This window comes from Phodopus roborovskii, unplaced genomic scaffold (genome assembly GCF_943737965.1).
Source record: "Phodopus roborovskii unplaced genomic scaffold, PHOROB, whole genome shotgun sequence".
Classification (NCBI taxonomy): domain Eukaryota; kingdom Metazoa; phylum Chordata; class Mammalia; order Rodentia; family Cricetidae; genus Phodopus; species Phodopus roborovskii.
This window is the reverse complement of record NW_026126514.1, coordinates 17,849,953-17,971,848: the sequence shown is the minus strand read 5'-3', so window position 1 is coordinate 17,971,848 and position 121,896 is coordinate 17,849,953. Positions and strand designations below refer to the sequence as shown.

Genomic DNA, 121,896 nt, shown 5'->3' with positions numbered 1-121,896 from the left:
TGCCAGGCGGCCACCATGCCCTGTGTGCCCAGCCCCAGCTTATTCCTGAGCTACGTGCAGATTTGCATCGTTCCTTGGCGAGTGCTGACCCGGTTTCGCAGTCATTTTCTCTGCTGAAATCCTTTTGCCAGTGCACACGCACCTTGACGCCTAGTGTAAGGGATGAAAGGACTAAGTGTTCAGGCTACCACTGCCGCTGTCGCCATGCTCTAACAGGTTCAATAAGGAGCTGACCGGGGAAATCAAGGCAGGCTCTGCACTGCGCCAAGGCCCCACTGCATAGGGTGGGGGGGGGGGGGAAGGCCAACCTCGCTCCCTCGATTGCCTCTCTCATTCATTTTCTGAAGCTGCAGCACCGGGCAGGACCCCGCCAGGGGTTCACAGGCGCGACACCAAGGAGTGACAGATGTAAGGTAAGGACCTGGCCACCGTAGCAGGAGCAGGCTGCTGGGAGGGCCCGGGTGCACCCGCAGACGCTCCACGCTGTGCCTTCCACGATCTAAATCCTGCGGACATGCAGAGCGGGATCTGGGACCCCGCCAGGTGACTGCGGGCACAGCTAGGCGGAGGGCGGCCCCGCCCAGCCGGCGCTGTTCCCATGGGGATCGCAGCGGCAACCCAGCCGGGCTTCAGGCGGCTGGGCACGAGCTGGGCCAGGAGGCGCGGGGAGTAGGGGCCGGAGGTCCCTGCGGGCCCCAGTCGCCCTGGTTACCAGCCAGGTGTCCTCTTCCGGAGGGAAATGAGACCCGAAATTAGAACCGGGGAATCCCTTCGCCTTCGCGACGCTGCAGCCAGCTCAAGTGTCTTAGATCGTATGAACCATAACGTTAAAAAGATAGATTATCTTACAGCTCGTCTCGTTTTAGGACGATGGCAGCCTCTTTAGCTAGACGGAATGAAGCAGACAGTTGAAATTGGGTCACCCGGCAGCCACCTGTAGGCTCCCAGCCTTTACCGCGATGTGATGTCATTGCTGGGGGGTGGAGCCCGCACCTGGCTGGTCCTAATTCTATAACTAGGGCCCTTGTTTTCTCTAGATCCTGGACCACAGCCCCCTGCTTGATGGGGCTCGAGAGGGGTCCGCCGCCCACGTATTTCTTAAACAACGTTTAAAGACTATATGACAGCCCATTCTCAAGAAGACTTATTCCTCCGTGATGGAGAAATACGAAAAAATTGGGAAGATTGGAGAAGGCTCCTACGGGGTGGTGTTCAAGTGCAGAAATAGGGACACGGGGCAGATCGTGGCCATCAAGAGGTTTCTGGAAACTGAAGATGACCCTGTCATCAAGAAAATCGCCCTTCGAGAAATCCGCATGCTCAAGGTAGTTGCTTCGCTTTTTTCTGGGTTAGATAATGCTGTGGGATGTGGTTAGCCCCTTCCTTCACAGCCTCGTGTCCTCAGCGACACAAACCCGAGTCTGTGCGCAGAGAACCGATTATGTAAGAATGCAGGGAAGCTGAAGAGGAGAGGTGTGGCAGCCCTCACATGTAGAGAAACCGAGGTATTTTTTCTCCCCCAGTCACTTGTCATCTCTCATCTTGTCTGCAGTCCCTGATATGAAGAATGTAAAACAACTCAACTTTGTTAGAGTACTTGAGTTTTAAGCTTCCATCTGTTTTCTATTAGCATTTTAAATCCATTTTCCTGTTTTCGTGGCCAGTGTATGCTTCTGTATGTGCTCACATGTGTGTGGGAACATGTGCTAGGCATGCTTGCCTCTGTATCTCCCTCCGTGTCCTCCTAGCACACTCCGTGACACCTGCTAGGCTCTCAATAAATGTTCTTATTGAATTTTCTTTTAGGGTTAATATAATAAACTCTTAAAGAAAAGTAGGTGAAATAGGTCAATCCTGATGGAGTGAGAATCAGTTCCCCCAAGTTGACCCCTCACCCCCACGTTGCTCTGTAGCATCTGCGTGTTCCACAGTACCAAAATAAATAGAAATGTAATCTAGAAAAAAAAAGAAAGAAAGAAAGAAAAGTGAGGAGTGTGATGAAAATGGTAGAGACTGTGTTCTCAGCTGAAAACCCGTGTGTCCAGGAGCTGGAACTGTGCAGCAGAGCTGATTTCAAAGCAGGGAGCCACCCCCTTCTAAACTCAGTGTTTTCTCTCTGCTCTATACAAGGTGGTAGGAGATTACTGATTCTCTGTCCCTTTAATTCTGGCTCTTCAAAATAACACGATATTCCTGATATCTAGTGTGTTCTTGGTGCGTATTTGGTAGCTAAGTGAATCGAGGGTTTGTTAAGTGAACTCACATTTTCTTCATTGACCCGGTAAATTCTCACTGGCCCTGACTGTGCCTAAAAGAGGGTTGTGCAGAGTTGTTCTCAAAGCTCAGCTCTCAGAAGGTAGGTGAAGTGAGATTCAACCCAGTCTCACTTCTGCTATACTGAGGTCCCAGTGCACAGGGCCTGCATCACTGCCTTGTGTCCCCAAGGCTGGCAAGAGCTCTTCTGGTGCAGTTGAGTAAAGAAAGCAGGCTGACCCATTGAAGAAGCAAAACAGTGGCTTGAGGCAGGAAATGGAACTTTAACCATCATGCTTTCCTCCTGAACAGCCAAAATATTTTTATTTATTTGTTTGTTTGTTTGTTTGTTTTAGAGACAGGGTTTCTCTATGTAGCCCTGGCTGTCCTGGAACTCTCTGTAGACCAAGCTGGCCTCAAACTCAGAGATTCCCCTTGCCTCTGCCTTCCTAGTGCTGGGATTAAAGGTGTGTTCCACCACTGCCTGGCCTACCAAGATTGCTCTTTATTAAAAGGTTGTCCGTTGCAGACTTTTGGACTTATGGATCATTGAAGTTTCAAAACATATCTTTTTTTCTTTAGCAATTGAGGTAGTTATCAGGATTTCTCAGACTCCTGTTAAGTATTTGGATCATAGTCTCACACATCATGCTGTGTTTTCTCTTTCCATTCTTTGAAACAGGGTCTTATGCTGTAGACCAGGCTAGCCTTGAACTCTGTGCTAGAGAATGAACCCAGGGTCTCTCATGAACCAGTCAACTGTTTTACTCTGTGTTATATCCTCAGTCCAGTCAGGACTTAACAACAACAACAACAACCAAGCTAACTATTTTACTCTCATAACAAAATCTTCTTAAAAGATCAAACACTTTATTTTATTAAGATTAGATTTACACTTCAGTGAAGTGTGACCAGAGAGCTTTAAGATGAAATAAACTCCTCATCAAAAAAAAAAAAAAAAAAAAAAAATCCAAAAAAACAGACACATTAATAGTAAAGTAAAAACTGGAAAAGATAACCTTTGTGGGAAACATGACTTTCCTGAGAGAGAGAAAACAATTGGCAGTAACATCTATCTTTCTCTTTACCATGCATGACATTTTGGGTGCCTGCGTGTGTGTGTGTGTGTGTGTGTGTGTGTGTGTGTGTTGCAGGGCCCTTTCTTAGCTTCACTATTCATCAATGAAACTGTGGCTTCATTTGTCTAGTGCACTATAACCCTCATGACTGTTAATACTAAATCTGGGGGCAAAAGGATTCCCAGATCAAGTACTGTCCTACACAGAGACTGTGAAACAAAATATTGTTTGTGCGGTTCCAGTTGCCTTTGCTAGATGGTCCCTGGAATTCCATGTTGTAACAGAATTGGGAACTCCTCGTGTAAATCTTTTCCAGGCTCTGCTTCACAATATAAAGTAAGGCCCACTAACGGCCACACACGTCCTAAGACTATAGTTGTTTCTTTGTAAACAGATGTAACTGTGGGAGGTAATTGTCTAGCAACCAGCTGGGTGGTTTTAAAGGCCATACCTCTTCCAGAATTTCCTTTAGGGTGTGAAGTCCCATCAGGAAGCTATAGCCAGGGGATTATAATATCAAGAGCTCTCTATCTTACTAAGTTTTTTTTTTTTTTACTAATGTATGTGTGTGTGTGTGTGTGTGTGAGTGTGTGTGTCTGTGGGCCTGTGTGTGTGTGTCTGTGTGTGTGTGTTTTCTCTAAAATCTGGAAACACTACAAATAGCATTATTTCATGCCAACTGGAGAGGGGAAAGTATGCCTCTTTTTTTTACAAAACAAATTTGTTTTTATAATGATATACCACTATCTAAAAAAGAAGCAACCCTGTGCTCACCAAGACTCTCTGTGAGTCAACTCTCCAATTTTCAATTGGGAGTTTCCTAGATTATATAATCAAGCTTATAAAGAAAGAAAGAAAAGGTGACTCTGTCTCCTTAGAGCAGTCGGCAGCACTGTTGTCTCATAAAATTACAAAAAGCAAACAACTACTCTGCTAAAAATTGTCCTCTGGAGACAAGTTAATACCATTCTTGTGATAGGAGTAAAATTGTGCTATGGTTCATTAGCTCAGTGGACCTCTTTCAGATCTACTTTCTATCATATGAAGAAAAGAATGAATTACACTCAGCTGGTTCTTTTGGAGAGATGTTTGTGCACAAGATAACTGGCATGTGTTTAGCACGCATTTGCAGAACTCTGCCATACCCCAGGCACTGTTCTTGGCTGCTGCCCCTGTGGACTTGTATCTTGGCAAGAGAGAACATCAATAAACAAGTTTGTACGTGGTAAAACCCAAAGCAGGATCAGGGGAAAGGGCAGGGGCTGTGGAATTCAAACCCGTTCTATAACTTGGTTTTAAACATGTTAAAGACAAATTGCATGGCAGGAAGAGTGGTCATGAAAGTAGCCTGAAGTCAGAGAGGGAAAGGTCTCTAGTAGTTGCAGATACCTTTAATCCCAGCAGAGGTAGGCAGATCTCAGTGAATTCGAGGCCAGCCTGTCTACAGAATGAGTCCCAGAACAGCCAGGGCTACACAGAGAAACCCCGTCTTGAAAAAGAGAGAGGGCAGGGGAAGGAAGGGAGAAAGAGAGGAAGAAGGGAGGGAGGAGGGAAGGAAGAGAGGGAGGGAGAAAGGAAGGGAGGGAGGAAGGAAGGATAACAGAAAAGGAAATCATGTAAATCACAAAGCCGGGCATTAGACTGGGGAGAGGGCACAGTGGGTAAAAGTGCTTGTTACATAACTGCTAGGACTGGAGTTGAATTCCCAGAAACCACAGAAAGAAAAAAAAAAAAAAAAAAAAAAAAAAAGAGCAGATGCTTAGCAGACCACCTAGAATCCCATTAACCCCTACAGGGAGATTGGCATTCTCAGAATCCCTGTCTCACACAAGGTAGAAAGCGTGATGTCTTCCTCTGACCTTCAAATGTGCACTGTGGCACAGGCAAATGAACCCACATACACACATGTACACAAAAAGGTCCAGATGTCATGTGCTAGACCATCAGGGGCCCCATGGTGCGAAGAGGCTTTGCATGGGATACATGCAAGCATATAAATGTGCTTAACCCATCCCAGCCCTGTTCCGCCATCACATGCCCAGTGACACGAAACTGCCCACTCCTGCCCACTCTGCTGCTGCACTATTCGCTATAGGGTAAAATTGTAGAGCTGTTGAGAGAGGAAGGAATCTATCCTATCCAACTTGATAGAACAGATGGCCCTGGGGCAGTTGGAAATCAAAAACAGGAGAGTGTGACTGTGGTGTCTGCGTTACCTACCTCCAGCAGGTGCTACAGGGTAACAGAATAAGCTAGACTACCTTCAGTCAAACCTCTAGAAGTACAGCTAGGACCCGGTGACAGCATCCTCTCTCTCTCTCTCTCTCTCTCTCTCTCTCTCTCTCTCTCTCTCTCTCTCCAAGAAAATGAGATTAAAGTAGATAGGGGCATTGCACATTTTCAGTTGGCAGGTAGGTTCAGACTTGGCTGAACTGCTGGAAGTGAGTACCTCTGGAAGTAGCTACTGTGTCCTGTTTTGTATATTGGTTCAGGGCAGTGAATGGTGTGCCAGAGCCCTCCTAGACAGGAAGCTGGAATATAGACCCAGCTCTGTCCACCCCTAAGACCCAGCCCTGCCGCTTTCACGTGTCAGCCCCACCAACTTTGCAGCCACACCATCTATTTTGTCCTGTCTCCTGCAGGGCCTTCTCTGTGTGGCTTGTGGCTCCCACGGAAGCCTGAGCATAGGTTGGGAATGAGTACAGGGGGAATGGGGCTTCCTCACAGTCCTCTAGAGACTTTTTTGTTTTGTTTTGTTTTTGTTTTTTGAGGCAGAACTGTCCTGGAACTAGCCCTTGTAGACCAGGCTGGCCTGGAACTCACCCTCCTGCCTCTGCCTCCCGAGCGCTGGGATTAAAAGCATGTGCCACCAACACCCTTCTGAGATTTCTTTTAAGAAGAAAAAGTTACTATTTGTTACCAGCAGAGATGAGAATTAAGTGTGGGAGGGGCGTGTTCGTCTGAAACTTTACTGTGGGCTGGAGATGTGGCTTAGTGGTGGAGACCTGGCGTGGCATATGAGAGGTCATGGTTGCTGTACAGCACCACAAAACACTCTACTATACGTATTACAAAATTCATCGCATGTGTTTCTTGGGGTGGAGGCACACGCCGCACTCATTTGTATGTGTACTTGTGTGTGAAAGTGGAGGTCAAAGGTCAACCTTTGTTATCATTCTTTAGGTGCTGCCCACCTCGTTTTTTGTTTGTTTGTTTGTTTGTTTGTTTGTTTTTGAGACAGGGTCTTTCTTTGGCCAGAGCCCCAGTGTTGGAAGCATGTGCCACCATAAGGTCGTTTTATGTAGCCTTGGCTAACCTCGCACTCCATGTGTAGGCCAGGCTAGTCGTGAACTCATAAAGATCTGCCTATCTCTGCCTCCCCAGAGTTGAGACTAAACTCTGCCTTGCCCAGCCTTGCCTAGCTTGGTTAGGTGGATCCTAGGTATGAAACTCATGTCCTTACCCCCGCATAGCAAGCTCTTTACCAACTGAGCCTACAGTATGCATTCTTAAAACAAACAAACAAAAACTTTTATTGCATTTATTTGTGTATGTCTGTGTGGGTATATACATGCATGTGACGCAGTGTTCATGTGGACATCAGAGGACAACCTGCAGTAATTGGTTCTCTCCTTCTACCATGAGGTCCTGAGGATTGAACTCAGATCATCAGGTTTTCGGGCAAGGGTCTTAACTGCCAAGGCATTTATTTCTGGCCCTCCAGAATGCATCCTTAGTGAGAACAATACCACCCCCAAAAGGATCTAAATCGGTTCTTACAGGAGGATGACAAAATGTCTAATCTTCTTATTGTGTAAATAACAAGATACATGTGCAATGTATATTCAGCTATCTGATGTATTTGTAGCAGCTAGGGAAAAGATGTGTAAAATGACACCTCAGGGAAACAAAAATGAGAAAGGTACCCAGGTGTGAATGAGACTGGGATTTAGTGCTTGGCAGAAAATGCTCTCAACTGACTTGAGTCACAGCATGCATGGTGCTGGGAGAAGCTGCTGTCGCCGTCCCTTCGCCTTCCATAGGGACACAGCCCTGTGACCGTGTATGGCCCCAGAGCTGTGGCTAGGGACCTGAGTGTTGGATCCTGCTCGGGTCTGTCAGGTGACCTTGGACAAGCTCTAATGCCTCCTGGAACCCTGCCCGCTCTTATCTCCTGATTTATGTCTCTGCCTGGTACTGCTTCACTGACTTTTGCTGAGGGAGCATTCAGGGCTCTGGAGCCAAACACGGGGCTGCGGCCAGGCAGCCTCAGGATGCAGGAGCAGAAGAGTGAAGGTCAAAAGCAGCAGTTGCAGAGGACAGAATAAAGCTAATGGAGAAAGGCAGAGGGTGGGATTTGAACATGGGATTATCTCCAAAGGGACTTGCTCCAGGCAGGGCCCACTGCCTGTAAACTTCAGATCAGGAATACTGTGACAAGTCACCAGCCTGCTGGGAGAAATGGGATCCCTAAGACTCACAGTTATTCAACAAGAGCAGGCCCATGCCACTAAATACCACCAACATGACACGTGAGTGCCCCCCCTGCCCCAGCACTCAGCCTAGCCAATGCCTTCATCTTTTTAAAGGCATCAGCTTGCCCACTATGAGTTAGAGGAATATTTCACATGCAAGCAAGATTACTTAGTGGGTAATCTTGTGGTGTTTGGTCCTAGCAAAAAATAAGGAAAACGATAGGAAAAAATTTAGCCCTGTTGTGGCTAAATGGAGCCCTTTCTAGGTTTCTCTTCTTCAACTTGTTCAATTTGCTCATGAAAATGGATTAATAATGCAATCCATTAATAATGAAAACTAGTATTAGTCTCTTCATTGTTTCAGCCATCTTCAGCATTGTCTGTTATGGATTGTACGGGACTAGATTCACAAACTCAGGTATTGGTAAAGATCACAGTAATGGCACAAATACGCAAAGGCGGATGAGTGGGGAGCAATGTGGAGAGGTAGGGACTGGTACAAACTGGCAATCTCAGGTCTAAATAGGGCCAATGTCCAGCCCTATAGGCTGTCCACTCAGGAAGATAAATTTTCAGTTCTTTCGACAAGAAATTAGAACCTTGTGTGCTATCTCCTGAGATAATTTTCTCTACAATTTTAAAAAGAAAAACTCAAAATATTTGTTTTTTTGGGTTTTTTTGTTTTGTTTTTTGTTTTTTTGTGGGTTTTTTTTTTTTTTTTTTTTTTTTTTTTTTTGTATGCATGTGTGTTATGTGATTATGGAGGTCAGAGGAGTCAGCCCTTGCCTTCTGCCCTGGGGTAGAGTCTGTCTTGGTTTTGCTACTGTGCTTTGGATCCCAGGCTGTGTGGCTCAGAAGCTTCTAGGCAGTTCTGACTCCACCTCCCATCTCACCGAAGGAGTGTAGAGATTACAGATTCACACCATTGCACACAACCTTTTATGTCAGTTCTAGGAGTAAATCTCAAGTCATCAGGCTTGTGAAGCTAGACTTCTGCCCTCTGAACCATCTCTCTGGCCCCCAATAGTGCAGTTGGTACCCGTAGACTTTTAAGGAGATGTGTCCATCAGCCATTGGAGCCTTGCTGTAACCCCATATCAGCTTCTTTCTATTACACTCCTACTGCACCCCTACATTTTTGGCTGAGCCATCTCTCTAGATATTTGGCACAAGGTCGGTCATTTTTCTATATAATAACCATGTTATGAAATTTAATGGTAATTCGATACTCTCATCTAATGTGTAGTTGATACCCAAATGTTGCATAACATCCCAATAGTAGCTACATAACTATGCATATATAAAGTGCATAAAAACTAATATGCAGATTGGTGTGGTGATATGTACAGGAGGCAGAGGCAGGAGAATTTCTGAGATCAAGGCTAGCCTGGTCTACCTAGTGAGTCCCAGAGCAGCCAGAACTACATAGTAAGAGCCTGTCTCAAAACAACAACAACCACAAAATACCCACTAAGTGAAACAAACAAAAATCCTAATGAATGTAGTTAACTGGTTCTACTACCCATTGATTTTCCCTGAATCAATTATTGTAACAGTTGTTTTACTATAATTTTTTCTTATTTATTAGTCTTTTTCTGTTAGAAAAAGAACTTTTGTCCTTCAAACTTATTAATATCATTATTATTCATGAATGTTTAGATTCAACACATTACACACTGTTAGTACAATTTAATTATGCTTTTTGATTCCCCAAGTGTCATATGTTTGGCTATTTGGCTCTGGATTCTGACAGAGACATTGTTTGAAGACTTTGCTGTGTGATAGGCAAATAAAATGTCCTGGACTCATCCTGCCCTCGCCCTGTGATCAGCCCTTTCTCCAGGAACCTAGTTCCTTTTAGTGGTAGCTAACAAAATGCCCTGCTTTTAAAGTGTTAATTCATTTTTAAAAAATTCTCACGTTGCTCAGGCCTCATACAAAGTAGAATCTGCAGATACTGTTTGGCCATTAGGCTGCCAATTTAGGGACTTTGGACTCACTGGCTCTTGTTCTGTGCAGAATTGGCTCTAAGGACTTAAGGAGGTGGGCAATGGAGGTTTCTTGTTTTGTTTTTAACAGGATAGACCAACACTGGGCATTCATGTAAACTGGTTGCCAGTATCATGGAAGACAATGGGAGCAGTTTCTTGCCTACAGTGAAAGAAACCAAACAGCTCCTTATCATGCCTCTATTTGTTTAACAAGTAGAGACCTGTTTAATTTCATTTCTACAAGATAATGTACAAACTGCAAATAGTAACAGGCTGTTTTGTTTGTTTACTCGAAGATGTTTTGGCTTAGCCTACATATGTTTATCCACACAGATTGTATTCTGGCTGCTAGTTAAGAGCCCAAGCAATAAACTGACAGGCAAATATTTCAAGCACAAAAGGAACAGAGGTAAACAAGCAAGTGCATTACTGTCTTTGAGGCCCCCAGTCCACAGCTCCATTAAGCCCATTCCCCAGTCAGTCAGTGTCATAGGCAGTGTGTCCTAAGTCACACACCTGACTCAAGAAAAGAAAATACCTGGGGACAAGGGAAGGCAGAATAAATTATTTTTGACAAACAATTTTGGATAGATTGGGTGGGTGTATGTGCTGGGAAATGAATCATTCATGACAAATAATAATTGTATAACTCACTGATGTGATGTTTTGATGCATGCTTATGCCATGGCATGATCAAATCAAGGTAATAAGCATGCTCATCTCATCAAATATTTGTCATCTATTGACACACTTGTGTGAGTATGTGAGCATGTATATGTGTGTATGCAGGTGTGCTTGCACGAGTGTGTACATGCTGTGGAGGTCAGAGGACAGTCTTGGGTATTGATGGTCAGACACCATCAATACAAACACAAATGGGTACCTTGTATCTGGAGGTAGGTTCTCTCATTGACCTGGAACTTGCTGATGAACTGAGGCTGTCTAGACTCCTGTTTCCCGCCTCCCCAGTGCCAGGGCTATACACAGGTGCCACCATGTCTGATCTTTCTATGGGGTTCTCGGGACAGCTCTAATCTTACTTACAAGGCAAGTACTTACCAACTGCAATATCTTCCTAGGCCCTGAATATCTGTTAAGTCTTTGTGATGAAAACATTTTAAAATCCCATCTTTGCATTATTTTGAATAGTTAATATTATTATATAGTTATCAATTATACTCACTTTGTTGCATAGCAGAATGTTAGGCTTTCAAAATGAGTGGTTTTATAATTCACCTTGATTTTTAAAACATTTTCTTACTGCTTTTTTCCCCATTTAAATTATTTTTTTATTTCCAACCTACAAGAATTCTAGCCAGACATGCAATACGATATTTTATATCATAAAGTATCCAAACCACACCTGAAGGTAGTAATTTTCCTGCAGAGTGGAATCTTTTCTTTTAAACTGGGTCAGGGGCATGCCTTTCACTTAGGCTTTTAAAATGTTTTAAATCAGTTGTACATTTGGCAGGATTAATGTTTTATTCTGCAAATTTGCTTTCAACCGGCATATTCTCTTGTTAATTATTATCCTTCTTTATTGTTTATTAACCTTAAGGGCCCTCTAGTCAAAATACCAGTGGGTAAAATTGTGTCTCGGAAAATCATTGAACTTGGTCTCTGTATCTGCTGGAACAATAAAAGGTGGGAGTTTCTAAAGCAACAGTGTTACCAACCACAGTGAGAAACAACCTGTTTCATAATTGCCAGTGCCTGATGCCCTCATCCGTGCCAGCTCAGCGTTATTTTCCAGTTGTGACCACGGTTGTACTAATAATTCTTTTATGGTATTTTTCACAACAAAACAGCTCAATCATTCACTGCACACATCACTGGCCTTCTGGGTTTTCAGAAGGTTCCAGAAAAGATCTAAGACCAGGTGTTCAGTCAGACAAGCAGCCTGGCACATTCTGTCCCCCTGTGTGGGCTCCAGCAAGCCTACAAACACTCCTTAGCCTGGCTGCCCTGCCTTTCCATGTTTCCCCAGGATGGAGTTTTCCTTTTGACTGTTTTGTTCAGGGTTGTGCTGAGAGGAAGGCAGTCAGTTCTGAGGGCTTCCTTTGGTCCCTCTCTTACTGCGTAGGTCATGAAGCTAATGTTTGCCAACTGCCAAGAGCATCTACCCCAAATTTGCACTTAGGAGTGGAGGGAATGGTCTCAAGTGTGGCTCCATGGATCTGTCCAACCCTCTATGAGTCAGGACTCTAACCTGGAGTTCCAAGAACACGTTGACTCTGAGATATAGGGGCTCAGATCTCAGACCTGATCACACTGTGGGTTTACTTGGAACTGGTCACAGATCCCTTTGGGAATACCTGTGGTGGCATCACAGGGTCCTCCCTCAAAGTTATTTTGATTTATAAGCTGCATGAAGAACTTCAATTTTGTCACCTATCAATTATTTTGGCTAATAGAAATCAACTAACACATTAGCCTCTCCCCACTCCCCATCAGGACTCCATGGCACGGCATGGTGAGGGTTGGCTCAGAGCTCAGTAAAGCGAGGTGTTCTGGCCTTGCTTCTCATCAAAGTCATTATATGCCACTCTGGACACCAGGTGTTAACCACTCTGGAATCTTGTTCCCACTGGAAGGCAAGAGACTAATTCCCATGATAGCAACTTCAATACAAGACAGCCCTTTCCACTCAGCCCACCCAAAACAGCTGTGGATGAATGTCCAAGCCAACAGCATCCTTACTGCTTGTGGTGCTCTAGTAGTGAAAGTATTTGCTGGGCCTTCAAAGGAAAAGTGACCAAGCTCTGTGGATCCATTTAACAATTCAGTCTAGAATCTCTTCCTCCTCAGCTTGCCCCATCCCTTCCTCAATGTTCTGCTGAGGCAGTTCCAGCCTGTCTGCCTTATCTGATGAGAGCCCAGCCTCTAGACAGTGAGCCAGAAGCGTAAACCATCTCCAGTCATCCTTGTTAGGAATTAAATCCCAAGCCATAGGACCAGGCTCTCCCATCGGTGAACTTGCCCATGAAGCTTTATATTTCATTGTGCTCATGGTCCAAGCCCCTCAAGGCTCCTGGGGGCCCACATGAGCCAGGTCTTTTCAGTCTCTGAAGATGGTTACTTCCTCCTTGCTACCTTCTTTGGGCACAGCTTCATTGTTCTTAGGGGTCCTTTGGCTTAGAGGAACAAAGAGGATGAGCATCCTCTATAGAGGCACCTGAACCACCGGAGGGGTCTTCAGACTGTGGAAAGTTTCTGCTGGTGTGCAAACTTCTCCAGACCCAGGAGTTTGGGGAAATTTTAGAGTTTAGGGTTTCCAGGCTCATCATCCCAAACAGCACTATCCCACATCTCAGATTCTTCTTTTTTCTGACTGTGGTGTGTGGAACCTGTTGAAACTACATATTGTCTCCTTTGGGACACAGTATTTTGAAAGTGAAGTCTTTTCAGCAGTCAGCCCAGTCTCCATAGGAGACAAAAGTCCCTTAGACTACTGTTGGCAAACCCTCTGATTGCTGAGCTGTCTGGTGACTAAGCCTGACCTGTCATTTTCTCTTTTCTTTTTTAATGATTTAAAAGAGCCAATAAAAGCCAGGTCATGTAACACTCCTTATAAATCTCCACTTCCCCATATTTATTTCTCTCGTGCCACCGCTGTTGCACAAGCCACCTGTACCTCATCCAAAACCAGCACGAGCTGTTTGTGTTGGTTCTGCGCTGGGCCTGCCTCCCATCCGGCCCACCCAACCTTCAGGAGATCTTTGTCCCATCTGAGTAGTGACTGATTCGGATCTAGAGATCCGTTCTGTAGATGGAGCCGGGCCCTCTTCTCATGCCAGCGCCAGCATGCAGTCCATGCTTGCCTCCACCCCAGAAGTTAAAATCTAAGATAAGGTACTGTGTGCTAGTGTTTGCTTTAGGAGGTGCCCCTGGGGATGGGAGAAAGGGGCAAGAGAGATGCCCGTAGAGGCAGCAGGGCCTCAAGCCCTGGAGATGTACAATTTGCCAGTTTGGGAATCCTTGAGAAGGGCCCAGAATTAATCATTTTAGAGCTGCGGGCAAGGAGGACGGGGTCACTATTTCCATTCTAGATGGATGGGAACTGATGAAGGACTCCCTCCAAAATGTCTGTGAGACCAAGAGTTACGTCCAAAATTTTAAAGTGAAGAGCATTTTACTGGGACAACTTTCATTTTTTAAACTTTAATTCCTGTTCCTTTGCTATTTGCCACAGTTGTAGGAGAAGGACATTTTTGAAAGGAAAACCAAGAAATAATCATTGAGGAAAAGGGTCCACTGTGTTTCCCTAAAAAATACAGACATAGGGTCAACATCCCCTCACTCCCCATCAAAGAGCACAGACCAGAGGGACAGGAGAGGCCACAGACACAGGGATCTGTGTACTGGTCAGTCTAAAAATACATGGTCACTAAGGCCTGCTAGAGATCCCTAAGCCAGTACCTTCAGGGGCCAGGCAGGTATTAGGGAATGGATTCATCTCAGTGAATAAGCGTGCCTTCATCTCTATGTTGTACATGTTCCTGCTTTAAATAGAAGCATGGTCTAATATTTGGAGTCGATAATGTGGGAGAGTGATGCTGATGGGCTCTCTCACTGGGCCTTGGTGTCTCAGGAGTGATGGGGACAGTAGCAAGTAAAGCACATAGTCCTCTGAAGTGAACTACTCTCAGAGCAAGCTCAGTAAAGCCACAGAGATGGGCCTGGAGTTGCCATGCCTCCAACATTTTCCAGAGCAGCCTCAGGACCAGGATCCGAAAGCAATATTTCCTGATCATTAAGTATAGGCAATGAATGCTAATGTCTTTAAAGTTCTGTGGAGGAAGGAAGCACAGACCTCCAGGGATGCAGGGCCTGAACTTATCACAACAGGTGGCAGGCCAGGGAAGGTTTGGGGCTGGTGACAGGAACAGGAGCTGTCCAAGAAGGATGTGTGACACTCTGCTCTTCATAGGAAAACCAGCCGGAGACAAGGTCAGATTCATCTGAGGGGATACTAAACACTGTTGGAAGCTGTCTTTGTGGGGCTGCAATTGGAGCCCGCTGAGTGGCTCCAAGTTTGTACCTGGGTGGGGGGGGGGTGTGGATGAAGGAAAGGCTAGCTATAAACGATAAAAGACAGAGACACAGGATAAAAGTCAGGAGGGCAGATCAGTCAATACTGAAATGCCACGAGTTTATTTTTCACCACTCTTATATACCTTATAGGAAAAGAGAAACATGGTATCATGTATATGGGAACAAATAGACTTTTCTTCCTCACTTATTCTAAGGGTTCAGTAACCACACATTAACTTCAACTTCTCGTTCCCTAGCCTTGAGGATCAGGAGTAGCCACACCTCAGATTCAGGTCTGGTGTTATTTAGACTAAGACAGCCAAACATCCTACTGTAGCCACACCTTTGACCTTGTGACTTGTTGAACTCTCTGTCCTTGTGCTTAGAAAGGGCTACTGAGACCTTCCAGACTGGACTAACATGAGACAGAATGCCAAGAAATAAAACCAGGCTTGAGGCTGTGGCTTCACCCCTCATAAATCGGGAGCAATTATGGTAAAACAAGCCACAACACCTTTGTAGTATATATGGTAATTTTGTCTGTCCTGTCTATTCACGTTTCTTGTGCATGACATTTGGTTCATGTCATCTAATTCATTTACTTGTCCCTCAAGAAGTCCCTTCTATACAAAGGAGAAAATGTCTAAGGCCCAGGCATGCCCAACCTTCTGACGTCATGACAGTATTGGCATCTGCAAAGTTCACACTATTTAAGAACGTGCAGGGAGAGGGGGGGATATGTTCTGCGATGGTTTAAGTATGTTTCCAGTTTTGTGTTGGTTTTCATTCACAACTACCCTACACCTCACACAGCCTGTGGTCCACACAAAGGACACCCCAGAGCCCTCAGAGACTTCAGAGACAAACATCCACAATTACCGAAGCAGTGGCTGAAAGCCACAGGGTACAGACTGTGAAGTAGCCTCCAGTTTAAGGACCAAGGTGTCCCCCTGGCCCCTCCCCCAGGCCAGTGAGTTATGGACAGAGAGGAAGAAGCTGCACTTCCTTTCTGTGGCTTCCCATTTCACCTAAGATAAAGTGTAAACGTTCACCCCGCCAGGCCCTGCAGGACCCATGTTCTGACTAGTTGTCTGGCCACTGCCCATGAAATTCACCCTCAAGGCACATTCTTTCACTTTCTTAAATGGCCTGAGCAAGGTCCTCTCCTGAAACAGCAGTCTGTTACTGGTGTTCATGGGGGTAGGAGGTTATTTGTTTTGGTAGGGTTATGGTGGGGTAGGGGACCATGAGGAGTTATTGCTTTCTCATGTTGGGGTGAGTATTCTTTGATGGTTACAATGGTCCAATTTGGCACATAGAAAGAGTTTCAGAGATGGATTTGGTGTGAGAAATAATGATTCTTGCTTTATAATAAGAATATTGGAGTCTAGAAAACACATCAGTTTATTTTACAACTTTGCTAAGGTGGGCATCAGCCCAGAGAAAAGGCAAAAAATGGGTGGTCTTTGGGTTTAGTGTAAAACAGTGGTTTTAAAAATCCTATATCACTGGGCTCAGCAGTTAGAGGAGTACTGGTTGTTTTTATAGAGGACCAAAGTTTGATTCCCAGCACCCACATGGTAGTTCACAACCACCTGTAACTCCAGTTCCAGGGGATCTGATGCCTTCTTCTGACCTCAACCTTGCACCAGGCACACTCATGGCAGATATACATACAGGCAAAACATTCACACACACACACACACACACACACACACACACACATGCTTCCTTGCCTGCTGAATTCACTGGTTGGTTCTTCAGGGAGATGCAATCTTCCCAGGGTTTAGCAATGCCTCTCCCCAGAAGAATTCCATCCTGTTGGTTCAGGATGGAAACCTTTATCTAATGTATTTCCTGGGACTGGAGATTTCTGTCAGGTCCAAATGAAACTCCAGTTCCCTAAACTCCAAAAGTGATTATGTCTAGAAATGACAGTCTTGACCCAGCTCAAGCTGGGCTATAGAAGGATTTCTGGTGGTTAGATAAAAGCCAGCATTCCTCAGCTTGTCAAATGGGTTTCTTTCCTGTCTGCCAAAAGGGATACATAGCACTCCACTGACATATATTTGTGCTGGCCTCCAGACTCCTACAGTCCCTATTCACAAGTTCCCATTATGTATTTCAAAGTCTACACTAGCATCATGGTTGCAGCAGCTCTGGGCTCCCCTCCCCCAGCTGCTCACCCTCCTTATAAGCTGCTATTCTCTACTATTCCCTGACACCACCTTGCTTGCTCACCATCTCCACTGTTCTCTCTTCTTATTCTCTGCTACCCTAGTCCTAGCCATATTTCTCTCTCTGCTCTGGAGTCTTCCAGATCTCTCTCTCTCTCTCTCTCTCTCTCTCTCTCTCTCTCTCTCTCTCTCTCTCTCTCATAAAATCCTTCCCCCTAATGGAGCAGACATTTTGTTAGTTTTTTTAACTGCACCCTTTGTGTACAGTTCTCTCCTTTTCTGGTATGTGAGCTCAGTCGCATGGTAAACTGCCTGTAACTCTTCAACCCTAGGCTGAATGAAGTAAGAGTGTCTAGGTAAGCAGGTGCCAGCTGGCAGCCAGTGGAGAAAGGGCCTCCTGCTTGCCTGTGATTCCCCAAGGAGCTCCAAACACAATTCATGCTGAGAATGGACCACAGTGGTTTATTTCTTACCGTGGTTATCATGCTTAAATATGAGTGTGCTCAGCATCACTGAACTATACATTTTTTTTAATGCTTACAAATTGGATTGTATATATTTTATAACTTTTGGGGGTGTTGTTTCAAGACAGGGTTTCTCTGTGTAACCCTGACTGTCCTGGAACTTGCTCTGTAGAACAACCTAGCCTCAAACTCAGAGATATCTAAATGCTTTTGTGTCCGAGCGCTGGGATTAAGGGTGAGCCATCACCTCCCAGATTGTTATGTTTTTAATCAGGGAGAGAAACTAACATGATAAAGACAACACTTGACTACAAACCCTTGTAGAAAACCATTAATAGCTGTTGTGGTCTGTATGTGAAATGTTCCAAGAGACTCTTGTGTTTGAACACTTGGTCACCAGCTGATATCATTGTTTTGTGGAACCTTCAGGAGCTGGAACCTTGCAAGGGAGATTACAGGGCATGGAGGTGGGACTTGAGGTGTTATAGCCCACTCTCTGCTTTCTGACTGTCATGCAATCATCAGTAACTTCATATTACTGTCAAGAGAGACTGTATCTCTTTAGACTGTAAGCCAAACAACCCTGTCTTCCCATATGTTGCTTTTTGTCAGACGTTTCGCCACAAGAACAAGAACAGTAACAACTAAAAAAGATTATTTAGAAAAAGAGGTTAGAAGTCATCAAACAGTAACGAAGTAGACACTAATGTTATTACTGGTCATAAAGCAAGAATGGGCACTATAAAAAAAAAAGGAATTGACTAGGAGGAAGGCTCTGTGTGTGTGTGTGTGTGTGTGTGTGCATGTGTGCATTTGTATGTGGTAATGTTGTTACAAATCTCCTTTTTCTTTAGAGAAAGATTTGTGTGCCAGGTATGGTAGCCCACGCCTTTAATCATAGCACTCAGGAAGTAGTGGATCTCTGTGAGTTGGAGGCTAGCCTGATCTACATAGTGAGTTCCAGGAAAACCATAGATGCATAATAGGAAAAGTCTGTTAAAGAAAGAAATGAAGGAAGGAAGGAAGAAAAGAAAGGGATTTCTACTAGATTGATCTATTCCATCTATAGATATCCATGAAACCAGAGAACATTAAACAACTAATTGAAAATAGTTACTAATCACATAATAGTAATTTCTAATTACTATGAGAGTATGAGCCCTCTGGGGATTCTGACCCAGGGGTGCAGAGACAGTCTGGGAGAACATCTCAGGAGAGGACATTTAACTAGAGACTTGAAGGCTGAGCTAGTATTACCTCAGCCCTCCTCAGCATCCGCTTGTGTAGCTAGTCTTCTCAGATCTCTTCCTTTCACAAACTACCTGAGCCCTGACCACCTTTACTTCTAAGTCACTGGGAGACAGCTTGATTCTTCCTGGCTGGCACTCTAAGAAGCTAGCAGCTCAGATTTACCGTCCTGCCTCTTGTACCTTCAGCAACTGAAGCATCCCAACCTCGTCAACCTCCTGGAGGTCTTCCGGCGTAAGCGGAGGCTTCACCTGGTGTTCGAGTACTGCGACCACACAGTGCTGCACGAGCTGGATAGATACCAGAGAGGGTGAGTGGTGCATCCCTTCCCACAGAGACAAAGAAAGGTTTGTGAGGGGGAAGCAGCTGCAGGGACTTTTTAAAAGGCTATGTAAGCAGCCATGCAGGGTGGTCCCTGTGTGTAACTGGGAGATTGAAACAAGACAAACTGGCAGTTTGAGGCCACCCTGGGCCGTAAGCCCTGCCTCCAAAACAAACAAACAAACAAAAACCAAACAACAATAAAAACAAACAAACAAAAAACAAGTGAACAAAAGTAGTGCTCACCATATCTCTGGTGCTGGGTTAACAGCCAAGAAATTTCGGGGGGTGGGGGGAAGATGTTGTGAAATAAGTTATAATGTCATTTCCATGAAGAACCCATGAGTAACATAATAGCAGGAGAGACAAACCTTGGCTTCTTTGGCTCATATCTCTGTATTGAAGTTGCCGCAGCCTCAGAAAGAAGTGGGGGGGGGGGGGGGGGGGGGGGGGGTAGTAGATACTTTGTGTCCAACTAGGGAAGTAAAGTGGCTTGTACTTGAGGAGACAGCATTTCTAAAGTATGGCGACACACACCTATGATTCCAGCTCTTGGGAAGCTGAGGCAGGAGGGTCACCAGTCTGAGACCAGCCTGGGCTACAGAACAAGACTCTGCCTCAAAATACATACATACATACATACATACTACAATTACACATGCATACATGGATAAATAAATAATAAAAAAGTACAAGAGAAATGGCTAAGAGGATGTTTAAGGCTAGAAGAAACCTAAAGCAATCTAAGTATTTGATTTGCTGCAATAGTCAGGGCTCCTTTAGTACAAGTGGCAGAAACTCAGCTTGAGGTGGGTGCCAGTAAAGGGCACAGGTGTAGGTGACTGTTACTGGAAGCTTGAGAGTGACTGGTGTGTGTGTGGCACAGGTTAGAAGGAACTGGGAAAGGACAAGTGCAGGCTAGAGCATGGCCACAGCTTACACATAAGCATACACAGTGTTTCCAGGAGAAGGGAACTTCTGGGAGAGGAAACTGCACATCGAATCCCCTGGATTTCTGATTGGCCAACTGGAGTGATGTAACTATCCTGAGAGTCATTCACAGTGGATGAAAGGAGAGAAAAATTATTAGTAGGTCATTGGTGTTATAATTTAAAATGATTCGGGATCAAAAAAAGGCTTCATGGTGGAGGCATCGTTCATTTCAAGATGGAATTGAGAGAAGTTGATAAGGGAAGAATATCCCATTTTCTTCTGCCACCCATTTCTGGGAGTGGGGTGTCGCCTCCCCATTTGGCTGGGGAAATATGGAGAGTGCCTGGAAGGTCAGAGTTGCAGAATAGTGGACTGCTCTTGGCTCATGTCCTCACTCCAGTGACTGGAGGATGAGACTCTTGTCACATACTTCTCGGCTTTGCCCAGGAGCTTGTTCTCTTGTGATACTGGTTATATGTCATCTGCCAAGGCCTCCTGGTGGATGAGATTAAAGTGGCTTGCGGCTACTTAACATCCCTGAAGCATGCTTTTTTCATGTTCCAAAGTGTTAGAGCCAAGAAGACAGGCACTGCCCTTCAGAAATGACGCATTAAAACAAGAGAGCGTTTGCTGTGTTGATGTTTGCCCTTTCAGCAGTTTGCAAGTAACACTCAAAGGAAATTTACAGTGCAGTTGCTCGTGCTGTGTGGTATGGTACAATGGAGACACTACAGGGAATGCAGCTACTCATGGCTGGCCCATTGTTCCTATACCATAACCAACACAGAAGCTTTCTGGAACCTCAAATGTCATATAATCTCTCCATGTAACAAGCAAGACATTAATTGTGCACCGGAAAGTAGCTTAGCTGAGTGTCCTCTAATCTAATCTAATCTAATCTAATCTAATTACTGTCTACACGAGGGCAGCAACAAGTCCCACGTGTCCGGGACTTGAACCATCTAAGACTGTCTGCCTGCTTTAGCTGCCTGACACAGCCAAGGTTATTATACCTTTGCTTCTGATCAACTTCCTGAATCATCAGGATACCCATGACCTACATCATCCTTGGATTTGAGTCATTTGCTCCAGCAATACACAGAACCCTGGGAAAAATTTACTCACATTTTCTGCCTTATTACCAAAACAAAAAACAAAAAAAAAACAAAAACAAAAACAAACAAACAAAAAAACAACCAAAAAGTCAAAGGATACAGATGAAAAGACGACATGGAGGGTAAAGTAAAAGTGACGATGTTTGGAATTCATGCCTCTGTAGATATTCTACTCTCTAGGAAGACCCACAAGTTCACTCAAACCCCATCCTTGCGGGTGCTTACAGGGACTCCACTGAGTAGGCAAGGTTGCTAAGTGACTGCATGGAGAATTCAGCAAGACCTGTCTGTTGAGATTCTTCCTGGCTTATCTGTGATACAGTCATTCCTCCAGGAAAGGGAACAGGGCCCCTGGGGATGAGGAGGGTCAGGAACTGATGAGATGTTTTCTTCAAGACCATCTATCTCTAAGACAGAGATAAGGGAGTCATGAGTTTGTATGGCCTGTGAACCAGGCAAGGTAGAAAAAACTCTGCATATAGTTGGAGATAGATGTGTGTGTGTGTGTGTGTGTGTGTGTGTGTGTGTGTGTGTGTGTGTGCCTGCATTAGACTTTTTGACTTTGTGACAAATGTCTGAGAGAAACAGTTGTTTAGAAAGAAAGACTTATTTGGGCTTGTGATTTCAAAGGCTTTGGTTCATGGTTGGCTGGCTCTGTAGCGTGGGGCCTGACATGGTCGATGCAGAGTACCATGATGGGGAGGTTATGACAGGACAAAGCTACTTGTCTCATGACAACCAGGAAACAGAGAGGAGTGACAGGAGAGGTCAACATTTACCCTTCCTTCAACGTAGGCCCTGTTTCCTATAGCTCCACTCTCCCCCAATAGTCTATTCAGATTTTGAGCCCATTGGCTAATGGAGCCGCCCATCACGTGAGAGCCTTTGTGATCTAGCTGTCAATGGAAAGGCCCTCGCTGACAGAGCCAGAAGCATGCAGTCAGTAATTTTCTCAGCACCCCTCCATCCAGTCAAATGACACCCAAATTTACCATCACAACAGAGTGGGATTGGGGGAGGGGAGCAAGGAAACCTTAACTACCATAACTGCCAGCCTTGTTCAATTTGATTAAAGACATTTTACCTACTGAGAAGACACTCTCCAGAAGTGTGGATGCAGCCAAGCTGCCTCAGTGTGATGACAAAAACAGAGTGACTGCTTTCCCTCACCCCAATTCTTGGTTCCTCATAAAGATTATATACTGATTTTTTTTTTTTTAAACAAGTCACCTAGCATTAAGCCAGTAGACAAGATTTATACATAAATGAGAAAGTTGCTGCTTTGGTTTTATGCATCATGATGGGCCACTTGTGTGGTGTTCAGTTTGCTGGAGTGTCCTGGTGTCTGACCAAGTCCCGTGTCCGGAGTAGCCAACTTGCCGGCTGCTTTGCAATGAAAGCATCGCCTGTGTTCCGAGACGAGTCCTCTGCTTTGCCAAGATGCTTTCATACATGTTTTATATACAGCGGAATATAATCTTTAGATCTATTAATGTAAATCATTACATTAAGTTGCATTATTTCCAGCCACTCTTCCATCACTGACTATTCAAGAAGTTTTTAGCATTTGGTCTGATAAATTCTACAATTTTTTTCTAAACACAGGCTTTTCTTTTTCTTTACTTTCCCTTTAGAAGTTCTCAAACTAGGACTCCTGGGTATATATTTTCTCAAACTGAACAAATTTGCTTTACCACCCACATTTCAAACTGATATGTATTTTTCCTTATAATCATGCTAACTCAAGTCCTTTTATTAAAATATTTCGTGTGAAGTCTATCAAATGTGTAAGGAAGAAATAGTAGCAACTCTGTCCAAAACTCTTCTAGAAAGCATAGAAGACACATTGCCTAAGTCGTTTACTGAGTCCAATCTATCCTGATGCAAAAACCAGATAAAGGTGTTTCAAATCGAGAAAATGATGAGTGGGAAAAAAAAAAAAAAAAAAAAACCAAAACACCGATGAGTGTTTCTCATGGACTTGGATGAAAAACTACTAAAATTATTAGCAGATAATGTAACATGAAAAGTGGCCGGCAGTTTTAGACATTGTAAACTTCCTGTTTTCAAACTTAATTTATTTTATGTGTATGAGTGTCTTGCCTGCATGTATATCTGTGTGCCATGTGAATGCCCAGTGTCCTCAGAAGGTAGAAGAGGTGGTCCATCTCCTGGAACTGGAGCTATGGATAGCTATATGCCATTGTGTGGGTGCTGGGAACTGAACCAGGAACTTCTGCAAGAACAAGTGTTCTTAACCTCTGAGCCATCTCTCCAGGCCCTGTAGGCTCCCAATTCTGATAGATGAAGATTTAGTTCTCATAAATCATTATCCCCTCTGCTTCCCTACCCAATCCTCCAAATATTTGCATTATTAATTTAATATTAACTACTATCAAATTATAGATGAGCATTATACCATAATTTCATATTGTATATTTGTTATTATTCAAGACAGGGTCTCACTACATAGCTCTGATTGTCTTGGAACTCACTATATAATAAACCAGGCTGGCCTTGAACTCACAGAGATCCACCTGCTTCTGCTCTTCGCTGTGCTGGCTTTCATATTGCATTTTTCCTCAAATTACTATCTGCTCTTCCCTTTAAGTTTTCTACCTCTATGCTTTTCTGTGGGACACTCACATCTGATTCCACTAGTTCCTATTCATTTATTTATTATTTCTTGGTGGCATCCCACCTTTAATGCCCTGTGTCTCCTACTGTCTAGCTGCCCTCCTGGGACCCCCTTTTGCAGTTCCCCCTGAATTTCTCTGCAGTTGAATTCCTCACTTCCTGAGTTTCCTATCTTCCTTTTTCTGGGTTTAGTTAATCATTTTTCCCCCCAGCACATCTATCTTTAACTGGTTAAAAAGATAGTATAATCACTCAGAAATCTAGGCTAGATATTCCTAATGATCCCCACAACCACCACTTCAGCATCCCCTTGGAATGAAGCAGATAGATGTCCTTTGTGTTTCTAAGGTAAAACAAGCTTCCCAAAGCAAGAGGAAGGAATATAGCACAGCTGGGCTCCCAGCACTGGGGAGGCAGAGGCAGGCAGATCTCTTGAGTTTGAGGCCAGCCTGATCTGCAGAACTAGTTCTAAGTCAACCAGGGCTGCAGAGTGAAACACTGTTTCCAAACAACAACCAAAAAGAGCTCAGCTCAGCTTCACTGGAAGACAGCCCCCAAGTGTGTGTCTCTCTCTTCTCCACTCTTCCTGGGCGGACGGGTTCCAGTCCACCCTCCCACCCTTCCCAGAAAGAGCTGGCCACTTCTTACTTTGTACAGTTTCTACACTAAAAAGTGTGTAACAGCGTGCTCAACATTACAGGAATATTAATGATAGACTATTATAAGTCAGTAGTCAACACTCCTCTTGCATTATTTATTTTGGGAAATGTCTTTGGAGACTGAAGTTTCTTGGCACTCACAAGTTCGTGTCAAAAACTCACTGAATAAACACAATATGTTTTTTTCTGAACAAGAGATGGATGCTGGGGAGCCATTGAAGTCCAATTCTTACTTGTCTTTTTCTAGGCTGTTTTTTCCTGATAGGTGAGTTTTCCTGATGTTTGTGCCTACATATCACCAGAACAAGGAAAAGGATTTGGTGACAAGCTACCTCAAGTCTGAAAACAATCCTAATCCAAACAACGTCCTGTCTATTCTTCCTGGGGGTGGGCTCCTCATTTCCGGCACACTGTCCCTGTGTCTGTTCAAGCATCCTTTGATTTGCCTGAAAGGATTTCCTGCACATCTGGTCCCTGACAGCAGTGGCCTTGTGGCCTCTCCCAGAGGCTAGAAGTGACTTTCTGTGACTACCTTTAATGCTAACTGCATTTCCTCCCTGGTGGCCAAGGACCACAGCAATATTTAATTTTTGATTCATAAAAATGTTAAGTCCAGCATGTGTGTGTCCGGGAGTGGTACCCCCAAATAATCAACTCCCTTTCTAATCACTCCTTGCCCCATGCTTGGAATGCTTCCTTCCCGATGAGATGCCTTTTACCAGTTCACACACAGCGTCCATCAGGACTCTAGGCCACCACGGTAAAGTCAGCCACGAGAGCGTGAGGAAGGGACGGGAAAGTGGCATGCTTAGGTGTTGCGGTAGAGGAAAGAGCAGAAAGAAGTGAGGATGACGCAGCTGGCAAGAAGAGAGGTGCAGTGCCGGGAAGGGAACGCAACACTGCGTCTTTCCTTATTTTGAACTTTACTTGTATGGTATGCCACATAAACCTCTTCCTTGTCTCAGGAAAACCTCATCCCTCTCCCTTCAAATAAAACAAACGAAACAGGCAACTCAGGCAGGTAACTTGTGTGATGCGCACACAGGGAGAAGTCTTGCTTCAGGACCGTAGTCTAGAGCACCCTGAGCAAAGACACAGCATTGTCTTTTGTGCTGAGTATTAACTAGCTTTACATTAGTAAGGCTCTCCTTGCAGAAGTGGGGCTTGGTGGCCCATGCCTGTAATCCCAGCACTTGGAGGCTAATACAGCTTGAGCTCGAGTTTTATGTCAGTCAGGAACACCATAGCAAAGACCATGCCTCCACCCTCTCTTAAAAAAACAAAAGAAAGAAAAAAACAGAGGCGTTCAGGTTACAGGCAATACCAGAACATAAATACTTGTGGAAATCCCTGTGGATTTTCATGATTCTTCTCTGTAAACATCCATATTTGTATTTTTGTTAATTTTATTTCCTTACAATCCAGCAGTATGCTGGCCACACATTATCAGCAGTCTGGACTTGTGAACTGAGAGGGCTCTGTGTCTCAAGAGGATTCTGTCTCCTGGGGTTTCTCAGTACTAAAGCCTGCCCTGGGTTGGATTGGGTTTCTTGAGCTGAATTCCATGTCTAGAGTGAAGAATGTGTTTGTGCTGTTTTTGTTTTTATTAGGGTACCAGAACATCTCATGAAGAGCATAATTTGGCAGACACTGCAGGCTGTAAATTTCTGCCATAAACACAATGTAAGTCTCATGATCTCCTTTGAAAACTCAGGCAGCTTTCCTTAAGCCATGGTTGAGCCTTGTTCAAAGTTCATATCACACCTTCGTGCGTATAATTTTTCATAAGCCTGGCTGGAGTAAGAGACTGAAATTCCAGCTTAACTTTCCCTTTGTATACAGATCCTATGACACATACATTTTAAAAACAAAAACAAAACAAAACAAAAAACATTTAGGGACTGGAGAGATGGCTCAGTGTTTAAGACACTGGCTGTTCTTCCAGAGGACCCAGGGTTCAATTCCCAGCTCCCACATGGCAGCTCACAATGATCTGTAACTCCAGTTCTGTTCCAGGGGACCTAACACCTTCCCACCAATGCACATAACATAAAGATAGATAAATTATTTTTAAAACTAGTCATATTTTTTAAACTTGTAAAATGTGCAAAATGTGTGGTAGAAAGAACCTCATTTACTTAGAGAACCTGTATTGGATTGGTTTCCCCAAAAGGTTTTGAAATTGGGAGGGGCAACCCCAGCCACCTCATGCCTGGTCAGCTGCAGTTGCATGGGTGGAGGTCCCAAGCCCAAAGTCCAAGTGCTAGTGTCTGCTTTGGTGAGATAAGAGTGCTAACGTGGGCCTCTGGTTATCCTGGCCACAGCTGGGCTCTAGGGAGTCACAGTTCGAGGCTGCCCAGGTGACATGGCTTCATAGATGCTGAAAAAAATCTACTGCCCTCTCCTACCCATACGGTACTGCCCACTTCCTGGGAACCGCTAAAAACAAACAAAATCCCAGATAATAATGTTAGAGTTTCATTCTAGCCATGAGTACAATTGGATTGCAGCCATCTATCATCTCAACTGACAAGTCACCGAGCCTGAGGGGTTAAATCCCCTATGAGTATGACCTAGGAAGTTTCTTCTGAAGCTTTTCAAGGAGAAAATATGAGAACAGCTATTATCGTGCTTTCATTAGCTCAAGCCTAAAATCTCTGTCAGAGCTGGGATGGAACTCCATGGCCTAACATGCATGGGGTTTGACTCCAAACACTAAAAAAAAAAAAGAAAGAAAGAAAAAAAAAAAAGTCACCATTTTACAACAGAGAAGGCATGGACACTTCCCATGGCTAGTCACTGTGAGTGGTTAGCATTTCCTGGCAGTCAAGTTTCAGCATGGGAGGGAGAGTGGGGGAGGGACAGAGGGACCCAGGGAAGGAGAGAGGTGGGGGTGGGGAGGAGGGAATGAGAAAGCCAGCTGTCCACACAGCCCTGGAGGGAAGATCTGAGGAAGTGGAGACAAATAGAATGCATACCACAGCTCTCTGGAGAGCCCCAGACTCTGTCCATGTGCTAGGGACATGTGGGTGGGTGGGGAGGACCTGCTAAGGAGCGAGGGTGCTGAGGGGGAGGACACATTCTTGTTTTCCAGTCCCCCTGCCCGTATGTCATCATGATATTCATGGGAGGACCTATTTATAGCAGCATGTAAAATGACTGGTGAAGGACTTCAGACTCCAGAGCCATCGATTACTGAGAAGCAGATAGGATAACTTAACCCTCCCCCAACCTTTCCAGAATAAAAATGCTGATGGGAAGAGACCATGCTGCCCTCTCACACCCAGCATCCTTTGGAGTCGGAATTGCTGGGCCCATGAGGAACCTCTGTCCCCTTTCCAAATTCTAGAAGTCAAGGATAACCCCAAGGGTTTCAGGCATCAGGCCAGAAGTCCCTGGGGCAGCAGAAAGATCCAGCATTTCCCAGCAGAGAGGAAAACCCTTGGAAAGGGGGCCAATCACAAGGAAGCCTGAGGAATATTTTGTCCCAACTTAATTTTTAAACATAGATGTTGGTTAAAAGTTGTTGATTAAGAGGTTTATTTACTTTTCTTTGTCAAAGAAATTGTCATTGACTAAGAAGGCCCTGGGAAGTTTCTTAAGCGTCCCTCTGGGTAGCTTCGCCCTGTTAAAGAATGTGGCTAGATACCAGGCGATGAGGCCGCGCAGAGCAGGAGCCGCCTCCCTGCCCAGCACAGGCCTCGCTGTGCGACAGAGCTGACATCTAGCGACTCACCCCAAAGGGTGAGGCTGCAGCCTTCGCTTGTTTATCTTGTCAGGACAAATGTCAGAGTGGGAAGGGAGATCTCTTGGCAAGCTAGAGCTTCCCGCCCAATCTTCCCAGCTTATCTCAGCAGGCCCAGGGCTTGTCCTGTTTACCCAGCAGGCCATGTTTCAATGAACAAAGCTAACGCACCCATCTGTAGCGCCGGCCACAGGCTGTGGGCCTCAGAGCCCTTGAGTTCTTTTCCCTTCACTTACAGTCGTCAGGTTACCTATGACTTCTAGTTAAATATGAAGTGCCCTGTTGTACTATATACTTGGGCTGGAGGTGTAGGTCAGTGGTGGAGTGCATGGATAATCCTGGGTAGATCCCCAGCACTGAAAAAATAAAGTCATTTATCCAAAATTCAAATGTAACCAGGTGTCTGTCATACATGTTTTGATTGTCTGAGTCTCCCCTCTAGCTTTTTTTGTCCTGTCACACTTCTTGGTTTTGGGGGCCCTTTGGGAATTTAAAATGATTCTGTCTATAGGTATTGAGCTAATTTTAGTCTGTTGTTTTCTCATCCAACAGTCTAATGAAAGATTAAAGTGATGTATCCATTATTTGCTAAATATTTCTGCCCTTTACTCACAGAAGATATTTGCAATTGCTCCTTGAGGACATTTTTGTTTTGTTTTGTTTCTCACCAGTGCATACATAGAGATGTGAAACCAGAAAACATTCTCATCACAAAACACTCAATCATTAAGCTCTGTGACTTTGGGTTTGCCCGGCTTCTCAGTGAGTATTGACGATGTCTTGGGGTAAAAGAAACATTCTTGCTATGATAGCTGGTCTGGATACTACAGAAAGCTGGTTCTCATGTTCTGCCCAGGGAATAACCTTGCTATAAATTACAGTTCTTGCAGAATTTTGTAATGGATATAACTTGAAAAACGTACAAACCCACAATGGTGTAGATGCGTAGGCTATGTGAATTGTATGTGTAAGATGTACTGCGGTTGTTATTGTAAATCATGCTAATCTCCTGATTTCTACCCTTGCCTCCCTTCCTCCCTGAACTGACACTTTCCAGAAGTAATTCTTTAGATCAGTGGCTTTTAATCTTGGCTGCAGATTAATACATGAGGAACTTTAAAACCTGTCCTGGTAACCTTGGGCCCTCTCCAAGTATTCTGATTAGTTGGGTTGGCATCAGTAACTTAAAAATCCCTATGGCTAAGGGATTTTAACTAGCAGCCAGTCTTGAGAACGGTGGTCCTGAACAGCTATGAGCTTCGTTTCTTAGGCATTTCCCTCTCAGTTTGGATTCCCGGCTTCCACTATTCTGTTTTCCATGTTGCTTCACTGGCCAGCCGGACCAGGTGACTACTACACAGACTATGTGGCCACCAGGTGGTACCGCTCACCTGAGCTGCTGGTGGGGGACACACAGTATGGCCCCCCGGTAGATGTTTGGGCAATTGGCTGCGTCTTTGCTGAGCTGCTATCCGGAGTGCCTCTGTGGCCAGGAAAATCTGATGTGGATCAGCTCTATCTGATAAGGAAAACCCTGGGTAAGTGGCATTTCTGTCCTGATTTGTAGAGAACTGCCTAGCTTTCCCCATGACAGCACCACAGTCCCAGCTCACCAGACACTTGGGGACTTTGTTGCCTCACTGATGTGGCTCCATTAAAAGTGGTCAGGGTTTATTCAAATAATGATAATGAATGATTCCTGAAGATTTACTAATTGTCCAGAAGATAAAGACATAGCTCTTGAGCTTAGGTTGGATCCAGTTAGCTTCTAAAAGCATTACCATGGCAACAGGAACCCTGCAAGGACTTGACTGGTCACTGCTTTTGAGGCTGATTTCACTTACAAGCTGAACCTTCCCTCATCCAGAGTGCTTGGAAGTAGAAGGGTTGATGACTTTGGAGATTTTGATGACATGTCTTAGGGATGGGACCCAAGTCTAAACTCAGAATTCATTTATGTTTCATTTACATTTTATCCACATATCCTGAAGGTCATTTTATATAATCATTTTAATGTGCCCATGTGTTGATTGTGACCAGTCACCTGATGTTGACTATAGAATTTTCTACCTGTGGTATCATGTTAGTGCTCAGTTTCAGATTTTTTAATTAGGGATGCCAAACCCGTATTGGGATATGGTGATTCATGCAGGTGTCCTCTGCAACCTGCCTGACAAGCTTTGGATTATTCAGACTCTTTAGTAGAGGAAAAGCCTCAGCCTCCTAAGCATCAAGAAGAAAGGCTGATTTTTCTCGGAACATTTTTATTTCTATCTTTATTTTTGTCTTGCTTTTTCTTTAACATTAAGGGGAGTGGTAAGGACAGAAAAAAGAAAGGGAGGAACAGTTAAGAAATCCATAAGCACACTCCTTTAATCCCAGCACACTTGGGAGGCAGAGAGGTAGGTGGAGCTCTGTGAGTACAAGGCCAGCCTGGTCTACAGAGCAAGTTCCAGGACAGGCTCCAAAGTAATACAGAGAAACCCTGTCTCAAAAAAACAAAAACAAACAAACAAACACAAAACAGGAAAAAGAAATCCATAAGCAATGACTGTTCTTTTCCAAACCAGGGGGTTAGATACTACTGTGCTAAAGAGCCTAATTTAAAGCAGAATTTCTCTGCTCCATAAACTCTTGTATCAACAATCACCATGCAATTTTGTCTTCCCAAAGTACTGCCTGTGGGTGAGGCTATAGTTCCTACTTTTAATATCTCCACCAATGTCTTGTACTTTGTAGCCTCCTCGGAGCTCATGCAGGACCACTCAGACGTCCTTGGCTATTTCCCCCAGTGGCTTCAAGGCACTCTCATGGCACCCTAGCCTTGGCAGGAGAGGCTGGCAGGGCACGGGGATATATGTCTCCCCTACGCACATACATGGAATTAATTTTTAAAGCTAGGGATGTAAGCTAAGGGGTTTCATTATAGCATTTTCAGACATATGAGTCACCATCCCAGAGGCTATACTTTTGCTTGCTTGTCTGCAACAGAGGCAGGTTCTGGATTTGAGTGAAAGGTAAAGTTGTAAATCAAGTGACCCTGTACTACCTTAGCTAGACTTAGCTTAAGAGCTAGGTCCAGTTTGGTGACAGCACCATAGGCTCCTGGATTCCTCTCTGCCTTAGAAAGTGGCCATCTGTGTCCCAGGGAAGCAGCACCTCATTCCATTTTCCCAGCAGAAGTCTTTCACGGTAACATCCCTAGGACTGTACATGAACACACTGCCAGCTCATTTTGTTGCCATGGCTACAGAACGAGTATCATTTAAAAGGAATCTAGAGACTCTGTTCCAGTTTTTTTTGTGCTGTAAGTGCTTCTAAACAGTAGATGACAAAGTTTCCAGTCTGTCATCGACTAGGGAAACAGGAAAAGACGGTTTCTTACAGACAGAAGACCTTCCCTTAGCGCATATGGTTTAGTAGTCAAATACAGTGTAAGCTCACGAGGGCAAGAATCTTGCAGCCTTCGATTTCTGTTCCTGACACACTGTCCCTGTAGAGCTCAGTGTAGGCTGTGCTGAATGGATGCTCCTCCTCATGGATCCTAAGCAGCCGGGGGGGGGGGGGGGGGGGGGGATGACACACGACACGGGACACACAGGTCCATACTACCGTGGTGGAAAGGCACAGCCCCATGTTTCCTACGCAATTCAACTTACTTCTGTCTCTTTTTGTCCAAAGGGGACCTCATTCCCAGGCACCAGCAAGTATTTAGCATGAATCAGTACTTCAGTGGGGTGAAAATTCCAGACCCTGAGGATATGGTGAGTACCTCATTTTGGAGGCAGCTCTTTAGATCAGGCCAGCCAGGTTTTGGTAGTTCCTCACTTTCCTAGGGCCCATGGCTCAGTCTGCATTGAGAATTTTGGCTAAGAGTGAACGACAGAGAACACTGGAGCAAGCTAATGAGCAAGATCCTGGCCTCAGCTTGAACATAGAAGGCCCTGGGAGCAGAGGCTAGCCAGCCCTCCGGGGCAGGGAAGCAAAGCTGACTGTCCAGCCAAACACGGTCACTCAGAGCCAATCAGCTTTTAAACACACCTAAACATCGACTCATCCAGTGCCAGCAGCTACTATCCCCGAGCATGGTACAAATTCCCTTCTCTACGGTGTGCTTACTTCCCAGAACATGGAGTAAAACCTGTTGCTGTATGGTTAATGCGGGGGAAACACTCCTTTAAAAAGGACTAAGAAAATCTAAATGCTCATATCCCCAACCCGCTTTTAATAATTCACCCCAATGAAACTATTAGACAAGGGTATGGAGGCTTAGCCTTTATATCATTCCCTTTCGTATTTGGTAGGAGGTTAAGTTACAGGCCATTGTGCAATAGCTGTCATGGGGCTAATAAACACAATTAATTCTGTGTTTATTCATGTGGAAAATTCTACAGCAGGCTGCCGAGTGAAGAAAGTTGAGTATTGAACAGTATAATTTAAAATAATTCAAATAAATATTTGGTAAAATATTTTTATTAAATGCACATAAAATGTAAAAAAATACGGTAACTTCCGGGAAGTCATGCAAACTTTTACTTTACTTTCTCTTTGAGAGACGGTCTTAGTTTATAGCCCAGGCTAGCCTTGAACTTATAAGAAATTTAATTCCTTATGAATATGAGTGTTTTTGTCTGCATATATGTCTGTGCATTACGTGCATGCCTGGTGCCCTGTTGGATCCCCTGGAAGTGGAGTTACAGATGCTCCTAAGCAGCCATGTGGGTGCTGGGAATTAACCCTCTGTCCCCTGGAAAGGCAGCCTGCACGCCTAACAGGTCAGCCATTTCTTTAGCCCTGGCTTTGAACTTTTGATTCTCTAGCCTCATAATCCTGAGGGATAAGTATGCAAAGTTCTTTACATTTGTTAAATAAATAGTGCAGCTCAGTGGTAGAGTGCTTGTCCTGCAGACCTTGTGAGTTCTTAGCATGACAAATAAAAGAGTAATAATAAAATTTAAGAGCATAATTAAGGTTTGTGAGTGGCGTTTCTACTGTCTGAGAAAGGTGCTTTCAGCTGGAAGCGAACACTTTATTTCCCAGATAGAAGCTCCTTTGGGCCCTTGCAGTTGCCTTCTGTCTTTGTCCACCAGCAAAGTGTCCATTTCCCCACCAGCTTTGGAAAAGTGGGTCATGCTGGGATGCAGAGGCGAGCACAGCACCTGGCTTATGGGAAGCGACCCACTGGCTCCCTTGTGACCTGGACATCCCCAGTTCTGCACCAAATATCCCTTAGCAATTTCCTGGCTGGCTGGCTGCTGGCGAAGCCTCAGAAACAGCCAGGGCTCTATAAATGTAAAGCACCTCTCCTGGGTCCCAGAGGTTGTCCTGCAAGGGATTTCCTGTTGACAGAAACACAGGAAGCAGCAGCACAGGCCTATGCTCGTTGAACATCTGTGCCTTCTCCCTCTGCGGGGTCAGTAACTCTGCCCAGCAAGGCCTGCTGGCGGCTGGGGCTGGGGAACCGGTTCAGCAGGCTGGAAGGGCCTGGTGTATCACAGCCAACGCAGGTCATCCTAGGCCTGGTTCCTGAGATAGGATAGCTGACCTTAGCGATGTCAGTCTGTAGCATTGCTTATGTTAGATAAGTACACAGAGCTATTTAAGTGGTGGGGGCAAAAGCTACTCTCTCAAGGACTAATACAAGATACAAGAGCAAGTTAGGATTTTTTTCCCTCTTGGTAAACGGAGGCACTTCCTTTTTTGGTTATTAGCATGCGATTGAGAATGTGTTGAAGCTGGCTCCCTGTCTAAAATAACACTGCTCTTGAGCTCTGCTCTACAGCCCCAGCCCCATGCACTGATGAGCCTGGCCAATTGCTCCAGCCCTCAGCTCACACTGACACACGCCATGCACTGGGGACACTGATTCTGTTCAGCCTTTTCAGTGAGACAGCTCCCTAACTCACCTATTCAGAGCAGTCCTCCTATTTGCAGTGTTACTCCCAACCAATTGATGGGCATGCCATAGCCTTAATTGGGCAGAGGGAGATGAGAGCATGCTGGGGAGACTCTAAACTGCTGGCTAATCAGAGAAACAGTAGGCACTTGTGGGAAGTGACAACAATGTTCACTCCAGGGATCCAATAAACATGAGTTCATCTGGGTAGGGATAAAATGTGTTTTGAAGTCCCTTTACACAAATGTCAATAAATGCAATGATTAATGCCCACTTTGGTGATGCTGTTAATTTAAGTGTTAAGTTATAGTCGGGAAAGGCGTTTTACACAAAGCTAGGAAAACAAAAGGACTAGTAGCATGGCATGTGCTTCGTTTCTGCCTTTTGTTCCATTTTCTCCCAGCAGTGTTCACTTACAATGCTACCTCATTCGGGAAGAGGAGGGTGTGGTTAGGAAACAAAGTTGGAAAAGCATTTTGGAGGTGGAGGGAGAAGAGGCTTGGGGACAGTCACAAGGAAGTTATCACTGGGAGGTGGGATGGGAAAGGGCGGGGGAGGCGAGGAAGATGCCAGGAAGGTACGTCCTTTGAGTAGACACTCAAAAGAAATTTAGTGAGGCAACTTTAATTAGTCTGCTGTCAATTGAAAGTCCCTTTTCTTTTTGACAGGAAACCCTTGAGTCGAAATTTCCAAACATCTCCTACCCTGCCTTGAGCTTCTTAAAGGTAAAATCATGGCTTTTAAGAGACCAGGAAGCACACACTTGTCAGAATTAAATGTCAATTGATGCAACATTTAACACCATTCTCCTTTGAAAAACATCAGTTTTGGCCTGCAGAGACGGCTCAGAGTTTAAGAGCACTGGCTGCTCTTCCAAAGGTCCTGAGTTCATAACTGTCTGTAACTCCAGTTCAGAGAATCTGACATTCTCACACAGCCATATTCAGGAAAAACACCAACACACACACAAAACAAAGAAATGACAAACCAATCATTAAAAATGCTCTAGCTCCAGAGGTTCTGATGCCCTTTTCTGGCTTCTGCAGGCACTGCACACATGTGGTGCGCAGACATACATGCAGGCAGGCATTAATACATATAAGATACAAACAAACCTTTAAGTAGTCAACTCCTGGATACATTTTTAAAGTTGGTTTATTTATATATTTGTAGAAATGCAGCATATGTAAAATGTGGCACGGAAACACTTTTCAATATATAGCAAACTTCCCAATATTTCAAAAAGCAGTCCAGGTTTGTTCACTGATACCATCTACATGAATGAAACTGTCAATGGACAAACACAAAATTGAGACAGTTCTTGGGGTATAGGGCTGTGAGTGCTATCTGAGAATGAGCTCCACAGTCTGCTTGAGGGCAAAGAAGTAGTTAAGGATGATGTAATACAAAGGGCTATGCCTTTGCTTGTGTACATACATGATTGTGATGCACAGACTGTTTTAGACCTAACTATCAGGTTCTAGAAAGGGGAATGGAAGGATGACAGTGGTGGAGACGGATAACACTATGACTTTATTTCTACCGTGTATGAACCTGATTCCAGAATAAAAGTACAAAACAGTGAACAAATTCTTCCCATTGGCCACTGAACTGAACTTCAAAATCATGTATGTTCTCCCGCGTGGCAGGGCACCGAATGCCTCAAAAACATGAGGAGGAAACCCCGTCCCAACATTTATCTCTTCTATTTCCAACTGATGAGTGTTTAGTGTTTCACAGAAAACTCATTTCTCACTAGTTCTCAAGCTAAAAAAAGAGAAAAAAAGTTGATTTCATACAAGTAGAGAGCGAACTAATGGCCACCAGAGGCAAGGAAGGGTAGGAAGGACGAAGATACAGATGCTGGACAAACAGCACAGGCAGGGGTATGTTCTAACATGCTGTAGCACAGCGGAGCATTTATTATGTAAGTTGTTGCATAGTTGAAGAACCAGAAAAGAGTTAAGTCTCCCAACAGAGAAATGGAAACTGTTTAGGGAAATATGTTGATCACTACACACTTGTGTACATGTATCTAATTATCACTCCCCATACAATTGTATAACGTTCTATGTTGATTAAAAATGGTGAGAATCAGTATTGGAGAGGCTCAGCCGTAAAGAGCACCTGTCCTTGCAGAAGACCTGGGTTTGGTTCCCAGCACCCAAATGGTACACAACCATGTGTAACCTCCTATGCAGGGGATCCAATGCCCTCTTCCGACCTTTGTGGGCATCAGGCACACAGGATGTGGTGTGCATCCATACATGCAGGGGCATTACTACTCATGCACAAAGTTTAAAATCTAGGGGGAAAATTTAAGTAAATTATTTAAAGAAAAATTAAAAATGAATGAATGTGCTCTGTCTTTCAAAGAACATATGTTATTGCAACTTCAAGATGGAAAAAGGGGTTTTCTGGTCTTTCAGGGCTGCCTCCACATGGACCCGGCTGAGAGGTTGACATGCGAAGAGCTGCTGCGGCACCCATATTTTGACAACATTCGAGAAGTTGGGGATTTGACGAGACAACATGACAAGTCAGTGAGGAAGACCCTGAGACAGAGTCGAAAGCACCTGACTGGGGTAAAACTGGTTCACTGCTTTACAGAAACATTCAAGGTTACACTTCCAAATGATCCCATGCTTGTCGCCTGGCTCTGAGTTGGAATCTAGGTTGACTGACAACTGTGGTTTGCAGCCCCAGCATTCTTAGTCCAGAAGAGGGAGACTGGTCATCTGAATTATCAACCAGGGCTTCAGAGACATTTGCTTTTTAAGGCCCTTTCCTGAATCCTAAAGTTGGCCTTGCCATGCTGCTCCTGATGCTACATAGGAGCCAAGCTGTCTGATGTGCACACACTCAGGTTGCAGGTAGATCCATTGTTTCTCATACTTTGGAGAATGGAATCAGACCTTTGTCCTCCTACCTCAAGTGTCAACATTACAGGTTTCTCCTCTAATGAAATTGTTTTCCTTTCTGGTCCTTTAACAGGACCTAGTGGATACCTGCAGGATAGCACATTTAACTACAGAACAGGATCCAGCTGCAAACATGAATGTCGCCTGGTGAAAGTGGTTACATTGCATCAAATTAAATGGCAAAAATCTGTAATAATCTAGAATCTAGATGAGCCATAGGTAAGATAGGTTGGCTGTCCTTGATCACGTTTGGATCCATGTAGATATATATAAGTTTCAAATTATCTTGCCTTCATGTATTAGTTACCTTCTGTAGCTATGATGAAACATCATGACCAAGACCACTTACACATTAAAAAAAAAAAAAAAAAAAAGGCATGTAACTGGGGGCTTGCTTAAGAGTTTTGGAGGGTGAGTCCATGGCCATCATGGTTTGGTGCATGGTGGTAGGCAGGCAGGCACTGGAACAGTAGCTGAAAGCATACATCTTATCCACAGGAAGCAGAGACAGACAGAAAGGCAGACAGACGACAGAGACAGAGAGAGACTGGTAAGGGCTTCTGAAACTAAAGTCCAAGGCCAGTGACACATTTTCTCCAACAAGGCCACACCTCCAAATCCTTCCCCAAACAGTTCCACCAACTAGGAACAAGTATTCAAAATAGTGAGAGCCATTCTCATTCAAACCATACTTAATCTTTCCTTTGTATGCCCTACTTCCTCAAATATACACCTGGATGGTGTGTGGGTGTGTGTGTGTGTGTGTAGCGACAGGGGGGTGGCTGGGCAAAGAAGAGATGGAGAGATTATTAGGAATAATAGCTTTTTAAATGTCAAGATTCTGAGGTAGACCATGGTTAGTCTCTATCAGATAGACCCAATGAGTAAATCAGTTCTCTCCTTTTCTCTTCGAGTTATCTATACAAAGTGTTACTTTGTGTTCAAGAGCAAAGAGACCTGCTACAATAATTTCTATTGGAAAGAACAAAGAACTTCACTGTTAGGTGTATTGAAGTCCTAAAGAACTGTTATATTTAAAAGCACTAAAGAATATCTTTATTCTAGAAACCTAAGGCCACATGGTACAATTAAAAAAATACATAGGCCTATTCTTATTTTCATTTGACATTGACATTATTTTTGTTGTTGTTGTTGAAGCTTGAAGGAAAATGGATGTGTTGCTTTTTAATTATAGGAGTAAGTGGGCAACATGCTTAAGTGTTCTGCACATCTGTTTTCTCTACTAGATAGGGCGTTGGCTTACATGATATTTTCAAACACTGTGAATCTGTTTTGTTCCCCAATAATGCAGATATTACCCACTTTTCCATAGTCTTGGAATGTGTGTGTGTGTCTGTGTTTGTGATGCTAGGGCTGGAATCTAAGGCCTCTCACATGTGAGCAAGCAAGTAGTTATTACTGATACACACCTCCAGTCTTATGTTTTTCCTTTATAACATGGGTTCTGTGTGTTTGTGCATGGTGATGGGAACTTAACCCAAGATCTTGGTTGCATTTGTGTTTTTTTGGAGGGGGGTGGATGGGTCTCCCTACGTAACCCAGGCTGGTTCCATCGTCATCTCACTGCTTCAGTTCCTTGAGTGCTAGAATCACATTTTGTGCCAACATACCTGGCTTGGACTGATATTTTTAAATATAAATATTTAAAATTTAAAATATAAAAATTTAAAATTAAAAATAAATATAAAATATTAAAATATTAAAAATAAATAAAAATAAAAAGTAAATTGAAATGTGTCTCCTTCTCTCAGGTTTTGTATTTTATAAGGGAAAGATTTATTCCTGCCCTCCCAAAGTGACTTCTCTTGTGATGTGTTCTAAATAATAATGGAGTCCACTACATGGCCTAGTTTTGAACCCGACTGTGTTTTATGTTTTCAGTTGCAGTACCTACCTCAGCTAACCAGCAGCAGCATCCTTCCAGCTTTGGACAATAAGAAGTACCACTGTAGTACCAAGAAACTTAACTACCATTTCCCAAACATTTAAGGAGCTAGCAGAGTAATGAAGAAGTGATCCGCATTTTGAAGAAAAGAAACGTACACATTTGATCCCTGTGTTGAGCATACATCAGGCAAAAACACAGACCGAAAGCTGGAGGCCACTTAGCACAATGTGAAGAGAAATTCCAGATCCAGATCCCCATGCTTGATGGAGATGTCCAGAGAAGAAATCAAAAGCTTGGGGTTTCACTGGGTATCCAAGCAGCAGAGCTTAAAGACAGGATATAAACTCTATTTATTGCCATAGCTGTAACAGTAGATGTTGGCAAAAGGACTTATGCTTCAGTTTGCTGTCACATGTGGAAAGCAGACCATATGTATTTCTTTAGATCTGTGCTGCCTTGGGTCCTATCTCTAATGTTTTTAGATCATATTTAGGTGTAAGGAGTAGGTTTTTCCTCCTGCTGCTGGTCTTGTCCTGCCGCCGCGCCAGCCCCAATTAACACAGAGAGACTCTGTATTTGATATAATGCTGTTGGCCAGGTACTAGTTTCTTATCGGCTAGCTCTGTCTTAAGTATTAACCCATTTCTGTTGATCTATGTATTTCCACGTGCTTTCATCTTACCGGAGAGCCGGCTGGCATCCTGCTCTCTCCAGACTTTCCATCTTGACTCCTCCTTACTACTTCCTCTTTCCTCCTTGTCTCCTAGTCCCTCCTATCTTCCTTTCCTATTGGCCAACAGTGCTTTCTTCATTAACCAGTATGAGAAACATATTTACAGAATGACATCTCCCATCATTTAGGTATGATTTTAGTCCCTGAAATCTAAATGTTTGTGATTCTATTTCCTGTTTGCTCTTTCTGGATTTTCCTGTTTTTAAACACGTTTTAGAATATCTAAGTTACTCAAAATATCCAAAGTCTTAAAAGTTAATAGTTTTTGTGCACATATAACTGATGAGATACTTGTACATCTCTTACATACACTTTTATCTTTACCCTAGGAAAGGGATAGAATGAGACCCACAGAATGAACCTGTCAGCCTGAAAATAATTATCAGTTTGTTCTTCAGCTTCAACTTCTTACCTGAAGACTGTTCTATAAGCAAAACTCATACATGATCTGGATTTAGACAGAATTGCTTGTGAACTTTAGACTGAATCAGAAAACATGTAGGTTGTTAATTGATATTCTCTCCTTAAAGTATCTCTTATTTATCTCTTATTACATTATATTATATCATGAATGTCTGTGAACACACACTCATACATTTGTACATGGATGTATGTATACATGCCATGCTGATGATTACAGTACAACAAATAAGGAAGTGGTAAAAATAATACCGAGGAAATTTTGGTTTTAAATGACGAGACTTAAGATTAAAATTACCTTCGATTTGGTTTGTTATTCCCTATGGCAAAGCTGTTCTCCCTGTCCCTGGACGCGGGCAATGTGAGCCCCACACAGCTTTTCACTATCATTTCTGGTCCACGGGCTGCTAGTTCACAGGAGTTCTCGGACATGGATGTAAAGCTCTGTTTTACTGCATCCTCAGAACATTTCTTCTGCATTCTCATTTTCTTCCTGTGTCAATTTCATGACATCACTTGGGCCCATTCACTAAAACCTGTCACCTGTTCAATAATCTTGGCTACTCCAAGGCAAAGTAAGGCTTCCTAAATATATATAGCTTACTCCACAGACATGACAGTGGGTTAAAAACAACTCCAATATTATTCAATTCCTCTTAAATAGCCATGATTTAAGTGACAAGGAAGGATATCAACTTCTGTGAATAGTTAAAATTGCCTTTTCCCCCTTTAAATCAATGAAAATGTATTTGAAAGAAGCAAATGATTGTAACTGCCTCGTTTATCTAGTAGTTTTACAGAAAACTATAGACTACAAAAGACTCTCCAGATGAAATCACCATGAACTGGCTGTTTGGCCACACAGTACTAACCTGAGATGAAAGGGCTTGTCTCTCTTTGGTATGGTCTATTTATGCTTACGCTCAATGGAGCCAGTTTTGCAAACCTCTCCTTCCACATGGAATCGCCACACACCACAAGACCATTTTACATGTCTTCTACCTTGTCTTCGTTTTTATTTACTATTTTTCTGACTTGTAAATGACAGGAATATATGTAATTTGCATATTCCTATGAATTAAAGTGTTTTACTAGAAGCATTGTTAGTTCTAAAAACAGTGAAAGCTCCCATTTCTGCCTGAAAGCTGGACTGCAGAAGGTCATTCCTAGTCAAATTTATGTCCAGTAGCCTGACAGCCAACTATACATACAGAAACCTACATGTGAATCAGCATATCACTAACAACAATAGCTATTTCAAGTAAAAAATTAAAGACTAGGTTTTATCCCCTTGTGACATTCTTTATTAGTGTTTTTCTAGATATAAAATTCATTTTCATATGCATAGTTTTTATGTCTCCTGAGTTCATAGGAAGAAGCATTCAAAGTATTTGAGGGACAGCAAAATTTAGGTTTTAATCAACACACTAACATTTTGTTTGAAGCAGATGGGGAGTAAAGATAGTACAGTTCCTGATTTGTTTTACCAGTAAAACTAGTTGGCTATAGAAAAGAACCTGTGTTCAGTTTTAGCCAGCAGTAGTCCAAGCTTAAGAGCAGGACGGATTAGCCAGCACTTTTCATTCTGAGAAAGGGTATTTTAAAAAGTGTGTTCTATGGAGAGCACAGCGGTACAGGAGCTTGAGTAATGCATGCATGCAGACCCTGGGAGGCAGCGCAGCACGTGCTCACAACACCATTCACACTGCACACAACTGACTCCATCACTGAGTCTGTAACTGAGCTTCAGGTTTTCATAATCGGGCATTCGCAGCAACACACTTCAGTGCCTTTAAGGATGTAAATTACTATAACATCAAAGAGAATATTTGCATTGCAGTTTAAAGAACTCTATGCCAATATCTACACAAAGCCATATCTACAGTATATATGCCAATGAGGAATATATTAGAATTAAATTGTTACATCATATTTTAAAAAGTGATTCCATGTACATAATTTCTCACTTCTAACTATGTAACTTTGGTGAGTCACTTTTGAATATTTATTGCCTGTGTAACATCCACTCTCCATTTCTAAGCCATTTACTCAGTTCTCTTGGTGATTCTGTATATTTATAGTTATTTAGTATCGGCAATTTCAAATGACCCTGTATAGTGAAATCAGACGCTTATTTTACTTCAGGTTTAATTTCAGTTCTAGAGAAGGCAGTGCTGTCTTAAAGACTTGGACAAGATTGTCTTTATCTTTTACTCTAGGAAGATCACTTAAGAACAAGTACCGGAGGTTCCTGCAAACAGAGGAAAAAAAAAAAAACAAAAAAAAAACAAAGTCACACAGTGTGGTCTTTTATGGCTATAAAAATTAATTCCATTTATATGATGTATAGGTGGAAGGTATTCATATCACCCCACACCTTCAAAATGGCTTCTAGAGCAACAGTCTTCGAAGGCCACTTCAAATGAAACTCATGCAAGACTTTAAAATGATAATTTTTCCTTATTTCATGGATATTTCTGGGTCTTTTTATTTCTATATACATAAAAATATATCTCCTTTATACATAAATATTAGTAATAACACAAACAAACAACCCTCCTGGAAGTTGTTTGTTTGTTTTGGATTTTCGAGACAGGGTTTCTGTGTATTGCTTTTGAACCTGTCTTGGAACTAGCTCTGTAGATCAGAATGGCCTTGAAATCACAGAGATCTGCTTGCCTCTGCCTCTGCCTCTGCCACCCGAGTGCTGATATTAAAGGTGTGCGCCACCAATGCCTGGTTCACTCCCTGAAGTTCTTAAAGGCATTCAAGTTTCTGTAAGAGGAAGAAGCCTTGACACCTCAGCTACTGTTGAAAGATAAATTGTTTAGTACTTTGGTTCTAATGTTTCAAACATCTCAAACTGCCTAAAGTACTGAGATTACTGTTATATCCTCTGATTATTCACTTTATTAGGTTTCTGTTTTGGCCACTTACCTAAAATGTCGCAAAGCAATGATGCCATTGTCTGTGACATTCCCACAGGCAATTATTTCCATTTCTAACAGGCTTTTCTGTAATTTTTCAAGTTGACTAAGTCTCTGCAAACAGTTATCTTCAATATAATGACACTTGCATAGCGTTATTTTTTCAACATGCTCTAGGCCCTCTGGGGGGAAAATGCACAGTTTAAGAATTTGTTTTACTATTACCATGACTAACAGGATTGTTCTAGCTTTGACCATTCCATGGAAACTGGAGTGATTGCTCACATGACATATTCATTACACTGCTCGGGCTGAAGTTATATGCCCATGCATTGAAAAGAAAGGATTTCCCATATGCTTAGTCTTATATTACTGAGGGGTTCACAAAGACATAAGTTTGACTAAGATAGTCTGACAAAATCAAACAGGCTTTGATTTTAAGTGAACAAAAGAATACAGAAAGAAGCTTATAAGGGAAAAAGAAAGTTGTATATCACATGATCTCTATTTACTTTGAAGATAAATAAATACCTAACACAGGAATAAACAAACAATTTTACTGAAATGGGGGTAAAAAAAAACCCAACATGACCTTGACTATAACAGTGAGCCAACTGCAACAAAACATTCACTGTAGATCACCTGCATGCCTGAGAAGCGAATGACAGGACTCACCCATGTGATCCAATCCAATGTCCATGATACAAGAATCAGTGGCATCAATTGCTTGAATCTTATATCTGTCCATGGAGCCTCCTGGGAGGCTGTTGTAGTCCTGTAGCCACTTCTGATGGCCACAGTAGCGTACTTTGGCCCCACACCGAAGTAGCCACTCAGATGCTGCCCTGTCAGGGCCAACATCCCTGAGGCGCTCATAATCTACTCTGTTGACAAGGAAACAGAAATAGTTTACTTCCACTGTCACTGGTTTCTTAGTTGTGTTCATCAATATAAATATGAGCCAAAAATACATTTTTATTTCAAGTGACTGAGAAGTGTATTAATGGGATCCATGAAAATAAAAACTGTAGCTCTCTTTAGCTCTTTATGCTTGCTTTTTCTTTCTTTTTACCTTCCTTCCAATTTTTTTTTTTATTCCTTTAGTTTTACTCTCTGGCAAGCTCTAACAAGTTATACCAATATAATTACTAATGTTTTGGAGGCAGACTCTCACTGTGCCAGCCAGGCTAGTCTTGAATTCATGATTTTTTCTCCCCCTTTGCCTACAAAGTGGTAAGATTGTAGGTATGTGATCTCATACCTGGCATGATGGCATTTTATTTTATTTAATGTTTTCATTCTGGGGCTTAAACCTAGGTCCTCCCAGTATTAGGCAAGCATTCATATGTGTCACAGAGCTTGACAGCAGAGATCCCTATCACAATAATGACTATCTGGGGACCAGTTTTCATTACTGATAAACCATTAAAGAGAAGCCAGGCATGGTGGCACACTTTTAATCCCAGCACTTGGGAAGCAGAGGCAGCTGGATCTCTATGAGTTCAAAGCTATCCTGGTCTACATACCAAGTTCCAAGACAGCCAGAGCTACAGAGAGACTCTATCTTAACAAACAAATGATTAAATGGGGAATAATTTTGAAGCTATTTTCAAATTTGTCTCTTTGTGCTATTTAATAATTTCTGCAAATGCCTTTTTCTTTGGAGTCACAATGGTGATATTAAGCAGTTAGAGTTTGTTATACCTGTTTCAATACGGTTTCTATGAATATGCCACATACTAAGTTTTTAGTTTTTATTTATTTCATTTAAATTTTTCTCTATGTAGTCCTGAATGTTCTGGAATTCACTATATAGACCAGGCTGGCCTTGAGTTCACAGAGATTCTCCTACCTCTGTCTCTCAAGTGCTGGGATTAAAGGTGTGAGCCACCACATCTGGCCACATTAAGTGTTTAAACACCAGAGTTCTCCCAATAGGACTCAAAAGGCTAATAACAATCCTCAAGAAGCTAGAGAATGAGGTATTTCAAAGTTACTTATACTGTTGAGTATAAAAAGAATAAAAATTCATTTTAGGTAACTTGAAGGGTATCAACAGATAAGAAAAAAACCCACTTGAGGCTGGAGAGACAGCTTACTGGGAAAGAAAACTTTTTGCTCTTGTAGAGGACCTGGGTTCAGTTCCCAGCACCTACACGGTGGCTCACAACATCTGTAGCTCCAGTTCCAGGTGATGCTGCCCTCCTAACCTTTGTAGGCACCAGGTACACACATGGTGCATGACATCCATTCATGCAGGCAACACACATACATGTAAAGTAAAAAAGAAAAAAATTTTTAAAAAGAAAAGAATCCACTAATAGTCTGTAACTCAGATAAGCAATTTAATATTTTATAATATATTTTTCTGTTTATGTTTTATTTTGTTTGGAAAAATAGGATCATACTATACATACAAAATACATACAAAAATAATTTGAAACACAAGAAATACCAACTAGCCGAAGAGCAATTTAGAACTTGTCCAGTTATAAAAATTCCCACATTTCTTCATTTAATTAGAGTCACTTACTTATTAAACACTGTATTCAACCATTCCCAGAAGTATCTGGAGTCACATGACCATGGGATTTTCTTTAAGCTGCAGAGCTGCCTTGAAATTTTTCCAAACACCGTCATTTGATCTAGACAAACAAAACATGAACTCATCAACCAGAGTCCCACACATCTAGGAACTTACTCCACAGCTCCGTGTTGATTCCATTCTTGTGCCAGTAGCTGATGTTATTGACCAGGCACTCCTGTCTCTAATTCTTGAGTTTTATTTGTTTCTTATTTTCTCAAAATGAGGGGTTGGGCTAGATGATGTCTAAGGTCCCTTCTAGCTTAAATCTCAGTGTTTGAACCTTAATTGTCTGCCTGTTGTCCCTTAATGTTTATGTTCTGCATAAACGCAGACTTGCTCAAACCAGCTCTTCTTCCAATATACATTTCAAAAACAAATGACAAATTATAATCCCATAGGGAATAATGTGACAGGGGTACAGTGTTTCCATCCAGGTAGGGAAAGGAAAACAAAAGCAGATCTACTGAGGGAAGAGACACAGTGAACCACCAGAGCACAGACAAACCCACGCCGGGCAGAAGAGGAGCAATTTCACTTCTCTGACCCTGGGTTTTCTCATCTGTGAAAAGATGATTTGTTCAGATGATTTCCAGATATGAGCCAAGAAAATAATCTTTGATTAAGTCTCAATCGATTTATCTGAATTCAAGTTCTCTAGTTGTGGGCCAGGAGTAAGGGGTGGGGGCTGCAAGGAAAGTAAAATGTGGCCTCCATCTTTGAGGAAATTACAAATTAATCCAGGACAGAGTGGTTCAAGTCACCAAGTAGTTAAAATAAATGACAAGACTTGATGAAAGCCTTGAAAGGGCTAAAATAAGGACAGAGATGATTCAACAGACTACAAAGCCAGGCACAGCTAGGGCAGATTATACGCCATGGCAGGAAAGTAAGGCAGTTTGGCTTGTCCATGGGGTCATGAAGAGTAAGACAATACACTTTCAGGTCAGGAAAGGTCTTGCAGACAGGTTATGTGGACTGCATTCTATAGACAGCAGAGGGTCACTGAGATGTCAGGGTAGAGCATGCCATTGCTGAGGCTGTGCTCCAGGAAATTTACTCAGACAGCAGCATCAAGACCCAATCAAGTAAACTATGGTGACATGGTCCTGTAATCCTAGCTACTTTAGAGGCTGAGGCAGGAGGATCACTGGAGGAAAGGAATTTGAGTTTAGCCTGAGCAATATAGCTATAGTCTGTTTCAAACAAACAAATGAATACAGAATTAGTTAACAAGGCTTCATAGGAAAGGACATAGTCACAGGAGGATAGAATGACATTCGAGTTAAAATTCCATATGACTAACAAACAAATGAATACAGAATTGTACAGAAATAGTTAACAAGGGCTTCATAGGAAAGGACTTAGTCACAGAAGGATAGAATGACATTAGAGTAAAAATTCCATATGATTCAGTAAGGGACATATAGAGACAAGAGCTAGAAGACTTGAAGATGATACTATGCTTTGGTCCTGAATCTGTGGTAGGATGGTGATGTCATTTTCTGAAGCTAATATCAAGAATAGTTTAATGAATAAAGTGCTTGTCCCCAAACATGAGGACCTGAGTTTGAATCTCCAGCATTCATGTAAAAAGCCTATTTGGCAGCATGTACCTATAATCTCAGTATGGGGAAGTACAAACCCTTCACTGGACAGCTAGTCCAGCCTAATTGGTGAGTGCCAGGATCAGTGGGAGACCCTCTGGAAGCTAAGGTGGAAATGTGACAGGGCCTCAGAATGTAACAACTGAGTCCATAATGGAAGCACCACTCAGGCCATAAAACTCAGCACGTAGACAGCATCACCTGCCAAAATGGGAACAAAGACTTAATCCACGGAAGTTTATAGTTATGGGCAAGTCTCATATTGACCTTACTTTTTGGATTCTGTTGTTCTACTTCTGGCTAATTATTCTTTTTAACTAAAGCCTGTCAATATAGAACATGGTCTTTGTACTTAAAAGCTCTCCCTGAGATCCCAAATACCCAGTGTAGTCACCAGTCAACTAATACTTTCTACTGGCTTAAACCAGTCTCTGGTGGATGCCCCACAACAGAGAGATTGAGAACACTCAATGTTGACCCTGACCTTCACACGCGCACACACACACACACATACAAACCAAGATAAGTGAACGGGGGGGGGGGGGCAGGGCTGTGGGCTTAGTTTTCTCATATTCTAAATATGAAGTCCTGGCAGGACTCCTAAGGGTAGACAACCAACAAAATCACTGGAATCAGTCACAGTATTGGAGCTAGAAGGAACTTAGGTCAGCTACATGAAACCTCTCATTTAGAGGTGAGGAAACTGAAGCCTTGATATTAAGTAACATGCTGACACTCTAAATCCTTTCTGGAACAAGGTGGGGCATTAATAAATGCATGTGTCTAAAGGAACTTGCTCAATGTTTCATAGCAATTTGTGTCAGTGTTGCATCTGAACCTAGAACTCTTTCCTACCAGGCAGGGCTCTGGATAATTCTAGAACTCAGATGAGAGAAGACTTAAAAGATACCTGAGTGGGAGAAGTATTTTAGCTGAGGAAATGGTGGGGTGTTGAGACAGTGAAATGTGAAGCCTGGTGATGGAATCTGGGGAAGACCTACTGTTCTCATGCCTCTCCTCTCCCCTCCCCTCCCCTCCTCTCCTGTCTCACCCTACCCCTCCCCCTTTTTTGGCAGGGTTGGGAATTGACCACAGGGCTATTAAATAAGTACTCTCCTATTCAACTGATGGTACCTCTCAGACTCCATCTTTCTACCAAGGCTGTCCATCACCACAAATCTCTGCCTCTGCTACATCCTGCAGTTTCATCCTTGCCAGACTCTTGTTAAAGCTCTCTCCACCTATGCCCACCCCTAATAACTCCTTTGTTGCCATTTACAAATCTGGGCTTTCTCATCCTCTATTCAAGCTATTCCCTCTATTAATTCCACCCCCAACTTCATCTGTGAAAATTTTACCCAACTTCTCATTTAAACGCCACGCCCACCTACTCACTCATTCATAAATGCTCACTGAATAATATTTGCTATATTTAATAAAAGCCAATGGCGAGACAATGCAGCAACAAGAGAAGGTACAAAGAAGGATCCCAACCTGTCATAAAATCCATGGTCTAATGAAAAAGACAGCTGACCTGGAAACACAAATACTTGGTACTTGGAGACTTGGACTGTGTTCAAAAGCCTAAAAGGAGGGCAGGGGAGGGGCAGAGATTCATACTAGAGATTTTTTTTTTTTTGAGGTGGGTCTTAAACAGCGATTAAAAGTTTTCTAGCAAGGTGTGAAGCCACACTCCTTTAATCCCAGCACTTGGTAGGCAGAGGCAAGAGATCTCTGTGAGTTCAAGGCTAGCCTGGTCTACATAGTAAGCTCCAGACCATCCAGGACTACACAGTGAGACCCTGTCTCAAAAACTAAGAGTTTTCAGAAAGGGAGATTAAGCAGGCAGAGCTATAAGAAGAACAAGGATTACTTGCTGATTAGCAGTCTTCAGTGGCCAGCTATCCATTGAATACTTTTGTTGGAGTTACTTTAGTTCATTTTAAAATCTAGTTAAAATAAAGGTAAGGCTAGCCAGCGGTGGTGGTGCACAACTTTAATCCCAGCACTTGGGAGGCAGAGGCAGGCAGATCTTTGTGAGTCTGAGGCCAGCCTGGTCTACAGAATGAGTTCCAGGACAGCCAGGGCTGTTACACAGAGAAACCCTGTCTCAAAAAACTTAAATAAATAAATAAAGGTAAGGCCAGCTTTATTTTAACTATCATTTCTAAAAATGTTAGGTGTTATCCTTAAACCGAGTTATAGTAAAAATTAAATTTATATCTGGAAATAAAAGCTTAAAAATTCTGTGAGTTTTTACAATTCCAACTTCAACTTTGCAGACTGACATCTGAGAAACACTTCCTGCTTGAAACCAAGCAGCCAGCAGTGGCGATGCTCTCTATGTGGAAAGAGGAGACCTCTAGTGGCAACTAAGAAAATGTGACACTAAACCAGTTAAAAGCCTAGTAGAAAGTCGTTGTTGCTATATGACTGATGCAATAAATAATCTAGAAGTTTAAATTATATAAAAAAAACCCCACACTTCTGTTTATTATCAGAAGAAGCCCTAAGTTTATAATAGTGTTTCTAAAATTTGCAATAATGTTCATGAATAAGGGCCAAATCTCTAATGTGCTACTACACACTCACATACATACATATAGATTCACACACACACACACAGACTTGTACATACACACATTCTCACACCGATATTTGAGTTTTCTAAGTAGAGTTGATAGCACTTCCTCATTTGCATAAAGTGAATATTTTATATGTGGAACTTTTGATTATATATATTAGATGCAATTCCTGAATAGACTATTATTGATGACTAGTTTGTTGGCCAAAGACTGAATTAGTTCTTGAGAGTGATAGTGTGGAGAGAGGGGTGGAGCTTCAGAATGGGTAAACATCCCCGTAAATATAACTCTATTCCACTGTAAACTCATAGCTCTTGCTTGATTACTGGGGGTCTGAATCAATTGAAACTGACAGAGTCATCTGTTAGGTGGTAGAAGCAAAAGTCCCGAACCATTCTCAGGCCATCACAGGGTACTCACCAAACTAACTTTTTATTGGCTCTTGCCTGGATAAAAGGTGAACATGATCTCTCAGCTGAGGAGTGTGGCGTCAGTAATACAAATGTCTCTCATTGAAGACATTACAGAGCATAGGAATGAAAGGTAAACTCTTATTTGAAATTACTGAAAGAAACTGTGCAGATCCTCAAATAAGGCAAGCTGAGAATAGCTTGTATATTCTTTCATCCTCCAAAAGTAAGAAGTACATGCTCAAAATCACACACCAGTATAAACAAAGACAAAAGGTGTGACTACAGGCCAACTGGCCCACAGAAGGCTAATCACAGCCTACCCCTCTATGTAGAATTAAATTGACAATATCCTTCTTGTCTTGACCTTTTCCCCTCCAGTACCAGGAACTGCTAGGTCTTGCTCATCCCCATGCTCTACCACTAACCTATAACCCCAGCGAATCAAATAAGCCTTCTACAAACCAAAAGCCATCTCTACTATTCATGAGGCAGATGGTTAAGACAAAACAGTGACAGCATCTAAGGCTGGTGACAAGGAGGAGAAAGTGGACCACTCAAACCCTGCCGGCAGGAAGGTAAAGTGCTACAATCACTTTGGAAATAGTCTAATGGTTATCTAAACAAACTAGAACCCAGACTCTTGAGCATTTATCCCAGAAAAAATGAAAACAGTTTGTACAAAAAACTGCACAAAAATGTTTACAACAGCTTTATTCACAATGCAAGAAGTGCAGACAACTCAGGTGTCTTTCATGGAAATGGCTGAATATAATGCTTATTATAGACATTACAGAAAGCTACCCAGGAATGCGAGGAATATACCACAAGGAGCAATATGAATTATTCTCAAGGGATTATATGTAAGGCCAATCCCAAAACTTAGGTGCTGTATAGTAACAACTGTACAGCATTTTTTATTAACAACTTTGTTAATGTATTTGTGTGTGCCTACAGAGGCCAAAACACTAAGTCTTGTAGAACTGCAGTTAGGTGGCCATGAGCCTCCTGATGTAGGTGTTGGTAACTGAACGCTGGACCTATGCAAGAGCAGTGTGATAACTATTTCTAGTTGTCAACTTGACTACATCTGGAATTAACTAGAACCGAAGAATCTGAGCACACCTGTGAGGAATCTTTCTTAGTTAAATCATTTGAAATGGGAAGACTGACTTCTAATACAGATCTTATGAGGTGGGAAGATCCACCTTTAACATGGGCCACACCTTCTGCTGGCAGCCTACATAAAGGCCATGAAAGAAGAAAGCTCTCTCTCTCTCTCTTGCCTGTGTGCTCTTTCTCTCTCTTGTATTCTGCCTTCTTACCCTTACTCTTGATGGCAAGTTCGTTTATTTTGTAGGACAAGTGTACACACACACACACACACACACACACACACACACACACACACACACACCAATCTGTTATGTTCCTTTAGACGACACTGACTAATTGTGGTACCATGAGTGGTTCTAAAGAAATAGAATCATAAGGATGAATTTTCCTAGCAGGCTTGGTGGTTTCTGGAGCTGACTTTCCAATTCTTTGAAACCTACAGTAACTGAAGGTTTTCCTGGTAGCATGCAGAATGCTATAAATGCAAGGTATAAACTATTTAAAGAACTTACTGAGGTAAATTCATTTGATGATTCTGATTCGTGTCTTGTGAGGAGGAAGGAATTTAGTGACTATACATCAAAAAAGACAAATTGCAAAATAAATAAATAAAAATAAGGAAAATGACTATGCTGGCTGCTTGCTTTTGACATCTGACAATGGAGAAGAATGAACTCAGTGATAGAATTAATGAGATGCACATAAGCAATCTAAAAATTTGTTAAGTGTACACTGGAAAGAGCCCAAGTTGTTGAAAACCCTCATTATAAAACTAGCTGAATCCTTGCCTCAGAAGGCATTGGCAACTAAAGTAAGTGTTGCAAGTTAAGGTTTTTCCCCTGCCGGCTTGGACCCACCATGGCGGCAGCCCCAATTAACACACAGAGACTCTGTATTTGATATAATGCTGTTGGCCAGTTACTTGTTTCTTATCCACTAGCTCTGTCTTAAATATTAACCCATTTCTATTAATCTAAGTATTTCCACATGGTCTTATCTTACCGGAGAGGGGCTGGCGTTGTGTTCTCCCCGGTCTCTACATGTTGCCCTTACTACTTCCTCAAATCCTCCTTGTCTCCTAGTCCCGCCTATCTTGCTTTCCTATTGGCCATCAGTGCTTTATTCATTAACGAGTATGAGAAACATATTTATAAAATGACATCTTCCATCAAGTAAGAGCACTGATTGGGTGGGAATGGGATCCTGTACATTGGGATGGAGATGTGTGGAAAGATCCTTATGAAGCTAAGGACTTTAAAACCTCAAACTCAAACTCTGAAGGGTTTATCTCATTTGGGGAAGTAGTTTCTCTATCCTTAGCTGAGGATGCATCCCTATCCCAAACCCCTGCAGCACTGCCCTCTCTACCCATGTCTGAGGAAATAAACGCTTCATTGTCAGCTGAACTGGCAGTGACCTACTCTGTAGGAGGTGCCAAGCAAGGCAACATTGATGTCCCTCAGTGCTCATCAACAGTTGCCTTTGTACCTGTAACCAGAGTCAAGGCTAAGTGGCCTCCTAGAGGTAAGAAAGAAAGTGTATAGTCCTTGAGGAAGTGTGCTATACCAACCACTAAAGAGCTTGATAAATTTGCTAATTCATTCAAGCAAAATTTTTGGGAAATTATATGGGGATGAATTTTTTTAAAATATGGGATAATGGTGGAAGGAACATAAAACTGGATTAGGTTAAATGTATAGATATGGAGCCACCAAGTGGGGACTCTTTAATATGGAAGCTCACACAGCTTAAAAAAAAAGTCTTAAGTTTGATTGGTCGGTTGGAGAGCTTGTCACAAGATGGCCTACAGTAAAGGAGCTGGTGGCATCTGACACTTTGGCTTAGTGTCCATGAAGGGATTTTAAGGCTCGGGGGAAGTGGAATGCTGGAGTGGGTACTGTAAAACCTGGTTCTCCGTGGGAGGGTCCAGAAGACATGGCCTTCAATAATCCTAAAAAACTCAAAATGATGGGAGTGGCACCATCACATTGAAGAGCTTTGCTGTTGCTTGCTCTCCTACTTGTGCCAGACAACACTGACTTAAACGTGATAGGTTTGAGTTCTGGATTAGCGGGGATCAGGGTGCAGCATTAAACCACCAGAGGCAAAATGGGTATATTTGCTGTAATGGGGGCAGAGGCGAAGCATCTTTATAACAGCCTGACCTGTGTGGAGTTTTGGTTCAGCAAGAAGCCTAAGTTATTGCTTGATCTATGTAAGCAGAAAATCCTAAGAACAAAAGAAAGGAAGGCTACATTGTAGCATAGCACTATGGAATCTAGGCAGCAACCAACTTGTAGACTCCATCCAGTGTAGAGATCTAGAACTCCTTGAATGAAGGAAGGCCAGGTCTCCCTGAGAAAGGACCTTGACCCAAAATTGGGACTTTTAACATTTTGAAAATTTTAAAGACTGCAGGATTCTTTTCTAAGATTTTGTATATAAGTCATCTCCTCCCACAAGGAAGGATGATGGTAGGTTGGCATAATGGTCACATTTGATAGAAGATGACTTTAGTGTCCCATATGTTTTTGTGGTCCATAGGCAGAGTAATAGTTCAAACCAGTGCTGTAGCCCTTTGCTGCCTGAGTGTGGGTCCAGATTCTTTTAACTCATCTTCAGAGCCAGACAGAAATGGATTAACATAAGGGTTATGGGAGTGGGTGTGGCTACCACTGCCCCAGGGAAAGGGCTTGGTCTTGATTCAGAGGTGGGGTAAGCAATCAACTTGGATCTCTAGTGCTCTTTATGTTGCAATGTCAGGAAACGTGGAGCATCCTCATCACGCCCATGCTGGGTAGTATTATGAAGTGAGTGAGGGCCTTCCACCAGAGGATCTACTTGACAAGGGCTGTCCCACCCCTTGGCAGGTCTGGCCCAGCAACAGCGATACCAGCATGCCACACCATTTCATATCATCTACTGACCACTGGGCTTTTAAAGTTATACTTATGTGGCTGGAGAGATGCTCTGCCATTAAGAGCACTCGTTTGATTCCTAGAATCCATATGACAGCTTACAAGCCCTTGAAACTCCAGTTCCAGGGGATCACTTGCCTTCTTATGACCTCCATGGGCACCACACATGGGCTGGAGAGATGGCTCAGAGGTTAAGAGCACTGGCTGCTCTTCCAGAGGTCCTGAGTTGAATTCCCAGCAACTACATGGTGGCTTATAATCTCCTACAATGAGATCTGATGCCCTCTTCTGGTATGCAGGCAAACATGCAGATAGAACATTGTACACATAGTTCTTGCCATTTACTCGTTACCTCACTGGCAATAGGTTTTAAGTATGTTCTTAATTTTCCCTTTCCTAAAGAGCATATTTGATATTTGCTGTCTTTGTATATAGTTTTGTATCAAGCCAAAATCTTTCCTTTAGATTAAAAGGGGAATTGTAGTGAAATACCCACTCTGCTCACACCTGTTGCATTAACCACACCCATTGGATCGTGGGGACAGGTGCGGGCATGACCTTGGAGGACTAGGTCTGGGGTCCCCAAACCCAGCTTGATCTCTTATTTCCTGGTTGGAGACAGAGGGCATCTGGAAGCATCCTTGGGGCTACCAGACTAGGATTTGGGGAAGAGGAACTTGGAAAGTGAGTCATGCAGGAGATGCCATGTAGCTACTGGGAAGACAGGATGCCTTGGCATTCTTTGGAAAGCCAAAACCATGTGGAGATACATTAGTTAATAGAAATGAGTTAATAATTAAGAGAGATCTAGCCAATAAGAAAGAGCCATTGGCCAAACAGTTTGTAATTAATATAAGCCTCTGTGTTCATTTGGGACTAAATGGCTGTAGGGCCAGGCAGAATAGAAAATTCCATCCTTACAACTGCATAAGAACCTACAATTACCACAAATACAGTGAATTTAAAATACAACTATGGCGGTTTGAAAGAAAATGGTCCTCAAAGGGACTACTAGGAGGCCTGGCCTTATTGGAGGAAGTGTGTCACTGTGGAGGTGGTCTTTGAGGTTTCATATAAGCTCTAGATACGACCCAATATCTCAGTCTACTTCCTATTGCCTATATATCAAGACGTAGCCAACACCTTGTCTGCCTACAGGCTGCCATGCTCCTGGCCATGATAATGAATGGAACCTCTGAAAATGTAAGTCACCTCAATTAAATGTTTTCCTTTATAAGAGTAGCCAGGGTCTCTTCACAGCAACAGAAACCCTAACTAAGACACCAATTATCCATGCTATTCACCTGTGATGGAATAATCAGGGAACACTGTTCCTTCCCCACCAATGAATTAAAATGTCTAGTACTGCTAGTATCATAAACCATTCAAACATAATTTAAAAAGCTAATGCTTTGCTGAGTTCAGTGTCTGATGAATATTCTCACAGACACCATGGTCTGCTCAGTGGCACTAGTAAACAGAAACATATCTGAGGTGGAGGTGACAAGATTTCCTTGAGCCTAAGCCAACTGGCTGGCACCAAAATTCAAACCAAGTCCTTCCAGCAATAGTCTGCCATTCATTCTGTTTTGGTCCTGTTAAGCTGTTCTAACCATAAAAAAAAAAAAAACCCAAAAAAAAAAAAAAAAAAACCATCAAGCAGAGCATGGGAATCACACTCACTTTTAAAGTCCTTAGACGATTACATAGCTCCCATTTTCATAGCGGAGGAAACACGACTAAAGTGACCTGCTCCATGAGTGGCTGTTCCAAGACATGGATATTTAAAAACCATGTCTTGGTCCAGTGATTAAGAGAAGGTTGCGGCTGGAGAGAAGGTTCTGTGGTTAAGACTGCTAACTAGTCTTACCCTAGGACTAAGGTTTGGCTCCCAGAGCCCATATGGCGGCTCACAATTATCCAAAACCTCCTGTTCCAGAGGATCTTTACAGCCTTTTCTGGTCTCTGTGGGCTCCTGTGCACACATGTTGCACATTAATTCATGCAGGCACACACACACTCACAAATATATTTTTTTTTTTAAGTACTGAATGATGAGGGACTAAGCTGTCTACTTTCAGCAGCACCAGGCTCAGCTCCCGAAATTTACAAGCTGAATGAACTACATCATCGGGAGCCCCACGAAGGACCCAGAAGCCTCTGGCGCGCTGGAGACGGAGAGAGGCAGGAGGTGGCTCAGCTAGACCCTAGCTCCCGGACCAGGGCGTCGCCAACCGACCAGAGGACATGGCCGAAGGAGAGGCCGCGGCAGCCAGAAGTCACCCCGCCGCGCACAGCCTTCTCTGGCGGCCTAGCGCCGGCGTCCAGTCAAGCCAGCGCCCGCCGAGGCCCGAGACAGCGGAACCACCACCCGGAGCCCTCCTGTGACCTCGCTTCCCTACTCACGACGCGCGGCGTCCCTGCGTCTGGCCGGCCCTTCGCCCTCTGGCTTTTCCCTCCACCGCGTCCGCCCATTGGCCAACGGGGGCCACGCCCACGGAAGGCAAAGGCGGGCATTTCATTGGCCCTCGCTTGGAGGCGGGGCTGAGAGCGGCGAGCTTCACCCGTGGAGTCGTTCGCGCTGCTGCTGCTGGGGTTGGGGCAGGGCAGGTTGGTGGCGCAGGCCATGTGGCCCACTCTGCGTTACGTGGGCGGTGCCTGCGGTCGGGCCCGACGCCACGTTGCTGGGGGCTTCCTCCGGGCAAGAGAGCGGGAGTCCGGGGGGCCCGGGCTGCTGTGCGGGGGTGACCGCAGCTCCAGCACCAGGTAAGTGAGTAGCGCTGGCCTGCGCTTGCTCCCCTCTGAGGTGTCTCGAACTGGACGCGTGCCCTGACTCGACGTCTCTGTCCCTGGCGATGAGGTCCTGATTCTGTGGTCTGGTATCGGACTCCAGGAGCTGCTGACTGCAGGGTTCATCCGCAGCATTTGTAGGCGGGAGGAAAGGCAGTGTTGTGTGGAGGTCAGGAGCGAATCTGGCTCTGAAATACACCCCTCATCTCCGTTTCCTAACCACTTTAAAGGCTGAAGGGTAAATAGGATTCTAGTCTGTCCCCTAGGTGGTCATTGTGAGGATTAAGGGACCTAGCACACTGTAAATAAATATACTGATTCTTAGCTAGCATTCCCTGTGATGCATGGGAGATCCAGAACTGGGCTTCAGTAGGTCAGTCCCTTGCCAATATTAGAATTGTGCGACCCCCTCCCCCACGCCCCCACCCGCAACGAAGCAACTCATTTGCCCGCTGTGAGCTGTCTATGAAAGCTGGTGAATGCTGTGCTCTGCGAAAGCTTTAAGGGGTAAAGCTTTTCGTTGTTTTGAGACAGGAAGGTGAGCCATATGAGTGATTTAGTGGAAGATGAAGGTGTGAAAAGACACTGGAGAGGGACAGTGTCACAGCACATGTTAGTCTAAGGACTAAGCTGTACAATGGTGTTGAACAAGGTTTCCCTATGTAGCCTCTAACTCTCAGAGATCACCCTAAGTGCTGGAATGAAAAGTGTGTGCCATCCTACCTGCTCCATCTTTTTGAGATTCGTTGTTTGCCCTGAACATCATGAATTCCCAAGACGGCTCTTTAGCATCAGTTGCAGAATGGCTCTTCCCTGAGGAAATGGATGGACCTGCAGAGAAGACAAGTGATGAAACACTAGCAGTACTATTGTTGTGAGGCCCTTCCACCAGAGAACAAACATGGACACTCTTAAAAGCCGGTGTTGTTCCAGCACCAGCTGCACAGGGACCTTGGAGCCCCGAGCCTCACTGTCCTTTGACTTTTGTGCAGAAACAGGGAAAAGTGAAACTCCAGAAGCCAAAAGGCGAGAGGTTGGCGTATTTAAGAACTTTCCTGGATCCTGGAACTGTGGGCTAGGTCTTGGATGGATTAGGTCCTTATTCCCATATTGACAGGTTTGGGGGCCTGCCTGCAGGGTTCTCAGGTCAGAATGGTGCTTCCAAATGGTGTCAGTTGTGCTAAGGTATGAGGGTCTGTTACACCATCTCCGGAGAAAAGAACCTTGGCCACAACCTATCCTCCCTCGGGGTACCCATCAATTGTCTCTTCCCTCAACCCCTGTTCCATTTCCACCCACAGTTTCCCTAATCCCCCTGCTTGCCCTCCAGAAGTCTACGATAAATGATAAATGCTCCATCACGGTTAGAGCTAAGCTGAGGAAGGTGCAGTGACCAGAAGAGTCACTCAGAGACTCTAGTCAGCAGAGTGCCAACATCTGATTCTGTCTGGGAGGGCAAAGAGCCTGGAACGTAAAGGAAGCCCCACTGAGGAGATGAACTAACTTCAGGCCAAAAGGAGAATGCAGTTGCAGCTTCCCAAACAGAAAAGACAAGCCCAAGGGAAGATCCTAGCATCTCCAGCATCACCTAAGGCCCAGAGTCCCCAACAGGCCACCTTGCTCCTTAGGTTCTGATGAGAAGCTTGTCTGTGGTGAAGAGCCCCAAATTAAGAGCCCCCTTTAACGTAGGGTGAACCGTGTCAGGAGTGTGAACGGCATGCACGTGGACTCCAATGAAACAGGAGCCCTTATCAGAGGTTGTCTTGAGAGGGGGGAAGAACATTGACTCCATCAAGTGGGCACTGAGTAGGACCAGCATCACCTAAAGTGGCCGTTAGAGAACAGGAGGGAGTAGAGGTTGCATCCTGTGAAGGCTGGATGTATGTGTCTCAACCTGTGGTACAACATTAACATAGGAAATAAAAGCTCAACTCCTGGGTTCTTTCTTTCTTAGATTCTATCTGATATAGAATATGAGGCCTATTATGGTGTGTGTGTGTGTGTGTGTGTTTTATATTTGCTTAAGTGAACATTTCTTTAGTGTATAGAGAACATTTCCAAATTATCTGCTTTGTTAGATGGCTTCCAAGTTTTCTCTTAGGTGATGGTATTGCTGCCTTACATGGCAATGAGCAACTGGGCCTGCTGTAGCCTTGTCATGCTTTGGAACCATGGTAGCTGTGGTATTAACAGTCTGTACATACAGTGTGTGTTCTGTCTGCACAATAAACTGTTCATTGTCAATAAATAAGTAATTAAGATGTTCCATCACCACAAGATTTGTTACCTATTCCTCTCTAGTTACATCTTACCTCTCCATTCTTCCTAACTCTTGGCAATTACTCTATTCTCCATCAGAAAATTTTGTCATTTTGAGAATCTTATATAAGTGAAGTATAAACAGGACCCTTAACACTGATTTTATCATACAATGTGATATTATATATATATATATATATATATATATATATCATTACATATCACATATGGTATATATAAGCAATATATATGATATATAATGTAATATTTGTTATATATGATATATAAATAGCATGCTATTACAAATTTGTACTTTCTCATTAATGAAAATTATGCAAGTGAAGCTTGATTTTTCTTAAAGCTCATTTGATATAGTCATCATCGGTGGCGGAATTGTGGGGCTTGCATCTGCCAGAACACTCATTCTGAAACATCCCGGACTTTCAATTGGTGTTGTGGAAAAGGAGAAAGATTTAGGTATGTACACCATCAGCTTGGCTTGCAGGGAACCTGCTTATTTTGTCAGGCTGAATCAGTCATGAAAAATGTTGATGTTAGTGTCTCGTTTTGTGTTATCGTGAAAGGAAAGTCTGGGACCAGGGCTTGAATGGAGGTGTTGATTCAAGGGCTTACTAGATGGCAGGAAGAAGATAGTGGGTAGGGAGACTGAAGACCACACAAGGCTACACTCTAAATGTGCTGCTGGAGCTTGAGTACACTGGTACCCCAGGGAACAGCATAGCCCTCCCCAGGTGTGTGCTCATTCTCCATCAGCCTCAACAACCCCACTTTCCTCCAAAAAGACAGAAAAGGCCTTGCAGCATGTGCAGAGTCTTGGCAGTCCTTTAAAGTGATTTGGTGAAATGGTGTTTAAACAAAACTTAAGTTGAAATCAGAGATGGGCAGGAATGATTTGGCATCGGTGGGAGGGATAGCTGCTATAGGAAGTTGCCAATAAACAGAACAAATCTAGGTCGAATTTTTAAATAATGTGGCCTCTGATAGCTACATGTATAATTAGTTGTTCACCTCTTAGGTTTAGTGTGAGTCATTTACTTTTCTTACCCTGTCTCTCTTGTTTTATAGCTCTTCACCAGACTGGACGGAACAGTGGTGTCATACATAGTGGAATTTACTATAAACCTGAATCTCTGAAAGCTAAATTGTGTGTAGAAGGTGCAGCCCTCATCTATGAGTACTGTAACCTCAAGAGAATTCCCTACAAGCAATGTGGCAAGGTATAGCATTTTACTAGAGCCTTGGCTTGTTTATAACTAGTATCTTCTTAGGTTTAATGTTGAAAAGTTTTAAAGGATGTGATTTTTCATACTCCTGTGTCTATGTAATTTAATATAGTCTAAGGAATAACAAAAATGGTGTGACAACTGACTTTATGTAATTCAAACAATAAGTTGGGGATTTTTTTTTTGTTTGTTTGTTTTTTGGGTTTGTTTTTTTGCTTTTTTTTGAGACCAGGTTTCTCTTTAGCTGTGGAGCATATCCTGGAATTCTCTATGTAGACCAGGCTGGTCTTGAACTCTACCTCCTGCTGGGACTAAAGGCATGGGCCACCACTGCCCAGCTAAAAAATAAGTATACAATATAGTTTTTTAGTATATTTACAGAATTGTACCACTATCAATACTAATTTTAGAATATTTTCATCACCCTCAGAATAACCCAGATAACCCATATACCAACTCTCCATTCCTACCTCTCCTGAGTGCCTAATAAGTATTTTATTTTCTCTTTCTATACAGTTGCCTACTTTATACTATGTATCTTTAAAAAAAAAAAAAAAAAAAAAAAAAACAGGGCTTCTTTGCAGCCCTGGCTGTCCTGGAGCTCTGTAAACCAGGCTTGCCCTTGAACTTAGAGATCCACATGCCTCTGCCGCTCAAGTGCTGGGATTAAAGGCAACCGCCCAGTTTATACATATCTTATAAATAGAATTAGGTCAGAACTTTGGTAATCTATGCCATTTAAAAAAGATATACACTTACCATAATGTTTTCAGAGGTTATCCATGTTATACCATTAATTAGTACTTCATTCTTTTGTATGGCTGACTCCATTATGTGGATATGCCTCATTTTGTTTAGGTGCTTACAATCAGTTGATATGCATTTGAATTGTTTCTGCTTTTTTTGTTGTTGTTATGTTGTTATGAGCAATACAGTTAGAGGTATTTATGTGTAACTTTTATGGAATCCCATTGTCATATCTCAGTGGAATATTCCTAGAAATAGAGTTTCTGGGTCCTGTGAGAACTCCATCTTTAGTATTTGAAGGAACTGTAAAAAGCTTTTTTCCAGATGTTATGGTTGCATTTTCACTGGTAACTAATGAGGCTCCTGTATCCTTACATGGTACTTATATTCTTACCAACACTTGTTATTTTCTGTTTTTATTTTAGCCATTCTGATAGATATGAAGTAGTACGTCATTGAAAAAAAATTTTTTTTTGTTTGGTTTTGTATTGAGATAGTGTCTTAAAATGTAGCTTAGACCAGCCTTGAACTTTTAAGTGTCCTGCCTCAGCCTGCCAAGTGGAACTATAGCTTTATAACAGTGTAGCTGGCTTTCTTCATTGTGAGAACTAATGAGACAATACTTTTTCTTTGTGTGTATGGAAGGTATACATGCACAGCCTACACACCACATTTCCTTCATTCACCCACTGCTGGACACTCATTACTTCTCCATCTTTGCTACTTGTGAATAATGTTTTAAAGGACATAAGGTGCCATCAATCTCTGTAGGTATCCTGATTTCCTTTCTTTTGGACATAGGCCCAGAAGGGGGGTTGTTGTACCTATTTGAACAGCTTTTATTAAGGGCTTATTGGTCATTTAAGTAGTTTCTTTAGAGATATGTATATTCAATCATTTACTCATTTTTTTTAAATTGTGTGATTTGTTTTACTGTTGGACGATAATGTTCTGTATTTATCTTGCATTCAATATCTATTAGTCCTCCCTAATGTGTTCCAAGATTTCCCACCAATGTCTGAAGTCTTAGATAACACTACTTTTGGTCTTTCCTTTTATTCTATCCCCTTGTGTACTTTAGTAATTCCTGTCTATGCATACCAGTGATACAGTTTAACATAAAATTAGGCATATTAGAGGTTAGCAACAATGACTTTATTAAAAGAACAACTTTTGCAGCATGGCCTACTAAAAGTTATATGAATTTGAGCAGTCTGTTTCTCAGAATACCTTTTTGTGCTGTACTTATCCTTCTTGTAATGTCATGAAACACTTGCCAGCATCATGACCCTTGTTGCATTTTGGGGCCATTGTTAAATGAAATAAGGGTTACTTGAACACGGGCATGATGATACCATGTCAGTTAATCTGATATCGTAGGTGACTACAGAATGACTAATAAATGTGTGGCATATGTAACATGGATATGGGAGACAAAAGGAACTTTTTTCATCTTTTTTTGTGTGTTTGTGGGGGGCATTGAGACAGGGTTTCTGTGTGGCTTTGGAGGCTCTTGTAGACCAGGCTAGTCTCCAACTCACAGAGATCCACCTGCTCTGCCTCCTGAGTGCTGGGACTAAAGGCATGTGCCACCACTGCCCGGATTGTTTTATAGTTCCCATTGTACTAAATCTTGCCACCTCTTGTTAATTTTTTCCTCACTATTTTATTTTCATTAATGCTTTTATGAGAGGATTATTTTTTAATGTCATTTGTTTCAGGTTTTTGTGTGTGCATGTTTCTTAGGCTTTTCTACCTGCAGGATCTTGTTATCTATAAATAGACTAGTTTTTTCAGTTTGGTTGTCTTTTATTTGTTTGTGTTTTACATTTGTTTAGCGCGTGTGTGTGCGTGCTCATGCACACAACATGGTTTTGTTTATATACTGTGGTGTGCATATAAAAGTTAGAGGATAACCTGTGGGAAACCTTCTCTCATTGTACAATATAGGTCCCAGGAACCAAACTCAAAGGGCTTGGTGGCCAGTGCCTTTTCCAACTGAGATATCTCACCAGCCCTTGGGTGTTTTGTTTTTTGTTTTTTTTTTTTTTTTTTTTGCTTGTATGTTTGTTTTTTTAAGCACCAGAGTGTTAGATTTTTCTCAAATGTCATTGAGATTTTATTATTTCCTCCTTCATTACTATAGTGTATCATATAGTAACTGGCTTTTGGATATTAAGTTGATCTTATCTTCCTGTGATATATAACACTTAGTTATATGTTGCTGTATTTAGTTTTATTGTTTTGCCTAAGATTTTTGCATCTGTTTTTACAAATGCTCAGTAGTCTATAGGAGTTCACTGACTTCATAATAGTAGGTTTAGAAATGTTTCCTCCTCTTTTTTTTTTTTTTTTTTTTGAACGCAGATTTGATTCTTAACTATGTGGCTCCAGCCTTTCCTTTGTGGGAAGTTGTTTTTTATCTTAGTTTTATTTGTTTGTTTTGGTTTTTCCAGATAGATCTATCTATGTAGCCTTGGCTGTCCTGGAATTGCTATGTAAACTAGGCTGACCTTGAACTCACAGATATCCTCCTGCCTCTGCTTCCCAAGTGCTGGGATTAAAGGTGTGTACTACCACACCTGGCCTTTGTTGGAAATTTTTATTTGCTTTACTTGTCATGGTGCAATCCAGGTTTTTTGTTGTTTGTTGTGAGTCATTTTCAGAAGTAACTTTCTCTTTTTTCTTTCTTTCATTTTTTTGTTTTTTGAGACAGGGTTTCTCTGTGTAGCTTTGGAGTCTCTCCTGGAACTCACTCTGTAGACGAGGCTTGCCTTGAACTCACAGAGATCTGCCTGCCTCTGCCTCCCCAGTGCTGGGATTAAAGGCGTGCGCCACCAACGCCCGGCCTAGAAGTATCTTTCTAACAATTTTAGCATCTAGTTGGTCTACTTTGTTTGGCATAGTTGTTAATACCACACTTTATGAGTCTTATTTCTGTAAGTTTGGCCGTGATGTCCTTTTTTCCACATTTTAAAGTCTGAAAGCTCATTATTGTCACTAAAGATGAATTACAGAATTACAGGCTTTTTTTTTTTTTTTTTTTTTGTAATGTGAGAAAATGTCTTGAGAGACTGTTAAGTGAAAAAAGAAGTAGAAAGTCACAGTTTTCATTGGGTTGAAAGAGGTCAAGGTGGCAAATTTTTATATGCTTTATGATTTACAAATACTCCCATGCTGTTGTGATTTGTCTTTCTACTTTCTTGAAGGTGTGCTTTGACTCACTTTTGTTTAAAACGTTAATCATTTATTGGCTTAAGTAGCCTTTGTACATTGACCAGAAGCTTACCTCAGGGAATTCTGTTGACTCTCTGGTATGAGATAGAGACTTGTGCCTGCTAATGTACCCATGAATGGGTATCTGTGTTTTACCTTTCTGTAAAATAAGAAGAAACCCAATTTCAGATACCTTTCTCAGAAATATACAGGAAAAGAGTTCTGAGGAAAGTTGATTAAATGTAATTCTTCCCTCCGCGTTAGTAAAGACTCTGTAATTTTTGTCAAGACATCAAAAGAATAATTTGTTGAGCATGGTGCCTCATTGTACTGATTATTGACTGTCTTTTTTATGTGGAGAAATAAGAACGGTACTTACTTTGAAAGATGTAAAGGGAATTAGAGATATGGCTCAGAAGTTAAGAGCACTGACTGCTCTTGCAAAGGATCTAGGTTCAATTCCCAGCACCCACAAGGCAGCTCGGAACCATCTGTCACTCCAGTTCCAGGGGACCCGTGACCCTCTTTGCCCTCCATGGACATTGCACACGAATGGCGCAAAGACATGCATGTAGGCAAAACATACACATAGAATAAATCTTAAAAGCAATAAGTGAAAGTTTTAAGCATGCATTTCTCTTGTTGCTGGGATAGAGGGAGTGGCAATGATTAAGAGTTGTAGATGGCTGACATCAGACTGCAACTCTCAGCAAGAAATGGAAATTGAGGCTGCATTTCACATTTGGGGAGATTAGTTTTAATGCCATTTTCTTAAGACATCTTTTTTCTTGATGAAGGAAAGAAGTAAAATAATGAACAAAGGGAACAGCAGTAGATTTATGACAGGAAAAAAAAAGTGCTTTATTTCAGTCAACCATGTTTGAAATATGATAATTTGTCATTTTTACAGTGACTTTATATTTTTAACTCTGTTCATGCATTTTGTCATTTTCTGAAGCTAATAGTAGCTGTTGAACAAGAAGAAATTCCCAGACTTCAGGCCCTGTATGAGAGAGGTCTGCAGAATGGAGTCCAAGGCTTGAGACTGATCCAGCAGGAGGAGATAAAAAAGAAGGAACCCTATTGTAGGGTAAGTGATTGACCAACCTAGTGCACATGGTAGTTTCCACAAGCTGTTCTAAATCACGATTCTATGAATGAACATCCTAGAACACATGTTTTAGTAAAATATGTTAGTATTGCTATTGGATATATACGTCAGAGAGATTATTATTAAGTTATAGTTTATGTGTTTATGTTCAACTTAGGTAGATATGGCCAAAAAGTTTTCCACAGTACATTGGTTTATTCTCTCAGTTATATAGAATTCCATTTGCTCTCTCTTACTGAATCTGTCTTACTGAAAATTCAGTAGGCTAGAAAACTTTCAGATTTGGGAATGTTTGCACAGGCCTTACCAGTTGGACATACCTAATTCAAAACTTCAGAAAAATAAAATGTCCCCAAATTCAAATATTTCATAGCTTTACATGGATTTCATGTTTACTATGTTAGAATTTCACTGGCGTGGATTGCCTTTGAGAATAAAACAATTTGTAAAGTTAAAAAAGGCATACAAGCTTAACATAATAATTTTATCTGCTAATTGAAAAACTCTTTAGAATTTAACAATTTGTTTGAAAAAACACAAAAAAAAAGGCCATTTGACCTCTACTGGTTTGGGCATGGTATAGAAATAATTCCATTTTAGATCCTGAGAACAGCACTCAGGAGGCAGAGACAGGTGAATCTCAGTGAGTTCAAGACTAGCCAGGGCTACAAAATGAGTTCTAGGACAGCTAAGGCTGTTACACAAAGAAACCCTGTCTGGAAAAACAAAAACAACAACAAAGCTTTAAAAAAACTTTACTGATTCTTTACTGTATTATTTGACATTTTTATACTTTTGTCCTAGGGTCTAATGGCTATCGATTGTCCATATACTGGCATTGTGGACTATCAACAGGTAGCTTTGTCATTTGCCCAGGATTTCCAAGATGCAGGTGGTGCTATCTTGAAGGATTTTGAGGTAAAAGATATTGAAATAGCTAAAGAAAGCCCTTCCAGAAGTAAGGATGGTAAGCTATCCTGTCTTCTCTATAAAATATTTGTATTTTTTAAAAAAGAAAAAGGGCGGGTTTTTGTTTTTTTGTTTTGTTTTGTTTTGTCTAAGTGGTGTTTGTAGGAGACTCCCAGGAACCAGGCTAGAGTTGGGCACAGAGTCATAGGGGAGTGCAGAAGGGACATGGGTGCAAGTGGACACAGCAGACCCACAGTTCCTAGATGTTTGTGTGCTGATAGAGATAGACACTGAGTAGACACGAAAGTCTGACAGCCAAGGTTGTTATGTACAGTTGGCCTCCAGATGGTTCCCTGAAGCTTAGAGTTGGCACCTCTCTGCAATGCTACTGTAAATGAGACTTTAGTGCCATTTAGACTTCTTGAATCAGACTGTTGGGGATATGGCTTCGCAATAGTAAGTGGTTGGCTATCTTAGGATACACCCAGATTTCCAACAGCAGACCAATATCATCAAAAGACTCAGCCATTCTTAGTCTCACCTCCTGTTCCCCCTTACATTGCAGTTCAGCCTGTTCCCCAAGTCTCAACTGTCCCCTCTTAGATGCAGTTACAGCCTGTTTTATTTTGCTTTGAGACGTAGTTTTCTGTTTTAGCTAAATAAGAGGCTTGCAAACACTGTTTGCCGCAAGGAAATTTGAAGGAGAATCAAGTAGTTCTTCCTTAGCAGGGTTTAAAGGAGAGCTGGATTGTATGAAGCACTTGCTCAGTGCCTTTCTACACTCGAAGATGTTAAACAAATTCATTAAATAAAATTGCTATAAGTGGGTATATAAGTGGGTAGCAGAGTAAGTCAGATTCACAATATAGATAGGTTGTAGTCTTTTTCATATACATATGCTTTATAGGTTGTTAATATTTCATCAATAAGGGGGAGCAAACTTGATAAATGGTCAGTTCATTATTGGAATTTTTTGTGTGCTTTTCTGAACAACCACTGCAAGGAATCAGGTTGCCAGCACTTGGACACAAGGTTATCTTGTGTTTAATATCTCGTCTTTAGTTCTGTGGGTCAAAATCACTTCATTTATGGTGGTACTGCTGTCCATGCAGAGCACGGTATTGTTAGTGAAAAGTAGGGCTCTGTGCTAGGCTGAGCTAGAGAAATGTGTGTTAGTTAAATGAATTAAAAGAAAGCATCCTAAAACATGCCAGAGTTTATACTTTGTCAATGAATTATTTTAGTTTTTTTACTTCATAGAAGCTTCAGAATGAAAATTAAAGTACAATTAACACAGTCATTTAAATCTGTTACTGGTAGAATATTTCAAATAATGACAGCTTTCTTTTGCTCAAACCAAAGATTCACTAATTCTTTTTATCCCTGCCAGGGATGAAACATCCAATTGCTGTCAAGAGTACTAAGGTAAAGATTCTTGAGCTGTTTTTCACTTTCATTTACTAGTAAAATTATACTGAATGATTGCTATGCTTTTGTGTATGTCTGTTTATGTGCATGTACATGTTCAGGTGTGTACAGATATATGCGTATGCATATGCATTGTGTGTGTATACATGGGAGAGTTAAAACACAACTTCAATTGTGGTTCCTTGGGAACCAGCCACCACATGGATTTTTAAAAATGTTTATATTAGCATATATAGTAATTACATATAATAATGGGCTTCATTGTTATGTTTTTATGTGTATAAAGGAAATATTTTGACCATTTTCCCTGCTTGTTATTAAGCTTTCTCTTTGCAGTTAGTCTCCCCTCTTTCATGTCCTTTGGGAATTAAAAAAAAATGTGTATGAGTGTTTTGCTTGCATGTGTCTCTGTGCACTGTGTGTGTTCCTGGTGCCCTCTGAGATTATAAGAGGGCATTGGATTCCCGGAACTGGAGTTACAGAACATTGTGAGTCACCGTGTGGGTGCTGGGAACGGACCCTAGGCCTTCTGCATAGCCAGTTCTCTTAACAACTGAACCATCTCTCTACCACCCCGCCCCCCAAACTGATACTTTATCACTCTGCCAATTGCTGTACATTCACTTATTAACAGAGACTTGGGGAAGAGAGCATAGGTTGTGCAGAGGGAGATGACTGCTTCCTTTATTCTCCCATAGTCGAAAGCAAGAACCATAGGACATTCCCTATATCCTCAAGTGTCAATGAGATGTGGGTTCCCGCCCAACTAGTCCCATCCCTGTTTGAAAGGAGGCGTGTGGATTGAGAAATGACAGGTAGAAAATTAAAGATACTAAAGAAAGGACAGGTATGGCATAGAGTTGGGAGGACATTCTAGTGAAAGTCCTTTTATACCTCAAGCCAAAGGGGAGGGCAAAAGACTTCTTTTTCATGATACAAAGAACACTTATTTCCTTAATATTCAAAACATCTAATAGCTCAAACATCCTGTTATTAGTGCTTAAGGAGCAAAACATTCAGCAGTCACACCCTTAGCCAAACATCCTGTCTAAGGAAGATATACAACAGCTACACTTTAGGCCATGATAGCCAGCTCAAATTCATTTTTGTGAGTTTTATAAAAGAAGGGTCCAGCTTTGCTGACAGTTACATTGAATTTCTTCTTTTAGAAAAAAAAATGTTTATTTATCCTTATTTTTTTTAGCATGTTTCCCCCTTTTGACCTATCTGTTTCTTTATATAAGCATATTCTTTTTCAGAAATAACATACATATAGCTGGGTATGATGGCACACGCCTTTAATCCCTAGTACTTGGGAAGCAGAGGCAGGCAGACCTTTGTGAGTTCAAGGCAACCTGGTCAAGTTCCAGGTTAGTCAGGGCTTACAGAGTAAGACTGCTCTCACCCCTCCCCCAAAAGCACATCTTAATTAGCATAATCAACTATATAATGGGATTTAGTGTGCTGTTTCTATACATGCTTATAGTTTGTTAATTAGACCCAACCTTCCTTTATCTCCTCCAATATCTCAAAATCTGTCAATTCTCCATCTAGTTAGAGGGGTGCTTTGTTGTTGTTGTTTTAATAAGCTTTCACTTAGACAAGTGCACGGCCACATTTTCTTTCTCTTATGTAGAAACTAACTGTGCTGTTTTATTTTGTACCAGGGAGAGGAAGTTCGGTGTCGCTATGTTGTGACATGTGCAGGACTTTACTCAGACCGTATTTCAGAGTTGAGTGGCTGTAATCCTGATCCCCAAATTGTCCCTTTCAGGGGAGATTACCTGCTCTTAAAGCCAGAAAAAGGCTACCTTGTAAAAGGAAATATTTATCCGGTAGGTAATGTCACTCCTACTTCTGTCTCATTATCAAACTGGCCGTGGGCATAAAGGAAATGCAAATAAAAGCTCTTGGCTGCATCGGAAGGGTGGGTTTGGGGGCTGTGTACCTGGTCACTTCATCTGTCTCTGGTGGTCACATCCCTAAAGCTGCCTTCTGCTCTCCTGGTCTTTGAGCATCTCAGAAAGCATGCGCACAGCATGGAAGTGCTACAAGAAAACCAGGCCCTCCCCCCTCTGCAGGAGAGGAGGGACCCAACTCGTGGCCATGCACTTTGTGTAGGAGTCCATTCTAGCTCCGGGGGGTAAAAGTCAGTTAAGGGTGTTTAAATAAAAGCTCACTCTTCTGCCCACATTAACCCTGCTGATGAACAAGTCCCCCAAAGTATGTAAGGTGAACCAGATGAGATGGGTGCTTTGGCCTTGCCAACAACTAAATCGTCTGCTTCTCACTTCACAGAGGCCTGTGCTGTAAATGTGTGCATTTTTCCCCCCCTGGAAGCCATGTTTTACCTGCCAGTTACAGATTTCTCTCATAGGAAAAGAGGCAATAATACGAAGTAGAACAGTTAATTCCCCCCCACCTTTCCCAGAGAGATGGATACGTGGGACAACATATATTAATGTCAGCAGTATTTTAAACCAGAAAGTCTGTTAGAAAAGCCTGTCTGAGTAGACTCCCAGTGCATACGAATGTCTGGAAGGAGCAATCTGACCTCGTCATTTAAGTTTGTATCTGCAGTAAGATGGGATGTGGAATGAGGCTGACAGTTGTCTGCTGTGTTGGATCTGCAGGTCCCGGATAGCCGCTTTCCTTTCCTAGGAGTTCACTTCACCCCGAAGCTGGATGGTACCGTTTGGTTAGGGCCTAATGCAGTGCTTGCCTTTAAGCGGGAAGGCTACAGACCCTTCGACTTCAATGCCAGAGATGTCATGGAAATAATTCTCAAGAGGTAACAGTTATCTTTAAGATGACTTTATGTGCTTTTTTTTTTAATGTGGAAAGTTTTGATATTCTGATGGAATAAACCCTCATATATGTGATTGTTGGGTTTATTTTTTATTAATCCAAATTAAGATCTCTCTGTAATAAACATGAATTTGATTATTTGGTATTGATGCTAAGGATCAAAACTAGAGCCTTACATATACCAAACAGCTTTTTTTCCCACTGCACCATACACCTAGCCCCAAGTATAATGCTTAACAACTGTACAAAGATGAACAAAGTGATAATGTATTAGCTAAAAAGAAAGTAAGGCCAAAGCCATTCATACATCTCATAGTTCATCTCCCAAATGTTGCTAAAAGATCTGAAACTAATATGAACTTACTTTGAGAAGGTTATTTCAAGTTTTCACCATTGTTTTGTAAGCTATTAAATAGATGATGAGATGGTGTGTGTGTGTGTGTGTGTGTGTGTGTGTAAATCTAAGACTGTTACTGTAGACTTATAACACTGATTTTTTTTAAATTAGAAACAATCTTGTTCCTAGTTTCCTCTCCCTCTCCTCCTCCCCTGCCCCCCATCAATCCCCCATCCCATCCCCTATCTGCTCCCCAGGGAGGGTGAGGCCTTCCATGGGGGATCTTTAAAGTCTGTCACATCATTTGGAACAGGGCCTAGGCCCTCCCCCACGTGTCTAGGCTGAAAGAGTATCCCTCTATGTGGAATAGGCTCCCAAAATCCATTTGTACACTAGGGATAGATACTGATTCACTACCAGAGGCCCCATAGACTCCTCAGTCCTCCTAACTAACACCCATGTTCAGGGGGTATGGGTCGGCCCTATCCTGGTTTCCCAGTATCAGTCTGGAGTCCATGAGCTCCCCCTTGTTCAGGACAGCTGTTTCTTTGGGTTTCTCCAGCTTGGTCCTGACTCCTTTGCTCATCACTCCTCCCTCTCTGCAACTGGCTTGCAGGAGTTTGGCTCAGTGCTTAGCTGTGGGTCTCTGCTTCTGCTTCCATCAGCTACTAGCTGAAGGCTCTAGGATGGCATATAAGGTAGTCATCAATCTCATTATTGGGGAAGGGCATGTAAGGTAGCCTCTCCACTATTGCTTAGATTGTTAGTTGGGGTCATCCTTGTAGATCTCTAGATATTTCCCTAGTGCCAGATTTTTCTTTAGACCTATAATGAATACTTCTATTAAGGTATCTATTCTTCCCCTGACTTAATCTTCCTGCTCCCTCATGTCCTCTCTCCCCTCTTCTCCCCTTCTCTTTCTCTTAATTCCCTCTCCTCTTGCCCCATGCTCCCAGTTTGCTCAGGAGATCTTGTCCCTTTCCCCTCCTCTGGGGAACCATGTATGTCTGTCTCTCTTAGAGTCCTCCTTGCTTCCTAGATTCTCTGGTGATATGGATTGTAGGCTGGTAATCCTTTGCTTTATTTATTAGACAATGTCCATATATGAGAGTACATACCGTGTTTGTCTTTTTGTGACTGGGTTACCTCACTCAGGATGGTTTCTTTTAGTTCCTTTCATTTGTCTACAAATTTTAGGATTCCATTGTTTTTGTCCGCTGAATAGTACTCCATTGGGTAAATGTACCACATTTTCTTTATCCATTCTTCAGCTGGGAGGCATCTAGGTTGCTTCCACGTTCTGGCTATTACAAATAATGCTGCTATGAACATAGTTGAACAGATGTGCTTGTTGCATGGATGTGGATCTTGAGGTAGACTGATTCCCATTTTCCTGAGGAACCAGCAGTGGAGTGTTCCCCTTTCTCCACATCCTCTCCAGCATAAACTGGTTTTGGTGTTTTTAATTTTAGCCATTCTGACAGGAGTAACATGGTATCTCAGAGTTGATTTGATTTGCATTTCCCTGATGGCTAAGGATGCTGGGCACTTTCTTAAGTTTCTTTCAGCCATTTTAAATTCCTCTATTGAGAATTCTCTATTTAGTTCTATACCTCTCTTTTTAATTGGATTATTTGGTGTTTTGGTGACTAGCTTCTTGAGTTCTTTATATATTTTGGAAATCAGCCCTCTGTCAGATGTGAGGTTGGAAAATATCTTTTCCCTTTCTGTATAACACAGATTCTTAGCTGTTCTAAGAAATAGTCTCATGAAATATTCTGTTTGGTTTTTCCTGTTTTCCTGTGTGCATGCATGTGCGTATGGGTGTTCATACATTTGTGTATGGAGGCCATGGTTTGATGTCTTCCTCAATCAATATCTGCCTTTTTTTTTTTTTTTTTTTTTTTTTTTTTTTTTTTTTGAGATAGGATCCCACACTCAGCTAGAAGTTCACCTATTTAGTTAGATTAGCTGGCCAGCAAGCCCCAGGGAGTTTCCTCTCTCTCTCTCTCCCTCCCCAGTGCTGGGACTAAAGGCGTATACTTCCATGCCTGTTTTTTACATAGGTGTTGATCTGATCTCAACTTCTCATATTTGCATGGCAAACACTTTACCAAATGAGCCATCTCCCTAGCCTTCTATTTGATCTTTTCAGTAATGTTTCTCTTCAGGAGGTTTTTATACCACTGGAAAGCATTTTAAAGTGTAGATGGGTTTTGCCCTCTGCAGACTCTGTAAGAGGACTAGCTTGAACTTGTCAGTATGTGCACAGAATTTCACTTGAGGACCATCTGTAGAATAATGGACCTCTACCCGCCTAAACTAGGATCAGTGTCTCACTTGTTTAATGCCCTGTACTAAGATGCTTTGTAGCGTGTTAAAAGCCTTAGTGTTAGCAAGCTTCATAGATTACCAGTTTGAAACCACATTCCTTACAAATTTTGAGTATGGATGAATTCCTCTCCTTATCTTGGTCAAAAGTCTTTATTGTATAATTTTCTGACTTTTTATAGATTTATATGATGCCACCAAAAAAGATATTTTATAGTAATAAAAATATATTTTATAAAACGTTATCATAAAAGAGACTTTATAGTAATAAAAAGATACTTTATAGTAATAAAGGTTCCTCTGTCTCATGAAGTTTTTTTTCTTTGTTCTTAGTGGTTTCATGAAACTGGTGCTTCACAATTTCTCTTATGGAGTGAAGGAAATGTATAAAGCCTGTTTTCTCAGTGAATCAGTGAAGCACCTTCAGAAGTTCATCCCTGAAATCACCACCAGCGATGTGCTAAGGTATGGAAGCCTGGGGAGGGTGGTAAACCAGGTCTGGCTGGTGCTGGCTCTTTCAGGCAGCACATCCTCTGAATCTTTGTTTGCTCTCTTCCCCCAGGAGGCTTGAATCCCTTTTGCTTTTCTGTATCACAGCCCTTAGAGCTGGGTCTTTATAGTTATCCACCCCTCTTTTCATTGGTAATAGTTTGCTGTTACCGTTTTGAGACAGGTTCTCTCTATGTAGCTCTGACTGTTTTGGAACACTCTGTAGACCAGGCTGGCCTCAAACTCACAGAGGTTTACCTCCTTAGCCTCCTGAGTTCTGGGATTAAAGTGTGGGCCACCTTGATTGACTCTTAAAAGCCTTTAGACAAATACTTCTGGGTGTACTTCTCTACTTAAAAGATTTATTTCATTTCTAATTGTATGGGGTGGGGTATGTGCACGTGAGTCCTGGTGCCTAAGGAGACAGACCACAGGCATTGGATCCCATGGGACTGGAGTTGCAAGTGTTTGTGAGTTGCCCATAGAGGGTACTGGAAATCAAACTCAGGTTAAGATCTCGTAGGCACTGAGTGATCTCTCCAGCCCCTCTACTTCTATTTGTGTTAGATCCAACTCTGCTTATAGGACAGAAGTGGGAAGTAGTGTGGCAATAATCAATCTAAGTCCTTGCTACAGGGGTGTCAGGAAGAGGCGTTTTTGTTTTGTTTGGCTGTTTGTTTGTTTTTATCTTAGAATTAAAGAGTGTCTGGGCTTGATGTGTAGATTATCCTCAATACCATCCAAGCCTGCGTTTTTCCTCTGTGGTGATATTTTTGGTGTCCATGCCAGTTGTTAGGCCTAATCAACAGTGTGCTCTGAGGTACTCACACTGTGTTGTGATACACCCCTCTGTGATGCTCCAAAGCACCCAATGTCTGCTTTCTCTGAGCAGCTGTTGAAAGTAGTGAGGTGTACTATGTCAGAGAGCTTGACTGTGTGTCTGGAAAGAGTAACAATCATGTCAGCTGTCCCCCTTGGGGTGGGGGAGACTTTCCCGTTCTAAATCTGTCTCTAATGTATCATTCTCAGGCCATTCTCCTTGACTCTTTAGAAGAACTGTTAAACGCCCAGTTTCTGTTTTCTTTCTTATCTCTTGTTCTCCTCTACTCACCTTCTAAAATGCAAGGGATAAAAATGTCGAGGCTTTATTTTCTGTGCTCACTTATAAACCAAGCCTTTTATGTTCTCAGTGGTTTGCAGTTGCAGACTTATAATGTCTTAGGCCTGAAAACGCACCAGTTAAATCAGGTTTCTACTACTGTTGCTAATACTCTTTGGTCAGATGGGTATCTGAATTTCTATACCGAAACTGTGGCAGAGAATTCACTGCCCATATTCAGTTACCACCATCTATAGAAGCCTGCGGCAAAGCCATTTGCTGGTGCATGTGGGGACGGTCAGCTCAGTCACAGATTCCTCTAGCTTATAAGTCAGGATTTACTAATAACAAGGAAGGTGTATTTGATACCATTTGCATTAGTTGAAAAACAAGCATAAAGGGCTAGGTGTGCGTGCCTTTAATCGTAGCACTCAGGAGGCAGAGGCAGGCAGATCTCTGAGTTTGAGGCCAGCCTAGTCTACAAAGCTACACAGAGAAACCCTGTCTTGAAAAACAAAAATAAACAAACAAACAAAAAACCCCAAGTATAATATTATGTATGGCTCACCATGAAAATAAAAAGCAATCATAGAAGTAATAAGTACCTGATTCAGTGGGTGCTAGTGTGGCAATAATCAATCTAAATCCTTGCTACAGGGGTGTCAGGAAGAGGCGTTTTTGTTTTGTTTGTTTGGTTGTTTTTTGTTTTTATCTTAGAATTAAAGAGTGTCTGGGCTCCTTCTAGGGAGGGAAGAGCAGGATCTATGACTACCACATAGACATCTACCCTATCTCTAGTGATTTACTTGTGTATTTATGCCTGAAACACTAAATAATATTAAGATCATTAGTAGTTTTCACAGCTCAAAGCTTCAGATTTGTCATGCAACCTAGTGTATTCAGACCATAAGTGTCTTGTCAGTAGTGTGTCATAAATGGTGCTAGATAGTAAAAGCTAACAGAGCATATATACATGAGAACCTGAGTTGGATCCCCAGCACTGCAAGGGAACAACAGGCTAATAGAAGCCACACTTGGTAGGTTGTGTTACTCCGAAATTGTGCCCTTAATAGCAATATCTACAAAAAGACATTCTTCTTGATTCTTAGTGCTTAGCAAGGCATTGTGGGCAATAATTTACTATAATACGTAAGACTGGAATGTAAAGTTATTATCTGTTAGATATATACATAAGGTGTACAAACATACTGATTTGTCCCCAAGGCTCTTAATAGTAGCTCTAACCAGCTCCTTAAGAGATTTTCTGATAAACATGGCACCTACATGTTAATGCTCCTGCAGTTTGTTGGCACTGTATGTAATGATGAAGTCATATATGCAATGATTTCCCCCTTTTCCATGTATCATCTTGTTAAATGTGTTATTAAGCAGTTCAAAAGTAAAATTTCAGAATAAAAACTATATTATGTCACTATAAAATGCAATGCAAGACACTTTTATAACCTTGGTGCTGTTCACATTTTGCACTGGATAATTCCTTACTGTGAGGCCCATCTGGCTCAGTGCAGGATATTTAATAGCACCCCTGGTGTTTTTAACAATCCAAAATGTCTCCATATATTGCCAGTATCCTCTAGGGGGCAGAATTTCCCTTGGTTGAAATCACTAGTCTAGAGAATTAGGTAACCACCCCACAACTACAAAATTCAAAGAGAAAATACAAGAAACATCTTTGAAATATATATAGCCAATATTGAAGGAAAACATGGGGGTATTCATATACCCCAAACAGAAGAAATTGAAAACCCATTTGCCAAGACGAGTTGGTACTGATGCTACCCTAAAGCATAGGGAAGACCTTAATAAGTGAGAGGCCCGGGTCTTTGTCTTTTTATTTAGTTCATTCTTTTACAATTTTATACATAAGTAGAGTTCATTCTAATTACTTTCTCCCTCAGCTTTATTTATTTATTTATTCGTTTATTTATTTATTTATTTATGCATGCCTCTGTTCCATTCCTATCAACCCCTTTCCCCAGATTCATGGTTTCTGTTTTGTTTTGTGACTTACTGAATTTAATCAGCTTTGACTGCGGAAACTTTGTTTCAGAACTCTTCATTGGAGCCTTGGGAGTTCCCTAGTGGTCACACAACTGAAAGCAAAGACTCCTCCCAGAACTTCAGTCACCTTTAGTCCCCTTAGGTCATTCATCCATGCCTGACTTTCTTTTATGTATTTTTAGCCACCTCATTTGCAGTGAGTCGCGTGTGACTGCAGTAGCTGTGTTGTGCTCACAAGGTGGCATTTCGCAGTCCCTCTCTCTAACTCTCTTGTGAGTTATGTTTTCCATTGATGTATAATTCACATGCAGTAAAATATGCATATATTAAATGCTCAGTGAATTTTGAAAGTTGTGCATGTCCATCGCACAAAACAAGATAATAGAGCATTAGGGATTTATATTTTAATTTTCCCCAAAGGTAGTAAGAAGCGGGCTTTTGATCAATATAAAGAGAAAGTTAGAACGTAAGGCACTCTTTTTATTTTATCTATTTATTTTTTTATTTTTAGGACAGGGTCTCACTATAGAGCCCTGTCTGTCCTGGAATTCTGTGTTTGAACTCACAGAGATCCACCTGCCTACACCTCCCAAGTATTGGGATTAAAAGGCAGGCACCACCATGCCTGGCAACACTGAGGGTCTCTTAGTAAAAACAGAATCTAAAAAGTATACCTCCCTTGGTACCAAAATGTCTTAAGGGATTTTGTCTGTGTGGCCTTGAGGGTTGGGATGTGAGAGTGTGAGAATTTAAAAGTACAAGGACACAAGCAGAGATGTTAACTTACAAAAGTGGACCCAGATATGTTTGATTCTGCTTGAATCTCAGTCAGTCTCCCCCCCCTCTCCAACCAATCCTTCTGTCTATAAATTAGAGAGTAAAAATTTGAAGCCAGTTTGGTTGATATGGGCTGAATATTGTCAGTAATAAACATGTACTACTTTATTAGTAAGCATAGTTTTCTTACACATTGACATCAAATGGTGTGCCATCAGAGGTATGCCTTAATTCCATTGGGAAAAGGTGAGTGTTGAGTCAAGGTATAAATAAAACAAGAATGGTTGTGTTTGTATAACTGTTGAAATATTTACCATGCAACAATTCATACAAAGAAGTTCTTTTTGCTTTATACATTTTTGTAAAGTTCCCCTTAGAACACTTGCCAAAAGCAAACACAAAACCTGTGCAGAGGGACTCACCTAGCCACACTCAGACCTATAGGATTCCCTCAGCTCAGGTCTCACTGAACTGGGCCTCATAATCAGGTGAGAGTCAGCAGAGAAATTACAGAATCAGGCCCCTAACAACTAGCCTAGATTGCTTCTGCCCATTACAGAGTGCTGGTATTATTTAATCTTTCCCAGGATATTTATAGGATCTCAAAAGGTTCTAGGCACATAGGGCTGCCCGTATGAGTAGAGTAGGTGAGCACTTTCACAGTCCATACCAGGCACAGGATTCCATCCCTAGTGCCTGGCAGAAGATAAGGAAAGATGAGCCTAGATAAAAGCCGTATTCTCTCATAAGTTTGTAAGGACAATAGTTGCTCCCACACGTCCAGAAAACAGATTGGGATTGTTAATCTTCTTCAGGCAGCACATCCCAGTTACATGTGTTCACACGGCATTACAGATTTAGATTGGTGGTACATCCTATGATGAGGTATCCTATGTGGGGGTAGCCCAAGATGTCAGTTATAACTCTTAATAGCTTTTTCCCCAGCCACAGTATATCTGCCATGTGACAGTAATGCAGTACTGGGTATCTCAGATGGAAGAATGTACGTAGTTCTAGATTCAGCTGCTATTCTTTCTGGACATAGTTTAGTACCTAGGATATAATTTGTCATTATACTTAGCTATAAATAGCAAGCACTATATTAAATATAGTTGAATTCATATTTATAATTTTGCTAAATTATCCTTTTAGTTTTCTTTTATTCTTTTTTTTTTTTCTTTTTTCTTTTCTTTCTTTTTTTTTTTTTTTTTTTTTTTTTTTTTTTTTTTTTTTTTGGAGACAGGGTTTCTCTGTTGCTTTGGAGCCTATCCTGGAACTTGCTCTGTAGACCAGGCTGGTCTGGAACTCACAGAGATCCTCCTGCCTCTGCCTCCTGAGTGCTGGGATTAAAGGTGTGCACCACCATCACCTGGCTTTCCTTTTAGTTCTTTAAAAAAAATCATTAAAAGTTAAAAGAATTGGAGGTTTAAAAATATAATGTGTAGCCTTATTGAATCAATGCCTGTAGTCTGCAACACACATACCTAGACATGGAGGTAGATGTTGACAGACATTGTCGGCCCTCGACACACTTTTGGTTTATTTTCCCTAAGGTTTCAAATAATACTTAGCTCAAGCTGAAGTCTTCTGAAAGGAAAGCCTGGATATAACCCTGCAGGGGAGAGTTATAGGACTTCCTAAGGTGCTGAAAAAGAAACATGAAGAGTTTGATAGTTTAAACATTTCATGTTAGTCTGAGTGCTAGTAAAATCTTGAGAAAAAGTGTTTTATTTTAACTTGCGCTATAGATTTTGAACACTTAGGCCAAAGGTACTGAGGGATAATTTGTCTTTGTGTGAGAAATAACTGCAGATACAGTCTTGCTGTGGTTAGTCAGCATCTACTCCAGCATGCTTGGTGATAAAGAGGGATATACAGTTTGAAGCTCGTACAGAGGAAAGTAACTTTACACAGAGCAGCAAGTGCCTGCCACTGTCCTCTGGGAGACACAGGGCAGGATGACAAGAACCTGTGTGCACTTTAATCAGCAACAGCATTCTTTGCTAAGAAAATCGAGGAGTGCTGCTCATGAGTTAGCTGAGCTATAAAGAGTACAAAGGAGGGACCCACACTGATGTGCATCCGTGTCCTCAGAAATGGTCATGTGGGTGCCATTCTTCCTGTGCTCCAAGAGCTGTTGGATGCTCACTGAGACTTCCAACCCCAAGCTTTGGTGCTCTACAGCCAATCATTTACCTTCATCATGCAATTTCTCACCCTTGTAATTCTTACTCAGCTCTGCTGTGAACAGTGTCACTGAGTGCTTGATCTTTTGTGTATCTTTGAGGTGTCATACATATTTTACCAGCCTCTCAGAGCAGTTGTAAGGGTAAATGAGATGATTGCCGGCACATGATACGCGCCTGGTTGATAGTGGCTAATTTTGTCCTTAGCTTGTTCATCAAGGCTGAGTTCTAGAGGACAGTGTTATCATGTTGCCCTTGGTATCCTCAGGTTTTTATCTGAGCGGAAAATCAATAAAAACTGTTCATGATTGCCTGGTTTCTTGTCTCTTGATGCTGCACAAATAGATTTTTTCCCCCTCACTTTGCTTTGAAAGTGAACACTTTCAAAAGACATGATTTTGGATTCTAAATGCATTTAATTCAAACTTCATTTGTAAATTTTGACTATATTATAAAACAGCAGAAATCTAAACCTAAAAACCTCCTGTGTTACAAAACAGAATCTTGGCTGGGGATAAACTGGGCGTGGTTTTACATGCCTATAGTCCCAGCACTCAGTGTGTAGAGACTAGGATCAACAAGTTCAAGGTCAAGAGTGCTCCTGCTCTCTGTGGCTGTCCATGACCATCTCTAGTCTGTCCACAAAATGCCTGTGGACTTCAGTGGGTAGTGGAAGATGCTGAGAAAATGAGAATTTCTAAGGAATACCTGTATGGGCTCCACGTCAACGTGGCCCTCTAGAAAATTGCCAATTTACCAAAGCCAGACAAAAAGATCATATAGGAAGGCAACCATAGGCTGAGCACTTTTAAGAACTACATCATGGACTTCCAGGTTGGGAAGGGGCTTGAGAAGGATCTGACAGGCATAGATGACTTCAAATACATGACCATAGTGAGCTGGGATCCCTGGGGACAAGCTGCAGTGTCTGCCGAAGGGTGAGAAGGAGGGATGGAGTTGGACCAAGTAGATTGAGGAGATGAGAGCACAGGTCTGCAAGCAAGTGTTCAAGAATATGCACTGAGCAGCCAGTGCAGATAAACCTTAGTCTTGAGGAAAAAGTGGCTCTGGCCTGTGGTCAAGATCCCTCTTCTGCCCAGCATGGGTCAGGAACAATCGGCTACCCCAGGCGTCTGCCTACAGCATCTGTCTCTTCACCTAGTCTTAAAATGAAGCCACCCCAATACAAAAGAAATGTTTAAAAGTGAATTTTAAAAAGGTTCAAGGTCATCCTTGGCTGCACATGGAATTTAAGAACAGCCTGGGCTGCATGAGACCCTATCTTTAAACAATAATTAATTACAAAATAAAATAAAGCCAGGTGTAGTGACTGACTCCATTAATCTAGCACTCCAAGACAGAGGCAGGTGGATCTCTGTGAGTTTGGGGCCAACCTGGTCTACATAATGAGTTCCAGGACAGCTAGGGCTCTGTAGTAAGACCCTGCCTCAACCAAAACAAAACAAACAAAAAGTAGAACTTGAGTTGACTCACTACAATACTAACATGTTACTGAATTAATTCATTTTGCACTTGCCACTTCTTTTGAATTAATTGGAGGTTTTCCTTAGATATTAGAGGTTAAACTGTTAAGAAATTTTGTGGTGTTGTTGGGTTTTTGAGACAGGGTTTCTCTGTGTACCTTTGGAGCCTGTCCTGGCACTCACTCTTCCTCTGCCTCCCAAGTGCTGGGATTAAAGGTGTGCACCACCACTGCCTGGCTACTGTTAAGTATTTTTTTAAAAAACCAAATTAGAATTATTATTTTTCTTTATAAATTTTAATATTTTATCAAAACAAAATACAAAAGAACAATAGACTAGATGGAGTTGCAGATGGAAGCAGCTTCTAATGCCACTGCTTTATGCATAGTTTCTGCTGCTGCCACTGATTTCTGCAATTGCCATTAACTGATTTCTAGAGTGAATTTATTTTATGATTTTTTAAGTAAAAAATCTGTTCTGATTGAATGTGGATTTTCTGCTCCTTTAGGAAAGAACAGATATTTATAAGTACTGTAATTATATTTGATACTCTTATTAAAAATCATTTATTTGTATTTTATGTGCATTGGTGTCTTTTTTCTGCATGTATGTCTGTGTGAGAATCCCCTGGAACAGGAGTTATAGACAATTGTGAGCTGCCATGTGGGTGCTGGGAATTGAACTCAGGACCTCTGGAAATGCCTGCAGTGCTCTTAACCACTGAGCCATCTCTCCAGCCCCTATTTGGTAGTATTTATTACACTGTTACTTGCCAATCATTCTGCTCTAGCTAAGGCTGTGCATTGGCCAGAGAATCTTCCACAGCTTTTGCTAATAACTGCATCTAGAATAAAGATTTTTAACTGCATTTAGAATAAAGATTTTTATCACCTTAAGAATATTCTGAAAACTTGTAGACTATGCTTTGTCTTTGGCTCAGATGAGTAACCCTTTGTTTTTGCTTCTACAGAGGCCCGGCTGGGGTACGAGCTCAGGCCTTGGACAGAGATGGGAATCTGGTAGACGATTTTGTGTTTGATGGTGGAGCTGGTGATATTGGAGACCGTGTCCTTCATGTGAGAAATGCACCTTCTCCTGCTGCCACTTCCTCCCTGGCGATTTCTAGAATGATTGCAGATGAAGTTCAGCAAAGATTTAAGTTATGAACGATGAAGGGAGCTGTACTCGTGTCATATTCCCCACACAAGCAGCAAGGATCGACTGGTTGTATTTTTAAATTATAACTTAAGGAAAATTATTTTAAAACTATACTTTTTAGGCTATAAGAACCATTGACTTATTAGCAGGATATAACAGATATAATTTTTAAAACTTTAGGTCCATATTCCTATGAGCAAAGAAGAGAAATGGGTCTGTACCAGTTCTGAAACCTTGAGTTTGTTAGAGATTTACCCAACGCACTGTGATTTAGGAAGCGCTCCTATAGAACATTTGGGAAGTCAGCATAAAAGGATTGTTCAGTGTTTGGCTTTATAATATTTAAATTTTTTTCTTTTCTGGTGTATTGTAGGGCATGACATTCTTTTAATATGAAGAGTCAGGAAAGCTTACATTATTTTGCGATGTTTTATCTGGAAACCGAAAATGCTTGATTTAAAAAAAAAAAAAAAACACATGAAATTACACATTTCTAAGTAGCATAAAACTCTCAGTGTCTTTGTAGGTCTCTCTAACGTGTAATGTGGCAGCGTCACGCCATCGCAATAGTGGTGTACCTGTGTGCTTGTTACCTACATCACAGTTTCCTGTGCCCGGGAAATGAAAGTCCCTAAAAGGACTTCCCTGCAATTTTTTTTTTTTTTTTTTATAAGACACTGGGTGTAGTATTGTGTAGTTTTAACCAATTATTTATATCACACCTCTGTCCTTTGGTCACACTAAGGTTCCCAAGATGTTGGCCAGGATTACTGGTGATTCATACCTACTTGGGTTTTCTAAATTCCTATAAACTTTGCGAGGACATTTCTTCATATCTAACTTGGAGGCATTCACTTCTGTAAACCGCGAAAGTGCCTTACATTCTTCCTGTGTACTTACTGAACATGTTGAGTTGGTGCCAAGTGCCATACTGTATATTGTATACACGTGTGTGTAATGCCATACTGTATAGTCTGTGTGTGTGTACATATGCATGTGTGTGTGTGTGTGTGTGAGAGAGAGAGAGAGAGAGAGCTGATGAAATGTGTCTTAACAATTCAGAAAGTTGGAAAATAGAAATGTAAGTGAAAAGTTAGCGACCATGGGGGCGGAGCCAGCCCTTAGGTGTGAGGCTTCATCATTTCTCTTGTGTGTTCTGTTCTCTCAGGGTTAGTCTTCCATTTTCCTCACTGACACTGTGATGGACACCTGAGAGGGATGTGCGTGTTGACAGAAAAACCTTTTTTTTTTTTATTTCTTCTTCACTTCAGCCCTTGGTGGCTACATTTATTAAGCTCTCCCATCCATTAATTTGAAGGATACATATTATAATCTTCAGTTCAAGAGACAGCATCTCCCAGGTAAATAGATGAGGCAGTTATTCAATCCTTGGGATGGGCACATTGAAACATTCAGAAATCACTTACAGAGGAAACTAACCCTAGCGGTTCTCCACAACAATAGATTCCTACAAGAAATGTTCTGCACAGAGTACTTCTCTGTTCTTAGACTCGGAAGTGGTACAAACATTACATGAAGATTATTTTACTGTGAATCAGATGAGGATATTTTCCTTTTAGATATGGTGAAAAATGGGCAGTGGTTTCTCCGTGTCACAATCTGTGAGGATCTTGTGCACACGCACTAAGCTGTGAAAGACTAAAGTTACAAAAATAGCTGTCATGATTGAAGCAACCCTTATTCCATTTGGGTCTGTATTGTATGCTCCAAAACAATAGAGAAAATTTTGTTGAAATATGTCAGTTATTCTGTTTCTAAAATATTTGATATTTATGTCAATAGGATTTTTTGTTAAATACTGATATATAAGAATTTTGTGTCTTTCTGAGAAAAGAAAAACATGTATATTAGTATTAAAATATTTTAATGATCCTTGGTGTTATGGTCATGTTTTACTTCCATTAGAACATTTACTGAGGCTGGCTTGAAAGTTGGCTCAGCAGTCAAGACCTGGGTGCTCTTGTAGAGGACCTGGGTTCTGTTCCCTGCATCCACATGACAGCTCATGACTATCTGTAACTTTAGTTCCAGGGGATGAAATGCATTCTTCTGACCTCCATGCAAAGCACATATATACATGCAGGGAAAATGCCCATAGACATAAAAAAATAAATAAAATATTAAACATTTACTGAGGAGCTAGAGAAATGGCTTAGTACTTAAGAGCACTGGCTGCTCTTCCAGAGGACCCACGTTCAATTCTCAGTATCCACATGGCGGTTCAAAACTGTCTGTAACTCAGGTAAGTGGTCCACAAACATATGCAGGCAATACACCAATGCACATAATAAAACAAATAATAAAATTTAAATGATACTTTTTAAAAAGTTGCCAAACTTGGGAGCTAGAGGCAGGCAAATTTCTGTGAGTTCAAGGCCAGCCTGTTCTACAGAGCAAGTACCAGGACAGACAAGGCCACACAGAGAAATGCTGTCCAAAAAAATTAATTAATTAATTAATAATAATAAAAAGTTTACTGGAATGGATAACCTTGTTGCCTAACACTTCATTTCTATCCCACAAGGAAGTTACTTATGCAAGAAGGTAAACTAAAGGAAATTCCTGAAATTGATCAGATTTGCTCAGCCCCACCCTGTCACCTTGAGCAATAAAAAGAGTCTGTCTCAGATGGAACAAAGCTGAGTTGCAGAAGATTCTCAGTCGAGCCCAGACCAGCTGCCTGGAGCAAGCAGAAACTAGACAAGCTGCCTGGAAGAGTTAACATTAAGACCAGCTGAGTTACTTGTGCTGTGTACAGGCTTTGTAGTGTGTGCCAGGTCCCCAGCTTTTGTGAGCTGTCACCCATGCTGGGGTAGGCCTTGGGGATGCAGCTGTCTGAGTCACTTCTCTTGTGAGCAAATCCTCCCTTATATTCCTGTAAGTGACCCCAATAAAACTCATTGGTTTACCAAGCTGGATTTGGTAGTATCCGAACTTTGGTCTGTGGTGGGTTCCCTATCTGGAGTGAGGAGACCTGTGTGGTTTGTTAACAACAACCCTATATTAGGTAAACTATCCAGAAGCTAGGTCAAATGGCACATACCTGTATAGCACTCAGGAGGCTGAGCAGAGGATCACAAGTTCAAAGCTAGCCTGGGTTGTGTAGTGAGATTGTTGTCTCAAAACAGTAACAGAATTGCTTCTGTATCTGCATAATATAAAATTGAGGTATAGAAGTTTATATTTTGGGCTGACAGTGAAGCATAGTTTAGCTTCGGAGTGTTTAGTTTGTGGGGAACTCTTGTACATTTTTAATGTTTCATATTATGTAACTTAACTCTTAGCCACACATTTATGTGTGTATCAAAGTCCTTCCCTTGATCCTCTTGGGTTTGCATTGTTGGAGTAATGCCGTACTGTTGGCAGAATTCCACTTTTCCTGAGGGCATTTGGAGATCTGCCCGCTAGCTTATGGTATAGCCTCAATTCTTGGAACTTTCTTCAAAAGATAGTGGCTTATTTTGCCAAACGCTGGCATGTGGAAGTCTACTGGGGTTTCATTGGAGGCTGTCCAACCCTAATGGCAGTGACTGTGAGCTCTTTGTGCACGTGTGAGCCAGGTGGTATGCTGTGTGTGTGTGTGTGTGTGTGTGTGTGTGTGTGTGTGTGTGTGTGTGTGCTTTTAGGCTGGCTTTGGCCTCCGGGACCCTTCTCTAGTCAGATGTTTTCTCATATTTCTGAATATATTTATTATCGACATGTAAATTTAGATAATTGGAGGAGCAATGTGAAATCAGTTACTGGATTTTTAATTTTTTATTACTGTATATATATATTGAGTGGTCATGCCATGCCAGCAAATGCAGACCTCTGTGGAGTCAGGTCAACCCTTCTATTGTTATTATAGTGTCTGGGTATTCAACTCAGGTTTGGCAAGCTTCTTTATCCAGGAAGCCATCTCACTAGACCCAGTTAATTTTCCCCAATATGTAAGGTGAAAGGGAAAGAAAAAGATGCCTATGGATGCTTTCAATCAGTCTGAATTGTGGTGATACATTATTTATGATTTATTAAAGCTTGCCTGAGGGTTCAGAATGCAAAGCCAGCTACAAGCCTTAGAGGCCAGGCAGTGGTGGCACACACCTTTAATCCCAGGACTTGGGAGACAGAGTCAGGCAGGCAGATCTCTGTTAGTTCAAAGCCACACTGAGCTAGATGAAATTGATTCAATCTAAAAGAGAAACAGCTCACACAACAAAGGTGATCTCAGCACTTGTAGGGAGTGGGGAGTGGAGACAGTGATATGGCGGAGTGGAGTGAGGAATATAAGGCAGGAGGAGACAGGAGCTCAGGATTGCAATCTGAGGCTTGGTGGAGAGAATACAGTCTGCATTTCATGCTGAGGATTCCTGGATATAGGTCTAAGTAAGAGCTATTGGTCAGCTGCTTTGCTTTTCTGATCTTCAGCTTGAACCCCAGTATCTGTCTCTGGGTTTCCATTATTTGTGGTACATTGTACCCACTGAAAAGTTTAAAAATGGAAACAAAGACCCAAATGCCTGAAAGGAAAAACAATGCTGATACCAACAGGCTCTACTTTCTGCCTTCAAATCCTGCAAAGGGTCTTGTTCTCTTTGGTGAGTGTTACCTTCTACAACAAGCAGGCCCTCATATCAAAGCTATCTTATGTTAGGAATCTTTTTGTTTTGTGGATAAAATGAGGATTTTTGTCTTTTAGGTGTGGCAAGAGGTATGTATGGTATGCCTGAGTCGCTCAGGGAGAACCCCTTCAATTCAGCAGATCTGAGAGACAGTGCTAAAAGAGATCTCTGCTTTTAATACCAGCGGTTGGTGAACTTCTGAGAGTTCCAGGCCAGCAGGAGCTGTATAGTGAGACCCGAAACAGGTCTCTGAGTAGAAGCCCTTGAATTTCAGCCACGTTTTACTTGTCTTTGATTATCTTTAAGATGACTTCTAACTTTGGTGCTCTGGAACAGTGATAGGGCAAGTAAAAGGGCTTTGTAACCGTGTTGTTTTCCTCCATGACCTTTTGATTGAATTTTACTTAAATCTGTCCACTAAGAATATAAGAGATGTCTTTTGAACTCTATATCTACTACACCTAGTAATTAAAAATTGTGCAAATTACTAATATTTGGGAGCAAACAAATGTTTTTATTTTTTTGTTGAGTTCCTTATTCTGGAATCAGGGATCATGTACATAATGATTGCTGACAGGTCCCTTGTTTGGATCTATACTGAATAGAAGATGAATTCATTGTTGTTCATAGCTTAACTTAACAACTGACAGGACTTGTAAAGATTTTATTGTATTTATAGAAACAAGAAGAACTTAAACGGTTTCTTTCCTTTCCACCTTTATAGGAGTTGTGTGGGACGGCAACTTATTAAAAAATGATTTCTAGTCTTTTTTTTTTTTTTTTTTTTTTTGGTTTCTCTGTGTCTTTGAAGCTGGTCCTGGAACTATCTCTTGTAGACCAGGCTGGTCTCAAACTCACAGAGATCCGCCTGCCTCTGTCTCCTGAGTGCTGGGATTAAAGGCATGTGCCACCAAGGCCCGGCTGATTTCTAGTCTTGTAGTAGTAGCAATAGAAATGTTATGACCTTAGAATTATCCCCAGAACAGCTGGAACATTATTTCTGTTTAAGAGCAGTCTGTATGTAATATACTGACACATGAAGATTACTTGCTTTTCTTTTATTTGGAGGGGGTTCTAGGGGTAGAAGGCATACAATCAATCAATCCCTTAGAATTTCATTGAAAATTATAGTTGTCCCCTTAAATGATTACCCAATCATGTATGTGTAAAAATAATTAAAGAACAAAAGAACCCTGAATTTGAAAGATAATGGAGGGGTTTATGGGAGGAACTGAAAGGATGAAAAATTGATATAATTATATTTTAATTAAACAAGAAGTAAATTATAGTTGCTGTTGGGAAGACATTTTCGACATGCAGTCTCTTGTAGGGGGTTGTGATTTTGAAAAGCCTGAGCATCCAGTGAGGGTCAAGGATGCTTTCTCTCCACATTTTGTCCAGCTGCACCTTCTCCAACTTCTTTCAAATGGGTAGCTATAAGTGAACTAAAGCTATGGCAGGGAACCATGAAAGTGAGTAACAATAACATTTATTATTTCCTGTGGTGTTGCTTTGGTTTGCTACAGACTGACAGCACTTGTAACTTTAAATAAATTGAGGAAGTTTGAAATAGTAAATGAGAGAAATGTCAAATAAATCCTTGAATTTTTTTTTCTGTTGGAGAACAGCAGTAGTAAAAATATTTAACTTTTTTTAAAAATCATGTATTATTATGTATACAGTCTATATGCTGGGAGAGGGCATCAGATCCCACTATAGATGGTTGTGAACAAACATCTCTTGCTATGGATTGAACTCAGGACCTCTGGAAGAGCAGCTAGTTCTCAGAACCACTAAGCCATTTCTCCAATCCCCTGAGCTGTCTTTTAAAATGAAAAATATGTCCTTGGGACAATCAAGTTTTGGGAGAATATTATTTTTAGGTGTGTTACTTTTGTTTAACTCTGTGAAGCTGTGTTCCTGTGCCTGTCTAAAACACCTGATGGGCTAATAAAGAGCTGAATGAAATTTAGCATTTATGTTTAGGAGATACACATTTCCTTTTTTTTTTTTTTTTTTTTTTTTTTTTGTGAGATAGCTTTTTCAATGTTTTGGGGTTTTTTGTTTGTTTGTTTGTTTTCTCATCATTTTTCCCTCTTGAGGCTTAATCCCCCTAATTTGTAGAATCATGTCTATAGATTAGGAAAATTAGCTCAAAAAATTAATTGCTGCAATTGTGTTTTTTTTTTCTTCCTAGCTTATCATTATTGTCTTTTAGCTTGGCCTGTGGATTTTTTTCAGGCATTTAAAAAATAGATGTATCAGTCTAGATTTTTGTGTCATATAAAAGTCTTTTTTTTCCCTCTTAGGTCAACCCCCCCCTTTTTTTTTGGAGACAGGGTTTCTCTGTGTAGCCTTGGCTGTCATGAACTTATTCTGTAGACCAGGCTGGCTTCACACTCCCAGAGATCTTCCTGCCTCCGCCTCCTGAGTGCTGGGATTAAAGGCGTGTGCCACCATGTGTACATGTACATCTTTGACGTATTGGGTTTTTTTGGCTGCATAGAGTGTGAGATATGGATTTTAGCAGTGATAATAAAAACCCAGACAGATATTTGGGTTCAAGCCGAGTATCAAAAAAGCAAAGCAGCCAATCACTGGAGAGTTCTTCTTACTGTTAGAATGCAGGCATCTGTACTGGCCTGTCCTTGGGGTTCTGACAGGATATGTCCTCAGCTGCAGCCACAAAGGCAGTACCTGTGCATATTCACCATGTTCCCTTTTAAAAGGGCACAGTCCCCTCCTTTCTCATTCACTTTCCCCCCAATTTAAAAAAAAAAAAAAAGCCTTTCACCCAAGCTCTTTTAAATCACAACACTGCTTTTTAAAATTATGACACTTGCTTCTACCAAGGATGAGGCAAGCCTGTCCTCAGTGTGACAGAATACACTGCGTCCTGTCTCTACCCGCTTGCCTTATATTCCTGTCTAGTGCTGGGATCAAAGGCATGCACCACCACTGCTCAGCTTCTGTGGCTGACTAGTGTGGCTAGCTTTGCACTCTAGTCTTCAGGCGAGCTTTACTTGTTAGATCTTAAAATATCACCACACTGGATTCCACCGTTCTTCTTGTTGTTTGTTCTTAAATGGCCACTTGTCTAACTGGGAAGCTCTCCTGGTGTCATTCTTGGATCCTCCACGTCATGTGGATCACATTTCTGTTCGCCTAGCCCAGAGATCACAGGGCAGATGCCTGCAGAGACTCGGCAGGTTACATAAGAGTGCCAGATAGGGAGGATAGCCAACTGGAAATGGGTGGCACACTTGTGTAAAAAGGACGGTCTCTCCATTGCCTGTTGGCTTCTTTGCAGAGATGAAGTAGGCCACAATGTTGCCAGATCTTTGTGGAATGCTGGAGATGGGCTAAAAAAAAATATGTAAGCTGTTGACTTTAAAATGGTAATAGCAGTTTAAAAATTTTAACACTGGCTTGGCTTTAAAAACAATCCATCTTCAGGCCAGATTTGGCCCAGAGGAACCTTCCAATATTCTTTGCCAAGAATAAAACTTCCTACCAATGACTTTCCTATGAGAAAATATAATCGCAGTCTGATAATTTGACAGCATTGTGTTTTATAGCCGGGGTTTGGGAACTGTAGGGAAAATTAAGGACGCTCTGTAAACCAGAGCATATTTAGTACATGGGAATGTGAACATGGCCATTTATTAGAAGACCTTTAAAAAACTTTATTACTGTGCCGGCGTGCATATGTGCATGGGAGGGGGAGGGATGAGCATGCATGCCACATTTTAGATGCAGAGGTCAGAGAACAACCTTGTGGAGTTGGTTCTTTCCTCCTTCATGTGGGTTCCAGGAATGGAACTCAGGTCGTTAGCCTTGTGTAGCCGGTACCTTTACCTCAGTAACCTCAGAGGACATTTTTGACACATACTTACTTTAAAAAACAAGTATTCCGAGTCTGCCCTTCTTTGTGGAGACAAAATGGTGTATGTGTGTGTGTGGGGGGGGGGGGGCAATGCTCAGCTACTGATTCTGGAACTGAAATTATGGCACAAGCTGTCTTTTACAGTTCTTCCATTCCCTTCCTCCTTGCTGGTGGCTGGGTGCATGTCTGTTCACAGCTTGTTGGAGCAGATTTGTTCAGCAACTTTAGTGGGATGAAATTTGGGCTAGTGAAAAAGTTCCCAGAGTTCATGCCTCTTCAACTCAGAAAAGCTTAGGGTCAGAGGAACTTTTCTGGTACTAATTAGTATGACTGTATCCCAGGACCTAGGTTCTGTAGAGCCTGAAGTGGAAAGGATTTGAAGGACATGATTAACAAAACAAAACAAAACAAAACAAAAAACCAAAAAACTATATATGAAAGTTTTATGAAGATACCTTTTTTGGATACACTACTTAGGTGAAATAAGTCATCCGGCCCCGAAACCGCGCGCTAAGCGCTTTCCACGACCCCACGTGATTTTATGAAACAGCTACTACTATCTCCTAAATATATAAAGGAGCCATGTAGCGCACAAATGAAATATCCTATCAGACAAATGTCCTCCTCGCCCCATACCCGTGTACTGCCTCCCAGTAAAGCGGTCATGGCTCGAGGCTTCCCCCCAGAGCTGCACCGAATCAGGGCTGTCTGCAAACCCTGAGAGCGCTGCTGAGTGTGTCTGGAGCAGCTCCCACCCCGCCCGGCGCACATTCCCAGGAGAGACCGATTACCCTCTCGGCCCCCCGGCCCCGCACCCGGCGCCTCGGCTCGCTCGGCGGCGCGCATGCTCCGTGCTGGCCTTCTCCCTAGACTCAGGAGTGCGAGCGCGGGGCGGTGGAGCCGAGCCGCGGCTGCTGGGACCCGGAGCTCGGCGGCGGCGGCGGCGGCGGCGGCCAGCGCTGTGCACGCCGGACACGCGCGCCCGCTCGGCCCCGAGGGTCCTCTGGAGGTGACCCGGGCGGGCCCGGGCGGGCGGCGTCGGCTGCGCGGAGGGCGGGGGAGGCGATGAGGACACTGCGGGCCGCCGCTGTCCGCCCGCCGCGGCCGTAGCGGGAGTCGGGGCGGGGGCGAGGCCGGCGGTGCTCCGGGCTGCGCACCCAGACAAAGGAGGAGGAGCCGCCCGACGAGCCGCGGGGAGAGCAGGGCGCCTCGGGCCGCCGCGCTTCCTCGGGGCTGCGGGGCCGCCGAGCCTCGGTGAACGCCCGCCCGCCCGCCCGCCCGCCCGCCGGCCCGCCCGCCGGCGCCGCCCCCGAGCGCTCGGCCGTAGCGGCGGCCCGGGCGGGAGGCGGTGGCCCGGGCGAGGCGAGGCGAGGCGAGGCGGCCCGCGCCCTGCCTGTCAGGCCACCGGGCCGGCCTCCGATGCGGAGGCGCCGCGGCCGGGGCCATGCAGCAGGCGCCGCAGCCCTACGAGTTCTTCAGCGAAGAAAACAGCCCGAAATGGCGGGGACTGCTGGTCCCGGCCCTGCGGAAGGTCAGTGCCCGGGCCGAGGGAGGGAGGTGCCGCACGCGGGCCGGCGGGCTGGGTGGGCCGGGTGGGCCGGGCCGGGCGCCCGCAGAACTTGTAACGGGGAGCACGGGTCGCGCCCGCTCCGGGTCCCCGGGCCGAGCCTTCTCTCCGGCCTGGGCGCCGGGTGCTCATAATTGCCTGTTGCATCCCGAAGGACGTTTGCTCAACTTTTTTTTTTTTTTTTTTTTTTTTTTTTTTTGGCCTGGTCCCGGAAGGAAGGTTTTGTTATGATCATAAAATTGGATTTCATGTTACAGTCATTTCGTCAGGCAACTTCCGCCGTTGACCAATTTGTTGTCCTCAGGCAGGATTCGGGCAAGACAAAGTCCCGCTGGTTTTTAGTTTCAAAATCAAATGCAGTTTCACACCGAGGAACTACTTTTAATTAAGTTCTTTGGGGGTGTTCGCCTCGGGCGGTTTGCTTGCCGAGGTTGCCCATTCGCTTGTGAGGCAGTGCCCCCCCCCCATATGGATGTGTATTTCACATGTGTGAAGTGTCAGTGAGTCATAGTATTCGTTTTCCCAGCTCTTGAGGTGAATCTAAAAGCGCCTCTCCACTTCCTGCAGAAGTCTTACCTGAATACAAGGACTGCCTCATAAAATTTGGTCAGTTTGTTGGCAGCGATGAGAACATGCAGTCATCGTTGGAGTTTGGATGCAAGGCTAGGATGCTTGTCTTGTACTGGTTGGTGGCAATCACTTAGGAAGTTAGGTAATTGCACAATGGTTTTGTTGCTGTTGTTCTTTTTGTAAGTGAGGCACATGGGCTCAACGTTAGCGGTCATGCCTCCCGAACATGGGCTGCTTCTGAGACATTTTGCCTTTCCTGCAAAATAAACACGAATTAAAATAATAGTAAATAATAATAATATGATGATGATGATCATCATCATCATCCTGGGGTAGTGAGAGGCTCAGCAGGGGAAGGGTGGTTTGCTGTCCAACCACACAAGCTTGATGGCCTGAATGTCATTGTTGGAAATCCAAATAAAGGTGGTAGGAGAGAACTGACTCCAGAGTTGTTCTGGCCCTCGTTGAGGATCCACCTCTCTCTCTGTCGCTCTCTCTCCATACACACACACACACACACACACACACACACACACACACACACACACACACACACACCAACTACTCCAGTTAGTTAAAACTCCACACTTGAGGGAGCCTGTAAGATGGCTCAGGGACTAGAAGTGCTTTTTTTTTGGCAAGTCAGATCACCTGAGTTAATGCCCAGAACTGACTGGAAGAGAACTGACTCCCAGAAGTTGTTCACACGTTCACACACACTAACAACAGCAACTACACTTGAAAAGTAATTCATCGTCCATTTCTAGGAATGGGAAGACACCTTCACGGTAAAAACATTTCCTGGTACTTTCAGGATTTCAAGTTTTCCATTGGCATAATTCTCATGAGGAGATGTTTATTGGTTTCCTTGGGGAAGCACACCGAGTCATGTCATTTTAAAGAACTTGGTGGAAATGGAAAGCATGTTAAGTAGTCATAATGAAAACTGTCTTGAATTAACACTGGGGGAGGGGGGGTTAGCCGAGATAGTCATTGGCCCTTCCACCTCACGGAATGGCGGAGTACCTTTATCAGCTAAATCTGTGTTGGTGACATGATGCAAGTGTGTGCCCATTAGTACTTTTAACAGCGAAAGATGGCTTAGACTGTATGATCCTTGATGCACAAGTACACATTTAACTTTTCAGATTAGATCAGAAACAGGACCAGAATTAACACCCAACTCCAGTCTCTTGCTTTAGACCTACTGCTGTGCATTTACATGTCCTATTTGTTTCCAGGTGCTCTGTAGGTAGTATATTACTTCATAAGGAAAGAAACACATCTGTGACAATTTGGTCTTCTGTAGTGAATGTTAAAAGCAGTTAATACTACTTTATATTAAATTAGCATTATAGGATTTAAGTACACATCCATGGAAAACATCTAATTTTTAGAAAAATTTTGTTGATACTAATTCATATTTTATGTGGTGTGATGAATTCTAACTTTATGTATTCATTTAACATCTGTTGAACACAACTTAGATACTTGATACCATGCCAGATTCTAAGAATATAAAGGTGGATTTATTATTATTATTATTATTATTATCATTATTATTTACTATGATTTTTTTTGATACAGGGTTTCTCTGTGTAGCCTTGGCTGTCCTAGAACTCACTCTGTAGACCAAGGTGGTCTTGAATTCAGATCCACCTATCCTGCTGGTCCTACACTACCCAGTGCTGGGATTACAGGTGTCCACCATCCCTAGCACAAAGGTGAATTTTTAAAAGTGAAGTTATTCTCTAATGGTATTTGTTATCTAGGCCAAAAATTCTGCTTTGAAGGGTTTGGCTTATGTAAATGAGCAATTTTAACCAGTGTTGGCTCAGTCAGATTAGTCTACTTGTACATTTTGGTGAAGTCACCAAAACATTTCAGAAAGGTGAAGTCATGACTTTAATTCAAAATGTAAATTAACACACGCCAGTGATTTACACTTATTTATTTTTGAGAGAGGGCACACAAAGCCCAGGCTGCCCTCACACTTGTCATGTAAAGGAGGGTGACCTTGAACTTCTGATCCTCCTGTCTCTATCACCCGAGACAGAACCCAGGGCTTCCTGCTTGTTTGGCTAAGCACTCTACCCAGACATCCCCAGCCTTCAGTGTTTTAGTTAATGAAAAAGTTAGTAAGATGTTAAAGCCATTCATATGACCATTTGGGTATTTATAGGCTACTTACTGAAGTAATATTAAAACTATTGGCTAAGTTATAAGATTAGTTCCTATTTAAGAACACAAATGAGTAAGTTTTGGCTATCCTTTCTTTTAGATAGAAATTATTTTCATTTTGGCTAGCCAGAATTCTATAAATTCATCTCATAGGCTTGTGAAATAAATTAATCAATAGACAGTAATCAGAACTTTAAACTAAGTACCACACTGTGAAGTGGCTAGTGCTGGGCATTGGTAGTGCACATCTTTAATCCCAGCACTCACTCAGGAGGCAGAGGCAGGTGGATGTCTGTGAGTTCGAGGCCAGCCTGGTCACCAGATCGAGTTCCAGGACAGGCTCCAAAGCAATACAGAGAAACCCTGTCTCTAAAAACCAAAAAAAAAAAAAAAAAAAAAAAAAAAAAAAAAGAAAAAAGAAAAAAGAAAAGTGCTTAGTATTTTTTTTTGAGTATTTTTATTTCGTTTTTGAGTATACAAGTTTTTGTGCATATTTAGCAAAATTACCAGTGTCAACTTGAACATGAAAGGCTTTTTCATTTTTGCACCACTTACACTAAAATTGGAACAATTAGTGAATTTAATTTGATTTAATGAAAGTTGTTTTAAAGTAAAACATAATCAACAAAAAACAAAATACTGGGCATGGTGGCACACCTTAATCCCTGCCCTCAAGAGGCAGAGGCAGAGGCAGAGGCAGAGGCAGGTGGATCCCTGTGAATTTGAGGCCAGCCTGGTCTACAGAGTGAGTTCCAGTCAGCAAGGGCTATAGTGAGACAGTGTCTCAAACAAACAAGCAAGCAAACAGTAAAAAAAGGAGGAGGTGGTGATGGTGGTAATGATTGTGGTGGTACTGGTTAGAGGAATGGCCAGCGCTTAAAAGTGCTTGCTGTTCTTGCAGATGACTTGAGTTTGGTTCACAGTACCCACATCAGAAGATCCATACCCTCTATGACTCCAGCTGCAGGAGAATCAACATCCTTGTCTGGGCTCTATGGGCACCTGTGCTCATGTGCACGTTCCCGTATACAGGTACACATACATATACAGACACACATATACAAGAGTCTTAAACAAATGGAAAAAGTAAAACCAACTGCAATACAGAGATTAGCAGGATCCTTGTACAAGGATGACAGCAATTTTGTGATGTAGTCTCTTGAAAGAAAGACAAGAAAATATACGAGTGCTGACTTAAAAAAAGAATTGGTAGAAGGAGAGAACCAACTCCTCCTGCAAGGTATCCTCAGACCTCTGTGGCTCAAACACACCTACACGTATATATAAATAAGTAAAAGTTTAAGAAATGGATAAAATCCCCTATTTTCTTTAATAAAAGCATCATTGTACTGAGTAAACACAGAAGCTGAAAGGGGGATTTGTAAGAAGTAATTTTGGAAGTAGAAACAAATTTTTGTTTGCTTTTTTAATTAAGAAAAGTTTTTGGTGTTAAGGATTGGACCTTGTGCACAACAAGTATATGCTCTACCACTGATAACACTCTCAGCCCTATCTTTACCTTTAAAAAGAAAGTGTCACCTAGAGCATTTAAAAGCATATGGGGTTATAAGCAGGGTAAAATGACTACTAATGGATTGTTAACATTACTGCTAAATTATGTATCATCCCTAAAAGAGCCAGGAACTTTATAAATGTCTTTGCCACAACTCTCCAAGAACAGTGAAGCTATCATATTACTTGGTATCATCTTTGTCAAATTCTCTGCTTACATCAAGAACTCAAGGCCAGAGACTAATGAAAACTAAAGAACATGCTATACTTGTAAATGCAATTTATTACCTTTGTGTTTAAATGCTTTTGGTATTTTGTGCATGTGTTTTTTGAGAGTTTTTATATAGTCTTATATAAAAATTTGCCTTAAGATCATTTAATCATGGTTTTGAGTCCCAAATTTCCTTTGACTAATACTTTTTCTGATGGTTTTCTTTATTAGGTTAGCCATGGAAGAGAAAATGTTTATTGTCTTATCATCTGTAGTTTCAAATATAAGAAGGAGATAGAATTTGTTGAATTTCCTGGGTCTAATTTGATTCAGGTTAAATATTGACCTTCCCACTCTGTGACAGCTTGATCTTAGTGATGTGAGAAAATGTCTGGGTTGATTGATAGTGTGTGGCAAGGTAAAAGAAGGTTAAGAAATACATTTGTAGCATCTGAGAGAGTCTGATGTTTTGCTTCTTATCACTATTTCTTGGAGTTCATTTTAGAAGGCTACACCAGATCTTTTCTCTCCAGAAAGTCTGTAGGGTGACTTGAGAAAATAGAGTTGGTATCATTAATGTATATTAGAGTCAAGAAGCCACCTTTGAGGAAGCTAAATTCCAGAGACTGTAAGCGACTATATTACCTGAGTGCCATCCGTGTGTCAGGTGATAGTTCTGACAGTGAAGCTGTAGGAAGGGTCTTGCTGTCATAAAGATTGCATTGGAGTGGCTGTGGTAGGGAGTTCCGAGAGACAGACAGACTAGCAAGCTGGTATCCGAAAGATCATATGAATTAACAAAATACTATGGAAGAAAAGATTTGCAGCAAAGGGAAAGGTAGGCAGTGGCTTGTCTTCTGAACCAGGAGAATTAGGAGATTAAATGTAAATCAAGTTAAGGTTTTCACCAGAGAATAGAAGTCCTGTAAGGTTAGCATTCTTGTACAAAGTAATTAGACTAACCTGATCATAATTGGGTTTTGGGAGGATTACACTTCCAGGTAAAATTCGTAAACTAGAATCACAGGAGGTGTGAGGCCATGTGAGTGAGCCATGGCTTTGACTCTATCATCCTGGCCCAGGCCATCCAACTACAGCCCTGAAAGGGCTGAAGGAATAGGACAAAGAGCCCCTCAATCAGCTCTTTTCTAGGCAGGGAGTGATGGAGAAAGCATAGGAAATGGCTCCTTTTCATAGTGCTCTTCATGATTCTTTGGCCCGAAGAAGTTGTGTTTAATGTCACAATCATTGGCCTAAAATGGAAGCCTGTGAACCTGCAGAACTTGACTTCAGGGACCCACCCACTGTTTATAAGTTTCAACAGTGAAGTCAAAAAGGATGTAAAAAAGATGGAGAATTTCTTGAAGAAGTCTTATCCCTGACCTCTCCCACCCCACCACGTACTTTAAAGATTTCACCAAAACTGGCAGAGTCAAACACTGTTAGAATGGACGTCTTTGTCAAATTCTCTGCTTACATCAAGAACTCAAGGCCAGAGACTAATGAAACACTGGACAGGGGGCTCTTGGAAGATGCTGCAGTATGGAAGAGTATCTAAATCGCCCCTCCCTGATGAAATTGATGAGAGCAGTGTGGAGGACTTTAAGCTTTCCACACATAGATTTCTGGATGGCGATGAGATGATATTAGCAGACATCAATACACTGCCCAAGTGCATCCTCAAGGTGGTGGCTAACAAATACAGCATATTTCTAAAGGAGTGACTACATAAGGAATGCTTACAGTAGGGTTGAGTTCACCAATACTTGCCCACTGCTAAGAAGGTGGAAATTGCCTACAGCCACGTCACTAAAAGATTTACAAAGTAAACAGCACTTTTGAGAGAAGTGCCATCCCATCCCCTAAGAATATGCTTTCCTAACAGATTGCTTTGCCTCCTCTAAAGTACAAGTGTATTTTGTATGAACATGTTACTTAAGACTTGGATTAAGGCTAGACAAAGTATAGTTAGTTATCTCCAATTTGCACTCCTAAGCAGTATTATTCTAAAGTCATCTACCCCGCCCACCTGCCCTGCCCATTCCCTCTCCTCTAATTTGGAGGCACTAGCTTCTCACCTGCTAGGCAGTTTACTGTCACTCTGGAGTCCTGACTGTCACAACCATTCACTGTGTGTAGATGGCAGAACTTAAGGGACAGTATTTAACCATTAGAATAGTAGTCATGACCTCAGTAGAGCCCCCACACTGGTGTATAGTGCCTGGTGCAAGGAATATTTGTGTATTGGGGGAGAGTTGTAATATTTAGTAAGGAATATAAGTGGTACAGCTCCAGAGGGAAAGTCAGGCTGTACCTGAAGCAGGGGTACGGTGGTGAATGGTTGTGGTGATGTTTTGTTTATTTTCTAGAAAAGCTTGCCTGAAGATCAGACTGCAAAGCTAGCCACAGTCATAGAGGCCAGGCAGTGGTGGTACATAACTTTATTAGCAGCACTCAGGAAACAGAGGGAAATGGATCTCTGTTAGTTCAAGGCCACCTTGGGCTACATGAGAGTGAACCAGTCCAAAAGAGAAACAGAGCTCATGCCTTTAATCCTAGCACTAGGGAGGTGGAGACAGGAGTGATATGGCTGGGCAGAGAGAGGAATATAAGGCAGGAGAAGACAGTCTAGGCAGTCCGAGGAGCTGTGCAGTTTGGAGATGCAATCAGTAGAGGTGAGAACTCTCTAGTGGCTGGGTTTGCTTCTCTGATCTTCAGCTTTAACCCTAGTTATCTGTCTCTGGGTTTTTATTATTCATGCTGCACATTGACCCATCCACTCCCCACAGGATGCAGGATGTGGCAATCCTGCTCCTCTCTGAGAGAGTGGTTACAGCCAGCTGAGCTCTGCTATGTGTCCCCCCCCCCCTCCCAGGGAGTTTCCCAGCAGAGGTATCTGTTTCTTCTCAGCTCCTGCCCAAGATGTTACTTCTGCTTCACTCTACTAAGGGGAAAACCCTGCAGAAATGTAGCAATCTGCTCTGTTCCCCTAAGGGAGCTTCCCAGTAGAGATTCTGCTCTGCGCCTGGGAAAGAAGATCTTCACCCAAAACTCTTGTTTCAAGAAATTTATCTGGATTTATCTGGGAAGGAGGAATCCAGGAGAGTGGCTGCCTCTGCCAGGGTGGAGAAGGGCAGCTGCCAACTGAACAGATTTATAAAGGGCTTCTTAGGGGCAGAGTTTTTCCAGGGAGAAGATTTAAAAGGAGGGAATTGAGATTTCGATCCCCTTAAGCTTGAACAAACTCGGATTGGCTAGATTTCGTCCTCAGGGATTGGTTGGTTTTCCAGCTCAGAGATTGGTTGGTTTTGTTTTCAGTTGAGCAGGGGCAGATTTGGCTTTGGTTTCTGGGCCAAAGTATGTTTCTCTCATTGGCTTTTTTTTTTTTTTTAACCTTTTAGCTCTTGTTTCAGGACCAGGGTGTGTTTCTTTCACTGGCTCTTGTTTCAGGGTCAGGTTGAGTTTCTTTGATTGGCCCTTTTCCCTACAGTGTGGAAGGATTGTTACTGTGTTGGACATACTGTTTTAATGCATTCTGTGTTTTGGTCCTGGAGTGTGCCAGAGAGAGTTGCCATCAGAGAAGATTGCCTTCTGTAGAGAGACTTGCTTATGTTGGGTAGTTACTTAATTTTACCTAAAACATGTATCCTTCCTATGAACTGTAACATCCAATAGATACTATATAGAAATTGAAAGACTATAGGCTGGGAAGGCATTCTCAGAATTACAGGAGATGGTGGGTGGGTTCTCTGTTCTTGGGTGTATAAGTTTCACCAGAGTCATTCATACATTTATAACAGTTGTTGCTGCCTTCATTGTAACAGACTTTTTCTTTTCTTTTCCCCTGTCCCCTCTTTTTTTCTATGCCCTTGGGATGGAACTCCTGGCTTTGTGCAAGCCTGACAGACTCTCTGTCCGAGCTATGCTATGCCCCACCTCTGTCAGTGTAAAAAGCTCCTTTGTGTGTGTGTGTGTGTGTGTGTGTGTGTGTGTGTGTGTGTGTAGGGGGGGTAACAATATAGCTGGTACTCAGCTATAGCAGCCCAGTGACTGTAGCAGTGAAAACTACTAGAGAATTTAACCCTGGGCCTGCATCATGGCCTTATTATAATATCAGGCACACTTTAAAGAAAGAAGAAATTCTGAAACTAATACAGATTCTATGATTTAAATTTTTTAAAATTTATTTTTAACTTGTAGCCCGTTCTGGATTTCCCAAAGCTGCTGACTATAACAATAGAACCTGTGGGAATCATTTGGAATTATTCCAAAGTAATAATGACCCAAACTGACCCAAGGGGTTCAACAGACTGAATATTAGAGATGCATTTTAACTTGCTGCATTTAGTTCCCTGTAAGCCACAATTTAGTAATCCTTTTCTGTTATCAGTTTAATTTTAGTATGGTATATTTGGAACAATAATATTCCATTCATTTTTTAAAATTTTTTTTGTTTTTATTTTTACATATCGATCCCAGTTCTCCTTCCCTTCCCCATTAAATGTTTTTACGCTGAGTATCCAAAGCATTACCTGTATTACCACTTGGCATAAATCAAATATATGTCTATTATATTAGTCATGGCCATTCTTTCAAAGGAACAAAAGTTTGATTATATCCTGTGTTAGGCTGTATATTTGACGAAGGGAGAAATTTTAATGGAACTAATGGAGTTAGTGTTATTTCATGTAGTCATATTAAAATTAACAACCAAAAATTCTTTTCATAAAAATATGTGATTGTAGTGATATTTTGTTTATGATCTAACAAATAAAACTTGCCTGACGGTCATAGTACAAAGCTAGCAACACTAGTTAATATGGTGGTACACATTAATCCCAGCACTCAGGAGACAGAGGCAGACAGATCTCTCCATCTCTGTTAGTTCAAGGCTACCCTGGGCTACATGAAATGGATCTGGTCTAAAAGAGAAACAGTTCATACAAAGGTGATCCCAGCACTTGGAGTGACACACCTTTAATCCCAGCACTAAAGAGGCTGAGACAGGAAGTGATATGGCTGGGTGGAGAGAGGAATATAAGGTGGGAGGAGACAGGAGCTCATGGCAGTCATAGGCAGCGTCTGAGGATAGGCTGGAGTGCCTTGGTAGAGGTAAGAACTCACTAGTGGCTGGCCGCTTTGCTTCTCTGATCTTTGAGCTCCTCCTCCTTCCCCCAATGTCTTGTCTCTGGGTTTTTTATTATTAATACCGATTAGAATCCATGCTACATATGATAATCAGTAGAAAGCTTTTTTTGAAATATATGAAGGGTTACTTATTTAAAATTCATAGCTTAATACTTAGAGGTGACGCACAAAGTTGAAAATAACATTAAGGTCCATGTCTTCTTCATCCTCCCTCCCTTCTTCCTTCCCTCTCTCCCTCTCTTCCTCCCTTCTCTCTCTCAACACACTGCTGTGTATCCCTGGGCCATATAGAAGCCATACAGAAGTTTTCGTTAAGTCACTTTGTAAGTTCTTCCACACCTCTTAACAAAAATGCTTTGTAGTTTTCTTAATTGAGTTCTTAGAAATATTTGGCAGTTGATCTCTTTCACCTTACAAATCATTTCAAACAAACAAACAAACAAAAAACCCCACTTAGCTTCCCCAAACTTCGAACTCTCCTGATATGTCTTCTCTGTCTGTCCCTTCCCATCTCGGCCTCTCTCGTATAGCTCTTGTATCTTGATGTCTTACCTCCTTAACCACATCATTTTGACCTTCTCAGAGCATAAAGACACTTGTTTCTTCTTACTCTCTCGGAGATCCCACTCAGCCTTAGTGCTTCTCATACCATCTATATTTGGTGATCCAAATTACTTTAGTTTCTTCTGGTTTCATATTTAATTTCCTCATCTTCCTCCTCCTCTTGCCTTTATCCTTCTTCTACCTCCCCTTTTCCCTTCGTATTTCAGACCAAAAGCTAATATATCCCAGTTCCCAGTCCTAAAGTACTTTTTTTAAACTTCAATCCCCTCTCCTAAATTTAAACTTCAGATTCTTCTGTGATGTTTCCACAGAGATGCTGTCCCTGAAGATCTTGCTTTATATTCTAGGTCAATAAACGGCTGCTCCATTCTAGTCACTCAAACTTGAGTTACTTTTGAGTTCTCTTTTCTACTACACATGTCAGCAAACCCTTTTAGCTCTATTTCAGACTGCAAGTTCTTCTGATTATCAATTCATACTTTTCCTCTTCTTCCACCTGGAGCCAAGTCACAGCACCATTCTCTTGGAGTATTGCAATAGTTCCATAATTGGGCTAGTTATGAGTAGTTTCCCGCCAGCCTGGTACCCCAGGCATGCTAGCCTCAAATAACACACAGAGACATTATATTAGATATAAAGCTGTAGGCCAGTTACTAGTTCTTATTGGCTAGCTCTGTCTTAAATATTAACCTATTTCTATTAATCTAAGTATTTCCATGTGGTCTTATCTTACTGGAGAGAGGGGCTGGCGTTCTCTGTCCTCCATTTTGACTCCTCCTTACTACTTCCAGAATCCTCCTTGTCTCCTAGTCCCGCCTATCTTGCTTTCCAATTGGCCAACAGTGCTTTATTCATTAACCAATAAGAGAAACATATTTACAGAATGACATCTCCCACCAGGGGCTTTCCTCCTGTTAGCCCACTCAGTCTTTACTTTCTCAGTACTATAGAGGTGAGGTCATGGCATTCTTGTTTAAAACTACCACTGTTTCTTAGAGTAAAGCTGCATAAAGCTTAATGGCTCTGTAGTCTCATTCTGTGCCCACTCCCCACTGTTTTATGTAGACATATAGAATGTTGGTCTCAAGACTTTTATAATTGTTGTATATTTTTTAAAAGTATTTTTATGAATGGGTGTTTTGCTTGCATGTACGTGTGTACACCATGTGTACAGTACTCATGGAAACTAGAAGAGGATATTGTATTCCATGGAACTGGAGCTACAGTACCAGGAGGAAGCTGAGAATTGAACTGGCTCCTCTGGAAGAGCAGCCAGTGCTCTTAACGGTGGAACCATTGCAGCCCCTGTACCTTTTTCTGTGAACATCCTTTCCTCAGATAGTTGCATGGTTTATCCCTTTACATTTTTATAGTCACACACCATTTTCTTGAAGTGGACTTACCATGTAGCTTGTGTAAAACTGCTGCGTTCTCCTGTTTTTTTCTGGACAGTCCTACATACATGCTATAGGTGCACAGAGTAACCCAAACCAAACTTACAGTCTTGTCTCATAAACCTACACCTCAGTATAACCCATACTGTATTTGAGTCCTACTCCATGGTCAGATCAGTTCACAGCTGGTACCTAACAACAGGTACTTACTTTTAGCAGTCTAATTCTAAGTAGCAGACTTTGGAAGAAAATTCTTGTTCTAGCAATTCATGAGACAATTATGAATAGTCAACTCCTCTGGAGCTTAACAGTAATACAGATCAGCACCATCTACCCCCTTTGAGACAGGGTTTTGCTGTGTGTGTGACCAGACACCTCCTGAGTGCCACTGTGCACCTTTTTGCCTCGTGGTGATTTAGAGGGATTCTCCTGATATAATATTTGGCCACTTTCTAATCAATACAGTGTGTTTGTTCCACACTAAGCACCATCTTTTAGCAAGAAAAATTCTAAATCTGAATAAGAAAGACAATATGAACTGGGACAATTAAAATTTGCTTTAAAATGTCTTTGTGGGAAAAGATACTGCACTTGAACTTAAAAACACTTTCACACTCTTGGTCTTTCCTTCCCATTTGTACAAAGTCAGGATTCCCAGGGCATGAGCCCCAGCAGCTCAGGCTCCTTTCTGTTACTTCTCACAAAGTGCCTCTCTGGATGAACAGGCTGGTGCCTCAGTTGAACCCGTGCCCTCCCTGTGGCTTTGTTTCTGTCCTGGTCCTTTCCCTTCATCTGTCCCGGGTAGCCATCTCGGCAGGAATCTTTCCCTTAACACGCTTGTTTGCAACAATGCCAACAGCATGCCAAGCTAGTAGACGCTCCCAGTTTTGTCCTGGCAACAATTATGAGTCATTCATTTTTGAATAGTATCTAATCCCTTACTATCTGTAGTATCATTCTTGCAGAAACACATATATGTGGCCAAAGAAATAACTGTTTTCTAAAAGGCTTGGAGAACACACATCAGTGCCTCTACTCTTTCTGTGTGCTTTGTCATTTGGAAAATTACCTAAGGATCCAGTACAGGTAGCTCTGGCTAAAAGGAAGACCTTCCCATATCCTCCTTCAATGTTCATTGTATTCACTTTCTGTTATGGGTAACAAACGATTGCCAAAAATGTAGATAAAGTTACATCTGTGATAGTTTTGTTTTTTAATCAGAAGTCTAGGCATAATTTAGTTTGGGTCTCTGCTTAGGGTCTCAAATAGTGAAGTGAGTGTTTTTGGCAGGGACTCTGGTTTTCATCTAAGGCTTGGGCTTTTCTTCCAAGCCTATGTGATCTTAGACAGAATTCATTTCCTTGTTAGGTAGAGCATCGAAGCCAAAGCTTCTAAAGGCCATGTCCCATTCCTAGGCACATGCTATTCATCATAGTATGTTCATTTAAGTTCAACAGGAATTCACCTTGGGACGTTTTGTGTGTTGTTTATTTGTAGTACTGGGGATTGAACCCAGGCCTTGTGCATGCAAAGCAAGCACTCTTCTCCCAAGCTGAACTCTAGTCCTCTTGTCTTATATTTCTACATCCACTTAAAATCTTTTTTACCCGATGAGGTTGTGCTCACCTGGGGTAATCTCACTTTTGATTAGCTCAGGGTCAGCTGATTAGTGGTCACCTCTTTCATATTTGTTATGATTTTTTTTTAACACATCTTAACTTGTGTGTTTGCATGTGTGAATGTGTATCACAGGAGGGCAGGAAACTGGAGGTTGAAAGAGGGCTTCAGGTCTCCGGAGCTGGACTTGGTGAGAGCTGCCAGGGCAGGGTTCAGGGAACTGAGTCATCTCTCTAGCTCTGCCTTTGCCATATTTTGTACCCTCCTTATAGAAATGCCATTCCATTGTATTAGCAGGGCCTGTTGCACTCAGAGGTAAGAGACCATACAGGGCATGAATACCAGAGTCAAGATAGGAGCTTTGGGATCGTTGTAGAATTCTGCTTAGACCATGCTCATTCATTTTATGGAAATTATCTCTATATAAGCTAATTAGTAAGACCAGTGGTAATTGCCAAACCAACCAGCCTTGCCATATTATCTTTTCTCAAAGTCTGACTTAATATTTTAGTTCAAATGAATGCATTAATACTTGTCATATATCAGCAACCTCACTTCTGAGTGTAAACTATAAGACAGAAAGATGGATAATGTGTGAAAACTGGCACTGAATATTTTTTTCTGGATTTTTTTGGATTCATTCAAGATAATATTGTCTGAAATATTTCTTAAAGGTACACTCTTTGTTTTCTAAGGCCTGTCATCTCAGGAGGATGTAATTTTTGACAGCAATCAAATGAATGGAAGGGAGAAAGTACTTAAATGGAAACAGTTATAATTGTGTCTTTGTTTAATAACAGTACATGTGTATGTATTGCACCTGGAGCAGCATACCATACCATTAGAGGACATTTGGGAAGGACTAGGAAAACTAGCCTTATTTATCACTTGTGTGCCTGACCCTGTTTGGAGTTTCATATTTCAGAAAGAGTCCACATAGTTAGTGTGTGATGGGTGTGGGTATTAAATAGTGTGTGATGGGTGTGGGTATTAAATGAAGCAAATCTTTTGGTCTTTTCTGGTTTCACAAGGAGGAAGAAAGCCATTCTCTCTCTCTCTCTCTCTCTCTCTCTCTCTCTCTCTCTCTCTCTCTCTCTCTCTCTGTGTGTGTGTGTGTGTGTGTGTGTGTGTGTGTGTGTGTCTGTGTGTCTGTGTGTGTTTTGTGTAGACATGTGGACATAAGTGCATGCATCCATACAGGGACCAAAGAAAGTTGTTAGGTCCATTCTCAGTCATGCCCCACCTTATTCCTTTGAGGCACAGGGTCCCTACTGAACCTGGAGCTATGCGGTCAGTTGGCAAGCTCCCATGATCCTCCTATGTCTTTCCACACACACTTCTAGGGTTACAGGTATATCTAGCCATGCTTGGTTTTTTACCTGAGTTCTGGGGATTTAGAACTCAGGTCTACATTATTTGAACAGCGGGTGTTCTTACCCACTGAGCCATTTTCCCAGCCTAATACTATTCAAATTTCTTCACTTAAATTTTTTTTTTTTGGTTAGATCTTTGGTGTTTACTGTAGTTCATTTACTAGTGAGATTATGAAATTATTACATAAAAGATACAGAAGTTTTAAAGAGAAAAGAGATTTTATTTTTTTGTCTTTTTCTAAAATGCCTATAGGTTTTGTTTGTTTGTTTGTTTTTTAAAACAGGGTTTCTCTGTGAAACAGTCTGGCTGTCCTGGAACTCATTCAGTAGACAAGGCTGGCCTCAAACTCACAGAGATCTGCCTGCCTCTACCTTCTGAGTGTTGAGATTAAAGGTGTGCACTACCACTGACCATCAAAATAGTTTTGATTTAAGTTTTATGCTTATTTTTCCTAACCTTGTCAACAGTAATGAATTATAAGAATCTAAACATTTTATGTTCTGGATAAGAACACTTAATTCATGTTCTCTGCTACCTTATGCTTCCTTGGCTTTATAGATTAATGCCCTGCCTTTATGGAAAAGTGCTTACAATTTATATGCTATGTGGTTATATTTGGGAAATTTTTAATAACAAAAATTTTAGATTTAATTAATAGTCTTTTTTACATATTTGATTATTTTGTGGTAAGATCTTTCCTATTATAAAACTAAGTAGAACAGATTTCTAATCTATACTTACCTGTATTTTAAATAAATCTGTGTTTAGAGAGTGTCAGGAAGACAGATAACTAAGAGACTGACTGAGACGTGACTGTTAATGGACAGTGGAAATAGGACACAAATTGGAAATCCCTTTGTGGATGCTGTTCCTGGGGTAGCAGTCACTCTTCTCTTTCCCTCTGCTCCCCATTCTCTTCCCCCTTTCCCCTTTCTCCCTTCCTCTCCCTCCCACATTACATTATATATGATGCAGTAAAACCAAAATTTTTATCACGTTCCTACCCCCCCAATCTCCAGATAATTTCAGTGGGATCATGAAGGCCATGAATCTCTTTAACATACATTATGATATGGTATGAGTTTACCTGTGTGTTAGAAATAAAAGAGGGGGGCAATAGAAGCAAACCAAAAGCAATAGAAGGCTCCCGAGTTTATAGTGCACAGTTCTTGACTATTTACCCTCATCAGGAAGGTAGATAAATATTACATTCTGTAATAGCTATGTTGATGACATAATTGATATATAAAAAACTGCAAATGCCAAGCACTAGGCTGAGCTCCTGGAGTTCAGTTGAAGAGAGGGAGGAGGGATCATATGAACAAGGGGGGTTGAGAGCATGATGGAGAGACAACACAGACACAGCTGACCCAAGCTACAGGGAGCTCATGGACTAAGGGCAGACAGCTAGGGAACTTGCATGGGAACGAACTAGGCCCTCTGAATGTGGGTGACAGTTATATGGCTTGCTCTGTTGGGGGGGCCCTGGCAGTGGGACCAGGACCTGTCCCAGATGCATTAACTGGCATTTTGGAGCCCCATTCTGTGTGGTGAGATACCTTGCTGAGCCTTGATATGGGGGGGTGGGGTGGGAAATCTTGGTCCTGGCTCATCTTGATGTGCCAGACTTTGTTGACTTCCTAAGGAAGGCCTTATCCCCTGTGAGGAGTGGGTGGGTGTGGGGAGGGGGGATTTCAGGAGAAGGGGAGGAAGGGGGAACTGGGATTGGTATGTAAAATGAAAAAATGATTTTTTTTAAATAAAAAAAGAAAAATGTCTAAAAAGAAAAAAACTGTATATTTAAAGGGTATAGTTTAGTAAGTTCTTATAATCTATACACATCAGTGAAACTAGAATATAGTAAACAAGAGTTGGAAATGGTGGCACAGACCTGTATGTAGTCCGAGCTCTTTGGCTTCTATTTACCTGTTTTAATTTAGATGTTAAGGTCTTAGGTATTACCTACAAAATTACTGTAAGCATTTTGTGTACAAGTCTTGGCTAATATCAAAGACAGTACTCTTGATAGCTTCCCAGAAACTGTCAAATTACATGTGGTGGCACGAATCTATAACGGGTCTGTAATCCTAGCTACTCAGGAGTCTGAAGCAGGAAGATCATAAATTTGAGGCCTGCCTGGGTTCTAAGCCAAACTGGATAACTTAATGAGAAGCTGTCTCAAAACAGAATGTACAAAAAGGGCTTTGATTATAGCTCAGTGGTAGAGTGCTTGCCTGGCATGCATGGAGCCCTGGGTTCAATTCCTGGTACAATTAGCTGCAAACCTGACCCCAAAATAAGAAAATAAATTATAAGACTTTTCCACTGAGGCCTGGTTTACAGGACAGCCAAGGCTACACAGAGAAACCCTGTCTTGAAAAACCAAAAGAGGGGGAAAACAAAACAAAAAACAAAACAAAACAAACCTTTTCGAGAGTTTTACCTCCTATTGGCCCTTAATAATTTACTTTTAGCCCCCAAATAGCTATGCGGTAGTGTCTTGTGGCTTTGGTTTCCATTTCCCTATGGTTAGTGATGTTGCATACCCTTCATATGATTTGCTAGCTCTGCAGCTTTCTCTAGTATTTGTTCGTATTATCCCCATTTTTTTTTTTTTTAAATGAATCCCTGTGTTTGGATACAAGTCCTTTATCAGATATGTAAACTAGAGAGATTTTCTTCAGTCTTTCAATGTTTCATTCTATTAACAACAACTTTTTTTTCCCCGTTTGAATTAATTTTATAAATTATGTGCTAATTCTGGCTATGGTGCATGTATTGCATCTGGACAGCTGGCCATCTCACCGTTATTGATAAATGGTGTCTTCTTTGCTAAAAGACTTTACACTTGTATACACATTTCTTGTACATACACATGCATGTATTTATTCTGGGTAGTTTGTTCCACTGATTTTGTTGATTATCTTTAGATCAGTTCCACTCAGTTCAGATGGCTATTTATAGACACTCTTAAATTAAGCCAGGCATGGTGGTTCATGCCTGTAATCCCAGCACTCTGGAAGTTGAGGCAAGGGAATGCTATTTTCAAGCCACCTGATTATGTAATGGAACTCTGAAAATGTTTTGTCTATATTTTTTTATATCAAAGTTGTTTACATTATTTGAGGCTCTCTTCTAATGTAAGGATTTTGAAATCCACATATCAATTTCTGTTAAAAAGCCTGCTAGAATTTTACATTGCATTTTGTTCAGTGTATAGGTCATTTGATAGAATTTCGGATCTTATACTACTGAGTATTCTGATCCAAAATTAAAGTCTGTATCTTTAGATCATTAATTCTCTCTCTCTCTCTCTCTCTCTCTCTCTCTCTCTCTCTCTCTCTCTCTGTGTGTGTGTGTGTGTGTGTGTGTGTGTGTGTGTGTGTTTATGTATGTAGGTGCTCATGCTCATGTGTGCATAGAGGTCACAGGTGGGCATAGAGGATGTTCTTCATTTGCTCTTTACCTTGTTTGTTTGTTACTGGTTTTGTTTGTTTGTTTTTCCAAGACCTTATCTCACTGTATAGACCTGGAACTCATTCTGTAGACCAGATTGTCTTTGAACTCACAGAAATCTGCCTGCTTTTGCCTCTGCCTCCCACATACTGGGATTAAAGGTGTGTACCATTATACCCAGTCTCTAACTTACTTTGGAGTTGGTGTCCTTTATTGGAGAAGATGAGAATGGGGACAGTCTTTGAGAATTGAGAGTGCATTTAGAGTGGAGGAGGCCATTCTGGGAGAAAGGTTAACAGTCTGTGAAGAAGTTGCCAGGGGATGCTGAAGGGAATGGTGAAGGGACAGTTTCCAAGGGCATCCCTGGGAGACAGTAGGTCTGGAAGGTGGAGTGTTTTAGGGGCTATTATTTTAACATGGCATATTTATTTTTATGACTTCTCCTATTTGAGGAGATGCGGTGTCTTCAGAGTTGTGTGGCCATAGGCCATAGGCTGTTTTCTTATCTGTAATAAAGAAACCTGATGCTTAGTACTAAGGTTGCTTTGCAGGGTATTTACCTAAAAACTTGACTAGAGTTAGGCTTATCTTAGTTTTCATGTATAGTATTTCACTGAGTAGGCTCTTTGCCTCTTATGGAAAGATGCTCGGTAGCAGTCACGTGAATGTTTTCATAGAAATAGGGCATTTATGGCCAGTGAGATGGCATTTGTTGCTACCCCTGATGCCTGAGTGCAAAACCTGAACCCATGTGGTAGAAGAAGGAAACTTGATTTCCTCAGATTGTCCTCTGACCTCCACATATGCCAAGACATGTGCATGTGTGCACACATGTGTACACACATATTTACACATGTCTGCCCACATGCACATACATACATACATAAATGAATAGAAAAAGATTTTTATACCAGGAATATAGTGGATGTGTGTAAGGAGTATGGTTTTTCCGCCTGCCGCCGCCCGGTCTTGTCCTGCCGCTGCGCCAGCCCCAAATAACACACAGAGACTCTGTATTTGATACAATGCTGTTGGCCCTGTTACTTGTTTCTTATCGGCTAGTTCTGCCTTAATTATTAACCCATTTCTGCTGATCTATGTATTTCTCTTACCAGGGAGCCGGCGGCATACTGCTTTCTTCAGACTCTCCATCTTGACTCCTCCTTCCTACTTCCTATTTCCTCCTTGTCTCCTAGTCCCTCCTATCTTCCTTTCCTATTGGCCAACAGTGCTTTATTATTAACCAGTATGAGAAACATATATACATAATGGCATCTCCCATCAGATGTGTCCAGTGCAGATGTTGTAGGATTTCTTCTCATCAGATGAGTGAGAGGAAATACTTTCCCCAAACCTTTCCGCTGCCTCCCTTACACATGGGTAAATAATTTTTAACTGGATTAATATTCATTTTATATTATTATGACTCGTTGTGCTAGTTATATTAAACCACCTTCTCTTTTTGCTTTTAATGGCACTAATCATCTAGTGGTACTAATAATTATCGTGTTTTCTGTGAGCTGAGTGTCAAGCTCAGACTTTCTGCCATTTGTCTCAATAGTCTTCCAGAAGTTTTAGTGCTGTTAAGTATGCTCTTGACTTCATCTGACTGAATGCTCGGGTTAAAGGCATGTGACACTATGCCTATCAATTTTGTCTGATCGTGAACCTTGTCGTATGTATTCTTTTCACCTGGTATCTTTCATTGATATTGTTTTGAGGATTAAAGCATGCTTTACATAGTTTTCAGTATTATGTATTTTTTGCTATACTGTTTTATATGGTCTTATGAGTGGTGATAACCATGTTTCTGTTTTGAATGAGTGAATTTATTAAGCATACAGAGTAAAAGAATAAGTAACAATGGCAGATAGATTTTCTTAGGTTCTCTTTTGCATTTTCTACATTTTGAAAGTTATCTTGTCAATTGAATTATAAGTTCTTTTGATTGAGATTGTATTAATTTATGAGTTAGTTTGGGAAGAATTGGTATACAGTTTTTTGTTTTTGTTTTCTTCTTTTTGCCTTAGGGTAGGCACTGGGAGGGACCTGGGTGGGAAGCCCCGAGGCAGTTGAGGGACAAACAAACCAGGCTAACAGAGCTTACTTGAGAGGTTTTACTGGGGGAAGAGAAAAGGAGAGAGAAAGGGGGAGGGGAGGGGGAGAGAAGAGGGGGAAGAGAGGGGGGAGGGGGACAAGGGGAAGAGAGGGAAAGGGGTGGAGGGGCTTGCCTTTTCAGAGGAGCATTGGGAAAGAGAAGAATTGGTATATTTATGTCTGATAATTCACAAAGCAGATATCATCATTAATTTGTTTCATCTTTAATTTCTCCAGTCTACTTTTCTGAATGGGAGTCATGTTTTTAGTACGATTTAGTCCAAGGCACACTATTTGAAAAATTATGAATACTACTATTTGAAATTTTTATTACTAGTTTTGTTGATGGTATAGAATTGAAAGTTTGTTTTTTATGAATTCAAACAATTTATTTGTAAAGTAGTTTTGTCCTGCATGAGTATATTAGTCTGGAGTCTCAGAGAAAAAGAATTAATCACACACATGCTTGTATCCATATTTTAAAAGAGATTTACTATGAAGAAACTGGCGTATGCAATTAGAGACACTAATAGGCTAGATTGAAGCAGTGCACACAGGAAGGGCAGTCCAACTTTCTGATTCTACCAGTTTAGATGATAACTTCATCTGACTCTCTCAGCAGGACACTCACACATATTTTTCTGGATATATCAGCACCCAGGAATCATCAAAAGGGAATAACCAAATCATCTGCAAATTACATGTTTTCTAATTCTCTGTATATGTGTGTTTGCATACATATCCCGGCTATTAGGATATTAGATGCCCTGTTCAATCATTCCTTGTCTATTCTCTCCCTCCCTCTCCCTCCCTCCCTCCCTCCCTCCCTCCCTCCCTCCCTCTCTCTCTCTCTCTCTCTCTCTCTCTCTCTCTCTCTTGGTTTTCGAGACAAGGTTTGTCTGTATTGTTTTGGAGCCTGTCCTGGAAGTCGCTCTGGAGACCAGGCTGGCCTCAGACTCACAGAGATACACCTGCCTCTGCCTCCTCAGTGCTGGGATTAAAGGGAAGTGTCACCAATCCCCGGCTTGTCTTATTCTCTTAATTCAGGGTCTCCCACTGAACCTAGGGGTAGGCTGATGTCCAGTAAGCCCCAGGGACCCTCCTGCCTCCACTCACCACATTTCTAGGGTTATAGATTTTTCTGTGTGGGGCCAGAGCTTTGAACTAAAATCATCATGCTTGAGCAGTAACTTCTCTGAACCATTGAGTCATTCCCCAAACCTACTTACTGATTCTTATACTTTCTCTTTTGTCTTCTGTAATATGGAGTAGGAAGACTAGAAAGTGTCCTTACTTATTCTCTCTTTGTTTTTTCTCCCCCTACCCCCATCCTGTTTTTTGAGACAAGGTCTCTACATAGCCCTGACCCTTCCTGGAACTCATTTACTCATTTTGCAGACCAGGTTGGCCTCCAACTCAGAGAGTCTCTGTCCTCTGTCTCCTGAGTGCTGGGGTTAAAGGTTTGCACTGCCATGTCTGCCCCCCTTCTTCTTTAATTTTTTAAAATTGAAAATAGACTTTTAAAAAAGATTATTTATTTATTTATATGATGTTCTCCCTGATTATATGCCTGCTTGCCCAGACAGGGCACCAGATCTCATTATAGATGGTTGTGAGCCACCATGTGGTGGCTGGGAATTGAACTCAGGACCTCTAGAAGGACAGCCAAAGCTCTTAACCTCTGAGCCATCTCTCCAGCCCCCAAAATAGATTTTTTTTTTTAAAAAATATATAGTATATCCTGGATTCTCTCAGATCCTTCTCTGTCATCCAAGTCTATAACTCTTTTTCCCTCTCATTAGAAAACAAACAGGAATCTAAAATGTAACAATAAGAGAAAATAAAAATAAACAAAAGGAAAAGAACCAAAGAAAAATCACAAGAAAGACGTACAGATGCAGAGACACATATGTTCATCCATGCAGAAATCCCATAATAACACAAGACTGGATACTATAATATATATGCAAAAGATGTGCAACTTTAAAAATAAAATGGCTGACAAAGCATTATGAGACAGCAAACTTCCAAAAATGACATTGAGTCTGTTTTGTGTTGTTCATCTACTGCTGTGCATGGGACCTGGCCTTAAGGGTGGCTTATATACCAAGCGAGAGTCCATTTGGTAAAAACTATTTTTTTCTTTGTGAGCAGTTATCAATTAGAGACAGATTCTGAACTAGGAATGGGGGCATATGTCCATTTCCTGTCTTGATGCTGGGGCCCCATCTGGCACAGACTCATGTAGGCCCTGTGCATACTGCCACAGTCCCTGTGAATTCACCATTCCTGCTGTGTTTAAAAGGCCTTGTTTCCTTGGTGTCCTCCATCCCGCTAGCTCTTAAAATCTTTCTGCCTCCTCTTCTTCACTGAGCACTAAGGGGAGGAATTTGATGGAGAATTCCCATTTATGGTTGAGAGTTCCAAGGTATTTTACTTTCTGCACATTGTCCATTGTGGGTCTCTATATTTGTTCCCATCTACTGTAGGAGTAAGTTTTCTGATGATGGCTGAGCAAGACACTGATCTATGAATATAGCAAACCACCACTAGAAGTCATTTTATTGCTGTCTTCCTTTAGCAGAACAGTAGTATTTGGTTTTCCCCTAGGTCTTTGGCATATCTAGTCTTGGGTTCTTAGACACTTAGTAGTGTCAAAGATGAGTTTCATCTCAAGGAGTAGACCTAGACCTTAAATTCAATTAGATTTTGGTTGCTTACTTCTATAACTTTTATGCCACCAACGTATTTATATTGTAAAATATTAACTACGTGTGGGATCTCATTGAATTTGCTCATTTCATATTATTTTGCCAGCGTCTTATCTGAGAATTTTTCTTTTCAAGGTTCAGGAGCAAGTACACCCTACCCTTTCAGCCAATGAAGAGTCTCTTTATTACATTGAAGAACTGATTTTTCAGCTGCTTAATAAATTGTGCATGGCTCAGCCAAGGACTGTGCAAGATGTGGAGGTAAAAACTATGTCACTTTAAAAACCCTGAATTAATTTTTAGATCTGTAGCTTTGTCATTCTAAATTCTATGGAAACTAAAACCACTGAAATTGCATGTGATATATGCGCTCAGTTCATTTTCAAGAAATATAAAGGAAAATGGCTAGGTGGTGGGTGGCACACACCTTTATCCCAGCACTCAGGGGGCAGAGGCAGGTGGATCTTTGTGAGTTCCAGGCCAGCCTTGTCTATAAAGAAAGACCCTGTCTCAAAACAAAACAAAACAAAATGACACCTTCCTCCCCCCAGATTTGCAAAATTCTTGAATAGAAACTTTAAAAGGAAGATGGGCTAATTGTCTGTAAGCACATGAGAAATTGCTGAAGCTCAGAGGCCACCTGAAAAATAGAATTCAAATCATAATGAATTTCTTCACTGCCACCAAAATTGAAAAAAATTTTAAAAGGCTGGTTATATTACATATAGGCAAATATGTAGACTGCTTAGAACTTTATATTACTAGTGGGAGTATAAATGGTATAACAAAAATGCAAAATTGTTTGGCACTTTTCTACCAAAGTTACTTCTATGTCTAACATATGGCCTAGTAGTTGTACTCTTAGCTGTGGAGATAAAAGTATATGTTCATAAGTGATATACACATGATCAAGCAGATTAATTTATTATAGCTAAAAGTTACAAAAAGGATAACTTTCTATCAGTAAGAAAGTGTGTACATTGCTTACTTTTACATAGCTGTCATCAGAATACCTGTAAGAGGACAGCTTAAAGGATGAAGGATTTATTTCAACCTACAGTATCAGAGGATTCAGTACTTAAGCTTGGTTCCCTCTGTTGGAGCAAGTGACGGCAGTGGGAATAAAGCAGGAAAAGAGAAGCCTGCTCACCTCACAGTAGACAGAGCAGAGTGTGGGGTGATTGGGGACAGGGGAAAGTTTCAAAAGCACAAGTCCAGTTTTTGACCTACTTTCTTCAACTTGCCCTATTTATTAAAGTTCGCAGATCCTCCCAAAATAGCACTACCATGTGTTAACAAGCATTTCAACACATGAGCCTATAAACCATAGGCTCATGTTCAAACCATAACATTTCCCCCTGGCCCAAAGACTCATTGCCATCTCATAATACAAAATGCTTCTTGTCTGTCTCCAGAGTTTCCAAAATTCTAAACAGCTCTAACATTGTTCACAAGCTTAATCCAAAGTTTCCAGTAAGATCAAAGCAATCTCTTTGTTGTGACTCTCTGTAAAATCAAAAAGAAAATTACTTCCACTATGCAGTGACGCAGGGTGAACAGGCCCATTCCAAAAGGGGAACATGATGGGGTATAGAAGAGTGTGATAGGACCAAAGTAAGACCAAAACACAGCAGGGAGACATAAATACTGTAGCTCCATGTCCAGCATCCAGGGTGTGCTGAGATGTGAGGTCCAACAGGCTCGGGACAGCTCCACTCCTGTGGCCTTGCCATTTGTACCTGACACGACTTTCTGTCTGACGCTTACCCCAGCGTACATTCCACACACGGGGTATTTCCAGCGTCCTGGAATCTCCATTGCAACTTAGACTTTCTTACCACTTCACACATTGCCTTCTCAGGGGCTTCCTTCAGGGATCCTAACCCTGTTACTTATTGCCTGCTTTGAAATCTGGGTGGAAGGCTGCATGACCTTTATCACTCTAGTATTTTGCGTGCCTGCAAAACCAGTGCTATTTGGATAAAACCATGGACTGGCACAAGCTTGAGCTATAGCCAGGTTGTATAAGACCACAGCAATAGCTGCCTCTGGGTATCTGAGCAACTGAAGCTGAAAAGCACTTTCCCAGATGACTGGGCAGGGCACCTGGTAGCTCAAAGCTAAGCCTTTTAAATAAGTTAAAAAATTCTGTACCCTGATTCTGCAGTGGTTAGGTTCTGCTCAATTCCCTACGTGACTTTATATAATTTTTCTATTACTCTGTTGAAGGACTTTATTTCTTTCTGTGGTGTGGGGTGGAGATAAGGAAGCTGTTGAGACAGGCCGGCCTTGAACTTATTATGTAGCTTTATTCCTTGATCCCCCTGCCTCCACCTCTCAAGTGCTAGAATTACAGGCATGCACTCATACTGGCTTGTTTTGTTTGTTTGTTTTTTCTTTTTCCTTTCTATTTTTTTATGTCACTGATTTTTTTCTAAGATTTGTTTTTATTTTATGTGTATAGATGCTTTGCAGGCATGTATGTCTTTGCACTACATGTATGCTAGGTAGTCACAGAGGCAAGAGAAGGGTGTCAGATCATCTGGGTTTACAGTTAAAGATGGTTGTTGGCTGTCCCGTGGGTTTTGGGATTCAAATTCTGGTTCTGGTCTTCCTTGTCTGCCATTTTTAAGCATTCCTTGCTGGTCAAACTGCATGTTTTCTTGGTCTTTCTACTTGGCATTTTGTTCTGAATCCATTTTGTAAACATGACTAAAAGCACCAGTAGCAACTGTGCCACAGTATAAACACTGTGCTGTCTTAAAATTTCCTCTACTAAGTTATTTTTAAATTCAGCCTTATTCCAAGTCTCAGAACACCTTTACAGATTCTTTACAGAGTATAGCATAGTTGACCTCTGGTCTCATTTCCACCTGGAACCCCATCAGCACAGTCTTCACTGCACACATTCTAAGAGCATTCTTGTCTTTTGACTGCTCCCTAGAGTTAAGTCCTAACTGAAGCACAGGCTTTTGTTAGTCTTTGTCACTAGACTGTCTACAAAGGCTTCAGAACCACCGCACAGGTTATCATCACAGCAGTGCCCCAGCTGTGTGGTACCAATATCTTGTGTTCATCAAACTTGTCATGGTGATGACATAACCTGATGTGAACAGCTTAGAAGGAGAAAGGATTTCTTTGCCTCATGGTTTCAGAGGGTGCAGTCAGTGGTTGTTTAGTTCATGTCTAAGTCTGTAATGGGACAGACTATCCTTGTGGCAGGAGCATTTGGCAAAGACTGTTTATTTTATGACAAAATGAGAGAAAAATAGAAGTGCAAGGAGAGAGAGAGAGAGCGAGAGAGAGAGAAGAGAGATACAGGAAGAGAACACAGCAAGGATAGCCTTGTCTCCAAATAATTCTATTATATAGTGAATTCATTAAGGGATTGATGCTTTGATTAGGTTAAAGCCCTAAGGATCCAGGCATTTTGTCCAAAACCCATCAACTTGCAAACAAGCTCCTAATACGTGAGACTATGTGGAAGATTTCATATCCCAATAACAAGGAAAAGTTAGGTTCTCTAGAGGCACAAAATCTATAGAATAAGTATATATTAAAAGGGGAATTATTAGATTGGCATGCATAATATAGGTTAGAGTAGACCCACAGTTGTCTGTTTTCACACAGGAGAGGTGATAACCTGTCATTTCTTAGTTCATGAGGCTGGATCCTTCAGCAGGTCCAGTCTGCTGCTAGATACATACAGTATTTTTAGAGAGTCACTTGAGTTCACATTGGAAGGCCAAAGAAGTTGGCTTCCTGAAGTTGGAGAGATGGCTCAGTGGTAAAGAGCACTGACTGCTCTTCCAGAGGATCGGGGTTCAACTCCAGCACCCACATGGCAGCTTACAACTGTAACTTCAGTTCTCAGGGACCCGACATCCTCACTCAGACATACATGTAGGAAAAATACCAATGTACATAAAATAAAAATAAAATAAATTAAAAAATAATTATTAAAAAAAAAAAGCTGGCTTCCCAGGTTAGCAAGGTCGAGAGCATGAGCAACATGATAGATGCACGCGTGAGCAAAGGCAAAGTCAAGCAAGCAAAAAAGCAGAAGCTTTTCCCTTAGACCTTACATCTCGGCAGCTGCCAAAGGCAGCCACTCCAGGAAATGGTCCTGCTGCTGGAATGTCCTTCTAGGAAATAGTCCCACCGTCTACCCAGAAGCTGTCATAGTTTATTCCATATCCAATTACACTGATAACCAAGGTTATTCCCAGTGGGTAAACAAATACAGTAGATTCATAAAATTAGTATTAGAAATAAAATAAGAAAGTGAAATGTGTAGTAATAGCTGCATTTTACAAAAACATAAGGTAAAAAAAAAAGGTCACACCCCAAATAATACATGTGATATTTTATTTTATGGACTTTAGAAGCTGCTAATACCAGTAGTTTTAGCAATCAGGGACCAAGATGGCTCAACATGTAAGGTGCTTGTCACTTGATGACACAGAATGATGACATGAGTTTGATCCGAGTTTGATCCCTGCAACTCACATAAAGTTGGATGGGGAGAACACCATTGTCTTTTGACCTTCACAGACATGCTGTGGCACATACATGCACACACACACACACACACAATAATAAGGAATGAGGGATGAAGATCAAGATTATAGAAACTTTCTATGTCTTTTTTGCTTGTTTGTTTGTTTTTAGACGGGGTTTCTCTGTTGTAGCTTGCAACCTGTCCTCTGTAGACCAGGCTGGCCTCAAACTCACCGAGATCCACCTGTCTCTGCCTCCTGAGTGCTGGGATTAAAGGTCTGCATCATTATGGCCCTGCTTCTATGTCTTGATTCGGATGTTGGTTACATAGGTGTAAACATTTTCAAAATTCATAGAACTGCATACTAAAACTGTTTGCATCTGGGCATAGTGGTGATTGCTAATAATCTCAGCGCACAGGAAGGAAGGAAGAAGAAAAGTTTAAGGTTATCCTGGGTAAAGAGCAAAACTCAATTTCAAAAAGAAAAAAAAATCTGCTCATTTTAGTACATACAAATATTAACCTCAATAAAAGATTAATGTGAATCTTAAGGATATTTGTTCATTGTTTACATATATAGAGAGAAACACACATACCTCTATATGTTGAATGTAAGTCTCTCTAGGTCTGCATGAATTAGTATTTTTTGCATTGGTTACATAGCATTTTTAGATTTTAAAGAGTATTTGTACAGCTTCTAGAAATTATTTTTGCATTGTACCATTAACTTTCTTTTGAAGCTTATTGATAAAATTGCAACTTTCCATGTAAAGGAAAACTGTAATTTAGAGTGATTGAGGTATTAGGACTTTTAGGCACTCTCAAAATAAAAACACTTATTTCCTTTTCTTTGCTGTAACTTTTCAGCATTGTACAAATATAACAAGACATCTTTTCAATAGCTGAACTTTTCTCAGTTTGGTAACACAGCTTTCATATAGGAGACACAACATAATTAGAGTCTGATTCTAATATGTAATTCTTCTTACTCATGTCAGGTGCTGGATAAATTCAAGATTAATGAGCAGGAGCTTGGATTGTTTTTATAAGACCTGTATTTCCATAACCATTTTGAGCACCTCTACTCCAACAATATTCTGAGAGTCACATGATAACTGTTCTTTCAAACTCTTCTCCATATTGCTCTAGGGTTACCTCAGGGAGAGGTAAATCAAATTAAAATCAATAACATACTATTTCATGTTGATATAGATCTCATATGTACCGTATATTTTCCTAATTCATATTTTTAAAAACTGCTAGAGCTCAGACCTAACCCTAAGATTCACATATCACATAGGCAATCTATATGTTACACAGGCAGACTATGGAACTATTCTCCCCAGTGCTGGCATGATAAACTTAAGAAACTCATGACAAAATTCTATAATAGAATCCTGATTGTCCTGTTGATCTTTTCTTTATTTTGAGATGGGGGTCTCACTATTTAGTTTGGACTGGCCTCAACTCACCATGTAGCCAAGGCTGGCTTAAAACTCCATGCTGCCACCACGGCTAGTGACTTTTTTAAGAACCAAAAAGTTTTTTTTTTTTCTCATTCCTTGGATCAGAACTAGTATACCCTAGCATCTTTTGTATTAAAAAGACTGATCAGGGTAAGTTATGTATGCATTTTCTATTCATAAATACTTCTGCTGATTCTGAATGGCCCCACTGTGATCCAAACAGGAACGAGTTCAGAAGACCTTTCCTCATCCTATTGATAAATGGGCGATTGCTGATGCACAGTCTGCCATCGAGAAACGTAAACGAAGAAATCCTCTTTTACTGCCTGTGGACAAAATCCATCCTTCCTTGAAGGTAATAAAAGATTAGACACTGGTGGAGTTCTTCATAATAAGTAATATTTTATATAGTATTGATCTGTGTACATATAGTACTAATGGTCTGTTTGTATATGCAGTATAAT

At 41.8% G+C, this 121,896-nt stretch overlaps 4 protein-coding genes across 9 annotated transcripts in view; 3 read left to right on the top strand and 1 right to left on the bottom strand.

Annotated features, from left to right (window-relative positions):
- The first annotated feature begins 927 nt into the window (after positions 1-927).
- Positions 928-40,776, top strand: Cdkl1 (cyclin dependent kinase like 1). Its single transcript, XM_051195936.1, has 10 exons — positions 928-1,325; positions 18,913-19,034; positions 26,000-26,072; positions 28,806-28,896; positions 29,472-29,672; positions 31,816-31,898; positions 34,699-34,755; positions 36,460-36,615; positions 38,854-39,353; positions 39,722-40,776. The coding sequence occupies exons 1-9, from the start codon at positions 1,158-1,160 to the stop codon at positions 38,959-38,961; spliced, it is 1,059 nt and encodes a 352-aa protein (XP_051051893.1). The 5' UTR covers positions 928-1,157; the 3' UTR covers positions 38,962-39,353; positions 39,722-40,776.
- A 627-nt stretch (positions 40,777-41,403) lies between these two features.
- Positions 41,404-56,664, bottom strand: Dmac2l (distal membrane arm assembly component 2 like). The gene is made up of 5 exons (XM_051195935.1): positions 56,567-56,664; positions 45,474-45,585; positions 43,616-43,824; positions 42,951-43,122; positions 41,404-42,264 (listed from the first exon to the last, which is right to left on the bottom strand). Exons 2-5 carry the CDS (start codon positions 45,578-45,580, stop codon positions 42,150-42,152), a joined length of 603 nt encoding a protein of 200 aa, XP_051051892.1. The 5' UTR covers positions 45,581-45,585; positions 56,567-56,664; the 3' UTR covers positions 41,404-42,149.
- A 30-nt stretch (positions 56,665-56,694) lies between these two features.
- Positions 56,695-82,918, top strand: L2hgdh (L-2-hydroxyglutarate dehydrogenase). 2 transcript variants are annotated; one of them, XM_051195933.1, is made up of 10 exons: positions 56,695-56,926; positions 59,571-59,686; positions 60,296-60,447; positions 65,375-65,506; positions 66,332-66,494; positions 67,827-67,861; positions 69,532-69,699; positions 70,498-70,655; positions 73,674-73,805; positions 82,368-82,918. In XM_051195933.1, the coding sequence occupies exons 1-10, from the start codon at positions 56,787-56,789 to the stop codon at positions 82,561-82,563; spliced, it is 1,392 nt and encodes a 463-aa protein (XP_051051890.1). In that variant the 5' UTR covers positions 56,695-56,786; the 3' UTR covers positions 82,564-82,918. The 2 variants fall into 2 exon arrangements, with proteins under 2 accessions (XP_051051890.1, XP_051051891.1); XM_051195934.1 differs by lacking the exon at positions 56,695-56,926 and adding an exon at positions 57,219-57,323.
- Positions 82,919-92,392: 9,474 nt separating this feature from the next.
- Sos2 (SOS Ras/Rho guanine nucleotide exchange factor 2) overlaps positions 92,393-121,896 on the top strand; it is a 207,751-nt gene continuing 178,247 nt past the window's right edge. For 2 of the 5 annotated variants that reach the window (XR_007835198.1, XM_051195927.1), the window contains exons 1-3: positions 92,395-92,594; positions 115,601-115,726; positions 121,656-121,787. Coding sequence is in view for 4 of the 5 variants with exons in the window: in XM_051195927.1 (XP_051051884.1) it covers positions 92,508-92,594; positions 115,601-115,726; positions 121,656-121,787 (345 nt within the window). In the remaining variant the exon portion in view is untranslated. Of the gene's footprint in view, positions 92,595-115,119; positions 115,183-115,600; positions 115,727-121,655; positions 121,788-121,896 lie in introns of those variants that run through there. The other 3 variants (XM_051195930.1, XM_051195928.1, XM_051195929.1) reach the window with 3 other exon arrangements.

What these genes read in the sequence shown, in the direction of transcription:
- L2hgdh (XM_051195933.1), top strand. Translation starts at nt 56,787, where the DNA reads ATGTGGCCCACTCTGCGTTACGTGGGCGGTGCCTGCGGTCGGGCCCGA. An exon ending in GGAAAAGGAGAAAGATTTAG is followed by an intron (nt 59,687 to 60,295) that starts GTATGTACACCA and finishes CTTGTTTTATAG; the next exon opens with CTCTTCACCAGACTGGACGG. An exon ending in CCTACAAGCAATGTGGCAAG is followed by an intron (nt 60,448 to 65,374) that starts GTATAGCATTTT and finishes CATTTTCTGAAG; the next exon opens with CTAATAGTAGCTGTTGAACA.
- Cdkl1 (XM_051195936.1), top strand. Translation starts at nt 1,158, where the DNA reads ATGGAGAAATACGAAAAAATTGGGAAGATTGGAGAAGGCTCCTACGGG. An exon ending in CTGGATAGATACCAGAGAGG is followed by an intron (nt 19,035 to 25,999) that starts GTGAGTGGTGCA and finishes TGTTTTTATTAG; the next exon opens with GGTACCAGAACATCTCATGA. An exon ending in ATTTCTGCCATAAACACAAT is followed by an intron (nt 26,073 to 28,805) that starts GTAAGTCTCATG and finishes GTTTCTCACCAG; the next exon opens with TGCATACATAGAGATGTGAA.
- Dmac2l (XM_051195935.1), bottom strand. Translation starts at nt 45,580, where the DNA reads ATGACGGTGTTTGGAAAAATTTCAAGGCAGCTCTGCAGCTTAAAGAAA. An exon ending in TTGAATACAGTGTTTAATAA is followed by an intron (nt 43,825 to 45,473) that starts GTAAGTGACTCT and finishes CCTTGTCAACAG; the next exon opens with AGTAGATTATGAGCGCCTCA. An exon ending in ATTGCTTTGCGACATTTTAG is followed by an intron (nt 42,265 to 42,950) that starts GTAAGTGGCCAA and finishes CTCTGTTTGCAG; the next exon opens with GAACCTCCGGTACTTGTTCT.